We start from the raw sequence: 144,179 nt of genomic DNA, 5'->3' as shown, positions 1-144,179 counted from the left end.
AGGTCTCTTCCAATCTGGTTGATTCTATATGCCAAAATGATGCTACCACTACCTTTCAAGAGCTGTATGCTGTTGATGACTTATTGTGTTCAGCCTTCTGGGGACTTCGGTTTGACTTGATACTCATTTTTGTACCACCAGCTGCTAAAGGCTGCTGTACCAAGATAGAATTTCAAACTGTGCCAAATCTAAAACATTTTTAATTGCCAAATTAAACCAATCCTCTCTTGTTTTCTGTTTTGAGAATAGATGGGCAGTGCACTCGCTCTGCATGCTGACAGGTTTTTGGCTGCTTGTAAATCCTGAAACTATTGATCAGTTAAAAATATTCGGATGCTTGCATCCCTCAATTCTGCTTACCACAGCCTTTCTTCCTGGTCAGCTAGGAGAGCACCAGCAATTTTGTTATAATGATAAATGACCCTCATAGACAGGTCACTCTTTTTTACCTAAAGCCACAATTTGCTCTTTCCTTTAGGTCACAACCTGATTTTTCTGGGTGACAGATTTATTACTTTCTTTGTGTGCTAAAAAACAAATCACCAACAATTGCTCAAAATACAGTCCTGTCACAATAACTTTGAGCTCTTCCCAGCCAAAATGATGCAACAGAAGAGGTTGGGTGTTGGGGTTTTTTTTCCTGTTTTCCAGGCAGCAAAATGACTTGTACATTTACCACAGCTGTTGTGAAGAGCCATAGGGATCATTTCTTTACACACATGTCCAGGCTACTCCTCCAAAATAGAAATCTTAAAACCATTAGTAAAAACACCATGAAGTCTTTTCTGTGATCCTCACTTAAAATAACATCTCATAACACAAGAGTAACTTCAGATTGGTCTGAATGACTGGAAAGGAGTATTAAAAAGCTTAAAAACAAGGGAGTTTTATGAGCACTTAGTTGCACATCAATTATCTGGACCACTGGGGAAACTCAGGATGATTGACCAGGAAAAGTTGTATTTTTAGCTTCCTTACATCTCCAGAAAGACCTTTTTTTGATGGTTCTGGATAACACAAGTGCCTCAGGATTCTGATCCCCTGCAATGTCACAGAAACTAAGATCTCCTTTGGATTTGAGTAAAACCCAGATTCTCATTCTTGAAAGCTTAGTCCAGCTGCAGTTCCCCAAATGGGAAACAAATTATGACTAGAATCGGGTAGGAAAGGAGCACTACAGCAGAACTATATGAGGCTTGGCACCTACTTCCCACATTACATGCTAGTGGACACTAAACTGACTTTCCATGAACATGACTGGAAGACAGGTGCCACAGCTGGAAATACAAGGGAAAAAAAAAAAAGTCATGAGTAGCCCTGGACCAAAGAAGCCTGACCAGAACCTGCCAACATAATATGCCAATACACTGGATAGGGATATTCAGGATCTGCACAGCTCTAGTGCAGAATCAACCAGCATCCACATGTATCCACCACACTAATGGCATTTGATTTGTCTTCATCCTCAAAATATTAATTCTTCTAATGTGTTTGGGAGGAGGACACTTGTATATTTTATAGGAGCACAGGAATAGTCAGGAAGCCAGCCCATGGATGGTCAAAAACAGGAGTTTTGTCTTTTTTAGCTGAAACGTACCACATAGATTGGCTATGGCAAAAATCATAGTCTTGCAAGAACCTGATTTAAAAGGCAAGAAAGAACTCAGCTACACAGTAGTGAGTGCCATTTGATAGCTACACAGTCATCTTCAGAAGCAAATTTTCTCTTGGGATCTCACATTTGTAATGGTCTCCCAGATGAAGATATCAGAGAGCAATCAAAAGAACTAAGCCAGTTTCCCAAAAAGTCCATCCAAAAACTAGAACAAAAAGCACTTGCCTTTGCTTTCACACCCTCAGATTATAAAAGCCTCTGAGGAAATACTAATACTCATCTTAGAATAGAATCAACCAGATTGGAAGAGACCTCCAAGAACATCCAGGCCAACCTAGCACCCAGCCCTATCCAGTCAACCAGACCATGGCACTAAGTGCCTCATCCAGGCTTTGCCTGAAGACCTCCAGGCACAGCAACTCCACTACTTCCTTGGGCAGCCCATTCCAATGCCAATCACTCTCTCTGGGAAGAACTTCCTCCTAACATCCAGCCTAGACCTCCCCTGGCACAACTTGAGACTCTGTCCTCTTCTTCTGTTGCTGGTTGCCTGGCAGAAGAGACCAACCCCCACCTGGCTACGGCCTCCCTTCAGGTAGTTGTAGGCAGCATGAGGTCCCCCCTGAGCCTCCTCTTCTCCAGGCTGCACACCCCCAGCTCCCTCAGCCTCTCCTCACAGGGCTGTGCTCCATGCCCCTCACCAGCTTCATCACTCTTCTCTGAACACATTCCAGTACCTCAATCTTTAATTGAGCCCAGAACTGGACACAGTACTCAAGGTGTGGCCTCACCAGTGCTGAGGACAGGGGAAGAACAACCTCCCTTGTCCTACTGGCCACACTGTTCCTGATCCAGGCCAGAACGCCATTGGCTCTCCTGGACACACTGCTGGCTCATCTTCAGCTACTATCTACCAGCACCATCAGGCCCCTTTCTTCCTGGCTGCTCTCCAGCTACTCTGTCCCCAGCCTGTAGCACTGCTTGGGGTTGTTGTGGCCAAAGTGTAGAACCCTGCACTTGGCCTTGTGTTAAATCTCATCCCATTGTCTTCTGCCTACCCTTCCAGCCTGTCAATGTCCCTCTGCATATTAATATCTCACAGAATATGGACAGACTGGGTTGGGTGCCTGGATGCTAGTTCTATACAACCAAAACCAACAAGCAGATCAGCAGAAGCAGGCACACATCTCTATTTCCTGATACAACTTGTAAATAAATGGATTCCATTCTTATAAACCTCTCCAAGACTCTGCTACCAAGAACAGTTTAATTCTATTCCTCACACATTTGCAATATTTGGTCATATAAGATTCATTATTTGCTTTCAACACACCTACATTGTCATGCTGATAAAGGTGACCTCTTGTAAAGGTGATGTCTGGGGGGGTGGGGGGGGAACAATAAAGAATTCTTCAAATGTTAACAGTTGCAGAAATGTTTAAGTCATTCCAAAATACATAATTTTGCACAGCTGAAATTTCATACTGCTACAGCTGAACTCCAGACCTATAATAACCCCAGGAGCCAAACACCTGAGGTTAGGGTATTTTCCCACATAAATACAGGATAAAGCAGCCTGCACAGGCTGGATTTTCTAGCCTTTAAACTCCCAAGGTGGCTCTATCCAAACTCCTAATCTCACCGAGTTACAACCCTGATTAGTTCAGTTTTGAACTCTTAACAATATACTTCCTACGGAGTTATTGTCCTTATACCACGTTTGTAAAGTGACGTCATTAAACACACATATCACAAACATACACTGCTGGTTAATGTATAATTTAATAGAACAGCTTTTGATAACCTGTGTGGAGTCCTTCAGTGTTCATAAGGTTTAAGATATAAGCACAAGGAAACAAAAGTAGCAAACTATTTCACTTAGAAACTAGCGCATCCTTTGGAGTTACTGCCAAATAAGATCACTGGAGTGAGTAGCACAGCTGAAGCTTATGCAAAAAGAGACTCTGTAGGAGCAAGTGACCAAAGAGGGACAGAAGCCAACACTGAGAAGTTCAGAGATAGAGCAATAAAGTGAGGAGAATTTCTTTTTAAAAGAAAGCTTCTTGGTCTAAGAGACTTGCTTCTGTGTGTTAATTTGAATGCCATTAAAAGTCCAAATACAGTGAGCCTAAGGAAGTTCCAATTGTCAGTGACTATTTGACTGGAAGGTGTCCAGAGAAGGGCGACAAAGCTGGTGAAAGGCCTGGAACACAAACCCTATGAGGAGAGGCTGAGGGAGCTGGGGTTGTTTAGCTTGGAGAAGAGGAGGCTCCGGGGTGACCTCATTGCTGTCTACAACTACCTGAAGGGAGGCTGTAGCCAGGTGGTGGTTGGTCTCTTCTCCCAGGCATCCAGCAACAGAAGAAGGGGACACAGTCTCAAGTTGTGCTGGGGTAGGTATAGGCTGGATGTTAGGAGGAAGTTCTTCACAGAGAGGGTGATTGGCATTGGAATGGGCTGCCCAGGGAGGTGGTGGAGGCACCGTCCCTGGAGGTGTTCAAGAAAAGACTGGATGAGGCACTTAGTGCCATGGTCTAGTTGACTGGATAGGGCTGGGTGCTAGGTTGGACTGGATGAGCTTGGAGGTCTCTTCCAACCTGGTTGATTCTATGACCTTATGCCTCAGTCTTTTAGGCACAAACACAGAAGACACTTTAGCCCTGGACAGTTGGGTTTTTTTTTAAGTCTATCTCTGCCTGACCTGCACATGGGGATCCAAAAGTGTCTGAGAAGATCTGGATATAGTGCTCACTGTGACCCAGTACTTTCAGGCTACATCTTGAGTACTGTGTCCAGTTCTGGGCCACTCAATTCAAGAGAGATGTTGAGATACTGGAACGTGTCCAGAGAAGGGCGACAAAGCTGGTGAGGGGCCTGGAACACAGCCCTGTGAGGAGAGGCTGAGGGAGCTGGGGGTGTTTAGCTTGGAGAAGAGGAGGCTCAGGGGGGACCTCATTGCTGTCTACACCTGCCTAAAGGGAGGCTTGTACCAGGTGGGGGTTGGTCTCCTCTCCCAGGCAACCAGCAACAGATCAAGGGGACACAGTCTCAAGTTGTGCTGGAGGAGGTCTAGGCTGGATGTCAGGAGGAAGTTCTTCACAGAGAGAGTGATTTGCCATTGGAATGGGCTGCCCAGGGAGGTGGTGGAGGCACCATCCCTGGAAGTGTTCAAGCAAAGCCTGGATGAGGCACTTAGTGCCATGGTCTAGTTGATTGGACAGGGCTAGGTGCTAGGTTGGACTGGATGATCTTGGAGGTCTCTTCCAACCTGGTTGATTCTACAATTCTTTAAAATGTAGTGGTTTGCAAAGATGATCCTTTTCTTGTCATTTCACAACAGATTTCCTTGCTCCTGAGCTTTACCTTGCACACAGTTTGCAATAAATGCAAGTACCTCCTACTTGCTTTTAAATAATTTAGATTATCCTTCCAGTTGCAGTCTTGTGCCTACATATGGCTGCCTCCAGCTGGTAATCCTGTTTCAGTAGAGCCCCATATAGAACACAAATTAATTCCACTTCTCCCTGATGCTTCCAATGAGTTTGTCTTCTCCAAGATGTCTTAAGTCAAAAGAGTACAATTAGACAATCCTAAGACAAGCAAGATTTCTACTAGCTTCCATTGATCTGCAGAAGAGCAGGGGTTTGAGAAAGAAATAGTCAGGAAAAAGATCTATCCATCACACTTCACATGAAAATACAGGTGGTAAATAGCCTTAAAAATGGCTACTTATCTTTACTGGTGAAGACTGTTTTCCCTGAGATGCTTTTTTGTATTGTTGAACTATCCCCTGAAAGAAAAGGACATAAAGCTGGTGATCATTAGCCAGCTTTATTCTATTTGCTGAGATAACCTTTGTAGCTCTGATAGAAGACAAAATTCTCTCAAGACAGCTCACACGAGACTTTTAACACAGAGGTAGCAAGATACTAAAAGATGCTTTCCTATCGTGACAGCTGCTGTAGAGAGAGACTAGCAACACAGGATAGAGTGACTAAACACATGAAGAGTAACTGAATTGTGCTGTTGTATCAGGTTATTGTCACTGGGTCACAAAATACTCCACTTTGCAGGCAACTGCTTTGTAAGCTGTAACACGATGCGAAGGTAAATCTGCTGCTTTGCTTTAACCTGTCTTGCCCAGATGTGCACAGGTCACATTCTGTCTGCAACTGGATGCCTTTCATTTCTCCCACACCTGAAAACTGGCTGAAAGGAGTTGGTTTATTAAACTTAGAATCATAGAATCATAAAATCAACCAGGTTGGAAGAGACCTCGAAGATTATCCATTCCAACCTAGCACCCAGCCCTAGCCAGTCAACTAGACCATGGCACTAAGTGCCTCAGCCAGGCTTTTCTTGGAGATCTCAAGGGATGGTGCCTCCACCACCTCCCTGGGCAGCCCATTCCAATGCCAATCACTTTCTCTGCCAACAACTTCCTCCTAACATCCAGCCTATACCTACCCCGGCACAACTTGAGACCGTGTCCCCTTGTTCTGTTGCTGGTTGCCTGGGAGAAGAGGCCACCCCCCACCTGGCTACAATGTCCCTTCAGATATTTCCTTTCCTTCTCACCAGGTAAATGTGTGAAGACTCAAATAAGGTGGCTTTAAACTAATAAGTATACAAGCCTTCCTACATGGAGTTGCCAGAAGGAGAAAAATCTGACTTGCAAGCTAGTTTGAACACAAAACTGTAGGGAGTTGTGAACAAGCATCTCAAAAGCTCATCTGCCAGGCTCTCTCGTGATTACAAGCCGGAACGTGCCCATTAGGCTCAGAGCAAAATAAAAATCATACTGTTGTACCAATACAGTGGGAAATGCTAAATTTCCTTGCATGGGTGCCAGCCAACACAGCTGCTGGAACAAAAGTTAATGTTCAGAACAACATCACGGTGCTGTGACCTCATTCTGAACATTGCTGTTTGAGTTGAAGGGATAAGCAGACAAGAAACGAGGAGAAGAGTAGCCACAGGGGCCTTGCCAGCTCCTACCTTTGCTCTAGGTGAAGCAAAACTGTGCCTGCTGATCCAGATTAAAGAAATTAATGCTGCTACACATTGGGACTGACATTTATACCAATATCCCTCAGCTACAGTTAATTTCTGTGCAATTTCAAAAGTAACAAAATACTGCAAGCAGAAATAACCCCAAGGAATCACCTATACAGCTTTAGCTTGCCAAAATGGAAACCTTGGAAATTACCAAGAGACAAGAAAAATTCTGTTGGCACAACTGCATTTGTGCTCAGTCCCAATGAGCCTTCCCCAGTGCATTTGTGCCTAGTCCCAATGAGCCTCCCCAATACATCTGTGCTTAGTCCCAATGAGCCTCCCCCAGCGCAGTTGTGCTTAGTCCCAATGAGCCTCCCCCAGCACAGTTGTGCTTAGTCCCAAAGAGCCTCTCCCAGCGCAGTTGTGCTTAGTCCTAATGAGCCTCTCCCAGTGCATTTGTGCCTAGTCTCAATGAGCCTCCCCCAGCGCAGTTGTGCTTAGTCCCAATGAGCCTCCCCCAGCGCAGTTGTGCTTAGTCCCAATGAGCCTCTCCCAGCGCAGTTGTGCTTAGTCCCAATGAGCCTCTCCCAGTGCATTTGTGCTTAATCCCAATGAGCCTCCCCCAGTGCATTTGTGCTTAATCCCAATGAGCCTCCCCCAGTGCATTTGTGCTTAGTCCCAATGAGCCTCCCCCAGTGCATTTGTGCTCAGTCCCAATGAGCCTCCCCTGGCGCATTTGTGCTTAGTCCCAGCGAGACTCCCCCAATTCTGTTGACTAAGATCACTCCCTTGTAAGGATGACTTTGCATCTCTTTTCCTTTAGGAACCTAAGGAAACCACTGGTTAGAGAAGTCTGGCAGACAGAATCACGAGCTTCCCTCCCTGCCTTGGCTTAGACATCACTAAATTGATGATAGTCTTGCTCACTGCTTCCCTTCCTGCTACAAAGCTTTTTGCAGTTTAATTACACCTTTACCAAACTGTTTGCAATCTCCAAATCAATGCCCAAAGAGTATCACTCAGTCAGCAATTCCTGAGACCAGACATGACAAGGAATTCCATCAGCTTATCCATTTCAACCAAAAATGTGTTTTAGTGACAAAAAGAAGTTCTACTCACCTCAGTTTAACTGCATCAGAACAAGGAGCAGCATATTAACACCATGCTCCTAAAACACGTTTTTAAGTGCCTGACTTGTTGCACTTAAAATAGTTAGGTGTTTTTTCAACTGCCCTTACAGCAGACTCCAACATGGAGGATTTTCACTCAGCCTCTCAGCTTTGTTTGTGTGCTCAGGGCTACTTAATGCTTGATTCACAGCTGTGACAATACCCAAGAACAGCTCAGCTGCAGAGACTGAACTGAAGACATTTGCACCTATGAATATCAGCTGCTGCTTTGGGCTAAAACACAGGGGTTTGGCACTGTCAATCACCAGGACCAGGCAGGACAGAGATACAAACTGATTGCACAAGACACCTGCATGTGCCCTGTGGAGCCAGAATGGTGAAATCTCAGCAGAGAGATAACCTACCAAATGGAAACAGTAGCAGATTTAAATGCCTGCATGCAAAAGATGAGCCAGCTTTATCAGCGAAGAGAAACATTTTGGCAGAACATTGCTGCTCCTCCCTCCATTTAACTTTTAGATGCCCACTCCAAGAACCACAGGCAAAAAAAAAACCAAAACCCACTCCACAAAACAGTGTCAATAAACTTGGATGCAGAGAATCACTTGTCCCTAAAGGATCAAAACACAGCAGATATTGAACCACCACATATTTGCTGTTGGCTTTTTGCACACGTGGGACAGTTACCATGGATCAGTTGTGACAGTTGTTTACTCCTGAGGAGTCACAGTCGTATGTATTAGAAATCTGAGCCTCAGCTTTTATTGCACAGTCTAAAATCCAAGTCCTGTGCATGGAGCTTTATTTCCTGAGATGCAGCCCAGCTAAATCAGCCTGCTCTTTCTATACCTAAAGCACCACTGGCTCCTTTCACCTGAACTCTTTCTAGCTTTCACTGTTACCGAGGGCTGGTCTCCCTTTTCCCAGCAGTGGCAGCAGGCAATATTGACCACTTTCAGCGCAACCCTCAGCCTGCTCTTGCTACAGGGTATGTGTTGATACAGATATTACAGCAAGCACACTCCACTGGAAGAGCCAAAGAGATAAAATGGACAAATTATTTAGTTGAACAAATCCTCCATGACAGCACTTTTCCATACCTTGAGCAGCACTAGTTCAGACCTCGATAATATGTCAGGTTTTATCCTTGGGTCCTTCCCAAGCCCAGTAAGCACTGATCAACTTCACTTTGGTAGCCCACTTTTTAATTTTTATCCCCTTAAATCTTCAGTTCTCATCTCTTGGCAAAATCCATTTAAACAGGGCTCACAAGTTAATGGTTAAACTTGTTGTTTGTAGTACCATTAATATAGGTCAAGCAGCACAATAGTTACAACTGCTGAGAGAGAAGGTACATAAAGACACAGTAAGCAGTTCAGGACCTTATTACAACACGTCTATCAAATGCAGGGGTACAAACAATGTGCCTGATTCATCAAAAAGATAACTTCTGCTGACAGTACAGAGTGTTCCCTGGAGTCTCTTACGCATGGCTCAAAAATGAAAATTGGAAATGTAAACTAGGCAGACACATTCTTGCAAACGCCAGTACGTTGCAGCACAGCCAGCATTTCTATGCAAAGCACCAGCCACAGGCAGAGGGATGAATTCAGTCCTCATTTGCATCACTGAGCACCGGAGAAATCGGCAGCAGCTAGGACTTTACTCTGCTTTTTCTCTCCTGTAACCTAGAGAAGCGTTGGTCCCATCAGGCCCAAGGACACGCATTTTTCACTGCGGGATGCACACGCGTAACATCTACAAGAAAGATTACCTTGTCCCTTATTCAAGAATATTCAAAAGGACAGAGCTCTGTGCCACAAAAGTTAGTATTTCAGAAATACTGACAGGAAGTACTGATTTTCAAAACTAATTGCACCTTAAAGCTTCACAACATGGACTGCTTATGCCCGGTGCCAGTCATTCACTGTCTGCCAGTTCAAATAGACATCGTTCCTGATTTGGCTCCCGAGCTCCCTGGCCAAGGTTCCCAAACTAAATTCCCAGATACTCTGCTGGAGCAAAAGCAGAAAGAAGAGCCAGGCCCCAAGACTGATAAAACCTACCAAGCTGGTGACACAGGGTTTGCTGGGTGGACCACGAGATGGGTAAAGAACTGACTTGATGGCCACACTCAAACAGTGGCTGTGAATGGGTCCATGTCCAAGTGGAGGCCAGTGACAAGAGGAGTCCCTCAGGGGTCAGTCCTGGGACCAGTCTCGTTCAACATCCTTGTCGGTGCCATGGACAGTGGCACTGAGTGCACCCTCAGCAAGTTTGCTGACAACACCAAGCTGTGTGGTGCAGCAGACATGCTGGAGGGAAGGGATCCATCCAGAGGGACCTGTACAAGCTGGAGAGGCGGGCACAAGCCAACCTCATGAGATTCAACAAGACCAAGTACAGTGTCCTGCATCTGGGTCGGGGCAATCCGAAGCACAAATCCAGGCTGGGCAGCAACTGGCTGGAGAGCAGCCCTGAGGAGAGGGACTTGGGGGTGCTAGTGGACAAGAAGCTCAACATGAGCAAGCAGTGTGCACTTGCAGCCCAGAAAGCCAACCAGATCCTGAGCTGCATCAGAAGTGTGGCCAGTAGGTGGAGGGAGGTGATTCTCCCCCTGTACTCCGCTCTGGTGAAACCCCACCTGGAGTACTGCATCCAGTTCTGGAGCCCCCATCACAAGAGGGATGTGGACATGTGGGAGCGTGTCCAGAGAAGGGCCACTGGGCTGATCAGAGGGCTGGAGCAGCTCTGCTATTATGACAGACTGAGAGAGTTGGGGCTGTTCAGTCTGGAGAAGAGGAGGCTCCAAGGTCACCTTCTTGTGGCCTTCCAGGATCTGAAGGGGGGGCTACAAAAAAGCTGGAGAGGGACTTTTTAGGCTATCAGGGAGTGCCAGGACTCGGGGGAACGGAGCAAAGATGGAGGTGGGTAGGTTCAGGCTGGACGTGAGGAGGAAGTTGTTCAGCATGAGAGTGATGAGAGCCTGGAATGGGTTGCCCAGGGAGGTGGTTGAGGCCCCATCCCTGTAAGTGTTTAAGGCCAGGCTGGATGGGGCTCTGTCCAGCCTGATCTAGGGTAGGGTGTCCACACCCATGGCAGGGGGTTTGGAACCAGATGATTCTTGTGGTCCCTTGCAACCCTGACTGATTCCATGATTTTATGGTACTACCAAAACACCTTCCTCTTGTACCACGACAGCAGGTAGAACCACCAATGAGGTCTGTGATGTGAAGAGCAGTCTCCGCCTTCCCCACTCCCAGTAAAACCAACCACAACAAAGCTGGCTTTTCTCACCAGTTGTTTGGAAAGGAAAAACAGCATTCCCAACAGTTTCTCCTTCTTAGACTGGAATTCTTCCAAAATCTTTTGCTTCAGACTATTTATAGAAAACTCTAATCATGCCCAAGGATCTACCAACTGTAACTCCAAGGAGATCAGTTTTGACTAGTGTTAATCTGGGATGAAGCTGGATCAATCAGGATATTTTACTGTGTGTAACAAAGTACAGAATCAATACCAGGAAAACAGAAGGCACTGCAAATTAAAGTTATAATGTGTCCAAGAGTTTGTTACAGACTTCTGCCTTTTTTAACTGGTAAAAGTTGAAGACAGTTTTCTTCCACTGATAGAATAGTTTGCATTTCTGTGGTACCTGTTAGCTCCCACTTCTATGTACTTTATGAACACTGGATTAGAGCATCAGCAAGTGTGAACCATTGTGCTGTCATCACAACCATCATACATGCTACCATCACAACCATCATAGCTCAATACTGACTTCAACAAAACTCTTTTGAATCATACTACCTGAAGAGTGACCAACTGAAGTTGCACACTTCTGTAGACAGAGAAGGGACACACAACAATAAGATAACATCAAAACACAGCAGATCTCAGGAACAACACTAGAAATCATTTGAGGCAAAAGCATCCTGTGCAATCATGGTTTTAAACACTACTTAAAGACCAGCAAAAAGCCTTCTGACCACCTTGGCATTTTGTACACCATTATGCATGTCTCATCTGAGGTCTTTCCAGAGAAGGGACACATAACAAGAAGATAACATTAAAACACAGTAGATCTCAGAAATCATTTGAGGCAAAAGCATCCTGTGCAATCATGACTTTAAACACTACTTAAAGACCAGCAAAAAGACTTCTGACCACCTTGGCATTTTATACACCATTATGCATGTCTCATCTGAGGTCTTTCCAGAGAAGGGACACATAACAAGAAGATAACATTTAAACACAGTAGATCTCAGGAACAACACTAGGGTGCTAGTTTGAAGCTAGCTAGAATGTTTTGGTAAGAAGAACTAGTCACAAATCATCACAACCAGAAATCATTTGAGGCAAAAGCATCCTGTGCAATCATGACTTTAAACACTACTTAAAGACCAGCAAAAAGACTTCTGACCACCTTGGCATTTTATACACCATTATGCATGTCTCATCTGGGGTCTTTCCAGAGAAGGGACACATAACAAGAAGATAACATTAAAACACAGTAGATCTCAGAAATTATTTGAGGCAAAAGCATCCTGTGCAATCATGACTTTAAACACTACTTAAAGGCCAGCAAAAAGCCTTCTGACCACCTTGGCATTTTGTACACCATTATGCATGTCTCATCTGAGGTCTTTCCAGAGAAGGGACACATAACAAGAAGATAACATTAAAACACAGCAGATCTCAGGAACAACACTAGAGTGCTAGTTTGAAGCTAGCTAGAATGTTTTGGTAAGAAGAACTAGTCACAAATCATCACAACCAGAAATCATTTGAGGCAAAAGCATCCTGTGCAATCATGACTTTAAACACTACTTAAAGACCAGCAAAAAGACTTCTGACCACCTTGGCATTTTATACACCATTATGCATGTCTCATCTGGGGTCTTTCCAGAGAAGGGACACATAACAAGAAGATAACATTAAAACACAGTAGATCTCAGAAATCATTTGAGGCAAAAGCATCCTGTGGAATCATGATTTTAAGCACTACTTAAAGGCCAGCAAAAAGCCTTCTGACCACCTTAGCATTTTATACACCATTATGCATGTCTCATCTGAGGTGTTTTCCAGTGAAACAAATCAAGTCACAATTAAAAATGCAGTCTGGGAACTTCTCAAATTAACTGCAGTGTGCTTCATGTACACTACATTATAATGACAGATGAACAGAATACTCTGCCTTTTCATTGTCCTCATCCTGGTAGAGCAGACCCTTGTGACAGCCTGGATTATAAAATAGCTGCTTCAACACAAATACTAGCAAAATAAAGGGATTTTTATGCATTCATCTATCATTTTCTCTTTAGTATTACAGGTTGTGTCTAATAGCTTCATATGTTGCACTTCCTTCACTAGGATGAGATGTGCTCCACTTTAGCACAGATGTACAGGAAACCCTGCTACAGAATAGCTCCTCCCTGCTAACAGGGCTGAATTGGGTTTGACCATAAACTGCTTGTATCACATCAGCAATGCCTTACACTATTGTTTTTCCTGAACATCAACAGATTGAATACATTTGATAATTACAAAGAAGAGAAATAATTTGAGTTAAAAAAAAAAAACACAAAAAAAAAAAACCTCTCCCAACAAAATTATTACTAAGACATGAAGAGTCCAAGAACATGATGTAATTACCTGTAGAAAGACATGTGACAGTGGGAGTAAGGCTGCTTCCTTAGGCACTTGAGGGATATCTCTGCCCAGTTATCCAGGAAGCATGAAGCAGGGTTGTGCCCTGCTGAGAGTCAGATTTCTAAGGAAAGGAGAAGGCTTTGTCTTATCCCACCAACCTGTCCCTGAAGGGACATTGTAGCCAGATGGGGGTTGGCCTCTTCTCCCAGGCAACCAGCAACAGAACAAGGGGACACAGTCGCAAGTTGTGCTGGGGGAGCTCTAGGCTGGATGTAAGGAGGAAGTTGTTGCCAGAGAGAGTGATTGGCATTGGAATGGGCTGCCCAGGGAGGTGGAGTTGCCATCCCTGGAGGTGTTGAAGCAAAGCCTGGATGAGGCACTTAGTGCCATGGTCTAGTTGACTGGCTAGGGCTGGGTGCTAGGTTGGACTGGATGACCTTGGAGGTCTCTTCCAACCTGGTTGATTCTATGATTCTATAATTCCAACCATCACCATTTCACTCTAAGATGTCTGCTGATAACACTTAGAATCACAGCATCATTTTGGCCAGAAAAGACCAGCTTCTTTAAAATGGATAAATAACAAGACATTTTTAAATCCAACAGAAAGTACAAGTCAGCAAAAACACTTCAATTAGCCTCTCAGAAATGTCCTGATTCCAAATGAAGGGGATATATCTCGGGGAATTTCCCCATTCAGTAGGACAAGGGAGGTTATTCTTACCCTGTACTCAGCACTGGTCAGGTCACACCTTGAGTACTGTGTCCAGTTCTGGGCTCCTCAATTCAAGAGAGATATTGAGACACTGGAACATGTCCAGAGAAGGGTGACAAAGCTGGTGATAGGCCTGGAACACAGCCCTGTGAGGAGAGGCTGAGGGAGCTGGGGTTGTTTAGCCTGGAGAAGAGGAGGCTCAAGGGGGACTTCATTGCTGTCTACAACTACCTGAAGGGAGGCTGTAGCCAGGTGGGGTTGGTCTCTTCTGCAAGGCAGCCAGCACCAGAAGAAGAGGACACAGTCTCAAGTTGTGCTGGGGGAGGTCTAGGCTGGATGTTAGGAGGAAGTTGTTGCCAGAGAGAGTGATTGGCATTGGAATGGGCTGCCCAGGGAGGTGGTGGAGTTGCCATCCCTGGAGGTGTTGAAGCAAAGTCTGGATGAGGCACTTAGTGCCATGGTCCAGTTGATTGGCTAGAGCTGGGTGCTAGGTTGGATCTTGGAGGTCTCTTCCAACCTGGTTGGTTCTATGATTCTATGTTATTATGACTGTTCAAACACAATTTTAGGACAGATACAGCTAAACTGCCGATGTTGCTGACACACTTGGTAAATAAATCCTTACAGTTCTGCATTCAGATATACTTGCACAAGCTTAGTCAGGATGGCAGCAATTTACCTGGTTTCTACTGAAGTGTCAATAGAAAGATGTCTGTCAATAGAAAGATGTCTGTCAGTAACCCAGCCCTAATTATGCCATCATCATAATAACAATAGGCCATAATAAAACCCTTAATATACCAAATAAAATATACCAAATATACCAAACAAAACCTTAGGAAGAAGGTGGATGGTCCAGAAAATATGGCACTTGATGTGAAGTAATATAGACTGTGTTAGTGATGCCTTATGTAAAGGCAGGTTTGCATTATGTGGGAAGGGTGCCAGGCAGGCTTCATCCTTAAGCTATGCACTTCATTAAGGATTCTCCTCTTGCATGTCATGTTTGAAACACAATAAACAGTTCAGAAAACTGCAAGTAGCAAAATCTCCTTTACAACACTTGGGTAACCTGGTAGGACAATGGGGTCTTTGTGCTGTGGAGTGATTCTAGGAGTGAATCATATCATCACAGCGATTCAAAATTCTCTAAATGGCTCCTCAGAACAATGGTATAAAAGCAGTCGAGGCTTAGGGAGCAGCACAAAGTACCATATATTGCAGACAGCTGTCAACATTGTGGGTAATGAAATCAAGAAAGATAAAGTGAAGATCACCTCATTCATTATCCAACAACGATGGTTCTTTTATCTGCCATAAGCAGAAAGATACAGGCTTACAGGTCCAACCTGTGAAACTCCACCAGGTTCTCCTGTGCACACAAGGTCTTGCAAGGGAGGCTCAGGTTTCTTGGAGGTTTGATTTTAACATGTTTCATTTCTACTCTCTGTTCAGCTCATCTCAAAGATGGTTTAGCAGAATGAAAAATGTTAACTGTGGCAATGCTGGGATGCTTCGATTTTAGGATGGTTGGCTAAAGTGTGGGGCTCATAATTGTCTTTATAGCAATCAAAGCATAGAAGCTGCTTCATAGATAAGACTTGATACCTTCTCAGCCCAACAGACCACTTCTAGATATGATAAATGTGAATTCACTTTTGAAGTTATCAACACAGTTACCTCCCATATAAGGCTGCTAGACATATTGACCTGGCTGTCTGGTCTGAAGCCTTTCTCAACAAACAACCTTTTGCAATAGGATCAGAATTGGCTTCAAATCCCATAACAATCTACTATAAGGCCTGAGAATTAAAGCTTTTTAGCTTTGTTAGTTTCTTTGATTGATTTGGTTTAACAGAATAGGGGTTTTAATGTGGCAGAACCAGAGACTGCAGCTTCACAAACTTTGCTGCTTAAGGAAAACTCCCTGCAAGACAGGTTTCCACTGTGCAGCTGCATTCATCATAGACCAAATCAGGAATGGAGTCCCAACAGCTCCCAGCACTGTAGTCAGAGTGACTTGGGAATGGAAACAGCATTGTCTTTTGCAATTTTTCAGCTAAACCAAACCAGCAGGATCCAAATGGCATGCTGCAATTGAGGACAACCTTATTGAAGGAAGCAAAAAAATACAGTGCAAGCTCAAAAGTTAAAAGCAGTCCTTCTTCTTCTTCCAAAGACTGCAGTGCAAAGAATGCAGCCTTAGGCTACTACTGTTGCCTGCTATTTCAGTGCTCCATCTATAGCATGGTTACTGTATCCCTTTTTTTACATACACAAAAGCCTAACTTGGGAACACACTGAACATCTGCATTTCAGAAGGTTCTCAGTGCCAAAATAAGAGTTCAGGCATACAGGGATACAGCAGCCAGGGAAAAGCTGTCCACAACAGAGGATGGTGAAGGATTTGGCAGAGAGAAATGTGACATCTAAAGTCAAATGGTTAGGGGGAATAAGACCAGACATAAAGAGACAGAAGAAGCAGTAGATTTTAAAGTTTGTTTGTGTGCTAGTTTGATCCTAGCTGGGATATTTCAGTGAGAGGAATTAGATTACAGGCTGTGAAAAGGAAACAATGGTGATGTCTACTGCACTCATAGGCTTGCTGAGATGTATAAAAACAAGAACACAAACATAGATAACAGAGTTGCTCTGTGGCTCTGGCTGCCTGCACTTCTCTCCCTAACTTGCTGTCTGAGTAACTAATCTGTCTGCTTCCTAACCCCCCTGGCCAATTCTCCAAACTCACCTTGAATGTAGGGCAAAGTCTGGGATAAGGTAGAGGGGTGGGAGAAGGTAGAAGGGTGGTTGGATGCCCCTCCTGAGGACTCAGGTTTCTGGGAGGGCTGTTGTGTTTCTGTATTGCTTTCTAACTTGTATACTTCTGTCTATAGCTGTATATATTGTAAATACCTGCTTGTATCTTGTGCTAAGCTGTAAATATAAAGCTTCATTCTAATTTCCAGCTTGGCTGAGTCTAGCCTGTATGATTTCATAAGAATGGAGGGGGGGGAGGGGGGGGCAGGTAATACCCAAACCATCACAAAATGAATTTTCAGCTACAAAAAGTTTACCTGAATTCTGATATTTTAGGTCTGCTGACACTGTAGGAAACATTGCATAGAAATGTTTGACTTCCTGCGACATCCTGGAGTCTGCTGCAAAATGACACAACAGTTTCCAAACTTCTAGAACTTCTAAACAAAATCTCATCTCTTTTCCCTTATAACTACCCTATCAGTAACTTGACAGAAACAGTTCTCATAAGGATAAATTAAGCAAGGATTCTAATTTGTTATTTCTTTATAAAAAGCAAATGCAAGAGCTGGTTGGAATCTCCACCAACCAAAGTCAGTACCTCTCGACATTTGCCTGAACACTGATCTTGAGTCAAAAAGAAGAACTTCTACCCCATTCCATCCCTCTTCTGTCATTCAGTGTTTGTCACTTGTCTCTGTGTGTGCTTTGGGTAAATAATTTATCCAGTACATTTCTTTTAAGCTTAATGGACATTTGCCCTGAGACTGAAAATTATCACCAAACTGTATATGTTTTACTGTTTGTGAAACTGAAGCCTTAATGAGAGAATTCTATCAGCTCCTCGAGGTACAAGGAAAGAATCCAGGAAAGGCATCTTTTTCACAACTGAATAAGAATGTCAACAGTGGCATCCTACCTTCATTATCAGGTTCAGAAGTTGCCCTGCCGTTAATATGAAATGAAAAGTCAATAGCTATTGTTCAGCCGTTACCTGCCATCAACAGATACATAGCAGCACCAAACGTGGCAGCAAGTTAATGGTAACACAAGGCACAGCTGGTTTGTAGCTGGTGCAAGCTTTTCACAAGCAAGATATTGTGAAAGTCCTATCCAGACACTACCAAAGGGGAAGAGCAGGTTCTGTTTAGATGCCCTTCATTGTGAAGTGTATGAACAAAATTGCTCCCCACTATGAAAAACAGAAAAAAACAGAAGGAGAATCCCAAGATTCTGGGGGTACTGATAGATAGTAAGCTGAAAATGAGCCAGCAGTGTGCCCAGGTGGCCAAGTGAGCCAATGGCATCCTGGCCTGCATCAGGAACAGTGTGGCCAGTAGGACAAGGGAGGTTATTCTGCCCCTGTACTCAATACTAGTCAGGCCACACCTTGAGTACTGTGTCCAGTTCTGGGCCCCTCAATTCAAGAAAGATGTTGAGGTGCTGGAACATGTCCAGAGAAGGGCAACAAAGCTGGTGAGGGGCCTGGAGCACAAATCCTATGAGGAGAGGTTGAGGGAGCTGGGCCTGATTAGCCTGGAGAAGAGGAGGCTCAGGGGTGATCTTATTACTGCCTACAACTACCTGAAGGGGCATTGTAGCCAGGTGGGGGGTGGCCTCTTCTCCCAGGCAACCAGCAATAGAACAAGGGGACACAGTCTCAAGTTGTGCCAGGGTAGGTATAGGCTGGATGTTAGGAAGAAGTTCTTCACAGAGAGAGTGATTTCCCATTGGAATGGGCTGCCCAGGGAGGTGGTGGAGGCACCGTGCCTGGGGGTCTTCAAGAAAAGCCTGGATGAGGCACTTGGTGCCATGGTCTGGTTGATTGGTTAGGGCTGGGTGCTAGGTTGGACTGGATGATCTTGGAGGTCTCTTCCAACCTGGTTGATTCTATGATTCTATGACAATCAAACTGCTATTTGTAAAGTCTCCATATTCTAACTGAAAAGGACACACAAGGCCCCAGTAAGTCCCTATGCTTCATTATAAGGAGTTATTACTTGTTCCTCAGAAGGGATGAGGAAAATACCGAAGCTATCAGGAAACAGTGAGGGCAAACTGCACTCTAAAAGGGAAATTGGGAGCTAAGGGCAGCAACAACGTGGACTGGATAGAATCATAGAATAACAGAATCATAGAATCAGTAAGGGTTGGAAGGGACCATAAGGATCATCTAGTTCCAACCCCCCTGCCATGGGCATGGACACCCTGCCCTAGAGCAGGCTGCCCACAGCCTCATCCAGCCTGGCCTTAAACACCTCCAGGGACGGAGCCTCAACCACCTCCCTGGGTAACCCATTCTAGGCTCTCACCACTCTCATGCTGAACAACTTCTTCCTTATGTCCAGCCTGAATCTCCCCATCTCCAGCTTTGCTCCATTGGCACTCCCTGATAGCCTCAAAAGTCCCTCCCAGGCTTTTTTTGTAGGCTTCCTTCAGATACTGGAAGGCTACAAGAAGGTGACCTTGGAGACTCTTCTTCTCCAGACTGAACAACCCCAACTCTTTCAGTCTGTCCTCTCACTGATAGAGTGCAGATCCACAGCACAGGAGCTAGTCAGGAAGAATAATGGTAAGTCCTACCAGTGCCCCAGTAATCATTAGGTGAATGCAGTAAAATCAGCTGGATCTGAGGTCAAGGCAGGAAACCCTAAGACCTAGTTTGAGACAGCCTGATCTAGGCACTATACAAACAGAACTGCTGAAGAGGAGCTAAAGTGTTGCATGGAACTGCAGATGCATTAACAGCCTCCTTAAAAGCTGCTGCCTAAAAATCAGGATTCCTCAGACATTCCAGGTGCTACTGCTCTCCCCAGAAATACAGACACTCTAACCCCAGGGTTATCTGCATTTCCCCCTGTGGCCTAAGCATATAAAATAAAATAAGTATGCTGTCTAGCAAACTGTGGGCACATAGTAGAAAAAGTTATGAAAATATTAATTAACATGTTAGACTAATCTATTATTCATGTAACTGCACTAGGGAGACCATGTTCTTGAAGGAATGAAGTATTTCTCAGATCTTAAGTCTGCTTGTTCTGGTTTTGAAGAACAGCAATATTTGCCAAGAGTGGTGCCTAGATGACTTGGAAAACAGTGGGGGGGAGGGGTATCTGTGTTTCTTCAGTGATATATGTGCTTGTGAAATATATCTATTGAACAGAGGACCTCTGGGGGTTTTATTATGGAGCTTACATCTGAAGTAGTTACTGCTGGTCAGATTTCAGCATGTAGCTCCAGAAGACAACCACCTTAAATTTTAAACTGCCAGGAGAAAGACTTAGTGTTCTGTTTAATTATTAGTGCCATAAACCAGAGCAATATTTACCTGCCTACAACAGAGCTTAGGAAAATCCACTTATCTCTCCTGCCAGGTGCTACATTTCTCACAGTTATTAATAAAATTATCAGAAATCCTTAGTTCTGAATGGCCTTTGCCCCACTTTTCGCTCCTGTCCAGTGTACTTCCCAATGAAAGTCAGCTTTGAAATTGAAACAAAGTCTACACTTGCTCTGGGGACAGAGTGGCTGGAGAGCAGCCAGGAAGAAAGGGACTTGGGGGTACTGGTAGACTGTAGCTGAAGATGAGCCAGCAGTGTGCCCAGGTGGCCAAGAGAGCCAATGGCATCCTGGCCTCGATCAAGAACACAGTGGCCAGTAGGACAAGGGAGGTTATTCTTCCCCTGTAATCAACACTGCTCAGGCCACACCTTGAGTACTGTGTCCAGTTCTGGGCTCCTCAATTGAAGAGAGATGTTGAGGTACTGGAACGTGTCCAGAGAAGGGCAACAAAACTGGTGAGGGGCCTGGAACACAAACCCTATGAGGAGAGGCCGAGGGAGCTGAGGTTGTTTAGCCTGGAGAAGAGGAGGTTCAGGGGTGACCTCATTGCTGTCTACAGCTACCTGAAGGGAGGCTGTAGCCAGGTGGGAGTTGGTCTCTTCTGCCAGACAACCAGCAACAGAAGAAGGGGACACAGTCTCAAGTTGTGTCAGGGGAAGTATAGGCTGGATGTTAGGAGGAAGTTCTTCACAGAGTGATTGGCATTGGAATGGGCTGCCCAGGGAGGTGGTGGAGTCGCTGTCCCTGGAGGTGTTCAAGCAAAGACTGGATGAGGCACTTTGTGCCATGGTCTTGTTGACTGGATAGGGCTGGGTGCTAGGTTGGACTGGATGATCTTGGAGGTCTCTTCCAACCTACTTGATTCTATGATTCTATGATTGGGAAGATAGAAAGAAGTGGAAGCACTCATCTGTACCACATCTGATCCATCACTTGAGCACTAAGCCTTGATTCCTCTCCACCCTCCAGATGGAAGATGAGCCATGGACTACACCATCCATGCATTTCTGCAGCTAAGCAGCCTCCAGACATAGATGAGTTTGAATAAGGAGACCTCTTCTGCTTACACATTAAACGTCACTCTGAGCTGCTTTCTTTTACCAGTTTCTCACCTTCCATTAGTGTTTGGCTTGCGCTTACTCCATGGTCTCAAGTAAAGCTGGTGCAAGTGCAGTGTAGCACACAGGCAGCTTCTTTCAAGGGAGAAATTGGTCAGAAACTCACTGGAGCACTCATGGTCTTTCAGGATTCTGTTCCCTGAGGTTAGACACAGGCAGCTTCTTTCAAGGGAGAAATTGGTCAGAAGCTCATTGGAGCACTCATGGTCTTTCAGGATTCTGTTCCCTGAGGTTAGACACAGGCAGCTTCTTTCAAGGGAGAAATTGGTCAGAAGCTCATTGGAGCACTCATGGTCTTTCAGGATTCTGTTCCCTGAGGTTAGACACAGGCAGCTTCTTTCAAGGGAGAAATTGGTCAGAAGCTCATTGGAGCACTCATGGTCTTTCAGGATTCTGTTCCCTGAGGTTAGACACAGGCAGATTCTTTCAAGGGGAGAAATTACTCAGAAGCTCATTGGAGCACTCATGGTCTTTCAGGATTCTGTTCCCTGAGGTTAGACACAGGCAGCTTCTTTCAAGGGAGAAATTGGTCAGAAGCTCATTGGAGCACTCATGGTCTTTCAGGATTCTGTTCCCTGAGGTCAGACTTGGTATTTCCATCCTGCCCCAAGCTAAGGTGTTGGGGGGGGTGGTGTTGAACGAGCAATATCATCCCTGCACATACCTACATGTCTTGAAAAGACAGAGAAGCTAACCACCAAATTCAAAAGGGTTTAAGTTACACTTGAGATCTACTTAAAGTCTCTTTCTCCTCTCCTTCTTCCAGAGTAATATATGCCTGATATTTTATTAATAGTGCTCTAAGAAGAAACTGCTCTCTGCTCCTGAGTGCTGGGTGAGATGATGGATGAGTTCACAACACCTGTTACCACTACATGCGTGGAAATAATTTCCCCCTGCCTGTTTCAGAGAAACCTGTTCTTTTCTCACAAACTCAAACACTCTGCTGTTATTCCTAGTAAATATCTCCTAGATAAGCTTTGAAAAGGTTCCATGAGTAACTAATTAATGTTTTTTTTTCTTTGCATGCCAATAAATTAGATTATTGAAGAAAAGGAGGTGTGCCAGAAAATAAAATTGAAGCTACTTATGTAAATTGACAGGCAGACAAAACTTACCCAGAATAGCTCTTCTCATACCAAGAAAATTATTTCTCTCTCCATTGCAGAGATAGCACTAGATCTGTGTCCCACCACAGTTCATGCTTTGGCCAAATAAAGACTTCTATGATCCATAACTGTATACTTCTTTCTACAAAAAACTGTTTTCCTCCTAAGGAATCCTAAAAGCTTCCTGATTGCTTTTTTTAACTCAAGAAAGTGCTTACAAATGTCTGCATTTACTTTCTTCTCTAGGTATTATTAGCAGAAATATTCACAGCGATATTTTTTTTGCCAGCAATTGTGCAGGGGAGGGGAAAAAAAGTCACAAGAAGGAATTCTATAATTCCAATGAGTCATTATTAATTTCCAAATATGGTTTCTATTAAATTGTGTCCATCCAAACAGAGAATATAAATGTAACATTGAAGCTATCCTCAGCATAAGGACAACGCTCCAGGATGTCACTGGGCTGCAAACACAGCCTGGAACACAGCCCTGTGAGGAGAGGCTGAGGGAGCTGGGGGTGTTTAGTCTGGAGAAGAAGAGGCTCAGGGGGGGACCTCATTGCTGTCTACAACTACCTGAAGGGAGGCTGTAGCCAGGTGAGGCTTAGTCTCTCCTCCCAAGCAACAGAAGAAGGGGATACAGTCTCAAGTTGTGCTGGGGGAGAACTAGGCTGGATGTTAGGAGGAAGTTCCTGGCAGAGAGAGTGATTGGCATTGGAATGGGCTGCCCAGGGAGGTGGTGGAGTCACCGTCCATGGAGGCATTCAAGTAAAGCCTGGATGAGGCACTTAGTGCCATAGTTGATTGGACAGAGCTGGGTGCTAGGTTGGCCTGGATGATCTTGGAGGTCTCTTCCAACCTGGTTGATTCTATGATTCTATGAAAGAGTAAAATACCAATCTTATTAACGTAGAAAATATATGAGAGAGTAAAAAATTAATCCTATTAATGTAATCATGGGAAAGAGCTCACATTTTGATTCACCCACAAAGAACTTGCCATGCTTCTGCTCATCAGAGCTGCATTTTAATATGCTGAAAATCATAAATAAGGAGGAACATATGCTGAAATGCATTTTAATGCCAGTACATTCTATTACTGAGGAGGTAAACATATCATGTAAACTATATATGTGTAAGAAAAAGCCTAACTGGACATTTAATAGTGCAGACATACAGTGAGACCAAACAGGAACTGAGAATCAGCTGATGGAAACAACTCCAAAAGTTAGAATATTACATTTCAGTACTGCAATTCCTTCACTGAGAAAACCAAAAGGTGAAGATCACCAGATAGATCAAACTCTCTTAATTTCTTTTACACAACTACTGGGGGAAAGGCATAAAACTGTAAATTTTTTTTTATGCTTTGGGTTTGCACATGTAAAATAATACAAAATTCATGAAGGTGCAGAAAATACACTGAAGCATCCCAAAGAATTTTAAATGTCTGTGATAGATCAGGAGGAATATTGGAATGACTGAAATGACTAGAAGTTTTTAAAGAGTGATTTCCAGATCAAAGAGCAGAGTTTGCAAATCTCTTTCCACCTAAGCAAACCCCCATCTGAAACCAACTGGAGTAGTCTCAGGAGCATACACTGCATGCCTGGTAGGCACCATGCCAGAGTCAATGCTACGTTCATCCTGGACTCATGTCCCTCATTTCAGAATCACAGAATTAACCTGGTTGGGAAAGACCTTAGAGATCATGAAGTCCAATCTATTACCTAATGTACTCCAATTAACTAAACCATGGCACTAAGTGCCTCATCCAGTCTCCAAATTTGATGTGTGCTGTGTTGACCACTTAACTTTTCTGAGATGCACTGATGATAAAACTGACAATACCTTGAGATGGCATAGAAAGACAATAAGGAATGTACTGGATTCAGAGGAGCAATATCCAAAATGTTACAGGGAAGTTACAAAATCCTGACTGACCTAACTAAATTTACACCAACATGTACAAGTCAGGAATTAAAACTCTTTGAAAAGGTCACTGTTTGTTCATCAGACTCTTTCTAGAGCTTGCTTCTTGACATGCTTTACATGCCCAAATGAAATGTCACTTGTGAAAATGCCTACAAGAGGAGAAACTCCTTCTGACTCCATTTCTGTGGTAAATAGTTGCAAAACAATTTAATGTGCAAAAGTCAGAGGAGGGATTGTTGCCAAGCTTTTGAAATCAGGTACACTTTCTTTGAGGGACATTTGTTGGAGGGACAAACAAGGCACAATTTCATCATACAAGAACTGGCAACAAGTGATATTTAAACAAATAAATAAAAAAGAGGACACTAAATGGTAATTTTATTCCTGAAAAACCTGAGATAAGAAAGCATGTGAGAAATGATAAAATTACCTTTCAAAAGCCTTGCCTTACCTTCCCAGGATGAAAAGAGAAGGGAGGAGGAAGGAAGGGGCAGGAGAGGAGGGGGAAAACCAGGAGGACTGAAAAACATTAGATATAAACTGAGTTTATGATGTTTCAACCACAGTTACTAAAAGCTGCTTTAAGTAGTGTCAGTGGCTGCTTTATCAGAGCCTTCCATGTGAGAAGGGACAATTCAAAACTCCTGATCAAGCAAAGTGTTCAGCCACAAACTCAGGTACTTAGGCTCAGTGGTACAACTCATATGCCTCATTACACACACCCTTATGTACTTTTTTTCAGCTAGGGCCCAAACACAGCACTGCTAAACATATTGAGCTGTTGGATCACAGACTGCTATAGATCGTCCTGGAGTCTCCCTGTGAATTGCTTTTCCCTCGCTGGACTAGGTATAAAGAAAGGCAAAGAAAGTCTGTCTGCTTATGCACCTGGCACACATTCCTCTATCCATGGAGACAAAGTATCAGAAAGGAAAAAAGGAGCATTTTTCAGTGACCCTGACACTTGATACTGATGCAAAAAAAATGAAAGGCATGACAGCCTTTGAAGCCCAAAGCATGAAGTTTCTTTATATTTCCTATGATTTAATATCTCTCTCTCCTCCACATGCAGCAGATTCTTTTACAGGCGCTCTTGTATATGGGCCAACAGTGCTTCAGCAATGTCTCTGATGACACAGGGGAAACTTTCTAACCACAGGATCATTTGCAGCATTACACATTTATTTTAACCCCAGCCCCCAAAGGCATTTTTTTTCTGGATTAAATAAATGATTCTTTTCATTTTTTATGAATAGAAATGAAAATAGATTTGATGAATTAGAATAGACAGAGAATCAAAAGCTTTAGGTTTGTATGGCATCTGTTGTAAAAACTGGCTTCCAGCTTTCACTCAGTCTAAACAGATAAAATACATCAGTGACTCTGGAAAAAAAAACCACTCATAGTATGTTTAACCAGGCTTGTAGATTGGTAGCTTGGTACAGGTTGCTCACTTTACAAGCATCAAAAAAAAATTGAGGGGAAGAGAAATCTGATTTCTGGAAGATTTTGGTGTACAAATCTCTATGATTTAATTGCTGCATGCACTATAGACCAAAGGAGTATTTTTTGATCGTGACATTAATTGAATGGACAAATGTCTGATCTATACACTCCAGTACAGTAAATAAAGCATTTAAAATGCACATGCAGTTGTTTAAGAAGTATTTGGAAAGTCAGGTCTTCTCTCTACAGTCTGCCATCCTTGCCATGAGGGGCTCTAGAGGAGGACAGTACCGCACAGAATAAAAGATAACTCTGGGTTCCTGCCTGTAAGGCCCAATCGCTGCATGGTTTGCCACATCAACCCAGTTTTCATACCAGCTCTCTAACTCTCATCCTGACCAATATAAGCCTGAAAGGCAGTTCAGTTTGAACATGAGCTAACCTGTCCACCACTTCATCATCAAAGTCTAACCATCATGACAAAGTATAAAAAAGAGCATATGCTGCTTTACAGCCCTCTACAAATTTAAAGATAAAAAAACTCCTGCTGACTTCAAGAGGCTTCAGATCTAGCCCCCAGTGGAATAATCTGAGTCTATTTTTCAAGAGACTTGAAATATCAAATATCATCTGATTATTCAGGCTTGAGTCTGCTCTCACAAAGGGTATGCAGGCTATTGGGCTACAGCTGCAAAAGGCTGACGGTGGCATGGCAGTGCAAGGAGAAGCCACACGGCACTCTAGGGGCTGTAAATGCAGCATGGCATCGCCCAGGGAGCCAGCCTGCCCCTGGGTCTCCTCTGGTGGGTGTGAAAGCAGAACCTGACCCACTCACAGCTGAAAATCTCCAGGTTGCCTACACAGGTGCCCGCATTTGTACTATTTGCAACCAAACACTTGACATCCATCTGACAGGCTGAGGAGAATGGGCGTTGCGCCTCGCAGCCTCAAAGGTGAGCACAATGCTGCCTGCGTACCGCAGACCTGGGACATCAATGTTTAACCCTGCCGTAAAGCTCTTCCCTGAGAAAGTAGTGTGTGCTTTCAGCTCAATTGCTACAGCCCAAAGCCAGGCTCCAGCCTGAGGACTGAGGCAATAAAACGGCTTTGTCTGACAAACCACCACCAGAGATTTGCTGGTGCTGTTACTCAGAGTGCAAAATCCCAAGCGCATTCAGAAGCCTCCTTTAAGGAATTAGCGCTTGCTTGCTTTGCCATCCAAAGAGTGTTTACAGAAGCCAAAACAGCCATGCTTGCTGTCCACTGTGCAAAGAGGTGATGACATCCAGAAGACAGGTCACAAGTCTGAGTTTATAGTCATTACACTTACGTTGGTATGTCTTTTCATCCACTCATGATGGATGATCTTATGACCCCACAACTTTACAACCTCCCACTCTCCGGGCTTCATAGCACCTCTCCACTCCAGGTTAATCATTTCTCTGCCATTATCTGCCAAGAGTTCTTATCTCTTTTGCTGTCACTTTATAACAGGCTCCTCTTATCAAGCTGTACAAAACCACGTGACAGCGGCAAACCTATCACAAGTTCCAATTCTTCTGATTAGAGAGTATCATGAAACGGGATCCACGGTTTACAGCAGGTCACTAAATGCTGGAAAAAGTACAGAGTCCACTCAAAGACATGCTTGTTACTTTCTGAAATCTTGGATCATTTTTTTTTTTGTTGTTGTTGTTCACCACGCTGACTTTCACTGAAGGTTATTATAGCCTGGGTCTCAAGGCCAGAAAAGTTTACAGGCTGCACCTCTTTTGTACTCAATGCTGTACACCTTGCACCTGAGGGAACTGTATACTTACACCTAATAATGTCTTCTGGCTCCCACACAGCTATCATACAGGAATCTATAAAACATGGACTTACATCAGCTGGTAAGTAACAATTCTCTGTTTTGAAGGCTGCATAAATAATAGACTTGGGGCTAGCCAAAGTGGAAAAAAAATTGCTACAGTCGGGCAAGGAGACAGAACTGATTAATTTGCACATGTAACTAGATTAAAACTTTACAATCCAACATGAAAATGTAAGGAAACAGCTGGTGATTCAGTGAATAACATTTTTTCCAGAGGTATTGCAATTATGAAATATGTAATCAGACAATTGATGGTATCTTTACCTACTACATTTGCCAACAAGTGCAAAATTGTGTATATATGCTTAAATACCTCTGCAAAAATTAGATTTAAATTGCTTCTGCCCAGACTATTCTTGTTGAAGAAAACCTCAGGGGTGTTTTCAGATCTTTTCTGTAATACACATGCAAATGTGTAGCTAAAAAAATGCAAACAGATCATCATCATGTAGTAGTGGGCTGGGTAGTACAAGTTGGTTGAGGCATTAGAGCAGCAAAGAAGTGGATACTTTCAATAGCATATGGAAGCAGCACCCTCTCCCCATCAAAAACCCAGGAGGTGCAGGTTGCTCTGGCTTGCAGGTGTGAGGGGCACGGCTAGCTGTCCCAGGATGCCAGGGCTGCAGTGGCTGAAACAGAACCCCAGTAACTGCTTCTTGCCACCACCTCTCTACCTTTCTCCTCACAATTCCTACCTCAGATCATTCTGCCTCTCACCAGACACCGGGAACAAAGTGGGGCAATAGTCTTTGGTGGGGCAATAGCATCCCCTGCCTCAAAAGTCTGTGCTCAGGTCAGGGTCAGGGTTGAAGAGGACTGGAGAAGGTTTGCCAAGGGAAACCTCTCCTTCACAGAGCAGAAGGCACTTCTTAAGCTAGCCCAGCAGCACTGTAGGTTCCATGTTCCAGGACTTTGCAAGGCTGCACCTCAGGCAGGAGTTTATGGCAAGGATGAAAGAAGGGAGCTTTGGACCATGTGTGGGAACCAGGGCTCACTCTCCTCTTCTTGCCCAGAAAGTGCGTCATCACATGGCAGGCAAGGCACTTACTCCAGCACTGGGTGTGGTATGGGCACCTTGCCATCATACGATGGTGGGGATGGAGGGTGCAGCAACAGCTGCAGGAAATAGCCTCAAACATAGCTGAAACCTTATCTTCATCTCCTGGGTGAGGCTGCTGCTTCTCCCGTGGAAGGCAAGGGTGCCCAGAGGAAGGTCTCCCACCTGGCTATATCCACAGTATGTGGCACTCAGGAGCTCCTTTCTCACCCTCTTCACCTGCTCTACACCTGCCACACAAGAACTATACCCAATACTGTAGCAAAGTTTGCTGGGCTGCAAATAGATTCCCCAGGATTAATGTCCCATGGATAACACCACCAGGTCCATGACTGCCTGATTCCTGGCCAGCTGCGCTTGGTACCAGCCCCTCTCTGGAGTTGGCTCCTGGTGCCTCTCCTCAGAGGGAGCCATCAGGTCCCTTCAGCAGTGTTATTAGAATATCCCATCCACAACAGCCAGAGGGCACAGGGTGCTCCCAGGCTGTTGGGCATGGCTGTGACCAGCATCAGGCCATATCTAGGCCAGGAGGACTGATACAAGTGAAGACCTCTGGTGTGTCTCTACAAGTGTGAGATGGGTCTCCCTCTCTTGGCCTTGCTCTGACTTTTCCCTCTTTCTGTCTGCCTAGGGGGAACAGAAAGGTGCTGGAGGAGCTTTTGGTCCTCTCTTCTCAGTCTTCAGCATGGGTTAGAATCGTAGAATCAACCAGGTTGGAAGAGACCTCCAAGATCATCCAGGCCAACCTAGCACCCAGACCTAGCCAGTCAACTAGATCATGGCACTAAGTGCCTCATCCAGGCTTTTCCTGAACACCACTAGGGATGGTGCCTCCACCACCTCCCTGGGCAGCCCATTCCAATGGCAAATCACTCTCTCTGTGAAGAACTTCTTCCTAACAGCCAGCCTATACTTCCCCCAGCACAACTTCAGACTGTGTCCCCTTGTTCTGTTGCTGGTTGCCTGAGAGAAGAGGCCAACCCCCACCTAGCTACAATGTCCCTTCAGGTAGTTGTAGACAGCAATGAGGTCTGCCCTGAGCCTCCTCTTCTCCAGGCTAAACAACCCCAGCTCCCTCAGCCTCTCCTCATAGGGTTTGTGTTCCAGGCCTTTCACCAGCTTTGTCGCCCTTCTCTGAACACTCTCCAGCACCTCAACATCTCTCTTGAATGCGTTAGTGAAATATATTTCCTATATCTGAAGCATGATCACTCAGATAAGGCTTATGAGTGTGAAAGAATACAACCCAAGGAGAAAGGAAAATAAGACACTCTTAGCTGTTATATTCAGATCATCTAAGAGCCATTTTCATGGTTTCCAAAAGACTGGCAGGTCTAGATTCCCTAAATCGTGTGGATACAAAAAAGAGGTTGGTGGGAGACATAAGTTAGAAGAGCACTCTCGTCACCATACATCCAAAATGCAACTATACTTGTGCTGTATCATGGATATATCAGAACAGATTTGCAAAGCATGTCCCTGAAAAAGCAGGTTCAAATCCTGTGTGCTCTGGGTCAAGGGAGGATTCTGCACAGTCATTGCACAGTCAGAGCCCAGGGTGGCATCTCTGAAGTGTACATGTAACTCAGCACTGTAAACTGATCACCACATATCTGTGAGGGTTAAATGTAACCAGCATCACCCTGAGAGCCTCTGCTTGGAGGTGAGGGAATCAAATAGAAAGGAGTTGGATTCTCTTCTTATTTCCACTTAATTCTTTGGAAGGAAAAGCTGTCTTCTAATGATATAAAAACAATTAGCAGCAGGGCCAAGTGTTCTTCAGACTAAATCCCATTCCTGGACTCCTATTCTTGTCCAGTCCTTCTCAGTGCCTCCTATCACTTTTTTTTCTCTAATCTAAGTCAGAGCAGGTGGGCTTGCAAGGACTGGCCACGGCCTCCAAAAGCCACCTGCCCCTCACACCAGGGGCACTTGCTGCTTCCCACCACAGGACGAGAGGTGCCCTTGTCAGGAAGCATCTGCTTTGCAAAGATGGATCCAGTTCATTCACTAGGCTGAGGATAAGTTAGGTTTCAGTATAAACCAATGAGATGTCACAGCAAGAGTGACTTAACTTTCTCCCAGCAAGCAGGACCTCCTCTAGGTGCCATGAATGCAAATCAGACTCCATCAATGTAAATAGCAATGGGTCTATCCCTTGGAGAACAAACATAACCAACCTGAAGGTACAGTGTAAGCGGCCACTACCTGTTGTTCACACTTGTTTTTAGGTCTACAGTCATATAATCAAAGAAGAAGCTGAAATTTACAAAATCTTATATGCCATAAATCCTTATATGCCATAAGAAGAACATCACAAGGACTCCCAAAAACTTTTATGGAAGTGTAATCATTTCCTTCCAACCAGATTCTGGAACAACACAATGCTACTTGATGAGCTTTACTTTCTCCTCTAACCAGCTTCTTGTCTTGGCATCCTCAGGGGCAATATAGAATTTTTATAAGAATTAGCTATGATTATTTAACAGAAATAACTGCTTCATTAACTTGAAAAAATTATTAGCTAACAGGGAAAAGAATCCACTTGTAGTTTCTCACTGCAAATTTTTTCAGCTTGTGCAATTCTTATTGCCACCTTAATTTTAATGCATGTCCTCAGGCAGTTTATAGTATTATAATTAATGTTCTTGAGTTTGGTAAGGTTTGGTTGGTTGGTGCATAATTATTCTTCTTGTTGTTGTTTCTATTATTGCTATTCTAGCTACTATTACTATTATTACTATATTATTATATACTAATACAGCAAACACTGTGTTTAAAATTTTGAATTAGGATATTGGGTAGCAATGATGCAGGCAAAGCTTCCCCAGGAGTGATCACTTTCTGTTGTCTGAGGACTGTGACTGCAAAGCATGAACTTTGGCTGCTATTTTTTCCTCAATCAATTTTATTCCCCTATTATTAAATACTTTTCCCGTAGTTATACGGCAAATGAGCTCTATACAAAAAGGGCTGTATTTGCATTTACACCTGCTTTTCCAACAAGTCTGGTTTTAAACACCCAAATATGTGAGACAAAGTAACAATGATGATGCCTATGGTCTCCAGAGAGAAACCTTCAATGCTGACAAAACGCCTCCAGCCACTCGTCCGTGTGGGTAATTTAAAGGTCAGCTCTCAAACTTGTCTTTATGTAGGGTGAAAGAGAAGAATTACTTGCAGCAGGAGTTGTGTTTGGCTGCTTTGTAGGCAAAACCGTTAAAACTTCTTAAGCCAGACTATCAATGTCTAGAGTTTACTCACATATTACACAAGTACATTATATATACTACACCGATAAGCAACCTTAGATGTTAATGCATTCTTACATGCAATGAACAGGCATGCAGATGTACAATCCTTGTCAAGATTTCTCAGTGTAAGTTATGTCTAGTTTATCTTCTCATGGTTTCTTTTATGATCTTATGCTTATGTGTGGAGAAATCTTACGTGATTTTTATACACACACACACATATATGTGAGCTTAAACTTTTTTTTCATTATAATGATCAGCTATTGCATTATTTTTAAACTTTCCGAGCTTCAAAACGTAATTATTGGAGGGGAAGAGGAAGAAGCAAACCTAAAACATTTTTTTTCCACCAACAGATCAAGGTCAGTTGCTTCAGCAAAAGAAATTTCATTTTTAAGCCTGTCTGTGTAGGATAGAAATCAATTATCTCTTATGGCACGGAGACGGGTGCTCAGCCCTGACAGGAACCTTGCTTCATACACAAATATATTTGAAGTTCTATTTGCAGACCAAGCTCTAGCTTTTTTAACTAGATGTTCCACACAAAAGGGCAGCACAGACAGAAACAAAAGCGCCGCGTCGGAAAAGTAAATAACTCTCAGTGCTGGGGAAGGGGCTCTGGGTTCACTGCAGCGGAGCCGGCTTTCGGCCCGGCCCCGCGGTGGCTCCGTCGGCAGCACGGAGCCGAGCAGAGCAGGCCCTGTGTTTCTAGCCTCCCGGCAGGGAGAATTGCACATCACCCCCGGCAGCGGGCAAGGGCGATCAGAGCGGGGCACGTTTTCCTGTCGCACTGTTAGCGGCAACAGGTCCAAGCAGTGCGGAGCCAGGCGGCGTTTTACCTGGGTAACTCATCTAACATAACGGAAGGGGAGGGGAATCTCGCAGTGTTCTTGATGCAAAACTCGATCTTTAAGCGCCCGCTGCTCAGCCAAGGCTGCGGTTCGCGGCTGCTGCTGCTGCTGCTACTAACGATCCAGGGAACCCCTCCCGCGGGCTGTGGGCAGGGCTCGCCGCCAGGGGTGTCTCAGTTTTCGCACCTTCCCGCGGCCTCAGCACTGCCACACCTTCGGTGTGTTTCGCAAAATCTCCGGCGGAGAGCTGCCCTGCAGCACGAAATCACTCGCCATCCCTGCCCACAGGCGTGCCGATTCCCGGTTAGGCGGGAGCGGCGATGGGCACCGGGGAACGGTGGCAATCCGCGCCCTGGGCCGTGCGGGCCGCAGCCGACAGCGGCAGGACGAGGTGCAGGGTTACGACAGCTCACCGATGACTCACTTAGCAATAAAGACAATCACAGCGGTGCTCTGCCACCCACTTGGCTCTGCTCGCTCCTCACTGCGGAGCCCTCCCCAGATTCGCATCCCGCTGCTGCCAGGTGTTCAGAAGCAGCAGTGCATTCCAGGGAGCGGGGCCGGGCTTGAAAATTAGCTTCCCGGTCAATACTTGACTGTTTCGAAATAGTTCTCTTTTTGCGGACCAAAGAGGATCGACATTTCCGTAAGGCAGAAGAGAATGATTTGCAGCAAGAAAAAGAAAAACAGGCGATAGGCTTTGGAAAGCGATCTTCTGCGGTGTGCTGGTGACTGCGGGAACTATTTCAGCCTGAAGCACGCACTCTATCACCCTGACAGTGGACCAAAAAAAAAGATACCCCCCAAAAAAGTATATCTTTGTCTTTAAGCTTTTAGTTTTCCGTTCTGTAGAGGGGACGGTTTACTTTAAAAAGCCTGAGTTGAAGGCACCAGCAGACTCCGCACAAATTATTTCCTAGGAAATTCTTTGGCAAAGTGATGAGCGGACCCGCTTGTCTATGGGACTTAGAAGGTTCCGAGGCACTGTTCTATTCATTTTGGGGGGGCGATCTGTTCATTGAAGGGAAGAGAAAATGGAGAGGAGAGGGAGAGGGAGAGACGGAGAGGGGGAGGGAGAGAGGGAAAAGGAGAGGGAGAGGGAAGGGGGGAAGGAGAGAGAGAGAAGGAGAGGGAGAGGGGGAGGGTGAGGAAGAGAGGGAGAGAGGGAGAGGGGGGGAAAAAAAGACTAGAACAAAGCCAGTACTGGACACACTTTTCCTGTTGCAAACAATCTCGTAAAGTTGGGCGCGAGTGGTGTATGAGGTGAAGCAGCAAACTCGGGTTATAAACTTGACCAGTTGCAGAGGGGTCCTGTGCCTGCCGCAAACTGCCTTCTCCAGGCTACTTCCCGGGATTGTGCCAGCCTATGCCCAGTGCTGTGTCTCTGCGCCGGGAACAGGCTGCTCGCCGGGGACTCCCTCCCCGCGCCTGACTGAAACCAATGGTTTTCCATGAATGACTGCCCAGAGTGGTCTGAACCGGCGACAAGCGGGAGTGCTCGGCGGGAGAGAAAGGAGGGACAGGATACGGATTTTGCTCCTGAAATACTTCCCTCTAAGACTTGTTGATCGCGTTTGGATTTAGACTTCCCAGTTTCAGTCTCCCATTTATTTATTTATTGCATTTACTTCTGCGAAGTATGTCTTGAGCATTCTCCCAAAAAAGCTCTCTTCCTCTAGTTTGATGGAAAGTGTCCTTCTTCGGGACATTTTTCCAACATAGAACTAGAAGGGATCATGTTTTTTGTTATCCACCCAGCAGATTCTCAAAGTTAGAAATGCCCAACTTACAGAAAAATGTTTTGAAATACGCTCGGGTTCTGTGGCCTCTTTAAACCTCTAAGAAATAGAAGCTTTCCTCTAAATATCATCACACAAGAACCTTGAAAACAAAGAGGTGGAAAAAGCTCCAGATTATTTAAAATTAGATGTGGGATTTTTTAATGTAAATGTACATACATTTAAATAGGGAAGTATAAAGTATTCCAGGTCTTGCTCCTCGTACTAATCAAGGCTGCTGGAGGCTCCCCGAGCCATCATCTTTTATAATTATAATTACACGCGTCAATCAAGACCTTCAGGCAAAGTCAGAACAAGGCAGGCAAACTCAGGAGAGAAATCACATTAAAAAAAAAGAAAAAAAAAAAGATAGAGAGTTTGGAGAACTTGGTAAGGAATGGAGAAGAGATTAGAAGAAAGGGTAATTAAGGTTGCTCAAGGCAATCGTGAGAGTTCGAACTCCATGTTAAATTAAATGTAGCCACAAGGGACCAGGTATCATTTATAATATGTACTGCTCTAAACTGTTACTTCGAAAAGATGTGGATGTGTAATAGCCACGCCAAAGTATTTTCATCCATGACGGTAGCTCGTGGAGTGGCTTTCCGATGTACAGTTTGAACTTGCTCCAGATCCTCTCCAGTGGAATAACATTAAGTCCACAAGTAGGAGAGAAGAGCTCGGGAATCGGGCCTCATCCGAGTGTCTGTGGGGGTGAGCCGGTCCGGGGGGATTCATAGCCGGCCTGGCTCTGGCTACAGTCAGGCCCCCTTTCGCCTGCCCTATCTGGATGCGGGGCTTCTTTTCCCTGCTTTTCGCATAGAACGCGGGCGCCTTTCCCGGAGCAGCCGTAACGACAGCGGCAGTAGAGGGTACCCTGCTGGGGCGTCGCCAAGCGGCGTGACCCGTGCGGTGGTGAGCGGGAAGGAAGGGACCTAGCTCTGTCCCTGACGGAGCCCAGTGGGCTGCAGGACCCAGGTCCAGCAATGCCCTGACGATGTGTACTGAACTTTCCATGGTCTGTTAAAAAAACAACCGAAGCTGCTCTGCTTCTTTTGCGGAAAGGGCTGCGAGAAGCTCCCGAGAGCCTCCCCCACGATCCTGCGGCCATACGTCGGGCCAGCAATAGGCTGAAGTGGCCCGGCTTCAGTCTGCAAAGGCCGCAGGGCCGTGGTCCTGCCACGCCTCGCAGATGCCTGTCCCGTAGCCCCGAGCCCTTCTCGGCATGCTCTCAGGGCAGCGGAGAGGAGTCGCCGCTGCGCCGCGGCCGTCGCTGAGCCCCTCGGGCTACACGGCGACGCCTGCGAGAGGGGATGTTCATAACTAATGTATCTGGGAATAACTTCGCAAGGGCACGGACGAGGTCTCAATCCAAGCTGCCTAGAGACGAAGGCATTCCCTGGGGATGGTTTTGAGCCTCTCCGTCGTAGCCGCTCCCGCAGCTCGCACTGTTGTACGCTAAAACTTAAACCGTCAGCGAACCGCTAAACTGTGAAATTCTAACTTAAATAACGTGTTGATGCAGACCAAGACTTCGCCTGCTCGCCCTCCTGTCGGGGGGAGGAATGGTGAAAAGCGGGGAATGGAAGGAACCCGAGAGGTCCGAGCACTGAGTTCGTGCCCAAAATGTTAAAACCTGCGCACAGAGGAGGAAGGAAAGAGGCATTTCCTACTCCAGTGGTGCGGGGCTGGCTCGAGAACTGCACTGAATTTAGCAAAGGTCTCCTACAGTTACCAAATGTGGAAAATTGGAACTGTTTAGGAAAGACCACAGCCGTGTCCTCTCTCTGCACTTGGAAGGGTTCTCCCACCGCTGGTCATTTTGCGACCATCACAAATGTTTAATAAGTTACAACAAGTATCAGTTTTCAGAAACTCCCAACCGATGGGAAATGCTACACCGCGCACCGGGGACAGTTCCGCGCCTCACTTTCAATCGGAAGCAGTTTCCATCGTCAAGTATTTTCAGCTCTTACTCTACACAAACGGAGACTAAAGCGTTAGGGGAGTAGGGGCAGCCGAACGCTCAGGCGGGGGGCTCGGATGCTTTCGAAGGTGCGAATATCATTGATCCCACACCCGCAACCCTCAGCGCCGCCGTTGGAGCGGCGCGGGCTTTTTCGGATGCTCCCGGCGTGGGAGGGTCGAAAGGGCGAGGGGGGGTGGGCAGACTGAGACGGCTCCGTTCCCCACCGTCCCCGAACCCCCTGCAGCTCCGCGGAGCCGCCTAGCTCTCGCCACGGAAGCACTCGCTTGCGAGAAACGAGTTCTTTGGGACAACTTGGAAACGAGAACCGCTCACTGCACCGTGATCCGGGGACGGGAGGTTCTTGCCCTGGTTCTGCCAGGGCAATGGCTTTTGTGCAAACGATGCAACTAGCACCGACAGATTTCGCAAGAAGTTTAGGGGAGGGAGAACAAAAGCACTTGGAAAGGTACAGCGAGCGCCCGCTCGCTTTTCTCAGGCTCTAGGGCTGCGTGGCTGCAACGTGGCCCCAGGGGCTGGGGGTCTGCAAGCACAGGGGGTTCCGCTGTCTACCCTGCCAGCCTGGGGGAAAGGCGAAGGCCGCCGGTCCCGCAATCGCAGCTGGCGGAGCGCTGGGATCGCTCTGCCCGCCCCAAGGGAGCTGGAACGGGGCTGCCCGCCGGCAAGGAGGCACACTATGGGAGAGGGGCCCGCTGGGCTCAGCTGGAGTGGGGAGGGGTGGCCGCAGCCCAGACCTCGCAACGCGGCTTAACAACTGGACAGGGGCTGAGCGCGCTGGTCAAGTGTATGTTCCTATGCGCCTCTGTGTATGGTGCGTGTGTGTGTGTACGGGAGGTGTTGCTCATCCCGCCTCTGCCTTATTGGCTGCAAGGGCGGTGTCGCCCCCCCACCCCCCTTCGCCGGAGCCCCCCGCGCCCTGCAGTCCCCGGGCACCAGGAGCGCCTCCCCGCGGGCCCGGGGCTAGAGGTCCCGACTCGGCAGTTCCACACTTGTGGCGGGGGGTAGAGGGGGAGGAGGAGCAGGAGGGAGGAAGGGGGGAGGGGGCGGGGGTGGGAACCCTGTCCAGCAGCACCAGCGGCGGCAGAGCGCTCCTGTGCACTGTGCCGCTCCGCATGGATCGGGGCGCCGGGCTGCCGCCGCGCTGAGCCCCGAGCGGAGCTGCTGCGGGCTCGCGGGCTTCCACCTTCATCCCCGGCACCCTCCGGTCTTCCTCCTCCTCCTCTCCTCTCCGCCCCCGACGCCTGCAACCCGACTATCGCTCCGCGGCTCCCCCAAGCCGCGGGCACCGGGCGGCTCTTCTCGGCGGCCGGGTCCGCTCGGTGCTCCTGCTGCAGCAGGGCAAGGGCTGGCGTGGAGCAGGGGGAGGGAAGAGGAGGAGGAGGAGGAAGAGGCAGCGGTCGCCGAGCGCCCCTTGCTCCAGCTAAATCTGTGCTGCCGTGTTCAGGTGCTGGTGTCGCGGACGGACACGGAGCCCCCTCCCCGGCCCGCAGCCGCCTTGTCATGCTGCCCAAAGTGGAGACGGAGGCCCTGGGACTCGCCCGGTCGAATGGGGAACAGGGGCAGATGCCAGAAAACATGCAAGGTAAGGGGGGAAAAGCACGGCGCTCCCCCTCCGCGCACACTCGGCCCCCCTCTCGGCAAACTGCCCCTTCGTCCTGCCAAAAAAAAGTTTACGGCTGCTGCCTGCGAGCTCCCCGCGCCGCCGCCCGCTCCGCGCCTCTGCCTTCGCGGGCCAACTTCCAGCGTGGCTCAGGCGGGCACCGTGGACCGGGGAACCAGCGCCGAGGCGACGGCAAGGCCTCTGCGAGGAGGCGCAACTACGGTTGGGGAACCAGCAACCATCTGACCGGCGGGAGCTTTCCGCGGCATGCAAACGCCCCGCCGATTGCCGCTCGGGGACACTGGCTCCGCTGCAGATCCGAGGGAGCTGTGTCTTCCCCGTTCCGCGAAAAAAAAATTACTCAAGTTTATGGTAGGGAGAGTAACGCATGGCACTCCTGCCAAGCACCCTGTGTGCCACACACTGTTCCGAAACGGGCCCTCTAAGGCTTCTGTCCCGCGGGTTGGGCGCCTGCAGGCACAGCGCCTGCGGCAGCGCTGCGTAACTTCGCAGAGAGCCCCGACGAAATTGCGCATTTTTGAGGTACCCGCGAAGGCAGCAGGATGCCCAAGCTGGAGTGGCACTGGAAATGCCACTAATGGGCGGGATGGGGCCATGCCCGCTGCCCCACTCAGGACCGCAGCGCTGCGGGAGGCGGCGAAGACTCTGTCCGAGGGCCATCGCGGGAGGGTTGGCTCCCTACTTGGGAGTCGGCAACCCCACCCTGCGCGCTTCTCCCGGAGCACAAGCACTAGCCCCGGCTGCTCGTTTGAAATTATCCCCGCTCCTCCTCGGAGCCTGCTAAGGAGCAGGGGCGGGGTGGACCACGGGCCTCGGAGGTGCTGAGGGCGGCCCCCATGCCTTACTCCTGGCCCGCGGATGAGGCTCCGTGCCAGGGCACGGCGCTCGGAAAATCCCCTGCTTTCCCACTTGCAGTTTCCTGGGAGGAAAGGGAACTTCGTTCCAGTGCAGAGCCCTGGAGCCGCGGGAGCAGAGGGGAGGGCCGGGCCCTCCTCCTCCTCCGCCTGCGGCCGCCCCGTGTCCGCCCCACGCCTCTGGCAGGCGGCGTTCTGCGGCCGTGCTGAGGTCGCTCGGGAGACGTTTTTCTCAGTGTGTATCGGTGGGTCAGCGCCCACCGCAATCCCAGGCAGCTTGCCTGAGCACCGGAGCATAACCCCTTTGGCCTGGCGGAGAATCTCGCGTCTCCCGGGCCACGATGCGCCCGAACTGTTGCCGCCGCGGGATTACCGGCAGAGGCGGAATCCTAAGAGGTGCCGCTCCCGTGTCCGGTGCCGCTCGCCTAGTTCAGGAGCCGTCCGCTGCTGCTGTGCTTGCCGAGCAGATGGGAGGTTTAGCAGCAGGGAAGGAGAAGGAAACGGGCCCCGCCGAGCGCGGCGAGGTTTCTTTTGGGGAGTAACCAGAGCGGCTGATGGGGCTGTTTCCCGACTTAAGCCATCGTGCTTTCTGCCTTCATTCAGCCTTAGTTTACACTGCATCCCGCGCCCCCGAGCCCCATCGTCGTCCCCGCCTGTCGGCCGGCTCCTCCCCGCTTTCTCCCCGAGACGCAGAAACTTAACGCGGTCCCGCAGGGCAGGTTTCCAGCCCAGCCTCCGGTACCGTTGGGTACCGACTGGGCAGGCCGGATCGCATCCCCCAGGGACGGCGGTGTCGACCAGCGACCCGCAGGCAGCCACGCCGGCGGGCGCTAGAAGCGTCTACCCCGTCGCGGCGGGACTGCCGGCTGCGAAACGGGCTCCAGGCATGCAGCGCTCACCCCGTCGGCTGGGACAGGGCGGGAGAAGGAGCTGGCTCGGAGGGGTGGCGGTGACCTCTAGACAACGGGTTTGGGGGCCGCGGCGGAGCTTGTTTCGGGTTAGTTTCGCAAGTAGCGCGGCGCAAAAGTGCTGGTTCTATGAGATAGAAGTTTAGCTTCAGTAAATATTTGCAGGCTGATTTTGAAAGAAGACGTTAAAAGAAACTAAGTTGCTTGAAATACACAATCGACGCTCCGCTTTTTTAAAGGTTGTCCCCGGTAATCTTCGGGTTTAAAATTCATTTAGTTTGCAGTTCTGTAAACTACGAACTCTGAAAATGGAAATATTTAGAACACAAAAACGAGGAGCTGATGGGTTTTGATCTACTTGCAGATTTGTTGTTGATGAAAAGTTGCAAGTCTCAATGCAAGCTGTGTTGTTAAAAACATAACTTCCCCACCACCAATTTGCAGTGGCACGTGCTTAAAGTGAGCTTTCTCTCTAGATGGAGAACAACTGCAGGAAATTTGAGTTATTAATGTAAATTCTAATTGACTCTGCTATTTCTCCTTTCCCCAGTGTCTCAGTTTAAAATGGTGAATTACTCTTACGATGAAGACCTTGAGGAACTGTGTCCAGTCTGTGGAGATAAAGTATCTGGGTACCATTATGGACTTCTCACGTGTGAAAGCTGCAAGGTTCTGTATTAATTACTTCATACACAAGTACAGTAGAAAGATGATAATTAAACAGACATGTAATCATTTGTCTTATTTCAAGTATGTTTCAAATCGCATTCATGTAAAAACTTAACCCACAAAAAGCTTTAGAAGCCTCTTGGAGGGATCCCATCTGTACAAATGGAAACAACCTGGACTGTTTTGGAGTTAATCATTGCTTTTAAATGTTTTTCTGTTCAGAAGTGATCTGCAGTTCTAAACCAACTTCCATTCCTAACTGTCCTAAATATTGATTTTAATTGATTTATGTACATTCAAAGAATTTTTCTTCCTGGAGGATAAAGTAGGAAAAGTATCCTCAATGCAGGTCAGATTTGCAAAATCTGATGCAGCTTTTGTAAGATTTTTTTTTTCATCCTTCAACATTACAGTGTAAATTTCTGTGCTTACCATGACCATGCACTTTTTTTTTCCATACAAACTCTAACTGTCAAGGCTCATTTGACATGCAGTCAAGTAACTAACACGTGCTTTAATTGTGATAATTCACTAATTTCAAGAATAAAAAATATTTGTAAGTGCAACTTAACTGCCTTGGAAGATAAAAGTTATTTGCGTAGTTCTCCTGTTCTACAGGGTTTAAGAATCTATGAAATGGCAAATTTGTCATGTAATTTTTTTTTTAAGTCCTTAGGGTTATTCAATTCATGCACTTGTGAAGGAAACTCTTTTGCCAGAACAATGCCATTTAAAGCAGCAGTTGCATGGAAAAATTAACTTAGCACATTATATTTTCATTACCAAATAATCAATGAGAAAGAAACAAGCACTTACTGTTCTTCTAGCATGTACCAGAGGGATGTACAGTAGCCAGAGGCACTCTGTATTTCTGTTGTCTTTGCAACAGTGTCCCTATTTATGTCTTGTAAGAACTAATCTAAAAGGAAAACTTAAATAATTTTGTGGTGATTAAAGAACATAGAAGCACCTGGTCAGTCTCACTGTTTCTGCTACTGCTGTTAGGGTCACAGGAGACTGCTACCTTACCAAGCTTTGGCACAGCTCTGTAAAACAGCACTGATGCTGGAAAACCTTCTCTGGGGTCTGGTGATTTTCTCCTGGGTGCCTCTCAGTGTAATTTAAACTAAACTATATAACTTTAAGTGCTTGAGTGGAGTCTGAAGAAAACGTTGCAATGATTTCCATAAAATAAAGTGCTGAAAGATGCTATTCAAACAAAACAGGCTAACTCTTGTGTCTGTCATACAGGGATTCTTTAAGCGAACAGTCCAGAATAACAAAAGGTACACATGCATAGAAAATCAGAATTGCCAGATTGACAAAACACAGAGAAAACGATGCCCTTACTGTCGATTTCAAAAATGTCTAAGTGTCGGAATGAAGTTGGAAGGTAAGAGCTAGAGTCTTGCTGATATTGTCAACTGTGCTACTGGATCACTTTAGAAAATGAGAATTTCATATTGCTACATGCTGGTTTATTTTTGAAGTGCTACCTTTTTCTGTGCTTTTCAAATATTAGTAAAAGTTGACTTTGTGTGGTCAGTGAAATTGGTGCTTTATTGAAAAAAAAAAAAGAGTAAATCACTATCAGGTAGTCAAAACTGTAATCCATACTTTCATGTATATGTAATTTAGTATTTCAGTATTTTAGAGTCTGTGCATAAATCGAGATGGAACTTTTGCAGCTTTTTTAAAAGGCTTAATTTAGATAAATCATTAAATGTTGGAGGTGTCCAGGTTAGAGGGAAAAAAACCCATTCCTATAGAGAGTGATGTGGCTTTATTTATATATATATATATATATATGTATATAAATTTATATGTATATAAATTTATATGTATATAAATTTATATACATATATATGCACACACATAGAGAGAGAGTGATGTGCCTTTATATATGTATATTTATATAGAGATATATATACACATAGTGATGTGGCTTTATATATATACATATATATACACATACATATAGAGAGAGTGATGTGGCTTTATATATATATATTTATATAGGTATATCCACATAGAGAGTGATGTGGCTTTATATATATATATTTATATAGGTATATCCACATAGAGAGTGATGTGGCTTTATATATATATATTTATATAGGTATATCCACATAGAGAGTGATGTGGCTTTATTTTTATATATATATATTTATATACATATACACACATATGTGTAATCTATATATATATTCTTCTGATAATAAAGGAGAAAACAGGGAAGCTAAGAGTTTTTCCTCACATTGCCCTGCCTTTGAGATTAAGGAACCAAATCGTCTCTGAAGTTGTGTCCTATATTTTTTGTGATGTTACACCTGAGATGCTGTTACAAATGAAAGAGAAGAAGGCATTTTGAAGTATGCTTTCTGACTTCAGTTTGCTTTCTCAAGTACAGGGAACAATGACAAGTATACCATACCCTTTGAGATCGCTGGATGCATATTATCACTGGCTCCAATTTGAGAATTTTACACAGTTCATTCTGACTTGGATATATAAAACATGAAAATTCACATTTCACAGCAAATGACATTTTCACTTGGCCAAGGACAAGCTCCTGAATTCCTCATTCTCGCAATTGTACTGAAGTGACATTCACCCTAGACACTTAACTAGGAAAAAAACAGGCCAAAGAGGGAAACCATAAACCATTAAGGGACCCATAAATGATAAGACTCAATCACCTGAGTCTGGTAAAGGAAAGCTGTTGATACAGCTGAAGATAAACAGAAAAATCATGCTCCTGCAGTTTGGTGGGTTCAGTACTGTTCTGTTTGCTAGCACCATCACACTGCACTAAACATCCTGAATCAATGCTCCAAATTCATATAGCACAATAGCAGGACATTTGGAATCCTTTTCTCATACGAATAAGGACAAAATCTATTTTCAGTCCTCTCAATTGCTGACTGATACCTGACCAAATTTTGTCTTCTGCAGTTACATGCACTTCACTCTAATTTCTGTAGGAGTAAGACAAAAGCATTTGCTAAGCTGATTCAGCTTGTAGAATATCTGATTCTATATGTACAGATTTAAATTTACATTTACCACCACGGTGTTTTAATTAATTTAAATGTCATGCCTCTTGCTTAAAACTAACATTCAACAGCAGTATTAGCAGCAGTATTTTTACTACAAATGTAAGCAAAGTGCCTGTAGTTTTAAAGGCACTCTGGATAGATGTACTTCGGCTTCCTTATCCACGCATGCATACGACTTCTTTGCCTTTGTTTAGAAAATTGAAAGAACAGGTGCTTCCATAATCTTAAATACTTGTGACATTGGTATGAGTAGCTCCCTGGTAGTAATATATATATATAGCCTTAAAGTCTACTTCATAAGTTAGCATGGACCCCAAAAAGAAAAATCATTAAGCGTTGATGTCCTTATGATAATGTACAGCATTATGCGTATCTAGCATTCATAATAAATTTTTAATGTACTGCTAATCCCGAAGATAAAAAGCTCAAGAACTTAACCTCCAGCAATCTCAGCAGTCTTAACATGTCACCAGGCTGTCAAAGGTTCCTTTTTCAATCTAATTGCCGTTGGGCAAGGTGGGCTTGGTGAAAGCTCCTCACTAGTCCATTACATATACACTGTGGTGACAGACACTGCTGTGACACAGACCACCAGAATGACTCCCAAGGCAGCTGTTGAGGTGGATTTGTTTTAATTATTTCTAATTCCAGAGATATTGCAAGCCAGAACAGCATCAATAGTTTCTGTTTCACTTCTACTTTCTGTGTGGAAGGCAGCAAGCCGACAGCTTTCTCTCTGCTCATTCCAGCTGCAGCTAAACATTTCTGTCAAGCTGTTCTAACTAGAAATCTCTCCGTTTTTTACAACGACCTGAACAGAGTTATCAAAAGGAAATACTTCCCTTTTTTTGCCAAGAAAATCATATTCCTCTTTGCCACTACTGAATATTTTGTAATGTAAGTTTCAGATGTTTTGCTGTGGTGGAAGGCAGTAATGGAATTATTATATGAGACAGTGTGGTCTGCTGGGTACCATCTCAGGCAAATTCTAGACATCAGTCCCTGTTTCTTAGTGAGAAGATAATGATAAAACCAAATACACATTGAGATCTCCACATGATCCCATAGCATGTGTGAAGTTCCTGTAGCCAACTACTGTGCGTGCCTGAGTCCTAATCAATGTAAAGCCAAGTCCTTCAGCATTAGTAATGTACACCTGTGATACTTGCTGAGTCAAATAATCTTTTTCTTTAGGAATAAAAGTGATGCTTTTAATATGGAAAAAAAAAGGAGTTCTATTTTCACTTTTCTGCTGTCCTAATAAGTGTTTTGTTAAAGAATGTCGATTCCAGGTTTTGATTATGATTTCCTTTCTCCTTTCTTCTGACAGCTGTGCGAGCTGACCGAATGCGTGGCGGTCGAAACAAGTTTGGACCAATGTACAAGAGAGACAGGGCACTGAAGCAGCAGAAGAAAGCTCTCATCCGAGCAAATGGACTCAAACTGGAAGCAATGACTCAGGTGATCCAAGCAATGCCGACTGACCTGACAATATCCTCTGCAATCCAGAACATCCATTCTGCCTCCAAGGGCCTACCTCTGAACCACACTGCCTTGCCTCCTACAGACTATGACAGAAGTCCCTTTGTAACCTCTCCAATTAGTATGACAATGCCACCCCACGGCAGTTTGCAAGGTTACCAGACCTACAGCCATTTTCCAAACCGCGCTATCAAGTCTGAGTACCCTGACCCTTACACTAGTTCACCAGAGTCAATAATGGGCTACTCATACATGGATAGTTACCAAACAAGCTCACCAGCAAGTATTCCACACCTGATACTGGAACTCCTGAAATGTGAGCCCGATGAGCCACAAGTCCAAGCTAAGATCATGGCGTATCTGCAGCAAGAGCAAGCTAACAGAAGCAAACACGAGAAGCTCAACACGTTTGGACTTATGTGCAAAATGGCTGACCAAACCCTCTTCTCCATTGTTGAGTGGGCTAGGAGTAGCATCTTTTTTAGAGAACTTAAGGTAGGTAACAGTCTTATGTTATTTTATAATTCAGTTGGGATAAACACCCATGAAATTATGATTTGTTTGCTTTCGTTGTTTTGTGTTTTTCTCCCCAAGCATCTCGTTCTTAATTTATTTGGCTTGAAGTAGGCAGACTATTATGAGGTGAAACTAATAGTTGCCTTCCACCTAATAGGTAATTACCTGTGGTAAAGGGATTAAAGTTTCAGTTCAGCTCGTCTGTACTTTAATATTTATCACAACTGTTATTAACCTCCACAGGGTCTCGCATAAATTTCACTCCTGCCCTGTCATTGCTCACTGTTTGGCTTCTGCTCAGAGTCATAAGCACATCTGTTACATTATTGTCCATTCATTTATGTAATTACATTTAAATATGGGGAAATGCCACTTCTGTCCATCTCTGGATGTTCCTTATATAAGCCTGTATTTGGAATATTCACTTTTCTACAGGAATACTATTTTGTGCATTCTCATGTATTTAGTTAACCATGGAGGCTGAATCTTAAGCAGGATATACACAGAACAGAAAGCAAGGAGGAAGAAGATACCTTAAGGAGTCCTTTTGGTTCTCATTATCACTGATACATGGGGAATTCCTTTAATCTAGGCTGGTTACAATGACCTTTAGGCTTTTGCTTTTGCTGGAGCACCCAATAAATCTTCATGCACAGCTCTCTAGTGGCCAGAAATTCCCTCATGTATATTTCTCAGGCTTTTTGTTAAGGCAGTTTTGTGATCTGTGGTGGTCAGGTCTGAAATGTGAACCCCAAAATGAGGAATCACACAATAGAGATAAACTGTCATTTTTTTAACCACTCTTGATTCAGACATTAGATCTGGCATGAATAAAACATCTCCTGTCTCAAAAAAATCTCAAGATGATGAACTCAAATCATGTCTGAATTTCCCTATTACATTGCTAGTTACCGAGTCACTGCCTGCTACACAGATGTTTTTGCCACAACTATTTGATGCTGAAATCCATAAATAATTTCTTGCTAATTAGCAAGTTAAGGGAAAATATTAAATACATAAAATCCAAATACAACAGTTACTCTAGAAGTTCACTTAAGATTGAATCTACATGCATTGAGAGCACAAAAGGGAGGCTGCATTTGAAAACTGCAGTTAGGATGCTTGCCACAACAGTGTTTGTTCTAACTACGGTGGTGTGGATGCACAAAATAAAGCCTGATGACAAGAAAAGCAAGCTGTATGTTACATATGTAACTCCAGCTTCTCCAGTGCTTCATCAGAATGCTTGCAGAACCATTAAAACCTCAGTCAATATAAAGGGAAGGAAGGGGCAAAGTTTACACAAAAGAGAGGAGGACAATGTATAAAGAGAGGAAAAGATTGTCACATCTTTCTTTGCTGTTTATAGTAAGCCATAAGCCATTCTACCTGTTGCAAATAATTTTAAGAGTCAAATTGCAAATATATTACATTTCCAATAGATTATGTTCTACATATCAGGAAAGGAACTTTCTATCCATGCACCAATGATTACTTCAGTCTGGAGTTAACTATGTTTAATTTTCTAACTTTTTTTTTTAACCTATCACCGAGACTTGGAGAAGTCTCTTCAGTGTAAGAATTTTTACATTATGATCTACCTTAAAGTTCCAGCTATGATTTGAGTGCAAATATGAAAAGATACTCAAGCAACATTTTGCTTTCCATGGCTTAATCAACAGGCAGGTTTATAACATGGTATTCATACTGCAAATGATTTTAGCGACACTCTTTACACCCAGCCCCAGTCTGGATGATAGCCTTCAATCAATTTATCTTCACTAGTATGGACACTAAAGGTGCAAAACCATGTTTCATGAAAAGACAGACCAACTTTGCCCAGGTCTGGACTGAGATATACAGTACCATATATATACAGACTTCCAGAAATACAGATATGCCAGAAATTCACTACACACAGCTTTTGGCTAGTAAACTGCCTTCCACATATCTTTCAAAGGAATCAGTTTCTTCTCTGCTATTTGTGCTTTTTACATCTTAGAATCTGAGGAGTTTAGACAATTTCCTGCCTTCTGGCATAATCCAGATAGAATCATAAAATCAACCAGGTTGGAAGAGACCTCCAAAATCATCCAGTCCAACCTAGCACCCAGCCCTGTCCAATCAACTAGATCATTTGTTCTTTCAGTTAGACAAGATCAGCTAAATCATACAACATTCCAGAACCACAACAACGCACTTCAGAAGCCTTCCACAGCCAATATTTAGGGACCAGATTATTACACACAATGCCAAAAACTTTAAGCCTCTCAACTTCAAAGACTAGAGGTGCTCAAAATATTTAGATCAGACTTTACACTGTCAACAACACCAAGTAATGCCATCTCTTTGCAACTCAGAATTAAAACAAAGGGTTTCCAAACCTTTTCTTGTCACAGCTCCTCTCTCCCTCCATGGTTTCAGAGCCTTCTGATGAAGCTGGCAGAAGCAGCTCTTTAAGGTTGCTCTACAGAAATTTAATACCTGTGGAGAAGGGGAAAAAAAATTAACACCTAAGGATATGACAGAGACTTTTAAATGAATCAAGTAGCTAAACAGTGTAAAAGCATAAATGTGGTTTGCATGAAATTCAATGATTTTGGCATAAGTGATGCCATGTACAACTAGTTATGAGTTGCTTAATAGGATGTTTCCAGTTCACAGAATTACAGAACCAGAGAATTTCTTAGATTGGAAAAGACCTTCAAGACCATCAAGTCCAATCATTAGTTTCATACTGCCAAGTCCTTGACTAAACCAAATCCCCAGATCTTTACTTTATCCTTTCACTTTGTTCTAAATGTAGTCATACACATTTGTCTCTTCAGTTCATTTAAGAGGACAAACATTTTCCTTTGTGCTAAACCTAGAGATCCATAGCTAATGGAGTTTAGAAGGGGCTGAAAGGGAGGAGGATGTGAAAAAAAAAGATGCTGCTCCAGTTCATCAGTGCTTTAGGCCACATTTACCCTACAGACAACAAAAAAGCCCACCAGTGAACTACACTTTTAAAGTTGGGTGGGTTTTGTTTTTTCATTCTCTTTGTCTGAAAATACAATTTTATATTTTGAAGAGACATTTCCAGTGCTAGCAAACATGGTTTAAAACTTTATTTCACTGAGTATCAGCATAACACTTACAACAATTATCTCACTTGTTGCTTTACAGATTGTCACTCCTCCCTTTTTGCAGTGTGTTATTCATGTGAGCATGTAAAAGGCATTGACTAGGTAGAGCTGCTCTCAGCATGCACTGCAGTTTACAGGGTGTGATCTGTATATGAATTTGAGTATCTAATTCAAGGCTGATGCCCATACTTCCTAAGCAGCAAGTTCTCCCATCTTCATGTTGAGTACCAGAAATACTAACAAAGCAGATTAGGTTTAGTAATAGAGTCAAAGCAGCCAGCTGCAGTCCAGGAACTTTGAGTTAAACACCTGCTAAAATCTCAAATATACCTATCTGCCTTTCAAAGTCAGAATACTTTGTAATTAGTGATTACATTGTCATTTCCAGAATTTAACATTGCTTATTACTTGCTTATTCACAATGAGAAATGGTTCTGTATAGTTCTTTATGGGCAGATGAAATAAGAATACCAAGATAACCTCCCAGTAAACCCATGATGTTACTAAGAGTAGTAGTAAAGAAGGCCTTTGTTTGCTATTCTGGAGTTGTTGAAAGCTCAGTAAATATAAACCTAAGATATATCCATCTTATCCTCAGCTGGGAAAACTTAGGAATGCCCTGGGAATGCTAGATTTGTAGCCAGTTGTCTTAGTCAGGTGAAAGGTCTTTGTACAAAGCTAAAAAGAAAATATTGCAAGAGTTTCTAGAGTCCAAAGGTTAGCTGGACCTAACAAAGGATGCAGTCAGTTCCACTGGACTGGTCTTTCCTCATCAGCCTGCATCAGGGAAAACTCAACAACCACTTCCAAAGCTAGGTGTTCCTGAACCTATAGAAGCAAGCAGCCTCTGTTTTGGACAGGAAGAAAGCAGAGCCTCCACTCTAGAATAATCCTGAGGATACATTATCCTGTCTGAGGACCCAACAATTAACTGAATATTGATAGTTAGCAAAAGGGCACTAAAGACTAGTGACTTAGAGAAGAATACTCCCTGGACTTATTTGGCTGTTTTAGTGAGGGTGTCAGAGGTCAAAGTACTACATGAGCAGAAACCTATTTAGTGAATCATTGCAGGAAGAGTCGATGCACTTCATAGGAAAGAAGCTCATCCTAAAACAGAGTTTGCAAATTTTGGCCATCCATTCATGTCAGACTGTATCACTTCTGGGACACATTTCTTGCTGTAATTGTAAAGTTGGCCATGCTTACACTAGCTGCAAACACGGCCTTTAGAGAAGCAGTGATTTAAGCACATGTCTCAGAAGGACCCATCTATAGAAATTCAACTGTATGTGGCAAACCAGATGTTTTGGCAGCTAATAAGCTAGCACTGGTTTTGTATTACATATTCCTCAAAAGCACAGCAGCAGAGTTTCACATTATTTCTTAAAGCAGTGCAAGCTTGCTGCAAATAAGATTAACAGAACCCCTGGACTGTTTTCAGTTTTACTTTGAAATGTATTTAGTTAGGATGTAGTAATATAATCCATCAGCTTTAATGTCAAAGCTCAATCTCTACACAGCTAAGTGTTAAGAAAAGCATATGAAATAAATAGTTACAGTACAGAAAACTAATTATTAAACTCAACAATGGGAAAAGAGTATGAATTTGCTGTTTTGTTGGGAGGTTGTTTTTTTGTTGTTGTTTTCTGGGAAATAAAAGAACAGCAGTGGAATACCTTAAATGTTCTTCTTCAGAGTGAGGAAAGGTTGATATGCTATTTAGACTTAAGTAATCAAATGCAATTTGATAACTTGAAGTGCTTTTGGACTTTGTAGTATGTATTTATCAGGACAGGAAATGTAACTAACATAGCTGATGAAATAAAACTTCTGCAATGTTCTTTCAATCATGGAAGCTGCCAGAAACTCTGGTCCAGGATTTCCCTTGATATCAGTAATCAGATTAGTTACATTTTCCTGTATAGCTGTTGAGTTTTAGGCTGTCTTAAGTGTGTCTGGCTCTGAAAAAAAAATATTTCTCAACTATTGAAAAAGCATTGGGGAAAGGGAAAAGTATTTCTCTTAAGCAAGTAATTCTTTGCTTTAGAGTCAGTTTGGCAAATAGTGAAATCATGGCAATAGAAAGAAGTCTCGGCAGAGAAACCAGGGTTGAAGCAGGGGATTATAATTGCCACCCAGCTGAATCTTGTTGAGGAACACTCTGCTAGAAGTTAATTTCACGGGTTTCTGTCTGGCCTCTGAACAACAGGTGTGACTAAATGCTCTGTTTCAGCATGTGGGTATGACATTTTGCAGCCTTTATAAACATTTTGTTCAGTGCTAAGCCTCTGGCACTTTAGGGGTAAGAGGAAAGATGACATCCTCTTATGTGCTTTACATGTTTGAAGCTGGATACTTCACTTTCACTCTGCCAGGTAGTATTATCATCTCTGATAGCAAGAGGCTGAGTTCAGTCACTCTGAATTTGGCCATTTTTTTTTTCATTTAAACAGCCAGTACTCAGCATCATTATGAAACTAAGAACCATACTTCATGTGGGTGTTCTTCTGGAACACTGACACACATAGACATGAGTGACTCTGCAGTCACCAGTTCACTGTAGCAAAACTCACCCAGGTTGCCATTAATAGCCAAGATGCAGTAATATTTTGTTACTTAGATAAAACTTGAGCAAGTGATAGCTCTAAGCTATCCAGCCCAGTGACAAGCAGAGAGATACTAGGCTGTAGTACGGACATAAGAAATTGGATAGCTATAGCCACTCCTGCACATGGCCTGAAGCAGGCACTGCAGCCTTGATGGGAAGCAAGAGCTGTACTTGCAGCTTCATTTGTGAGTCAGAGGCATGTCTTACACAAACCAGAAGGTTAACATTACAGTTTGCCTCTTTTTTTTTCCCCTTCAAAGTGTTAAGTTTCCAATTTAAGTTTGAAAATCATCAGCAGTGACAGTAGAAAGATTACTTGGGTAGATTACAAAAAGTGTATCATGTTGCTGGAGAGTAAGAGGGGGAAAAAACAATGCTCTTTAGATCTCTTGAGTGCTGTGGCTAGTCCAAAGATGTATTAAAGTGAATTTTAATAAGGACTGCTGGTCTGTCTAAGAAACTGAACAGTGAATGCTCAGCCATGTTAGCATAATCTATTTTCTTTCCAGGACACTGTTTTTACCTGTCATTTTCTACTGTGAGGATTTGATTGTTTTGGGTTTTTCTTTTTAAACCAAATGATGGAAAGAGCTTTGTGTCTTAAAAATTAAACAATTCCATCCTCTTTGGAAAATCATAGCTATATTTCCTAGTTTTGCTTCAGAATGTCACAGATTTATTGGTAGAATGACAGATCTTCACTGGCAAAGAACTCCATTTTTTGCAAGTTTCTGCCACAAAAATGCACCATTTTCTGTCCTGCAAATTATGACATTTCTTACAGCCAGGCAGTAAATCTTACTACAGGAAGACAACTTGTTTCATAAAGATCTGGAGCATTTGTGTGATACCTGTGCCACTTGTGTATGATACCTGTATGATAGTTCTGTTGCATACAATGGTTCCCAGTTACACTAAAAGTTTGCCTCTATAAATCTATCAAGATTCTTCAGATTTAAGGGTGTTCTTCTTTAGGATTGCCTATACTAAGGATGAATCCTAACCACACTGAAGTTACCTACAGACATTATGTCAGCCCTGCTGGAGCTCTATAACATAAACATCTTTGTATGTACAACATTCTGGAGCTCACATAATGCACTCAGTCCTAGGGCTCGACAGTGCTGACAAGTGACAAGTAATGCAGAGAAAAGTGTGATTTGTCATAGAATCAGTCAGGGTTGGAAGGGACCACAAGGATCATCTAGTTCCAACCCCACTGGCATGGGCAGGGACACCCTACCCTACACATCAGGCTGCCCAGAGCCTCATCCGGCCTGGCCTTAAACACCTCCAGGGATGAGGCCTCAACCCTGGGCAACCCATTCCAGGCTCTGACCACCCTCATGCTAAACAAGTTCCTCTTCATGTCTAGTCTGAATCTACCCATCTCCAGCTTTGCTCTGTTCCCCCTAATCCTGTCACTACCTGATAGCCTAAAAAGTCCCTCCCCAGCTTTTTTGTAGGCTCCCTTCAGATATTCTCTTAATCTGAAGAGATTAAGAGATCTGAATACTCAGACCTTAATGAAGCAACCAGTATAACCACATGGCAGCCACCTAGAAACATCACCCGAGCAAAATGAAGACCTTGAAGAGTGAAAAACTTCATACCACCTGTAGAATAGCACCAATAAGATGCTTTTCACAAGATTCAGTTGTCAGATTCATCCTTGGAGAACAGGCAGAACCAGAGAGCTTTCAAATTGTGCTAGTAAGTGTAAGACTACTCAGAAACAGATCAGGTGCACCACACAGCTGTATAAACACAGGGACATACTGGAGGACTTTAGTCTTCTCTTTTTTCTGAATTGAAAGTTACTATAAAAGAGTTTCAAACAGAATAAAAGAGGCAGACTGCACTTAAATACCTATCCTGTATCTTTCTGCTCCCAAACTTTGGCCAGCGTGCATTAGCAAGGATATTTTCAGACTTCTAAAACAGAACAACCAATTTATTGACAAAGAGTTTTTGGGACACAAGCAAATGACATTCCAAAAATCAGTTTAAACTTGACTGCAATTCAGGAAGCATCCAAATGAGTGCTATACGTTTGGTCTCCACTCTGTTACAGCCAAGGTGAAGGCAATGGCAATGTCCAAAATGCAGTGCTCTGTTTACAGACCTTTTAGTGCAGCAAAATGTCACGTAGCTGTTTAATTACAGTATCACCAAGGTTGGAAGAGACCTCATAGATCAAGTCCAACCCTTTACCACAGAGCTCAAGGCTAAACCATGGCACCAAGTGCCACATCCAATCCTGCCTTGAACAGCTCCAGGGATGGTGACTCCACCACCTCCTGCTTTTCTCACAGCTGACTGGGAAGAGCAGTTCACAGCCAGCTGAAACCTTAACAGCCTTCCACTGTCGGCTGATTATTTTTTCCCTAATAAGAAACCTGTTAATGATCAAGTTCTGAGTGAAAAAAGCAGAGTTTATTCAGAGTTAATGTTTGCTGGGTCACAGCAGGTTGTCTTACCACGTTATGGAACCGACCTGGAAGGTTTGCTCTCTGCGTGCCACACAGACCGGCAGGCGCTGCGGCCCCTGCCAGAGCAGACCCTAAGGGTGCCGGCAGCAGTCATAGAATCACACAACCAGTCAGGGTTGGAAGGGACCACAAGGATCATCTAGTTCCAACCCCCCTGTCGTGGGCAGGGACACCCTAGCCTAGATCAGGCTGGCCACAGCCTCATCCAGCCTGGCCTCAAACACCTCCAGGGACAGGGCCTCAAACACCTCCCCGGGCAACCCGTCCCAGGCTCTCAGCGCTCTCATGGTAAAGAGCTCTCTCCTCACGCCCCGCCGGGTTGGTGCACCTCACCACCCGCTCACAGCACCTCATGGGCCCCAGGGACCCGGTATGGCTTGATAGAGGGACAAGACAAGGACACAGGCGACAAAAAGGCCTTACCTGCGGAGCAGACTCGGAGAGACTGAGGCGCGGGCTGGGGAGGCAGCGGTGAGCGGGCGGGGGCCAGGTGGGGCTGTTAGCGCCTTAAGTGCTTGCAGCTGTGCTCGGGGCCCGGCGCGCTCTGGGATCCGGCTGTAAAACAGCAGCTAACCTCAGCTCTGTGACTCCCACTCCCAGGTGTTCTCCTCCCTGACCTGTGGCTGACCCTGCTGTGCGAAAGAGAGGTGCGTGGGCACTCGGAGCTGACACACGGAGCTGCCCTCTGGGCAGCTACTCTGCTGCCCCTGTTCCTACACCGCATGGCACTCAAACCCCGCCTGAGGGCAGGCTGAGGGTACCCAGCCCCCAGCTGCGTACAGCCTGGGTAGCAACAGGGCTGAGGGCATCTAGCAGCCCACCCAGGAAGAGGTCTCCCCTTTTCCTTTGTCAGTGTTGGGAGTGGGCTGAAATGGGTGGCTCTGCGCTTGGCTGGCCCTGTGCTTGGCTGGCTCTGCGCTTGGCTGGCCCTGCTAGGCAGCAGTGTGTGTGTGCAAAATGGAGATGTGTCCACAGCATGGGGACAGCAGCACACTGAGTGGAGATGCGTCCACAGCATGGGGACAGCAGCACACTGAGTGGAGATGTGTCCACAGCATGGGGACAGCAGCACACTGAGTGGAGATGCGTCCACAGCATGAGGACAGCAGCACACTGAGTGGAGATGCGTCCACAGGCATGGGGACAGCAGCACACTGAGTGGAGATGTGTCCACAGCATGGGGACAGCAGCACACTGAGTGGAGATGCGTCCACAGGCACGGGGACAGCAGCACACTGAGTGGAGATGCGTCCACAGGCACGGGGACAGCAGCACACTGAGTGGAGATGCGTCCACAGCATGGGGACAGCAGCACACTGAGTGGAGATGCGTCCACAGGCATGGGGACAGCAGCACACTGAGTGGAGATGTGTCCACAGCATGGGGACAGCAGCACACTGAGTGGAGATGCGTCCACAGCATGAGGACAGCAGCACACTGAGTGGAGATGCGTCCACAGCATGGGGACAGCAGCACACTGAGTGGAGATGCGTCCACAGCATGGGGACAGCAGCACACTGAGTGGAGATGCGTCCACAGCATGGGGACAGCAGCACACTGAGTGGAGATGCGTCCACAGCATGGGGACAGCAGCACACTGAGTGGAGATGCGTCCACAGGCATGGGGACAGCAGCACACTGAGTGGAGATGTGTCCACAGGCTTGGGGACAGCAGCACACTGAATGGGCCAATGCTGCCGGGCTTTGTCCCGTGCCTCTCACTTCTGCTTGTGTGTGTCTGCATGGGTGGCAGCCAGCAGGGAAACAGAAAGGGTCTCTGCTGAAAGGCAAGCTACCAGTTAGTTAACATTGCCCCAAATCTGTCTGCTGGATTTTCCCTTAACGTGTTCTCAGGCATTGGAATGGGCTGCCTAAGGAGGTGGTTGAGTCACCGATCCTGGATGTGTTTAAAGGTCATTTGGATGTGGTGCTTGGGAATACAGTTTAGGGTGAACCTTACAGAGTAGGGATATTGTTTGGACTTGGTGATCCTGAGGGTCTTTTCTAACCATGTTTCTGTGTATTCTTTATTTGCTGTTTTGAAATAGTGACTGAAAGATCCTGGTATTGGCAGATACAGTTTAGGGTGAACCTTACAGAGTAGGGATATTGGTTGGACTTGGTGATCCTGAGGGTCTTTTCTAACCATGTTTCTGTGATTCTTTATTTGCTGTTTTGAAACAGTGACTGAAAGTTGTTGGCATCACTACAGATGCATTTGAAGAACAGCTACATAAAAGGTCATATTTGTGGGGAATTAAGGAAAACTAAGTAGATGAAATATAGTGCCACTGGGAAAGCGAAGCTGTAATTTTAGGTGGACATCCTTAATGTCTTTTTGCCACTCGTGTAACAACTGGTAGAAAATGTCCTTTTGCCACTTCTGTAACTGGCAGAATTTCAGTTATAGATGGTTATGTAAATGTCAGGGCAGTCTTGCAATAGAAATACTCAACATTGTGTCTTGGAAACACCCCAGTTGTTAGAGCAATTATTACAGACCAAGGTGGGGGAAAAAAGATATGATAAAATAGTAAAGTAAGATACTAAATAATCACATTGTGGTGAAAAAAGAAATTTCCTTTAGTCTAATTCAGGAATTGCCTGTCAGACTCATCACTTGGAGAGGGAAAGAACCCAAAACCTGTATTCAGAAATAGAAAACCTCTTCTTACATCTAAATACAGCTCTTGCATTTGTTGAAAGAAGAGTTACTTTGATATCTGTTGCTAAATAAAATCTTGGATCAGGTAAATTTAATTTAAAAAAATTAGTTAAGGCAACAATAAACACAGGAAATATACATGAATAAAGCGTTCTAAAAGTTAGGCAAGTCTTTTAAGGCTATAAATATCACCTAAGCAAGGCCACTATAATTAGCAGAGGGTGAACAAAAGAAGACATCCAGAAATAGATGGGGAGGGGGGAGGTTGGGAGGGTGAAATGCCTTGGTTAACCTTATTCAGATGTTCTTTCCATAGCATAGGAAATGGTTCAAGCTAGCTCATAAGTCCTGTTGGTATTAACTGATTTTTAAAAGGACATTTCCAGGTTATCTGTATGCCAAGGAAATTCTTTTACTGGCATGTTCGCTGAATACAGGAAACATCACCCTGACTAGGTGACATTGGATGTGACGGAGAACTGTGTCTTTATTCTGCTGTTACAGTCAGCGCTGTCTGTTCCCTTCGTCTGGATACCTTTTGGTGTTTATTGGGGAATACTTACTGCAGTCTTGCAATTTGTCCTGAATAATGAGCATGTACAGTGATGGGTGGTGCTGAGTCATAATTCCTCACGACTCAAGAAGCAGCTTGCTGCAGCCCTTGTGTACCAGCTTCTTGTGTAGTCTGAGGGCTGATCCGGCGCTTCAGGGGTGGTAGAGACAGAGCTGTCCAGTCATCCCCGAATTTACTTCATTCCTCTGCAAGGTAACAGTACTGAGAACCATCCTTATCTCCATGCTATGACTACAATTCCCTGCAAAAGGAAATAAATGTGTGCCCAGAGCTATGTGTGATCCTTAAATACAGAACTGAACAAATCAGGCTTCCATACAGTACGTTTCATTACAAGTCAGGTCGTTCTCATGGGCTCAGTCTCAATACTGCTGATCAGACAAAAGATTTACTGAAACCAACAAGAATCCTGTCTAAATTAGCAGTGCAAGTTAAGATCTTGACTACTGTATTTCTGGTTTCACTCACAACATCTGTCAGTTTGCTGTTTGCTTCTGTAAAGCTGTCTGTCAAGTTTTTATGTTTCATTTGCTACATGCTTCTTCTAAATGCCCTTTTTGATACTTATTTCCTCTTCTGCTCTTTCCTTCTTTTCCTTTCTCGGGAATAATGTCTGTACCAGAGCCACTACATAGCAGGCAGTAACTACAGATATTTGTGTCTGTGGGCTTCAGTGGCCTATCCCACAGAGATCTCCAAAAACAGTCAGTGTGTTTCAGTGCCAGCCTTCTTAAACTTGTACACCCTTTGGGGAACATGTGTAAATCTTTGAGAAGAAGGTTCAGAGTGGTGGGCTGGACAGGCCAGCAATCTTGTTCCCATCTAGCTGCTCCAGAAAAGTCACAATAAAACCACAGAGATAAACTAAACTATTAACTTGCCTTCAGGTGAGAGCAAAAACAAGTAGGGAGAATAACAGGTGACAACTGCCAAAAGCCTCTGATTCCATTCCCATTTGTCAGTGCCGTAATTTTTAGCGCACTATAACACTGACATTAGAAAGAATTGTGGGAGATGACAGGGATGCAGTAGACAGGCTGCTGAGAGCCATAAGACTAAGTTGGGTGGTGCAAACCATGTAGTGTGCAAGTGGAAGCCAAGTCTAATGTGTAGCTCATACGCAGGTGATCGTGGCATAGAGCATAGCTTCTTTGGCAACCACGTCACACGTCACTGACCTGTTAACATATGGAGGGAAGAGAATGCAACAGAAAGCACACTGCTCACAGACAAGTACTATTGGAGCATTGTTTAGGTTAGTCCATACATAGGTGCATATTACACTCCTGACAAGCCAAATCAGCTGATTTTCTGCACTTAAGGCTAAGGCCTAGAATCTCCCAACAGTATTTTGAATATTGGCTACGTTGCAAAGACTCTACTCAGACTTTCTAGTCTCTGACAAATCCAGAATCACTTAAAACTACCTTTCTGATGCAGGACTTGGAAAACACTGGACCTGGTTTGTGATGCAGTGAGAGGCCTTGAGCACAAGCCCTATGAGGAGAGGCTGAGGGAGCTGGGATTGTTTAGCCTGGAGAAGAGGAGGCTCAGGGGAGACCTTATTGCTGTCTACAACTACCTGAGGGGAGGTTGTTGCCAGGAGGAGGTTGCTCTCTTCTCTCAGGTGGCCAGCACCAGAACAAGAGGACACAGCCTCAGGCTGCGCCAGGGGAGATTTAGGCTAGAGGTGAGGAGAAAGTTCTTCACTGAGAGTCATTGGACACTGGAATGGGCTGCCCAGGGAGGTGGTGGAGTCGCCGTCCCTGGGGCACTTCAAGGCAAGATTGGACGTGGCACTTGGTGCCATGGTCTAGCCTTGAGCTCTGTGGTAAAGGGTTGGACTTGATGATCTGTGAGGTCTCTTCCAACCCTGATGATACTGTGATACTGTAAACAACAAGAACCTTAGCAATAGCAACAATAATACTGACAGTTTCAAGAAGAAATAAACACATGGCAATTCCTTTGCTTTGGTTTGGACCTGTTTACACAAGATAGGCTCTCGTTCTGCAAGTGTAGTCAAAGAGCATCTCCTGACTAAGAATGAACTTGCAGGAGAAGTTACATCTTGATGTCAGTGTTTACATAGCTAGCTCATTTGGTAAGGCCAAACAGCTTATATTCTTAATTGGCATATCTTTTGCCTTTTGACTTCAGTGGGGGGCTCTACATGTTTTGCCTTTGATTCCTCTGCATGCTGGCAATTCTAATTACTGTTAATAGGAATTTCAGTAGAGTTTCTCTCTCTCTGTAAAAAGAGGATAGTTTTCAGTTTATCCCAGCATTGGCTGGTGTATTTACAGATCAGGAGTTGGAGGTTTATCGAAGTGGCATATAGTGCCTATCAAGAGTGCATCTTCATTTCTCCTGTCCCTGCCAAATTTTGCCTTTTTCTCCAGGTTGAATAACAAATGGTGGCATAACCAGGGGGCAAAAATAACACAACTCCCCTGGGTTTTTAACAGGTTGCTTAGGATTGTCTTCAGGTTTTCTAACAGTAATAACTTTTAGCTAGTTAACAAGGTCTTTCTCTATGAGTTAGTAGCATAGTAACTTGGTGCAAGAAATATCAGTTAGAAAAGATCAGTTCTTTCTTTGAGACTGACATTTCTGGGGCTAGAACCTGCAACCTATACTAAACCTGAGCCTGTTCTGCCCTATAGAAACTGCTTTGAATTTCAGAGATACTTTGCACAGGGGCACGGTACTGTATATATTGGGCGAGATCAGGAGAATCTGCTCCTCCTTTGCAGTGCCACTGATTTCATTGCAAATACCACCCCCACCCAAACTCACACCACCAAACCTCGCATCTTGAAAACAGAAGTAGTGTTCCATTTCAAGATTTTTCACCTCAGACTTGCATACTCACATATACTGAAAGATACAATGACCAGGAGCCACTTTTCTCCTTCTTCTGAGCCACTTTTCTCCTTCTTCCGAGCCACTTTTCTCCTTCTTCCTAAGAACTACTGCGTATAGGTTTCTGTGCTAACATAGCCCTCTTCCCAATATTTCAAAACACACAGAACTTCCCAGCATGATGATAAAGTTTTCCTGTGTTCCAATAATAAAAGCTGAATGTACCAGTAATTTCCAGTTCCTCTGTAGTCGGGCAGCCTGTGAAGACCAAATCAAAAGTATCCAACCTGTAATATCAGTGTGGGAGTCGGAAACAGATGTTCACCGGACAATACAATTTGTTGTCACTGTCGATACTGTGTGGCACTTTTCCCAACAGAAATTGTCTGTAGCTGGAAAAGAATGTAAGGAATGATTCATGCTCCCAATTATTATTATTATTTAAATGTTAAATGCTGCTCAGTTTCTTTTGTTTGAAATGACTAAATCAGGGAGGCATAAGCATTCGACAGTACAATTAATGAGACTCATAGCGTGTGTGGGGTATGTTAACCACATAACTCAAGGCTTTTTTTTTCCTCAAGGCAAGCCATGATGCTGTAACCTTTTAGTCTCATAAAATATTGGATCCTCAGTAGATATTTACATAGAAGGCACATGGTGGCAGGCAAAGGAGAAAAATAATTTCCTGTGCAATTAGAATCATAGAATCATAGAATCAACCAGGTTGGAAGAGACCTCCAAGATCATCCAGTCCAACCTATCCCCCAGCCCTAGCCAGTGTATACATATAAAGTATATCATTTACTGCGTTCTTACCACAGTCTTTTTATACACATAGTAACATTTTAAAGTAGTTTCTTATGTCTCAGAAATTCTAATAGGCCATTTGGGCATTTAAAACTGATCAAACCCTCAAATCCCCTATTAGAGCAGCATATGATACCTAGCCTTGATTTCCAGATTTCATGAATATTACAAAAGCAGATGCACTAGATCATAGTTACTGTAAAAGGCGATGGATTGGGCTAGGTGCTCTTTACATTAAATATTAATTTTTTTTTCAGGGGTACATCAAATATATATATATTTTTTTTTTTTCTTAAGGGAAATGCAGAAAGCCTAAGTAAAATCAGGCATAAATACAAATTAATATATTCAGTAGGAGTGTCAAAGAGAGCTACAGATCTAACTGCCCAAACTCTTGGATTTATCACCTATATGTCACGTGCAAAAGTAGCACTCTTTGGTATTTTGAGAAATGAAGACAACTGGGATCTGAATTGGAGTTCACCGAAACCAGGGACAAAACTTGCATGTAGTTGCTCACTGCTGGTATCTTTGGCGGGCTTGCTTTTGAGACACTTCAGACATGTCAGCCTGAACAAGAGCAAAAGATTTTAGCCCTGTAAATTCAAGGAGCTGTCCTATTTTTACAAATGCTTGTGGTAACACTGCGCAGGAATCGTTCTGTAGCATTAATTTTGCATTTGCTGTGGTTACCATTGCAGCCCTCTGCAACAGAGGCATTTACTGTTCTACATCAGGCTTCAGTCAACAGGAAACGTGAAATGATTTTCAGACGTGCATTTCCTTGTAGTTACTGCAAGATTTAGCCTCAAGTCCTGTCCATAGTTCAACTTTCTATGGGTTGAATTCTATTTAGTGAATTTAGGTACATTGGGTTGAATTCTATTTAGTGAATTTAGGTACATTGGCATGGGGGAACAGGAGCCCTTCAGATGATTTTGGGTGAGAGCTTGAGCTCTGCAAAATTCTCCAACATGTCTTAAGACAGAATAAAGGAGCTGATGAGATAATGTTTAGGACACTTGTAAGCAATATGATGAATTTTTATGTGTGTGTCTGTCTATGTGTATTTTTATATACCTTCATGGGTTAAACTGAGTTTTTCATCAACTAGATGTTGGCAAGTGCCAAAGTGATTTAGGATTAGCATGGGATTTAAGGTGATCTAGCTACAGTAGTATTTCACATTTCATCATCATGCCAGGAACACTGTGACAGCCTTGGTAGTTGTGTTTTAATTTATGAAATAGACAAAATTAAATGTCCATACCAAATGTACCATTAGGTTATAAGGAGTAAAAGAAAAACACTGCATTAGGCCTTAATTCTTTTGTCTGCACCCAGCAGAGAAGTCCTCCTTGTGCAAACCAGCCAGAAAACTTCCTATGTAGCACAAAGCTTGAGAAAGGAGCTCAAGATCTTTAAAGAAATCAATCTGCTGAGGCTTTGTTTCAATTTATTCTGTTTGTATGTCTCTTTGTAAGGTAGGGATGAGTACAGGTGTGTGTTATCTGGGTGCATTACATCATTTTCAGCACTAACTTTACTCTCATTTTAACCATCGTGGCATGTATTTTAGACTGGGAAGTCTTCTCATTGCAGTGCTGTCGAGAGCAGGTGCTCATAGAAGATTTTGGTATTACTTAGATGAAAACAGAGACTCACTTAACAAAGTGGCTGGGCCATCATCTTCAGTGATGCTGCTTTTTATGGGTTAGTTGTTCTGTGCCCAATGACATTTTGCTTTCTCTCCTTGTCAGTGTCATTATCGTTTCTGAAAACGGCAGGCAGCAGAAGGCAGCAGCTTCTGATGTTCAGGTCACAGGAAAGATTTCTGAAGAGAAAAGGAGATTACTGAAATTAGCAGGAGCGTGTGGCCTGCCTGCTGGTGAGCAGAGTGAGGCAGTGCTCAGGAGAGAGGCAACTCCTGGGTGCTGCGTAGCATGGCTGTGTACACCAGAGTTAGTTAGAGCGCTCTGAATCTCATCTTTTGATCTCGGGCGATATTTTTCTCTGTTATGTCACAGAGGTCACCTGGCTCATGTGTGACAAACTGCCTGCATAAGTCACAGTGCCAGTGGCAGAGATTTGTAACCATGTCCCTGGTCCATTGCCTTTGAATTATTTCGCAGGCCCTCTGCTTTACATTTACACTCTGTCGGAAGATGAACAGGGGAAGGGAGTAAAATCAAGGGCAGGGTCTCATCCTGAAGGACAAGGGGAAACAGGTGGAAGGTTAATGGCCCTGGAGCGTATCCACAAGCCTCTCAGGCTTGATATATGGGCCTCAGGCCTAAAACGGGCATTGGCTTTCAAAGATATATTATTTCATTTGAGGAGAGACATTCTGGAGTTCCTGCATTTGTCTGCTGATAGATGATCCTCTGTCCACAATTGGTTATGGCGTGTGAGTTTTCCTTGGGCCTGCTCCCGTACATAAAAATTTTGCTGAGCTCTCCAACCTTTCAGATGCCTGCGAGGCCGGGACGTGTGCAGCCCTTTTGGCAGGCGGCTGGATTTTTGTGCCTGCTATTTTGGTAGTTCCTTTTGAAGCCCCGGGCAAGTGGGGGATGAAAGGCACTTCTGTTCGTCCGTAGGCAGCGGGGCGGGGCGGCACCGGGACGGCCTCGCGAGGATGAAGATGGGGGAGAAGAAGAAGAAGAAGAAGAAGAAGAAGAAGAAGAAGATGTCAGGGATCCATTATGCATTTGTGCCTCTGCAGCCCAGGCAGGAGTCGCTCCAGCTAATCCTATGGTTTTAAGTGGTACAAAGATACAAAAACCAGGGAAATGGTTTGCATCATTCTTACAGTCTTCTCTGCTTTTGTGATGTTTGGGTTCTGTTTGGGTTTTTGCCTGTGCTCCAGCTTGTGGGAAAATACAAAACAGTGCCTCAGTGTGCTAAGGTTAGGTGTGTTGTGGCCCTATCCAGAATAACTACCTCAGGTACTTCAGCAAAATGAGATGCTGCTGCTCACCTCTTAGCAAAGTGTTAGCCCAGAGCCAAACCATGCTTTCATATACATTAAAAAACCCTATTGGGTTAAAAGAGCAGTTAGAGGTCTTGCTCTGCTAAGGACTGTAGGACTGCACTGCAGGCAGGGCAGGGCATTGGCAGGATCTGGCCCCTGCCCTGTCTGTTGTGCCTGGCTCACTGAAGGAGGCTCCTAGGTGTGCACAGAGGAACCTGGTGGCAAAAGCCTTGATTCAGGAAGGGAGTAGGCCCTGGATTCACTGTCATGCTGGCATTCCCACAGCATCTTCTGCCATTGCACAACTGCAGTAAGTCATGGGGAAAGCCATTTAAAACCCAAAGAGTTAAAACAATTAAACCCTCTTAACGTACTTTATGGTTTCATGTAGTCTTGGTAACAGTTTGTCCCCTTGATTTTAAAATGTAGCTATAGCAACTTTTGGGGTTGTGTTTCTAAGACCTGTTACTCTTATGACAGCGTGACTTATATATATTTTTATTATGCAAGCTATATTAATTTAGATTTAATAACAAATAACTGTTCAGTTTCAGTGGGTAGACTTTGCTTGAAAGAATTTTCATTAATTATATGTCACCAAATTTCCACATTTTGTGATTCTTCCTACACTACTGAAAATGCAAAGTAAATAGACTGTGTAAGTCAGAAGTTTCCATGTAGTTTGCTTTGCTTTTGTTAGAGCAAAATCTGTGCTTTATGTAAGCAGATTGATAGGTTAGTAGATTAAATCTAAGCCTAACTTGTGTTTCACTCTGAAATTGCAATTAAAATGTTATATTGCTATCAGGTTGAGCATTTAGGATCTGAGTTTGCCATCACTGAACTAAATTGCTAAACTCTCAGCACTCTAATGTGAGCAGGATCGGGCTCACTCTGCATTTCAGTCAGTTCCTGTACAAAATGTCCTGTTGTAATGCAATTATTCTTTTCATCCTTTAATGTCCTGCAGAGTTTAAGTTAGACAAGTGAGCTGAAGACTTGAGAGACATATTTAGTGTCTCCTGCAACAGTAGGAAGGAAATCTGAGGACTTGTTAAAAGGAAAGATTTAGAAGCAGAAATTCTACAGAGAGAACTGAACAGAGTGTTAGCAAGCAGGAGGATCTGCTTTTCCACTTGTTGCTTTGATAACGGATAAAAGGCTGTCATGAACTGCAGGCTACCAGCTGGGAGCAGATAGAGTAATCCTGGCAGAGGTCTGGCCCCAAACTGCACAAGCATTCTTTTAAGTCTTCGAGGCCATAGGAAATTTGTTTTTCCTCTACCATTGTGATTATTATTCATGATGATGTTTTTCACCTCAGTTTAACATGCTGGCCTAGTAAATCTACTTTACCATACTTTTCTGTTCAAAACACAAGCAACTATGCAGATGCAGCTATTTCAGCTATTTCATTCAACTGCCTAAAGATTCCCAAAATAAATTCCAGGGAACTGGATCAGGGATAAAATAGCACTGCCACGAGAAATCTCTGTTGTTTGATCGCAAATGTTTATGGTGCCCTGTGATTATGCAGCTAATCACAGGAACTGCTTGTCACTAGTGTGTGTATTCCTTGTAACCAACACACTTGACAAATGAAACCTAGAGGATGTGTTACGTGTAAGAGAATAGCTACAGAATGCCATTTGTTAGAAAACGAGCCGAAGTCATCCCTGCATGGTACAAAACACATGCAAACATGACAGCCTGCCCAGCAAACCCATGCATATCTGGCCTTACTGGCGTGCACTGTGCCACCAAGGTTGTGTTGCCAACATGCTTACACTCAGGCAGGATTGGGACAGCAGCATTTGTTAGCGTATGTGTACAGGTGCTTTGTTGGATGTAGTAATAATGAATGCAGTGATTTTACAGAATTGTGTGATTGTGGTGCAGCTATTGTCCAGCCATGGACAGGAGAGAGTTCAATAAGCGCTGAGTTAGAGATAAAGTGGAAGGTTGGAATGACCTTAGAGACTGGTGTAGCAAATGTAAACAAGTGTAAGCCTGGAGTCTGTGGTTTTTGCCTATCTCTGCTGACTTAGAATTGCCAGACACAATATATGTGTTGTTGAGAGAATATGAAGAATGTCTGTGCCAAGTAGTGTGCAATCCTACGTAGTCCTAATGCAGGTGCATGTAACCAGTCGGAGTCTGAGATAATTTGTAACTTTCCTATGTAGCCTTCTGGTAAAAAAGTGTAGAACCCTGTGCTTGGGGTGCAATAAATGCATTTGGATTGGATCAGGATTTGGATTGGATTTGTATTGGCTTGTACCAGACCTTTGCCCCGTCTCTTATTACCTCCTGATACTATGGTATCACAGCTATGACAGCTCTTTTATGAAGAGAGGCTGAAGGAGCTGGGGTTGTTTACCCTGGAGAAGAGGAGGCTCAGGGCAGACCTCACTGCTGTCTACAACTACCTGAAGGGAGGCTGTAGCCAGGTGGGGTTGGCCTCTTCTCCCAGACAACCAGCAACAGAAGAAGGGGACACAGTCTCAAGTTGTGCCGGGGAAAGTATAGGCTGGATGTTAGGAGGAAGTTCTTGCCAGTAAGAGTGATTGGCATTGGAATGGGCTACCCAGGGAGGTGGTGGAGTCACCATCCCTGGAGGTGCTCAAGAAAAGCCTGGCTGAGGCACTTAGTGCCATGGTGTAGTTGACTGGCTAGGGCTGGGTGCTAGGTTGGATTGGATGATCCTGGAGGTCTCTTCCAACCTGGATGATTCTATGCTTCTATGACAGTGCTTGACCAGTTGTGTTATTTCAACCTGCATTGTTACAGAGAAAGGAAAAGAGTACTTGAAACTGTGATTGTCATTCTATACTGCTCATTTTAATGACTTATTTAGGGGGCCTAGCTTACTTTGTATTCTTATGTGTAATTACCCGTATAAAAAAACACCACTCATTAGTGTTCTGTTCCACTGACTTAATTATACCCCTTAATTAAATCTTGACTTACTGGGGGTCACTGCGGTGTCAGTGGGATTTGTCACTGTTTGTCAGCAGGTGTCTGGTCACATCTATTTCTAGTCTCCCTGTTGTGGTATTCTGTTCAAAAGCTGAGTCTTTTCTGAATGCAAAGGGTGATTATGCATTGCCTTACCGTGCTCTGTGCCTGGCAAATTAAAACGAACACCAGCAATTCTGTTCTCGAATACTCTCCCAATCTTTACATACAGGAGGCAGGGAATGGGGCAAATATCAACCTTTCCAAAACAGAGTTCGTTACCTCGTTCATGCTCCTTCTCAAAGGCTTTATTCTTCCTGCACTCAAAAGCCACGTTCTTGCTAATTTATCAGATAATCTTGTGTTCAACAGGCATAAAAATATCTTGTAAACATCAATCCAAGGATACTTCTCCTCTCCCCTGCCTCTTAAACACAAAATGAATTTGAAACATGACCAACAAGAAGGAGCTAAATCAAATATTACGTGCATAACAAATACAACGTGGCATGTGATGCTCCTCGTGTGTGGCTCAGGTAGAACATCAAGGCTCCTGATTCCGTGTTCCCCGATAAATTCAGAGGGAGTTCTGTATGTGCAGTAAGAGCATAATAGTGCCATTCCTTTCTATTTCAATCCCACATGTTTTCATAGAATCAGCCAGGTTGGAAAAGACCTCAAAGATCATCCAGGCCAACCTAGCACCCGATCTGTACAATCAACTAGATCATGGCACTAAGTGCCTCATCCAGTCTTTGCCTGAACACCAGCTGAGACGGCAACTCCACCACCTCCCTGGGCAGCTCATTCCAATGCCAATCACTCTCTCTGGCAACAACTTCCTCCTGACATCCAGCCTAGACCTCCCCTGGCACAATTTGAGACTGTGTCCCCTTGTTCTGTTGCTGGTTGCCTGGGAGAAGAGACCAACCCCCACCTGGCTACAGCCTCACTTCAGGTAGTTGTAGACAGCAATGAGATCACCCCTGAACCTCTTCTTCTCCAGGCTGAACACCCCCAGCTCCCTCAGCCTCTCCTCACAGGGTTTGTGTCCCAGGCGTCTCACCAGCTTCCTCGCCCTTCTCTGCACACGTTCCAGTACCTCAACATCTCTCTTGAATTGAGGAGCCCAGAACTGGACACAACACTCAAGGTGTGGCCTGACCAGTGCTGAGTACAGGGGAAGAATAATCTCCCTTGTCCTACTGGCCACTCTGTTCTTGATCGAGGCCAGGATGCCATTGGCTCTCTTGGCCACCTAGGCACACTGCTGGCTAATGTTCAGCCTCCTATCTACCAGTACCCCCAGGTCCCTTTCTTCCTGGCTGCTCTCTAGCCACTCTCTCCCCAGCCTTTTGGACTTGTTCCTTTATAAAGTTACCTAGGGGAAATACATTTCCTCGGTTTATGCACCCAATAGGCACCTAATGTTTATCTAATAACTGATGAGTCAAGTCAGGCTTTTGTAATTAGCTATTGGCATTCCATATAAGCCCACAAAACACTTGTCAATCAACAGACTTTTTAAAATGTATTAATATATATGTTAGCAAAAGAGCTGCAGTAGTTACCTGGAAAACATTTATTATTTATTCTGTGGAGGCTGAGGCAGCATTTAAATTCTTGACGCGGTGTTTTCATTCTACTGTAACTTCCCCAGAAGATTATCTTTTTGTTCCAAAAGTTTTCCTGAGCATTCTCTGCCTGTTAAGCGCTTGCCTGCAGGCAGAGAAATTGGAAAGAGAGTTTGGGTTGGGTTTTGGTTTTCTTTTTAAATTCATTCAGGCATTCCTTTGTTACACAGGAGCCAGTGACAAGTTTCAGTGATTATAAACCAGTGCAGATCGTTTGCTTGAGCTGAAATATCCAACACCCGTGTAAAAGAGAAGGGCGACGAGGCTGGTGAGAGGCCTTGAGTACAAGCCCTATGAGGAGAGGCTGAGGGAGCTGGGATTGTTTAGCCTGGAGAAGAGGAGGCTCAGGGGAGACCTTATTGCTGTCTACAACTACCTGAGGGGTGGTTGTGGCCAGGAGGAGGTTGCTCTCTTCTCTCAGGTGGCCAGCGCCAGAACAAGAGGACACAGCCTCAGGCTGTGCCAGGGGAGATTTAGGCTTGAGGTGAGGAGGAAGTTCTTTACTGAGAGAGTCATTGGACACTGGAATGGGCTGCCCGGGGAGGTGGTGGAGTCGCCGTCCCTGGGGCTGTTCAAGGCAGGATTGGACGTGGCACTTGGTGCCATGGTCTAGCCTTGAGCTCTGTGGTAAAGGGTTGGACTTGATGATCTGTGAGGTCTCTTCCAACCCTAATGATACTGTGATACTGTGTGAAAAAGAAGCCACTAACAGATATCCCTAATGCAGCCATAGTTTCTGTGACCAGACAGATGTGGTTGTTGGTAGATTATGTGTAACAGTGGCACTGCAGTCATGAATTGCGGAGCTACGTCTTCAACTGCAGACTTGACCCCATGGTAGGGGGGTTGGAACTAGATGATCCTTGTGGTCTCTTCCAACTTTGACTGATTCTCTGAATTATAAGATACATTGTATTTATCATGAACTTCATGACCTCATTTGAGCTTTATTGCTAATCCATTTTCTCTTCTTCATATTCCTGACTAGTTTTCAAGTAGCTGTTAAAGGGGAAAATGTCCTCCTGACTCCAGAAACCACATTTTGCAGTTTGCAAAACAGAATATTTGATCGTGAAGTCCATAAGGAAAACATAATCACAGAGCCATAGAATCAACCAAATTGGAAGAGACTTCAAAAATCATCTAGTCCAAACCTATCACCCAGCCCTAGCCAGTCAACTAGACCATGGCACTAAGTGCCTCAGCCAGGCTTTGCTTCAACACCTCCAAGCACAGCGACTCCACCACCTCCCTGGGCAGCCCATTCCAATGCCAATCACTCTCTCTGACAACAACTTCCTCCTAACATCCAGCCTAGACCTCCCTCAGCACAACTTGAGACTGTGTCCTCTTGTTTTGTTGCTGGTTGTCTGGCAGAAGAGACCAACCCCCACCTGGCTACAACCTCCCTTCAGGTAGCTGTAGACAGCCTTGAGGTCACTCCTGAGCCTCCTCTTCTGCAGGCTGCACACCCCCAGCTCCCTCAGCCTCTCCTCAGAGGGCTGTGTTCCAGGCCTCTCACCAGCTTCATCGCCCTTCTCTGGACACATTCCAGTATGTTAACATTTCTCTTGCATTGAGGAGTCCAGAACTGGACATGGTACTCAAGGTGTGGCCTGACCAGTGTTGAGTACAGGTGAAGAAAAACCTCCCTTGTCCTACTTACTAGAAGTAAGTTAAAGACCAAATCATAGAGTCAGAGAATAGTATATGTTGGAAGCGACCTCAAAGATCATCCAGTTCCAACCACCTGCCATAGGCAGGGACACCTCCCACTAGAACAGGTCACTTAAGGCCTCATCCAACCTGGCCTCCAGGGAGGGAGCAGCCACAGCCTCCCTGGGCAGACAGTGCCAGTGTCTCACCACCCTCACTGGAAAGAACTCTTTCCTAACATCTAGTTTGAATCTCTCCTCTGCCAGTTTAAACCCATTACCCCTCATCTTATCATTACAAGACCTTGTCAATAGTCCGTCCCCAGCCTTCCTGTAGGCCCCCATCAGATACTGATGAGAGCAGAGTAAAGGGGGAGAATCCCCTCCCTTGCCCTTCTGGCCATGCTGCTCTTGATGTAGCCCAGCACACAGTTGCTGTCTGGTCTGCATGTGCATGCTACCAGCTCATGTTGAGCTTTTCATCATCCCAGACCCTCAGGTCATTTTCCTCAGGGCTGCTCTCAGCCATTCATCACTCGGCCTGGATTTATGCTTGGGATTGCACCAACCCAGGTGCAGGACCTTACACTTGGCTTTGTTGAATGTCATGAGGTTGGCCTGGGCCCACCTCTCCAGCCTGTCCAGGTCTCTCTGGATGGCATCCCTGCCCTCTAGCAAGTTGACTGTGCCACACAGCTTGGTGTCATCTGCACACTTGCTGAGGGTGCACTGATTCCTCTGTCCATATCACTGACAAAGATGTTAAACAGCACTGGTGCCAGCACTGACCCCTGGGGGACACCACTTGGCACTGGTCTCCAGGTGGACACTGTGCCATTGATCACCACTCTCTGTGTGCATCCATCCAGCCAATTCCCTATCCAGCAGTGCTCCACCCATCAAGTCTGTGTTTTTCCAGTTTGGTGACCAGGATGTCACATGGGACAGAGTCAGACACCTTACTCAGGTCCAGGTAGATGACTGTTTCTGTGACTTCATCATTAAAAAGCCACTAATTATGTCAGCCATGATTTGCCCTTGGTGAAGCCATTGCTGGGTACCACCAATCCCCTCTGCTTTGTTTTGCATTTGCTTTAGCAGAGCCTTCAGGAGGATCTGCTCCATGATCTTTCCATGTCTGATGAAACAACAGGACTAGAAATTTTGTGCTTTGGGAAGGAAACTTCACATTTCCATTGGGAGGCAGCATTTACTTCTAGCACTTGTTGACTGTGAGGCATGAATTTTAAAGAGGTTTATGAAAAAGTATTTTAGTTCCATATATGCTATGAGTTTCCTTTCCCTTGCACCTGTGCAGAAGAACCACCTGAATTTTAGTGAAAATAGATAAGCATCTGCTCCCCACCAGTGAGAATGCTTCACTAAACGTGTAAGGTGCTTTTCAGAATCAAAGCTATGAGGTCTGTACTACTGGCTGAGTATTAAGTTCCAAGCTTTATGATACAGATAAAATATCAGAATTCCAAAACCTTTTTAAATAGAAACTTCTATTACAGAATAACTTTTTAATGTATTTGGAAAGGGCATGATGCTAAAACCACAGATCAGAGGGGAAAAAATGCATGCACCTCTGGGTGGTGTGATTTATTTGATTGTGGTTCACCACTATGAATTATGTGGTCTCTTGAAATTCACACTAGTCCTTGAGCAATACTACAGTATCTTGTGTACCACACTCATGTATGCGTTATGCTTACACTCCCTCTCAGTTTCTGCTTAAAGACAGAAGAATCTTTCTCTTGTAAAGTAATTTGATAGCATATCTCCCACTGAAAAAAACAGAATCATGGAATCACAGAAACATTCAGGTTGGAAAAGACACTCAGGATCACCAAGTTGAACTAATAATCCTACTCTATAAGGTGCACCCTAAACCATACCTCATGCACCCCATCCAAATGATGCAAATGCATTTTTAAGAGTGCCATTCATAGAATCATAGAACCAACCAATTTGGAAGAGACTTCCAAGATCATCCAGTCCAATCTATCACCCAGCCCTATCCAATCAAATAGACCATGGCACTAAGTGCCTCATCCACTCTTTGCTTGAACACCTCCAGGGACAGCAACTCCACCACCTCCCTGGGCAGCCCATTCCAATGCCAATCACTCTCTTTGGCAAGAACATCCTCCTCCACACACTTGAGGCTGTGTCCCCTTGTTCTGTTGCTGGTTGCCTTGCAGAAGAGACCAACACCCTCCTGGCTACAGCCTCACTTCAGGTAGTTGTAGACAGCAATGAGGTCACCCCTGAGCCTCCTCTTCTGCAGGCTGCACACCCCCAGCTCCCTCAGCCTCTCCTCATAGGGTTTGTGTTCCAGGCCTCTCACCAGCTTTGTTGCCCTTCTCTAAACACATTCCAGTACCTTAGCTTCTCTCTTGAATTGAGTAGCCCAGAACTGGACACAGTACTCAAGGTGTGGCCTGGCCAGTGTTGAGTACAAGGGAAGAATAACCTCCCTTGTCCTACTGGCCACACTATTCCTGATACGGGCCAGGATGCCATTGGCTCTCTTGGCCACCTGGGCACACTGCTGGCTTAGATTGTAAAGTTTGTTCTCTACAACATATGTAGCTCATAGTAATATACAAGTTCATTATCTATTTTTATATCCATTACAAAATAATAGAAGGTGAAATGCTACATTGCAAAGAATGCAAAACCTCATGTAGGGTTCAGAGCCAGGCTTGCAACTGCTGTTTTAAGTTTCTGTATGACAGTTTGTGCTGTGTTGAAATTTCATCCAGTGTTACATTAATACAAGGATTTTTCTGCTGAGCTATTTTTAGGCATAGCAGTTTTCTACCTGGAAAATATTTCTAATTTAGGCTGCTGGGCTAATTAAGGATTTGAGCTGTGTGAGCACTGAAATGTCCATGTTCTCACTATTAATATACAAAGTTCCCACCAGTTCCCCTGTCTGTTAGCCTGAGAGCTCAGAAACGTTTCCCAGTGGTATTGTATGGCTACCTTGGTTCTTCCATTTAGACTTTGAAAAGCATTGTTTTCAAGAAGCCTTTTACAACTGAAAACACATGCATCTGCTAAACAGATTGGTATTTTCATGATTAGACAGGTGATCTGATCACAGAGTGGAAGAGAGGTTGTAAACAAGGAATTAAAACACTAAGTGGGGTGACTAAGTCTGTTTTTTTTAGGTTTCAGCTAATTGAGAACCATTATGTGGGCTTTCAGGTAAACTCACAAAGCTCTTATCTGCTTCAACTTGATAGATCTGCTATTACTCTTAGTGATATAACAGAAGTTAAATCATTCAGTCTCATTAAAAATGCATTCATCCTTTTTTTAGCGACCTCCTTCTAATTCATTGATTCAATTACGCAATGAACAATAAAAATGGTTGGTATAATAAAAATACAGTATTAAAATGTGTTATGTACATAAATATTTCATTGCAATGAGATTATTCGAGGTGTTGAGAATATTAGCAATGTTAATATCATGCTTTGAGACAACAAAGTGTGCATCTATTGTCAGTATCTCTGAGACTATTGGAAAGATTAAAATGAGAAGTCTGACATGGTCGCTCTTAAGTATTAGTTGTGGTCATCTCATGTACAGGCTTCCTGTGAAGTTGGTGACACTTACCACCATAGTTGATGGAGGGACAGGAAACTGTTACAGGACTGTATGCACATACTGTTCCTAAATACTGCAAAGGCAGGCTCCTCTGATTGGGCCACTTCCTCTTGAAGTCGCTGCTGGCCTTTGGCCTAAGTCTGAAATCAGATTGACTCCCAGAACTGGACCAAGCATTGGAACTGCTGTGCTTGGTGGGTAGCACGCTCAGCACACAGCAGTGTTGTGAGCAGCTCTGAAAACAGCGGCAGATCCCACAGTCCTACTTAGACCAGCTAAATAATTCAGACCGCCAGGACTCCGGTACAGCTCTCCATCTGATAGTTCACATCAACCAGTTGGAGTGATTCAGCTAAGAGTGCAGTTGGTTTTGACACTGCTAGTGCTTTTGATTCTTTTGCAGTTGGTCTCTTTTAGTCGTTTTTGTGGCAGGAGAGCCAGACTCTGTTGGTTGCATTACAGCTGTTCTCTCAAACGCTGATAGCCAGGCAGGGCTGAGCAGGTTTCTGTGCGAGGCAGTCGGTGCTGCTGGTTGCTGTGAAAAGCAGGCGTGATTTCTGCAAGCGTTCCAAGACCAGAGGAGAAGAGGGCGCTTCATATTTTCATTAGTCATCCCTTTACAGATTTACTTTTAATTCTTTCAGCCAAGCAGATTATTAAAAGCAATGACCTGAGGTCTTCATTCAGATATCAGACTTGCAATCCTGTATAATGTGCGCCGCAGGGCAGAGGTCACACTGACGAGTCTGTTAATGTAGTCACTCTGGGATAAGATCAATCTCCATACTTCACCATATTGATCTAATAGCTCATTGGCACTTCCCTCTTTGAATTGATTAGCTCATGTGTGAAAAGAGATTGATGGGTTTCTGACCCTGAGGAGTCTTGTCAGGGGCACACCCATGGCAGGGGAAGTGGATGTTTTCACTGCTTCATTGGGGTGGCTCATTATGTGGATGTCTCACAGGGAATAAGGGTCATAACATTGTTTTATGAATTATTTACAACAAAACACCAGGATTTTGCTTCATTCCATGCTCTAGCTGTACTGAACCCGTTCTAACCAGAGCATGAAGACATACACAGGAAGGGCCAAATGTACCAAACATTTGCGTAAGGGGAACCACCACATATAAGTGACCTTAAAAAGCAGTTTTACTAATACAAGGTAATCATAATAGATATGAGGGTAGAAATAGACTTCATGGGTCATCTAGTCCATTCCCCTTATGCAATGACAGAATATTGATGATATCTAGAAATGAATTACATTTTAATTGCATATTCTGGATAAGTTCACAGTGAACCTAGCTGAGACATCTCAGGGAACTTTATATGCACATTACACTGTAGAAGGAGGAAATCTGCATGCAACACGTGAGATAAAAAAATAAACTATGCACATTTCTCCCTTGTTAAAAGTAACCTAAAAAACTCAGATTCAACTCCATTTATCAGGTAGTCATATATTTGCAAAATGCATATATTTGACACAGTAGATTGGATTTTGGTGCTGTGTGTGCTCATGCAAGAGGAAATATAAAAGGAGCTGTCGCCAGAAGCTGAATTTAGAAGCTGGCTTATGTTAGGTTGTACTTAAAAAAATGTGTGCATTATCAGAGCCTTCACAGCTATAAAGCAATAAAACTAAGGATCAGCTCCTTGGAGACTTCTACTGAAACCCAGGTATTTTTGTATTTCTGTCTGCATATGAATTGTAGAATCATTCTCAAAGACATTTGTAATGAAATAATATCTTGTATACCATCCAAGTTCAGCATCCTTTTCAGTACCACACCTGTGATGGCATTAAGGAGGTTGTCAGGTTATGTCATTATGGCACAGTACAAAAAGATATTGAGCATAATATTCTTACAAGCAGTGTTAAGATGATGTTTGTATTTCTGTAGCAGGACAGTGTGGCTCACTAATCATATCTTGTATTATTTAACAGGACGTTCAGGGTTTATTCTGGGGGCTGGCAGCTGAAACTGAAAGACAGAGAGGATGCATAAGGAAAAGTGGGCATGGATGGTGCATGCAGGCAGGCTGCCCTTTTTTACTATTAGATAACATAAACAGGTACAGCGTAAAAACAAGAATAGGCAGCCCCTTCCCCAAAGACATTATATGCTGAAAGAAACAGACCCTCAGGCAGATCAGCTGAAAAAAGAAATAGAGAGCCAAAGAGAGAATCCAGTCCACTACCTGTCAGCGAAATGATGGTGAATATTTGTATAATCTTGCATTCATTTATACTTCTAAATTATTCAGGCTACGTTATGTATCAGGAGACTTGCCCTGGTGTAGACTTAAGGAGCCGCATTAAACAAGGTTCTATTGCACCTCAGAAAAGCTTGTTAGAGGCAGAGTCATGATGCACTTTGATAAGTCTGCAATAAATCTGGGATTAATCAGGAAGTCTTCTTACATTTGGGTATCAAAGTCATATTTTAGTCATTGTAGATCATATTAAGCTTAATTACAAACAAAAGTAACTGGTACTTGTGTCTAGATTAGTAGCAGATTGTGAGACACTTGGAAACAAACTATACAAGAAATAATTTTTTTAAGAGAAAGTTACCATTTTATTACAAGTTCCACTGACTGAGGCTCTGCCAGTCGGGTTAAAACTTAGCACCTGCAGTTGTGGTGTATGGAGCACTGGTGGGTGAAGAGGAAGTAATCAGAGTAGCCTAGGTTTGTTGTTTACTGCCCCTGCAGTAATCTAGAAATGAGCTAAGCAAAAGTTAATAAATTAGATGTACAGACTGCCTGCCTTTTTCCTGAACTCACTGCTAATCTTCTGTTGCAGACATGTAGGAACTCGATTTAAAGACTCAGCATTTTGATAGCGGTGTCCTGCTGTGACAGTACAGAAAGTCAGAGGCTGGCTGAGTTGTGTCACAGCCCACACTGTAAGGGTGGGCTTAGCTGTGAGGGTCCTGCTCATTCTGTATTTTATGCTGCAGAAGTTGCTGTCACCAGCATAACAAGTAGGCTACATAAAAAATGGTTTCTTCAAAGATGTTTTTAAACATTACTATCAATCCTAACTGCAGTGGAAATGCCTGTATGGGACCTGGGTACAGTTACGACAACCTCATTTTAATGACACTTCAGAGAGTTCCAAATTAGAATAGAGGAAACAGGAAGTGGGAATAACTGAAGCAAAGCCAAAAGAAAGGATAAATGGAAAAACATTTTAATACACACTTGCCTATTCCTAAAGCATTCATTCAATCGACACTTCCTGTGATTTTTAATAGCATGGCTCTGTCTGCTCTTTTACACTTGACTGTCAGGAAAGGAGCTCATGTTTTTGAAGGTGATGCTCCTAGCTGAAAGGATTTAGCTAGACAGCAGTTGCTGTATGCCAAGAGCCTCCTGCAGTGCTCTTAAGATGTAAAGAGAAGTAGTAAGTCTTTTGGATCATTCCCGTGTAAGGTAGTTTGTTGGATCATAGAAACGTAGAATCAGCCAGGTTGGAAGAGACCTCCAAGATCATCCAGTCCAACCTAGCACTCAGCCCTAGCCAGTCAACTAGACCATGGTACCAAGTGCCTCATCCAGGCTTTGCTTGAACACCTCCAGGGACGGTGACTCTACTTCTCATTACTTCTCCACAACCTTCTTGCATGCCTTCAACTTCGTTTGGTGGTGTCTTGAAGCCATTTTTTTTGGTGTGAAGTCAGATGGATACTGGTTTAATACATGGCAACTCCCATTCCTAATGCTGCATTTTCTTGCTCCCTTATCACTGGGTCTTCTTTCTTGCTTAGTTTCTGCTCCAAGGACTTACTGTTATGGTCACAGCCCTTGGGATGTAAGATGACCTTTATTTTTCCCTTCCTCACTATCACCCTTTCATCTACTTTTACTGTGGCTGTGTTTTTTCACTGCTCTATTACAAAACAGGAATACATTTGTATGGTGAGTGAAGTGTTCCATAGTGACACCAGCCTCCTGACTAAGGTGTATTACAGGTGACTCTCTCCTGTTTAGGATATGATAGCGCCCAGGCTTGAGACTTCAGTCTGAAACGCTTCAGTGATTTGAGTGTGTCCTTAGTTGGATATTTGTCAAAATATTAAGTAACACTGAAGTATTAAGAGGACTATGAAAAGAAAAATATAAACCAGCATCCATTAATTCTTGAAAAACGTTGCACTGTTGTGCAATCAAAAGATAAAGAACTGATAAAACACAAACCTCTGGTTTGATGATGGCTAGAAATGGTATGGAACATCCAGTGAGTTAGATTTTTGCGTGGTTTATCAGTGTACAAACCTGGGTATTGCCAATCCTTACCTGGGAAATTATTCACACTGCTGTAATGCTAAAGTCACTCCTTTTCAGTCATGATACCAGAAGATGGTTTGCCTATTCCCGTGTGAATACAGTCCTGCCTTGTGTACATAAGGTGTGACCTTTTAAGAGGTTATATTTCTCTTATGGCTTGCCTTTTCCACACTCTCTTGTATAGCTGTGCTGGAAATAAACACAAACCCTATTAAACACAAGAGTAACTATACAGTGTCATTTAAACAGGAGCACATTTAAATAGCTCTTCTATTAATGTATGCAAACCCCAGCCTTCTGGGGTATACAGCACTTGAAAGAACAGGACCTTAAGTGTGCTGAGAGATTACTCTGACTGACTCTTACCATATTCAGAAGTCTTTCTGAAATTAGCATATCTCTTGAGTCATCAGTTAAAAATATTTTCTATATTCTGCTTAGTGATTTGAGTTTTCATAGAATATTTATTTTGTGGAAAATGAATTTAGTTCTTACTAGGAACTTGGTCTTTAATCTTAACATTCCAGCCCTATGTGTTGTATTGATCTCTGTCAAAATATGATGTTGCTGAGTTTTGAAAGAAACTTTACAAATAAGAGCTAAGGCAAGAGAAAAAGTTTACCTGTAGACTTTGAATAAGCATCTGCTGGAAAAATGGAGTAGCTGTAAGAAAAATGAAATAATCATTAATCCAAAAAGTCAAACAGGAAAGGAACACTACATATTAAAAATCCTTTCAGACAATGCTAAAATAGGTGTGACTTGGAGAAGATCACATAGACTTTAGGTGTACAATAAACTGCTGATTAAATATACTAAGAATAAATGCAGCTGCAATACCATAACATTTACTAGATTCAGTCTTGTCTTTTAATTCCTTAGAGGACATCATGGGTAGCCTAACAAGAAAATCAGACCCATAAGGCTCACAATGAATCAAGTGAGCCTAATTTTAGTTTTGTATATGTGGAAATGAAAGACTTATGCTTGTGCAAGAGTTAAGAATATAGCCCAGCACAATTTTGCTGTCAGTTTGTTTACAGCAGGAAGGGAACAAAACAGATTTAGTACCAAAATTACTGCACAAACTACCTGATTTTTCCCTAGAATTCTAGACCCAGCTACTCATAAACTTATACTGTACTAGTATGGCATCCTGGCCTGGATCAGGAACAGTGTGGCCAGTAGGACAAGGGAGGTTATTCTTCCCTTGTACTCAACGCTGGTCAGGCCACACCTTGAGTGCTGTATCCAGTTCTCGGCTCCTCAATTCAAGAGAGATGTTGAGGTACTGGAACATGTCCAGAGAAGGGCAGTGAAGCTGGTGAGGGGCCTGGAACACAAACCCTATGAAGAGAGGCTGAGGGAGTTGGGGATATATAGCCTGGAGAAGAGGAGGCTCAGGGGTGACCTCATTGCTGTCTACAACTACCTGAAGGGAGGCTGTAGCCAGGTGGGGGTTGGTCTCTTCTGCAAGGCAACCAGCAACAGAACAAGGGGACACAAAGTTGTGCTGGGGGAGGTCTAGGCTGGATGTTAGGAGGAAGTTCTTCACAGAGAGAGTGATTTGCCATTAGAATGGGCTGCCCAGGGAGGTGGTGGAGTCGCCATCCCTGGAGGTGTTGAAGCAAAGCTTGGATGAGGCACTTAGTGCCATGGTCTAGTTGATTGGATAGAGCTGGGTGTTAGGTTGGACTGGATGATCTTGGAGGTCTCTTCCAACCTGGTTGATTCTATGATTTTATGATTCACAGGAGCAGGATTTTGAAGGTCATTTCTATGGGTCCAGTCCTGAAGAAGGCACCACCTTCTTCACTCTGTGATACTGAGAAGCAAATTTGATTTTCCTCTTTCCTTATCTTCGCATTCACTTTGACAGGGAAGAAACACTGCATTGTAAGCAAAATTTGCAGTTGGGACTAAAAAGAAATCCTTTTCTTATTGTCAGTTTAAAGAAAAACCACCCCAAAAAGAACTTATAGGAAAACACATTTATAATTCATCAGAAATAATGCTGACTGCAAAATACCAACTTATTTTCATGCAGTTTGCAGAGACAAATGTGGGGTAAAGGAGACACAATAGGAGTATTATATGTTGCATTAGGCACATTATAGAATCATAGAATCAACCAGGTTGGAAGAGACCTCCAATACCATCCAGTCCAACCTAGCACCCAGCCCTAGCCAGTCAACTAGACCATGGCACTAAGTGCCTCATCCAGGCTTTGCTTCAACACCTCATGTATACACATGCAAAGTATATATGTGCACAGACAAAGTTTGTTAGAGCAGCCTTTGTGTCTGATGTTTGAAGAACTGAGATTTGCCATTTACCTTCTCCTTAATGCTGGGGGAGGGAATAAATAAAGTTCAAAGTTCCATAAAAGAAGAGAGAAGATCCTGCCCTTCAGTAGGATCACCATCTGCTGCTTGCTCATGCTCTCTTCAGTAATCTGAGGCTCTTGGGCTCAGGCGCCTTGTGTTACAGTCCTGCCAGGGAACATGATGAGTGTGAACTCATGTGCAAGGCTACGTTTAGAGTATTTTGCCTCAGTGAAAGATTAGCATTGAAAGTGGGAAATGGCTGGTCACTGCTGCTCTGATCCCCTCTTTCACAATCATCTTACGCTGAGCTGTGAGAGTGGAGAAGCTGTTGCAAAGCCATCTCTCTCCCTGCGTATGTTCGCTAAACAGAGAACCTTATGTGCCATTCCGGGTATAAGTACCACATGTTCACTGCTTCACATTTTGGAAGAGAACAGCATGGGCATTTTCAGTGTTGCTTTGTGCTCTAAATTCCTTATCTGTGTCCTTAAAAGAAAAAAGTGTCTGGATACTCCAGATCCTAATGGTCCCATGAGAAGGGAGTTAATGAAGCACTGTATCATAGAATCATAGACTCATAGAATCAACCAGGTTGGAAGAGACCTCCAAGATCATCCAGTCCAACCTAGCACTCAGCCCTGTCCAGTCAACTAGACAATGGCACAAAGTGCCTCATCCACTCTTTTCTTGAACAACTCTTTGGACAACTCCACCACCTCCCTGGGCAGCCCATTTCAATGGCAAATCACTCTCTCTGTGTAGCACTTCCTCCTAACATGCTTCTCTCTTCCTCTCTCAGTTCTCTGCTGTTGAATAAAGGGTGAGCATATTTGTATTTCTTTCAGCATGGTACCAACCAGTTATTTTCCATTATCTGGACACTGATTCACACAAGAATGATGGAAAACTGATATCCTGAACAGATGAATTCCTTGTTGAAATAGTCAGAGCGATAGATTGATAAGTTGCTGAAGGAAGAGGTATACACACACACACAGAGGCACACACCAAGTGTAACTGCCTCCTTACATGCTGTAAAGGAGCAGGAAAAGGCACACACTGAAGTATTTCTGTATTTCCTTTCATTTTAAAAATGACACAAAAAGGAAAATGCTACTCAATTTCAGACAGATTTTGCACTCGGTTCACACTAGAGCTAGACAGCAATAGGACATTCACCTAAGATCCTTCCCTGCCTTTACCTACAGATTTTATAACACACAGGTTTCGAGTGAAAAGCTGGAACAATCATAGTTAATATTAAATCATATTTTCTTGACCTTTGTAGCATTTTATTACTTGGTTTATACATAGTGATCATGTTTTATTAGGGCATTCACTGGTTCTGAAAGTTATGATGGGCATTTACTTTTAAAACCCTGCTGGCTCCTAAGTGCCGGTTTTTGACAGCAACCTTGCACAGGATGTTTCCCACTGTTAGCAGCAACCCATCTGGAGGGTCCAAATCCTTCTCTACCTGTGTAGCTGTTTGAAAACCACGCATGCATTCAGGAGTGAAAATTAATCTCCAGAGTGCACTTGTCTTACAAAACTTTGATTTGGAGCCATTTGCTTCACTACAGCATAAGAAAATGGAGTAACAACTCGAGCTCTGTGTCTGTAATGACTTGTCTGTGATCTCCTAACTGCACTGGAAGGAAAGTTCAGCCATCCCTTGAACCTGTACGCTTCAGGCTGAACAAATCAGACAGATGTTTAATCACTTCATATTCGCTAGGAAATGGCTATTCAATGGCCGTAGAATTTAAAAGTGGCACTCTGAGATGAATGCTTCATCTTATTTCTGTATTGGCATCCCCTCTTAGAAGCGTAAGTAAAAACAACTCAGCTGAATCCAGCATGGTTTTGTCACATAAATTTCAATCCTCTCTTTTTTTTTTTAATCATTAGATTCCCTTTTAAATTTTTAGTAGCAGAAAAGCCTAAAGCTATAGCGCGAGTCGGTGCAGATGAAAAGAGATGAAAGAGGATTCTCCAACTTCTCAGAAAGAGAGGGGTAGACTGGGTAAAAGGTGAGTGCATTGTTTAACAGAATCTGCAGCAGCAATAATAAAGAAAATATTTAACTTAGAGCAACACAAAAAAAACAAACCACCTTGACCCCAAAACTTTTAACAGGTAATTCATCAAGTGGCAGGCTGAAAACACCTCTTCAGAAGCAAAACTGTAATAAATCTGCAGTTGTTGGTTACAGTATGCTAAGTATTGTGAAACCCTTTCCTAAAAGAAAGACACAGTGTGGTTTTGATAAGATTAAGATGCATTTCAGCAGAGCATACACATTATTCTTCATTGTACTGTTTGACAATTTCAGTGTTCTTCAGAGAAAACAAAAGCTTCTAATGATTAACGTTTTGTGCTGTGGGAAGCATACACTCTGCAACAATACTACTCTTGTGTCATACAGGCCTTCCTCATCTATAACATCAGCACAAATAGTTTTTCAGATGAGTAACCAGCATTTCTGAGATAAGTCCTTCCTTTAACTGCAATTGATACTGACTGATTGTGTATTGCAGTGTCAACAGCAGCCTCAGTGAGCCTGATAAAGTCCCACTGAGTCCCATATAAAAAGCACTGTTCACACCCAACTGTGAGTTTGGGGGTTAGCAGACAAATATGACACCACCAACCCCAGACCATCTTTTTGTCCCATTGAGAGGTAGTATGTTACCACAGCGCTTGAGATCAGACCTTTGCACTTCAAACTGAGTCTGTTTCCTCCACTCTTAGAAATCCTACACAGCCTGTGTGACATTGGTAAGACACATTATGCAAACTAACAGCTGCATCAAAGTGGCAATCAGCAATAGAACGAGGGCACACAGTCTCAACTTGTGCTGGGGAAAGTATAGGCTGGATGTTAGGAGGAAGTGCTACACAGAGAGAGTGATTTGCCCTTGGAATGGGCTACCCAGGGAGGTGGTGGAGTTGCTGTCCCTGGAGGTGTTCAAGCGAAAACTAAATGAGGCACTTAGTGCCATGGTATAGTTGACTGGACAGGGCTGGGTACTAGGTTGGACTGGATGGTCTTGGAGGTCTCTTCCAACCTGGTTGATTCTGTGATTCTATGGACTCTCATGTATGCCTGTTTTCTAATCCTTGCTAGCAGAGAACTCAAGAAAGTGAACTAAAGTCACCCTATAATTCCTGATGGTAATAGAGGAACTTGGGCATGCTGCCAGGGAATTCTCTGTGCAAACCTATATTCAGATATTGAACAGTATTAAGTTCACTCTGCAGATTAGCAGTACAGAATCACAGAGTTAACCAGGTTGGAAGAGACCTCTAGGATCATCGAGTCAAACTATTACTTAACCGTTCTAATTAACTAAACCACAGCACTAAGCACCTCATCCAGTCTTTGCTTCAACACCTCCAGGGATGGCAACTTCACCACCTCCTTAGGCAGCCCATTCCAATGCCAATCACTCTCTCTGCCAACAACTTCCTCCTAACATCCAGCCTAGACCTCCCCTGGCACAACTTGAGACTGTGTCCCCTTGTTCTGTTGCTGGTTGCCTGGCAGAAGAGACCAACCCCCACCTGGCTACAACCTACTTTCAGGTAGTTGTAGACAGCAATGAGGTCTGCCCTGAGCCTCCTCTTCTCCAGGCTGCACACCCCCAGCACCCTCAGCCTCTCCTCATAGGGTTTGTGTTCCAGGCCTCTCACCAGCTTTGCCACCCTTCTCTGGACACATTCCAGTATCTCAGCATCTCTCTTGAATTGAGGAGCCCAGAACTGGACACAGTACTCAAGGCGTGGCCTAACCAGTGCTGAGTACAGGGCCAGAATGACCTCCCTGGTCCTGCTGGTCACACTATTCCTGATACAGGCCAGGATGCCACTGGCTCTCTTGGCTACCTGGGCACACTGCTGGCTCATGTTCAGTCAGCTGTCAAGCAGCACCCCCAGGTCCCTCTCTGCCTGGCTGCTCTCCAGCCACTCTGTCCCCAGCCTGTAGCACTGCTTGGGGTTGTTGTGGCCAAAGTGCAGAATATGGCACTCAGCCTTGTCCAAACTCATGGTGTTGAACTGGGCCCATCTATGCAGCCTGTCCAGGTCCCTCTGCAGAGCTCTCCTACCATCTAACAGATTGACACATGCTCCCAACTTGGTGTCATCTGCAAACTTACTGCTGCTGGACACAAACCCCTCATCCAGATCATCAGTGAATATATTAAACAGGACTGGGCCTAGCACTGATCCCTGGGGGACACCACTAGTGGCTGGCTGCCAACTGGTTGTGGCTCCATTCACCACCACTCTCTGGGCCTGGCTCCCCAGCCAGTTCCTAACCTGGCACAGAGAATGTACCTTGTACATCTTTCCTTTCACAGTAAACACCAAGAAGTGCCATGGTCCCACCAGCTGCCTTGGTTCTGTTAAACCTCCAGGGGAAAAGAAAAGGTCAATGGGCTTGGTGGAGGAGGCATGTCTCTTAAGTCCTTCTCTTTTCACAGATCTGGTTTTGTGAAAGTTTTAAATGTGGAACACTACTTTGTACTGGAATTGAATAATAAGCTAACATAGGGAGCACTGTGATCCTCCCATACTCGGAGCGTAGACTCTCCTGCTGCACTGTGACCCACCTTCACCCACTCTCCTCCCGACCCAGCTGTGCAGAGGTTCTGCTCTGGTGCTTTATGGTGAAGAGCTGGAATGGCCAATGGCTGAGACAAGAAGGGGAGCGTGCAGGCAGCAGCTAGCCCTTCCTGAGTGCTGTGGCAAGGAGCCTGTGCAAGTAAAGATTCCCTTCTAGGGAGGGGGAGAAGGAGAGAGAAAGCACCAAGGGTTTCTTTCATAGAGGTCACAATACTGAAATATTGTTAATGAATACTGATACTGTGCACATTTCTACCATCAGGTCACTAGAGATACATTTCCAGGTCAACACAGGAAGGGCAAAGTCTTAAAACCTTATCAGAATATCGTGCATTATATCCTGCCATGCATCTGTACACAAAATACCTGTCCGTGAATACTGCACAGACAAACTGACTGTGCAGTATCTCGTTTCCTATCTCTTACCTGTTTACCCATCAGGATTTCAGATGCTGGAGGACCTTTTTTGACACCTTAGTTTATTCTGAATGTGCTATAATAGTCCAAACAGCATGAGGTACAAGGTTACAGATGACTCCAAATTCCAACATGCTTCCTTGTTCTTGCTGTAAGCAAAGGTAGACAGGATTATGGTCTAGGAAGTGGGATTTACCTATTGCTGTGTGATAGTGCTAGAAGAAATCTACTCCTTATTCCACCATTGTATTCCTACTGTTTGAGAAAGTAGACAATGTCCATACCCATTTTCATCTCTGGGGACTCCTCCTGCCTATGCTGGCCACAACCACCATTTGTTGCTTCTCTGCCACAAAGTAAAAGCTGCTTCTCTGGCCCAGCAGCATCACACACTGTCACACAAACCCTTTGACTCTGCCCAGTCTCATTATCCTCACCTTCAAGAATTTACCTGATGTCCAACTTCTCACTGTCTCCCTATTCCTAACCTTTAAAGTCTCTTCTTTTGCTTCCCTTGCCACCTTTTCACAAGTGTGATCCTTTCATACTCCTAACATTATTAGTCTTTCATGCCAGCCTGCATGCTGGAAGTGATACCTGTTTCTTTTGAGTCATGAGCCCTCCCTTAGCTTCCTCCACATCTTTTCCTTTAAAGCTGTATCTTCAGCAAAAAAAATCCATTTATGCTACACTCACTAGTGTGCCTTCATTTGAATACCAGTGGCTGAAGAGGACCTAAATTTAACCATGTAGACACAACACTTTGCTTGAGGCTATGTAGCTGTCAAATAGGTACCTCATTTGACAACTTGCTTAAGAAATGGGTTACGTTATCCTTGAGTCAGTGTTCTGTTATGGCAAGGAGCAGCTGCAGATTTAGGGATTGTTCTTGCAGCAGCCAGATGTTTGCCATATGATGCTCAATTTTTATGTGTGAGCATTTTCTGTTGAGATACTGGAACGTGTCCAGAGAGGGCAACAAAGATGGTGAGAGGCCTGGAACCAGCCCTGTGAGGAGAGGCTTAGAGAGATGGGGGTGTTAAGCCTGTAGAAGAGGAGGTTCAGGGGTGACCTCAGTGCTGTCTACAACTACCTGAAGGGAGGCTGTAGCCAGGTGTGGGTTGGTCTCTTCTACCAGGCAACCAGCAACAGAACAAGGGGACACAGTCTCAAGTTGTGTCAGTGGAGATAGAGGCTGGATGTTAGGAGGAAGTTCTTTACAGAGAGAGTGATTTGCCATTGGAATGGGCTGCCCAGGGATGTGGTGGAGTCACTGTCCCTGGAAGTGTTCAAGTAAAGACTGGATGAAGCACTTAGTGCCATGGTCTAGTTGACTGGATAGGGCTGGGTGCTAGGTTGGCCTGGATGATCTTGGAGGTCTCTTCCTACCTGGTTGATTCTATGATTCCAGTAGCTGGGACAAAGGGCAATTTTTTTCTTCTTGTTGTTAAAACATTGATAATAAAGGTCTCCACAAACTGAAAACCCTCAAAGTGTAGACAGTAGTACAAGTTTATGAGATTGTTTCTAATTCATTATCTAATGTGATGGAAAGAGCTTTTGATTGTGGAAAGTCCCAAATGGGAGCTGTGTTATCTTGGTTACATACCCTTATGTTTTCACCAGCTCACCCTGTAATGACAGACTAGAACGCTCTGCCTTGGGGTCACACAGGGTGCTTTTCCTGCAGAGGGTCTTCCTTTCCAGAACTCACTCTTCACTTTGGCCACCAAAACTTAAGTCTGTTTGCCTACAGGGTCAGTTTAAGGCACATGCTTGTGTTGGTGAAAGGCTGTTTATTTCGTTCTGCCAGTTAATATGCTTTTGCAACCCACTTGGTGTGTCACAGAAACACAAAGGTGTTTGTGTTCTGACTGAACACATCATAAACTTCATTCTAACATAAGAAGTGATGTGTTAACTCTTTTTGTCCAGTGTGATCAGTGTTGTTTTTCTATTGTTCACTTCATAAATAATTAGCAGAGATAAAGTATGTCTACATGGCTGGAATTGATCACCTGCCCTATGTTTTAGTAATTCCCAACCCTCTTAAAGTCATCTCTCTTTCCTCCTGGTGCAAGCTTGGAAGTGTTCTGCTACTCTACCAGCTGGATCCAATGGAAGGCAATCCTGTATTTCGATGCCTGTTGTGCTTTTTATGTTGTCCATTTTATAGACTTTCACTTGTTAAATTGCAGTGAATACGGAGGAGCAGGTTTTGTGAACTGCTAGCAGATGTTCACTGTTGCTAGTTTCATGGCTCTTGTAGAACAGCAGGAAGAGACTATGTGCAAAACGGTTTTGTCTGTGTGATTTTGCCATCTCATACTGTTCTCACAGCACTGGCTGGGTAATGATATGATAAAACTTGGGAGGTAAGCTTTGATTGCAAACTAGCTGCTGTTGGGGTCTTCAGAAAGCCAAACCTGTACAGAGAAGTTTGTTTTCAAAAGCCTGTGGCTGAGACAGATGGATGAGCTGGAAATCTGTCATTTATAATAGAATCAAATGCTTGACCTCTTACTCAGGTATGAGTTGTTATGACATGGATGGTGAGTATTTAAACTGTCTCATAGTTTGTGTTGTTCAGATGTAAGCTGTGGTAGCTTTATGTGAAATGCTAATTTACCATGCTCAATTACCACGTTAGCATGACTTATTTAATTTCTCTAACACCTTGTTGTACAAAGGAGATCACTAAACAGTTTCACATTAAAAAAAGCCAAGAGGACCAGAAGCTGTACATTTCAAACTTTCTCTTCAAATAATGCCTCTTTCTAAGCCTGGCCCAAGTTTTGATAGAGAGTTTATCGATGCGATGCTTTGCTATCCTCTTGAGCTAACAAGTCACTTGGTTGAAATGGTTTTGTAGCCAAGTACATGTTTTGGGCAGAGGAAAAGATGTTTAATACAAAATCAGCCTCACTCTGTGATCTGTAAAGAATGGAATTACCAGGGGCACAGGCAGCAGAGGGACAGAGCATGGCAGAGTTGGTGAAAGCACTAGCTTTACTTTGGCTCAGTAATACACTCTGCTTCTATGAAGGCAGACTGAGAGAGTTGGGGCTGTTCAGTCTGGAGAAGACAAGACTCTGAGGAGACCTTATTGTGGCCTTCCAGTATCTGAAGGGGGTTACAAAAAAGCTGATGAGGGACTTTCTAGGGAGTCAGGTAGTGATAGGACTAGGGGGAACGGAGCAAAACTAGACATGGATAGATTCAGATTAGGTATTAGGAAGAAGTGGTGAGACACTGGAACAGGTTGCCCAGGGAGGTGGTGGAAGCCCCATTCCTGGATGATTTTAAGGCCAGGCTGGATGTGGCACTGAGCAACCTGATCTAGTGAGGTGTCCCTGCCCCTAGGCTGTGCAGGAGAGCATGATCTGCTGTATGAGTTCTCCTGCCCTTTTCTCACTACCGGCTATTTCAATCTGCTTCTTAATTCACTTGCACAGCCCAGTTTCAGACAGGTACCTACGGGGAGGAGACTGGGACAAGAACAAATGGGACAAGATTGTGAGTGGAGGGAAGAGAAGTTAAAATGAATGCAAACTAACAGAGACTTTGATGTTTAAGGTATTAAAGTCTAAGCTATATGGCAAGTGACTTGAAAGAGTAAGACAATACCAGTAGCTTTCACAGACGACACTAAACAATAATTAGCAACAAAAGTTAGATCCTTCTCTATCACACAGCCCTAAAACAAGCTTGAAAGAATAAAGTTCAGAAATTCATTAGGTCATAGCTGATAAAATTTGAAAACATCTATTGCATTATCTAATTCAGCTCATGCAAGACTGCTCCTTGTAATGCAATCTGGAATCTACTTCTAAAGTGATTGTAATTGGAACTCGTGAAAGACAATTTTAGGTGTTCCCTGTCTCAGAAATTCTAGGCTTAACTGTTCTCTTTGGTAATTTCTTTTGTACTTTTGATTTATAGGACTTTTAATGATGCAATTATTGAAACGTTCTTAGCAGGTTCTTAGCATCCTTTTAACTATGTAAATGCTGTTACTACATCCACACCAGATAATTTAGTTGTAGCAAGGCTAATGCACACTACTGTAACAGTTTTAGGACACATGTCTAGGTCAAAGACTGTTCAATTTTAGGAAAAATTGGTAATTTAAGTAAAAACAGGTCCAGAGGATATTGATGCCTTCTGAATTAAATTCATAGTCTTTTTTTCTTTTCTCCCCTTTCTATGGAAGTGTTCATTGGTTTTGAGTCTTTAAAGTGAATAAATCTGAATGCAGTCCAGTTGCAATAGGAGACAGCTTAGTGATAGACTTTGTTTGTCTTATAATGTGCACATTCCAAATAATACTGCACAAAACCTCAGTGTAGGCTGCCTGTGCTGGGTGCCAAGTATGTCCTTTCTGTTGCCAAGTAAGAGCAGCGATAGGGCTCACTGCTCACTGCTGCCTTGTGCACATCCTAGAACTGTTGAGCTTCTACATATGAAGTGTTCTTTTATAGCATCACAACTGTTCTGAGAGGGGCTATTTACCTCACTTCATAGGATCATAGGATGTTAGGGGTTGGAAGGGACCCAAAGAGATCATCCAGTCCAACCCCCCTACCAGAGAAGGACAATACTATCTAACACAGATCAGAGAACACATCCAGACAGGCCTTGAAAGTCTCCAGGGAAGGAGACTCCACAACCTCGCTGGGGAGCCTGTTCCAGTGCTCTGTAAAGAAGTTACAGTAAAGAAGTTCCCCCTTGTGTTGAGGCAGAACCTCTTGTACTGTAACTTACACCCATTGCTCCTTGTCCTGTCACAGGGAGCAAGTGAGCAGAGCCTGTGTCCGTCCCCGCCCCCCCCCCCCCCCCCCCCCCCCCCCCCCCCCCGCTCCTGGCAGCCTTCAGATACTTATAAACATTTATCAAATCCCCTCTAAGCCTTCTCTTCTCCAGACTAAACAGCCCCAGGTCCCTCAGCCTCTCCTCATAAGCCATGCCCTCCAGTCCCCTACTCATCCTCTTAAGTCCTCTGCTGGACCCTCTCCAGCAGATCCCTGTCCCTGTTAAACAGGGGAGCCCAAAACTGAAGGCAGCGTTCAAGATGAGGTCTCAGCAGGGCAGAGTAGAGGGGGAGGAGAACCTCCCTTGATCTGTTGGACACACTCTTCCTAATACACCCCAGGATCCCATTGGCCTTCTTGGCCACAAGGGCACATTGCTGTGCCATGGTTAACTTTTTAGCCACCAGGACCCCCAGGTCCCTCTCCACAGGGCTGCTTTCCAGCAGATCACCTCCCAGCCTGTACTGGTGGAGTTTGTTATTCCTCCCCAGATGCAAGACTCTGCACTTGTCCTTACTGAACTTCATCTGGTTCCTCTGTGCCAGAACTATCATCTGGTTCCACTTGTCACATTTCTCTTTGCCTGGGGCTTGTTGTCTTGATTCTGCAGATTTCTTGGTATTTACAGAAGCTGAGGCTGTAGAATGTGGAACATGGGGAGGTTTACTTAGCATTATTTTTGCTATTCTTGTTTTGGGTAAAAATAATGCCCTGTTTCCATTTATATAAATACATATAATATATATAAATATATATTAAACATCTATATAATGTTCTATATAATATTATATACATTGTATATAATATGTGATAAATATTATCTATGAAATATTACTTTCCATAACAGTGCCATTTTTCTGCTTTCTTAGGATATAATCAGATGTAAATAGTCTGTACATTTTGTGAATAAAAGTTTCAGCAGTGCCCTGCTTATTAGCTAAGGATAGAAATTTTGTGGGTGGATAATTTTTGGTACCATTCCGTTCTCATAACTCTATCACCAGATGCTTAAAGGAGGACTGACTCCGCAGCGTGATGAAAGACTTACTCCTAGAGTGATGCCACCAACGTTTGTGTTTGCTTTACAGGTTGATGACCAAATGAAGTTGCTTCAGAACTGCTGGAGTGAACTCTTAATTCTAGATCACATTTACCGGCAAGTGGTACACGGGAAAGAAGGCTCCATCCTGCTGGTTACTGGGCAACAAGTGAGTATTGTGGGCTCAGAGAAGGACTGGTGCCTTTATAGTAATAATGTTTAAAGAGCAGGAGTTTAACCAGGTCAGAAGCACTCCTGTGCTCTCAGAGATTCTGCACAATTCATGTAGGTAGAATGACTTGTGCACTCTGTTCCTACTCTGATGCTGGCAGTTAAGCTTGCAAAAGCAGATATAATCACAAGCACTTGGTTTTTCAAATATGCTTGCATACTTCAGTGATTGAAAACTAGCAGATGAGAAGTGGTTATCAAAAAGTTGTATTTCCTCAGGGCTAAAATGCTTTCTGACAGCAACAACACTCCCAGAATGAATGTCTTAGGTCTAAGCAATTATAGCTGATTTTCCCTTCAGGAGGATTGACTTGTTCAAGAAAAGATGTGGGAAAACTCAAATTCCAGCAATGGAATTGACTCCTTCCCCTTTGTGGAAGGTCACTGACCCATCTGATATAAAGTTGTACTGGCTTATTATATTTATTATATATTCTAATTAGTTGTGTTATTCTTGATTTATACTGGTGCTATTGAATCATAGAATCAACCAGCTTGGAAGAGACCTCCAAGCTCATCCAGTCCAACCTAGCACCCAGCCCTATCCAGTCAGCTAGGCTGTGGCACTAAGTGCCTCATCTAGTCTTCTTTTTAACACCTCCAGGGACAGTGACTCCACCACCTCCTTTTCCATTTCATCATCTGCAAGACATGGACAATTGTACCAGCAGTTATTTTATTTACCACAGAGGATGCTTGCTCATTCCTTTGCTTATAAAGCTATAAGTATACTGACAGTTTTCTGTTCCTGAGAGAACTGCTAAATTAGTATCTCATTTGTTAGGCGATTTGTTAGTTTTTGAAGGTACTGAGTGCTGAAGTCCCACAGAAATCATTAGAGACATCTTCTAAATACCCTTAAATTCTAGCCGTTGTCCCCATTTTTCCATAGTAATAATTCTTACCTCATTAGCCACTTCTATGTTTTCTTGCAAAAAAAACCCCAGTTGTACAAGATCTCAAGGCAAAGCAAAGCATTTCATCACTGTTGGACAACAGGTAGCAGGATGCCTATTAAATGCACTGCTGGCAAATCATCAGCTGGTTTCAGAAGTTGTATATCTCCAGGCAGAGTTACAGGCTCCAGCTAAATGAAAACCTGGCTAAATTGGACTGTATACATCCGGTTTTGCCCCAGGTTTGTCAGTTAAGTTCAATACATCTTCTTTTCAACACAATTTCACAATCCTGTGCTGAAGTTTGGAATTTTGAAGTCAATGCAACTACTCAGAGATGATGCCATAATTTTCTGTATGTTCCTCTCTGCACTTGGGCTGCTTGGACATCAAGAATCCATATTACAACAGCAGACAGTCAGTCTGTTCCCTTATGGATGGACTCTTTCCCATTTGACAGTTGCTGACAGCTGAAGAACATACTCCTACCACAAATTCTCATGGAGAAACAGGGAGACACAGGACCTGAATTAACCATGCAGTTTCTGGCTGCTGATTTTGAAACTGGCGTGAGTCTGAAATCTACACATAAATCCACTGTCACCCCGGATTAAAACTCAGATTGCTTCCAGGAGCAGGCAGAGCTGCACTGACTGTGTCTATGTGCTCACAGCAAGCCCCCTGGGAGCTGACTTACTGCAGAAGTGCTGCTCTGCTGGTGTGCATGCTGTATGCAACTGGTTATTCAAAAGCATTAACTTCAAAACATTACCTGTTGAAACTATTTTCCTGAGTGGAAATTATTCATTGCAGAACTTCTTTTCTTTAGATGGACAGAGCTGGGAGAGCTAACCAGAAGGTGTAAAATATCTAGAACTGCCAGAGTTGTAGATATCTTAAAGTCACAGAATCCAGAAATCACAGAATCTCAAGGAATCTCTAGTCTGACCCCCTGGCTCAAACAGGTTTTCTCAGGACTTTGGCCAGTAGAGCTTTGAAAACCCCAAAGGATTGAAACTGCACAACCTCCCTACGCAGTCAGCCATACTCCCTGACTATCTTTATGGGGAGAAAGTTTTTCTTTAGTTCTAGTCTAAGTCTTTTTTTCAAGCTTATAAATAAGTCTTATTTTCAAGCTTAATGACTCAGTGCTGGTCATTCTTCTCCTCCCCAAGCCCTGCTGCAAAGCACAAGGACTCTGGGAACATTTTAGTAAACACCAAGGCAAGGGTGACACAGAGTACCTCATTCCATGGTCTGTTTGCAGCCACTAAGTCGCCAGCTGAATCCAGTAGCAGTCCAACATTTGCCTTGTTCTTCCTCTAACCAGCAATTTGAAGTCCCTTTGCAAGTGTCTGCTCTAGCTGAACACTAACTTTTTTAATATCCCCTACATGCTTGGACAGTGCTTCTAAGTCACCTGTCCTGAGCCATTCCTGGCTTCAGTTGTCGTACACTGCCTTTTTGCATTGTAGCTCAGTTGCAAGTTACTTGTTTAGTCAAGCTGAGCCAACTCCTTTTCTGAAGCATCAGGATGGACCATCATCATCTCATCCTGTTGGCATTCTAAGAAGCAAAACTAACTAAAATGTATTTCTGTAAGGACAGATACTACTGTTTCTGTACTCTGTATTGCCTAACTAAAATACAACAATTGTGGAAAGCCACAGTTCCAGAAGCAGGTATTATGAGACTTTTCTATTGCACTAAATGCTGGATGCTTTCCAGTTGCTGCCCTGACCCTTTCAATTCTTGCAGCAGAAAAAGGGAAATAACCATGCCACCAGCTCATAAGAATTAATTGATGAAGGTGTAGAAAGCACTCTGACAATTATGATAGAAAGTGCTGCAGATGTTTTTGTTTAGTGCTACCAGCAAAGCACTGTGAACAAAGTGACAGTCATCTGGCTTTCAGATATATTAACTTTAAACTGAGGACCTGAGTGAGATAGCCTACTTTATTACCTGAGAGATCACGATTATTGTCACAAGTTAGCAAATTTAAGACCTCAGAAGCCTCACTTCTTGCTTTCCTTAATACATACCTCCATAAAAGCTACTCATAAACACAGTCCTTTTTACAATTACAAGGGGGAAGCTGCAAGGAGGGGAGCTTAGCACTGCGTAATTAGAACATACCTGCTTTCTCCATTTAGGCTGCACAGCCTCTGCTCCTCAGACACAAAAGTCAAACTCCATCCAGCTCCTCAGGGCCATACCACTGTCGTTTCTGCAGTAAGTATCTGAAATTGGCTAGTAGGTAGGAAGCAGGCTCGATAGTGTTCAAACACAGTGGCTCAAAACCTGTTCCCTTAGGGCATTCCTATGACATTTCCATACATCTGCATTTCCCTCAAGCCATTGGCTTACGAGTTTTACCCTGTGTCGATCCACTGCTCCCACTTGGATGGGGAAAAAAGTCCACTCAGCAGCAAAGTGTTAAGCACTGGTGCTTGCACAAAAGCAAGACTGTGCTTTGTTTTATTTTGCTATTTGTTTGGTTGGAGTTTCATAAATTAAGCTCTTCTGTTTCTGCATGTTTCAAGAAAGCACTTTTTTTTTCCCAGATCATTACAATTCCTCAGCACTTCCTCAGAAACAAGTCCCTCTCTATGTTGCACACTTCATTTTCTGCACTAAGTGCTGCCCCACAGCAGTAGCAATTACCATTTCAAAAGGAAATAAAGTAGCACAAATGCGTTTTACAACTCTCCAAATTTCATAATGGAAAACAGCTAAGGAGTGATTTGCAGTGTGGTGGTTAATTGTAAATCACTGTCAATGTCCTTTCCACACTCCCAAGTTTTGTAGGCTTGCCATGTGGCATGGAATTTAACAGACCATTTCTAATTATAGAACTTCAGTTTCTCTGACTTTAGCACTTGCCTTTTGTATCTTCTGCTCCAGAAGCCTCCTACATTCAGCACACACAGGGTAGATACTAAAGCTCTGTATGGAAGATTATTGTTTAGGTGTTTTCACGCAGCAGTCAACACACAACTATAGGCTTGGCTGCCCAGGGACAAGCTGCTCATTTTGTTCATAGCTACACTTAACTGCTGCCAGTTCTTTCATCTGCTGAGTTTGGTCAAAGCTTTTCAGATTAAAAAGGCTACCCAGAAAAGTTCCTAAATCTCAGATTATTTTGGGGAGGGGATTGTTGAAACCACTGATTTGAAGTCACCACACAAATACATCTTTCCATCTGGATTTGTATTCTAAAGCATAGCACTAGAGAAGGGCATGAAAGATAACCAAGGTCTTGCCGGCATTATGTTTTGAAGCAAGTAAAAATTTAACTTCAATTTAGATCAGAATTTTGTGGTTTGAACTCCTCCCTAGATGGGATATGTTGCAGATTTTTCCAGCTGAGCTGAAAGCTGCCCAGGGGGATTGTGGAGTCTCCCTTTCTGGAAATACTGAGGACTCACCTGGATGCATTCCAGCGTGATCTGGTATAGGTGATCCTGCTCTGGCAGGGAGAGTTGGACTGGATGATCTTTTGAGATCCCTTCCAGTCCCTAACATGCTGTAGTATTAAAATGTGGTGATGATGGGCGACAAGGGAATTTTCTGTGGCAATATAACCTCTGTTTCACTTACCCACGTGCAAAGAAGGCTTCCACTATCCCAGTGGAGCTGTATTTGCTGAGGTCTTTGGAGAATCTGTTTGTCCAGGGAGCAGACTTGCAAGTTCAAGGAAAGATGACCTTGTCACTGAAGAGGCAGATGAACTTTCAAACTATGGGCTTCCGATGATTATATCACAAGGAAAGATGCTCCTTTCAGAAGTACTGCTGTTGTGCAAAGTTACAAGACAGTTAGAGGAAGAAGCATCTCCAAGGGACAAAAGAAAGGAGCTGGCATGCATAGAAATGAGTAAAAATACATAGGCTAGTCATAGGGATGAAAGGCTAGCAGCTATGGAAAGCTGTTGCATCTTACATTCTTGGGAATTAGTGATTTAATTCCAGAAGTAGTAGGCAGAAAAGAGGTACAGGCATTTGGGGGTCAAATCTAGAGGGCACTGAATGACTTTGGTAAATAAATGGATTCCTTGGTACTCTAGGTTAGATATCTTCTGAATATAACTTCAGTATTACTAACCATTTGAAAAACACAATAGTCACTGCCAGCATAGTGGAGAATTTAACAGTTCAGATTAAAAATCTATCTAGATGAGATTTAACAATACTTTTGTTATCACATGTCTTGGAACATGAATATCACAGTATCACAGTATCATCAGGGTTGGAAGAGACCTCACAGATCATCAAGTCCAACCCTTTACCACAGAGCTCAAGGCTAGACCATGGCACCAAGTGCCACGTCCAATCCTGCCTTGAACTGCCCCAGAGACGGCAACTCCACCACCTCCCCGGGCAGCCCATTCCAGTGTCCAATGACTCTCTCAGTGAAGAACTTTCTCCTCACCTCCAGCCTAAATCTCCCCTGGCGCAGCCTGAGGCTGTGTCCTCTCGTTCTGGTGCTGGCCACCTGAGAGAAGAGAGCAACCTCCTCCTGGCCACAACCACCCCTCAGGTAGTTGTAGACAGCAATAAGGTCTCCCCTGAGCCTCCTCTTCTCCAGGCTAAACAATCCCAGCTCCCTCAGCCTCTCCTCGTAGGGCTGTGCTCAAGGCCTCTCACCAGCTTCGTCGCCCTTCTCTGGACACGCTCAAGCATCTCAATATCCCTCCTAAACTGGGGGGCCCAGAACTGAACACAGTACTCAAGGTGTGGTCTAACCAGTGCAGAGTACAGGGGCAGAATGACCTCCCTGCTCCTGCTGACCACACCATTCCTGATGCAGGCCAGGATGCCACTGGCTCTCTTGGCCACCTGGGCACACTGCTGGCTCATGTTCAGGTGGGTATCAATCAGCAATATATTCAAGCAAAGACTGGATGAGGCACTTAGTGCCGTGGTCTTGTTGACTGGATAGGGCTGGGTGCTAGGTTGGACTGGATCACAGACTCAACCAGGTTGGAAGAGACCTCCAAGATCATCCAGTCCAGGATGATCTTGGAGGTCTCTTCCAACCTGGTTGAGTCTGTGATCCTATGATTATGTCTAATGCAAATTAATCTCTATATGGTCAGCTACAGGGCATAGATATACTACCTTTTATGAAAGTTAGACAAAGGAAAAGCAGTACTTGGGAGTGTTACTATTTGCATATTACAGCTAATTAGCAAGCACAATAACATCATCCTAGGGGAAAGGTCCACTGGCAGCTTAATTCATTATCTTCTATTATTGTGCATCATGTTAAAATGACAAGCATCTTACGCTGTATAAGTCATCACAAATTTAATTAATATACCCAAACCTGACACAAGCATATCTGCTGGGTTTGTCCATGCTGAGTCCTCCTCAATTTTTGCACATGGCCTCTTCTTCAAAGTGCTTTTCCAGCTTCATTTGCTTTGAAACGTAACACGAATATGGCTTTGAATGTTTCTTAGTGAAAGTGTTAATGTTATGAAATTCTCAAGATTAGTTTAATATCCACTGTAGTTGCCACTGAAATATATATTTCAGGAAGGAGTGGGAGAGTACCTGAGGGGTGGTTGTAGCCAGGAGGAGGTTGCTCTCTTCTCTCAGGTGGCCAGCACCAGAACGAGAGGACACAGCCTCAAGCTACGCCAGGGGAAATTTAGGCTTGAGGTGAGGAGAAAGTTCTTCACTGAGAGAGTCATTGGACACTGGAATGGGCTGCCCGGGGAGGTGGTGAAGTCGCCATCCAAGGGAGGATTGGACGTGGCACTTGGTGCCATGGTCTAGCCTTGAGCTCTGTGGTAAAGGGTTGGACTTGATGATCTATGAGGTCTCTTCCAACCTTGATGATACTGTGATACTGTGATACTTGCAGCATTGACATTCTTAGATGTCCATTGGAAGGGAACAGAAAACAAGGACACATATCTCCTTAGACATACCTTTTACTTAACTGCCCTGGTGCATTTATTTGGCTCTTCATTTGATGGTTAAAAAGGTACCTGAATAATATTGAAGCTTGCAGCTGGTACCTGCACACAAAAGTCAGAGTCCCTCAGAAATGTTTTGTCTGACTTCTCTATAGGAAAGGGAAACACACACTTCATTGTACAACTGCATCTTAGATTCCTCTTCTCAGAGGCTTCTGGATAACAACTGGGCAGAACTTCCAACATGCTGGTCATTTGGCCAGTGCTGGCAAGTTGGCTGATGGTTTCATGTCTGAACACCACTAGCCTGGATGCATTCCTGTGTGATCTGGTACAAGGGATCCTGCTCTGGCAGGGGAGTTGGACTAGATGTACTTTTGAGCTCCTTTCCAGTCCCTAACATTCTGTGATTCTGAGTGATTCTGTGTAAATAAATTTCCTTGATACATACTGTGCTGAATGCATCCTTCTGAAAGAGAAAGGTTCATCCACTCACATGACCTTAGACTAGAGCCAACCCACAGGTTCTCCCAGGGTCAGAACTTCAGATCCCAGGGCAGACCATTGCAGGCCACTCCCCAGGCCTTCCATTAAATTTGTTACCAAGGAGAGAGTGGTGAGGGAGCAGTCCCCCACCCCGTCAGCAGCAGCCAGTTGTGCTGGCCAGGGTTGACTGTGGCAGGGCAAGAAGGAGCAGGATGCTCTTTTTGCTGCATGTAGGCACTTACTGCCTCCTTTGCCTTCGTGCCTCAAACACACAGTGACCTAATTTACTAAACATGAAATCAGTTTTTCACTAACTTAAGTTACCATAGTCTGCCAGAACATTTGCACAGTACACAGGTACTGTATCTGGCCACAGCAAGGGCTTTATTCCTTACTTGCACAATTCCTATCCTGGCTGAAAGGAATGGCATTCAGTGATAGCTGGGGCCTGATAACATGATCAGAAGACGTCCACAAGATGTTCCAGATTTACCTGAAGAAACTTCATCTTTCTCACTTTCAGAAAGGTGCTCTAATTGCCCAGGCTATAGCCTTATTGATTTAATATACTTTTTAGACTGGAGATTGGACCTCAACTTTCCCATGCCTCAGTGGCTCCTGCCACTGGCCTGCTGAAGAAATCCTGCCTTTGGCATTTTTGCTGCCTTAGGTAGGTGAAAGCCACATCGCTAAGATCAGTGTCATGAGCCAGACACACAGTTACTTAGAATCAGAGAATCTGTCAGGGTTGGAAAGGACCACAAAGATCATCCAGTTCCAACGCCCCTGCCAGTTACTTACCACTGTCATGACTTAGGTAGTCCCAGGCACACGTAGGAGCAGCTCAGCACCCAAAAGGCTGGTGGAAGGTGGAGCTGAGCACAAAGTTAGGTGGCAGCAGAGCAGAGGTTTTGAATATCTAGTTTGAGATTTAGGTACTTGAGTTAGCAAATGGTAGGCTACAGCACAGTATGCAACATAACATTATATAGTGCAGTCCATACTAACTTTAAACATGCCAGTCTAAGCACCCAAAGCATTGTCAATTATTCCATGCTGCTCAGTCTGTATTGCTTTGGTACCAAGCTAATCCAATTAAGCCTCTCTCATTACTTCCTCATCATGACTGTATTAATCATGCAAGATAGCTCTGTATAATGGTGCATGAGGAATTCACACTTCCATTTGTCTGTGCAGGCATAACTTGATGCCTGTCCTTTAACTTCTAAAATTAGGTTATGTGGAAGCTTCACCAAAGCTTCTGCCAGTCAAGGTACCATCATCATCATCTGTGAAATGTGATAGTATAATTGACAAGTAAGAAGAATTTATTTGGGTTGTGGATTTGTTTTTTTTCCAAGTGAAATTATGTGTACGATGTAAAGGCAACGCTAAGACTCCAGCATGCCATTAAACAGTTTGCTCCAGATCCAGGCTGGTTTAATCATTGCCTTTTAAAAGCATTTTAAATCATGATCTGGAAGGCAAACTAATAATAGCTTTTAGTATCAGTGTCTGCATACAGGACTGAGCAAGCAGGGCAGAATACTCTTTAATGTGACCACTTTTTTCAGAACAGACATTAAGTGAGGCTTTTTCATGCACAGTTGATTTTGTATCAACTGATTGACACCTTTGGGGGTCGTCTTTCCACTGACTTATAATTTTGCTCACTCTTGAAAAGGAAAAAAAAAGCCTTCTGCACACCCAGTATTCTCTAGTTAAAGCTGAAAATTCAACTCATCATATTTACACAATTAAAAGGAAAAAAAAAATCCATTCTGCGTTGTTTTTAATTGCAAATCCTACTCAAGGGACCAATTCTCCTGCTTAGGAGGCAGCCCTGTGCCTTCTACTAGAGAACCAACTGCAGTCAATTATGGTAATGAAATGTCAATAAATATAAAAATTTAATACAGCCTGCTCTTGGTGAGTGGCAGATGAGGACTTGCCTCCCAGACAAATTTGCTGGTGCTGCAAATATTAAATGCACCTGAAAGAGTAGCAGGTTGCCCAAGAGCTCTCCAGTAGAGGGATGGTGGGAGATCCAGGCATCTACTGGGTTTTTCCATTATGGCATCATTGCTGCACTAAGGCCATGGATATTCTTGACATCCAGACAACTTCTTATTGTGAAGTGAATAGCATATTTCCCCCCACAAACTGGGAATCACTGCACTAAGGCCATGGATATTCCTCATATCCAGACAACTTCTTACTGTGAATAGCATATTTCCTCCCACAAGCTGGGAATCACTGCACTAAGGCCATGGGTATTCTTGACATCCAGACAACTTCTTATTGTGAATAGCATATTTCCCCCACAAGCTGGGAATCACTGCACTAAGGCCATGGATATTCTTCACATCCAGACAACTTCTTATTGTGAAGTGAACAGCATATTTCCCCCACAAAATGGGAATCACTGCATTAAGGCCATGGGTATTCTTGACATCCAGACAACTTCTTATTGTGAATAGCGTATTTCCCCCACAAACTGGGAATCACTGCACTAAGGCCATGGATATTCCTCACATCCAGACAACTTCTTATTGTGAAGTGAACAGCATATTTCCCCCACAAAATGGGAATCACTGCACTAAGGCCATGGGTATTCTTGACATCCAGACAACTTCTTATTGTGAATAGCATATTTCCCCCCACAAACTGGGAATCACTGCACTAAAGCCATGGATATTCCTGACATCCAGACAGCTCCTCATTGTGAATAGCATATTTCCCCCATAAACTGGAAATCACTGCACTAAAGCCATGGATATTCTTGACGTCCACACAACTTCTTACTGTGAAGAGAATATTTCATATTTCCCCCCACAAACTGGAACCTCAGTGAGGGATTCTGAGTTGTGTCTCCCCCCCCCCCCCCTTTACAATTACAAAAGGGGAATTAAGTTGTTGAAGTCTATCTTTATGTGACCAGTTTCTTAATATGAAATAGTTGACTAGTGTCACTTTGTCAAACTGTTATTGAAGTTAAAAGTATCTGAAGTAGGTTACTTTTTTCCTGTAGCATTTCTGTGAGTATATATACTTATATATAAAGAAGCATATATAAGTGTATATATAGAAAGAGATAGAAGTAAGAGATGAACTAGAATGTAGTTGATGAAAGCTGGTTTGGCTGAAATTTCCAAAGAATCATAGAATCATAGAATCAGAATCAACCAGGTTGGAAGAGACCTCCAACATCATCCAGTCCAACCTAGCACCCAGCCCTAGCCAGTCAACTAGACCATCTAGCCAGTCAACTAGACCATGGCACTAAGTGCCTCATATACTCTTTTCTTCAACACCTCCAGGGACGGTGCCTCCACCACCTTCCTGGGCAACCCATTCCAATGCCAGTCACTCTCTCTGCCAACAACTTCCTCCTAACATCCAGCCTATACTTTCCCCGGCACAACTTGGGACTGTGTCTCCTTGTTCTATTGCTGGTTGTTTGGGAGAAGAGACCAACCCCCACCTGGCTACAATGTCCCTTCAGGTAGATGTAGACAGCAATGAGGTCACCCCTGAGCCTCCTCCCAGCTAAACAACCCCAGCTCCCTCAGCCTCTCCTCATAAGGTTTGTGCTCCAGGCCCCTCACCAGCTTTGTCACCCTTCTCTGGACACGTTCCAGCACCTCAACATCTCTCTTGAATTGAGGGGCCCAGAACTGGACACAGTACTCAAGGCATAGCCTGACCAGTGCTGAGTACAGAGACAGAATAACCTCCCTTGTCCTACTGGCCACACTGTTCCTGATGCAGGCTAGGATGCCACTGGCTCTCTTGGCCAGCTGGGCACACTGCTGGCTCATCTTCAGCCTATAAAGACTAGATCCTAGTTTTGTCACAGATATCTTTATCCCTTGGTAAGTGATTTCATGTCACTACTTCAGTTTTCCCAGGTGTAACAGGGCACAATAAAACCTACCTGAATGGATGCTTACACTTAGTCCCTTGGCTTCACTGAAGTACAAGCACAACTTGAAATGCTTTGCAGAGTTGAAGTGGTGTTATTCTTAACATCCACACCAAAAAATGTGTAACTTCATTGTTCTTGTACATTGCCTTCAGTCAATGTCTTGGGAGCACTAAGAGCAGATATAAATAAAATGTCTTATTAAAAATCAGCAACTTATTGATTATATTAAGCTCATCCCTAGGAGGAGTTATTTTTAGTTCTTTTCAGTCATCTCTCTTTCTCAGCTGAAATTTTGTCAGGTGTAAAGTTTTCCCACTTTTTTATTGTCTTGCTTTAATTCTGTTTAAGCTTGAACAAAATCAGGTCAATGGTTTTAAAATCAAAAGACATCTTTAAAAAGAGAAACTCCTGAACAGTTATCTTTTAAAAATACATTTTAAGGGATCAGTGCATGGAAAACCAAAATTCTCCTGTATTGGTGTGTTTCATTGGTGAGTCATGACTATTATTCATGAACCACCTTATAATGGGAGACCTTAAAGATGGTGCTAGAGTACTGGTGCCTTAAACCTTAACTCCAAGTGTGCACTTAGCACTGCGCTTATTCTTGGTTTAGAGGCAGACTCTTCAAGAAAAGACTGGATGAGGCACTTAGTGCCGTGGTCTAGTTGACTGGATAGGGCTGGGGGATAGGTTGGACTGGATGATCTTTGAGGTCTCTTCCAACCTGGTTGATTCTGTGCTTACATGAAGGGTGGATGGCAGTTTCCCTGTTGTAAGGAAGGCTCCCAAAGCAAAAAGACATTGGTAATATTAGAGCATTTTGAAAAGGTTTCAACAATCTGTTTAGGGCTCAGCCAGTTGGTCAGGAGTGGCTCATCACAGGAATAAGCAATGCACCTGGGCATTTGCATGGGGCAGTGGCGCTTGTAGGAGTTACCTATCACACTGGTGAGAACAGGGCTAAGCTAAAGGCCATTCATCTGAAGTAGCTGCTCAGATCACCCAGGTTCCTGATACACCAGCTGCATCCTGCTCCATGCTGCTCTTGCTACACTGGAGCTGACTGGTCACATAGCCCTTGCTCAGAGCCAGTACAGCCCAGCCCTGCACTTCACCTTCACATCACAGTGTTCCTGTAGGCTGTGGAACCAGAGCATTTCTCCACTGGACATCCTAAGACAACACGTGCACACCTCTGAGTGGCAGAGGCTGATACAGCCATCTGCCTGAAAACTCCTCTTAATGGAACTGACATCAGCCAGGAAAGTCTCAGTGTGCAAGCAGTGGGGAGGCTTTCTGAGATGCAAGGATTGGCCCAGCGGTGTGTCACTTATGACAAGCTTGTGAACATTACCTTTTCTAATGCAGTGCATTAGTTCCAGCTTTCTGTGGGGTCTGTATATACAAGTGGTACTTTGGAAAGCTGATAGAGAGGTTAGCCTCCCTCGAAGATAAATAGACAGCATGACAAGGACAGCAGAGCACCAGAACAGTCCTACTTCTGTCTCACCTCAGAGAAAGTGTTTCTGTGTGCTGTGGTTGCTGCCTGGGACAATGCAAGTCCAGCTGGCCTGTGTCACACACCTGCCTGCTCTTCCTTCGCTAGCAGGGGAGGGCTCTCCAAAATAAATCTGTTGGAACTGACTCCAACAAATACCAGGTTTCTGTGTAGCTAAGGAGAACAAAAACCACCCACACAATATCTCTGTTTCCTGTGGGAATACACCGACATTTCTGGGCTTGAATAGGTGCTTCTGGCCAAGTTACGGACATGGGACAATTTCCCATGAATACCATTATGTCCCTCTGGGGTGATGCACTCAGTATAGGCACAAAGCTTTTCTTCCTAAGGTCATGCAACTACAATGAGAACTAGAGACACTGAGTGAATAGAGGAGGCTGATATGGGGACAGCAACCAGTGTCACATGCAGTTTTCATCTAGAAAGCTTCTAAAAAAGCTAATACAGACAAACTAATACTCACACTGCTATGACATACCAGGCAGATTTATGGGCTAATAATAGAATCACAGAATCCCAGAATGTTAGAAGAGACCTCCAGAGACCATGGAGTTCAACCCTCCTGCCAAAGCTGGATCCCCTAGGGTAGTCCACACCAGCGTGCATCCAGACGGGTTTTGAAAGTCACCAGAGAAGGAGACTCCACAACCTCTTTGGGCAGCCTGTTCCAGGGATCTGTCACCCTCACTGTAAAAATGTTTCTTCTCCTCATGTTGAGGTGAAACCTTCTATGTTCAAGTTTGTATCTATTGTTCCTTGTCTTACTACTGTGCACTACCAAGAAGAGATTGGCCCCCTCCACTTGACACCCACCCCTGAGATATTTATCCTCTCATTTTTCTCTCCTCAAGACTAAACAGCCCCAGGTCTGTCAGTCTCTCTTTGTAAGGGAGATGCTGATGTCCCTTAATCACATATTTTCAGTATAGGCCATTGTTAAAATCAGTTTAGACATAAAATCATCTGGACTTGCTAACATGGTCTAGTTGATTGGACAGGGCTGGATGCTAGGTTGGACTAGATGATCTTGGAGGTCTCTTCCAACCTAGCTGATTCTATGATTCTTGTATCCATCCATATGTGATTGCTTGAAAGGTCCTAAAATGGTACTGCAGGTGTGACAACCAAACAGCAATGCAATTCTCTTTCACAGGTGGATTATTCTGTAATAGCATCCCAGGCTGGAGCCACCCTCAACAACCTCATGAGCCACGCACAAGAGCTGGTAGCAAAGCTCCGTTCCCTGCAGTTTGATCTACGAGAATTCGTATGTCTCAAATTCCTGGTGCTGTTTAGTTTAGGTAAGTACACTCCACTCTTCATGCTGAATAAGTGTGGTTATGGGGTTTTTTTTTCCTAAAGCCACTGACAAATTTTGCTGTGGTGTTTGGTTTTTTTTCCTGAAAAACATGGGTTTGGGATACCTTTAATGAGGTTCACATTAATCCGGGGTTTTGTGGTAGTTTTAATTAGCCCTTGCAGGAAAACTATATATAAGGATTGAAAGTGGCTTCCTATGGAAATGATTCCTGAAACCTATGTAATTTAGTAGGCTGTTTTAAGCTTTCTTTATTTTTGGATGTGGTTTCTGAGTAGCTCAGGATAAAATGCTATTAGAAAGTCTAGAGGACAGCTAGAATCACAGACTGCCATGTTTTCCTAAGATAAGGAATACAGATATATAAAGCAGATGGAGTGGGGATATGGTTGAAATATCCCTCTTTTACAAAGGCATTTGTGGTAAGTATAACCAGTCTTCTTTGCATGTGATGGCTGTCACCTCATAAGCCATACATCAGGAATGCATCTTACAGTTTTTAAAGTGAAAGGAACTCTTAAAGTGTAAGTTAATGATAATAACAGACCTGTCTAGGAAGTAACCTTTAAAGGGTAGTTTGTTTTGTACTGGTGAGGAGGACACGTAATCAGAGAATCATAGAATGTCAGGGGCTGGATGGGACCTTGAAAGATCATAGAATCAACCAGGCTGCAAGAGACCTCCAAGATCATCCAGTCCAACCTAGCACCCAGCCCTGTCCAGTCAACTAGACCATGGCACTAAGTGCCTCGTTTAGTTTTCGCTTGAACACTTCCAGGGACAGTGACTCCACCACCTCCCTGGGCAGCCCATTCCAATGCCAATCACTCTCTCTTTGAACTTTCTCCTAACATCCAGCCTAGACCTCCCCCTGGCACAACTTGAGACTGTGTCCCCTTGTTCTGTTGCTGGTTGCCTGAGAGAAGAGCAACCTTCACCTGGCTACAGCCTCCTTTCAGGTAGTTGTAGACAGCAATGAGGTCAGCCCTGAGCCTCCTCCAGGCTAAACATCCCCAGCTCCCTCAGCCTCTCCTCACAGAGCTGTGCTCCAGGCCCCTCACCAGCTTTGTCACCCTTCTCTGGACACATTCCAGTATCTCAACATCTCTCTTGAATTGAGGAGCCCACAACTGGACACAGTAATCCAGATGTGGCCTAACCAGCGTTGAGTATAAAGGAATAACCTCCCTTGTCCTACTGGCCACACTGTTCCTGATGCAGTCCAGGATGCCATTGGCTCTCTTGGCCACCTGGGCACACTCCTGGGTCATGTTTGCCTACTATCTATAAGTACCCCCAGGTCCCTTTCTTCCTGGCTGCTCTTCAGCCACTCTTTCCCCAGCCTGTAGCACCGCTTTGCGTTGTTGTGACCGAAGTGTAGAACCCTGCACTTGGCCGTGTTAAATCTCATCCCATTGGCCTCTGCACCTTATTTTTCTGTAGCATATAACCAGTATAGACTATGGTACACATTACCAAAAGTTACAGATACAAATAAGTACAAATTGTCTTTGCTAATTGCTGCTTGAAATCAAGATACTTTTTTCAGATAGAAGATGACATGTCAGTTAAATTCATCTTTTCTAATTTTCACCACCAAATTTGACATCAGTTTGGAAACTCCTTTCTTTGTCAGAAAGTGGAATTGGACATTTCAGACAAAAGGAAGCCACTTCACATTTCCTGCTGAATTCTCTGACTCTGGGGCTGAAATAGATTGGCATGCTCCACAGAGATGCAATCTTGGCATCACTAGAGCCAAACAGAATTTCATACTGTTTCTACTGGAGCCTAAATTTGTCTCATTCTTTTCTTTGATGTGCTTCCTATCACAGAATAAAGTTCACATAGGTTTTTTTTTTTAGCATTTTCAAATGAATGATGCTTGAAGAACCAGATGAGTGTCTTACATGGGATACTTTCCATCACCTTCTGCTGCAACAGATCTCTTCATTTTACCATCTGGTAGCTTTACAGACTGGTCACTTAACCTGAAATCAGCCACTGCTTTCTCTCTACCAAAACTTCCCATTTGTCCTGCTAGTTTTTATTATCTGAACTCAGCAAGGATGATTTGTCAAACCTCCCATTAGAGCAGTTTGTAAAGTGAAATGCCAATAGGAAGAAAGTTAGACATCATTTGACCCATGTCCAGGCACTTGTCTGCCTGTGGAGGTAAATGCTAGACTAGGCAGCAGCTGACTGGTGCTGCTCCCTTATCATTGTCAGGACATGGATAAATGTAGTTCATTTAAGAAATGAAGGCTTTATCAATGGACAAATAATTGCAGAGCCATTATTGATCTCACATCTCACTTAGCATGAGACAAGGGGATTCTCTAGAAATGGTAAAGGTTTAATCACTGTGGATGGCAAACAGTGGCCTTTGTTTAAACAAAGCCAAGCAAGAAAAAATCCAAACCAAAAAATAACTCAGTTTTCAAACAAACCACAGCCTTACTTAAGGGTTCAGCAGAAATCCATCTGGATCCACAATGCTCTATTCCTGTTTCTGTTAAGTAAGAGAAATAGCAGGAAATTGATATTTCTTTGCTTTTATTCTACCTGAAGTGTCAGAGCTGGGATGAGAGGAGGTATTGGAGGTGCTGGGCTCCACCAATTGCACTTCTGGAAAATAAAAATATGCCTGTTAAGATCTCCATGCAAATGAAACAGGCTGGTATGAAACATTTTCAAGGCAGATTGCACCCTCACCAAACTCAGGACTAGAAGGAGCCTCCTGCAAATATGCACCCAAGGAGTAGCAGCACAAAACCTGTCATGTGCTCTGCTTCACCTGGTTCAAGGAACTCACATCAATGCAGTTATGCAACATTCTGCAGCTGAAAAACAAAATGAAGCAAAACAAAACACAATTAAAAAGGTTACATTTTTGTAGAACTATTACTGCTTAAAGACACAGAAAGAACAGGAGAATGAAATAAAGGAATTAGTGAGGCAGGAGGTTTTATCAGAACCAAAGGGGAGCACACTAGAAAATTGGACAGGAACCAGTTGCTGCATAATTATATAGACACCTAAGTGAAACACAAACAGGAAGGCACCACCTAACAAGTTTTGCATATATGTCTTTATTGCAGCCTTCCAAATAATCACAGTATACTTTCAACAAATGCAGAACTGCTCTTTACACTCTCTAGTAGGACTGCACTATCTTTGCAGAGCACAGCCCATGAAAGGTGTACTTACTAAGAACAGGAATTAGCCAGAAAGCTGCTGCTTCCTTCCATCTTTCTGGTATTTTAGTAGTAGAACAAAACTAATTAAACTACCAGGTGAGTGGCTCAAAATGCAAGAATTCATTCTTCAGCCCACTGTGTTGTCCAGCTGTGGCACTCCTTGCTCCAAGATGTAGAGGATGTGGTTACCAAAGCCACCTGGAGAACATAATGGCAGAAAATCCATTGAAATTTGGGAACTACTGCTTCTGGCTCTTGCTAGCCTGTAGCTGCTGGAGTCTGAGTGTCTGCTCCTGTGTGATACCACTCTAAAGCTTTTCCTCTTCTTACACTGTTCCATAGGGCATCTGCTCCTGGCCACTGTCAAAGATGGGTCAGTGATCTAGGTGATCCCTGAGTGCCAGTTCAGCTGTCCTCTTGCTCACACTGGGTAGGTGTGAGCCATTTGTAGTTTTCAGGGACTGTCTTCTTGGGGAAGTTTGTCAGGTTACCAAGCTCACAACAACTTTGTTTTCACAAAGTACTGTTCAGCCAGGACCTGAAGTAGGTGATGGGAATTTGAAGGGAAAAGGATCACATGGCAGCCTTCCTTGGCAGGCCAATACAAGCTGGTGATGGAGCTGGACAGGCTCAGGGATGAACCTGTTACCACATATGTGTTCATTTGTTACTCACACTGATACACAGTACTTAGGGTGTAATTCAGTCTTCTAAGTGGTCACCCCAGCCATTTGTACTGGTGGTAGTTTCTAAATATGCAACTCATTTTACACCTGTTTTTATATAGGTGTAAAACACAAGAAGGACATCATACTGTTAGAGTGAGTCCAGAGGAGGGCCATGAAGATGCTCAGAGGGCTGGAGTACCTCTGCTATGAGGACAGGGTACAAGAGTTGAGGCTCTTCAGCCTGGAAAAGAGAAGTCTTTGAAAAGACCTTTTAGTGGCCTTCCAGTATCTGAAGGGGGCCTACAGGAAGGCTGGGGAGGGACTATTTACCAGGTCTTGCTATGACAGGTCAAGGGGTAATGGGTTTAAACTGGAAGAGAGGACATTCAAACTAGATGTTAGGAAAGGGTTCTTTACAGTGACGGTGATAAGACACTGGAACAGGCTGCCAAGGGAGGTTGTGGCTGCTCCCTCCCTGGAGGTGTTCGAGGCCAGGTTGGATGAGGCCTTGAGTGACCTGTTCTAGTGGGAGATGTCCCTGCCTATGGCAGGGGGTCGGAACTGGATGATCTTTGAGGTCCCTTCCAACCTAAACCATTCTAATACATATTTATTTATTTATAATACACAGGTATCACTGGGTAGTTATTATGAGATGGATTTATGAAATGCCTTTACACTTTTCTCACATTCCTCCATTCTGCTACCCAAGATTGCACAGTTAGCATCCAACCAGGCCTTGGAGGCTTCCCCATATTACATTTTACTTCAGAAAAATAGTTACTGCACATATCCAGGCTCCTATCTCAACCCTAATGTCTGACCACAGTAAGCATCAGAGGATAACAGTGGCAAAGAAACATCTCCTAAACTTTATGTAATCATTTGTAAGTCAGGAAGGATCGATTAGTATTCAGGAGATGTGACTGCTCGATATTTATACCATAGAGACTTGGCAGAAGCAAATAACAGTACATAAAGCTGGTGCTTGTCTTAATTAAATGCAGTATAATAGGTGTTAGGGAGGTTTTTTTTTCTTGGTGAAATGACCAGACATAACTCATTCAGAAGCTGAGAGTTTAAAACTAATCAATATGTATTTATAACAAGGGAGGGACTGAATATAATTATTAGCTGACAGATGACTAATAGAGAAAACCAAGATTTAGTTAAAGACACTTTTCTACATCTTGATTTCTGACAAACTATTTGCCCCTCTTGTATTTTTGGTTATTTTTTGCTGTACTACCAGGATTTCAAGTAGACTGTTTGAAATTAGCATCTCATCTGCAGAGAAGCCATGAAATAGAGAGTGTAGACTGAGACATCTAGCTAGGAAGATCCTTTCACTGTGACAAACTTACTCATAGTAAAATTGCCTAATTAGAGAATGCAGACAGACATCTAGCTAGGAAGATCCTTTCACTGTGACAAACTTACTCATAGTAAAATTGCCTAATTAGAGAATGCAGACTGAGACATCTAGCTAGGATGATCCTTTCACTGGGACAAACTTACTCATAGTAAAATTTCCTGATGTTATGATTAGGAATCCTTAATGGCAAGTGACATTTTAAAGTGCTCCCTTAAAATGTACAATCTACATGTGTGATGATGGACAGCTGCTGATGAGCAGACAGGGCAAAGAACACAGGTACAATTCCAGGACACTTGCAGCCCAGGCTTGTCTCTCATTTCACAGCAAAAAGTTTTGAGAGGAAATATGAAAAAGGCACATAGGTAGATCTGACATCTACCTATAGATGTGAGAGGCAGAGCAGAGAAAGCAGAGTACATGGTCTGGAAAGGGTGATGAGTGAGAAATAGACATAGCACTGTGGGCAAGTCAGAGGAAAGTCATGGATGGCTTCAAGATGCTGAATAACTGATGACAGCTAAGGAAGGAACAGCTACAAGACTTTGAACGTGAACAGTTTGTCAGACGTAGCCCAGGTAAGGGAAGATGCAAAATGATAGGGAAGCAGTGAGCAGAAAGGGTACCTTGGCAGCTCCATTTGCTGTGGTAATTGAGATGTGGTATGATAAGGCAATGCAGCATTTGGTAAAAGTTTAATCCAGTAAACAGTGGCTCCTGTGTGTATGCCATGGAAGGCATTGAGAACACAGTTTCAGGACAAGCTATGTACCAGTAGTTTAGGATTAATTATATTGGAAACAGACAAAAGTAAAGGTGAAGATCATTGTCTTTTGGAAGACCTCATCTCAGACTATAATGGAGACTGTTTCTTGAAATCTGAAATCAAGATGATCACTTTTCTAAGTAGTTATGATACAGCTCAAACAAAAGTTACAGATTTGATTGATGTCCAGCTTCTGGATGAAGTTCTATGGCTTGCACTGAGCAGATGGCTAAAGGAAGTAACAGTGATTATTAAGTAGGTCATTTCTCCTCTCTAGATCTTTTAGGATAAATTTCATAGGCAAGAAGTTTAAATTTCACAGTTTTTGACAACCTTTCTCTGTTTGCCAAGTTCAAATTGGGTAACTTCTGATGTGAGCAGTTGTCAGCAATCTTACAGTCTCTTGGTGCTGCATATCCCCCAGTGCCTTGGAAAGAAGGAATAAGTCTCTTAGAGATGATGAGGGCCAGGAGAATAGTGAAGTAACCACTCTGCCCCTGGAAGGTTTAACTCTTCTGTGGGTCTTAAAGCAAAGCAGTCAGGCTTTTTGCCACGAGAAGAGCTAAACTATTCTACTTTAATCCTCTGGGAGAGTAAAGCAAACAAATATGTACAAAACCTCATTTCAGAATCATCTCATGAGGAGCGTTCTCCTTTCATGGTGCCAGCACTGCCCAACAGAGAAATCAACCCTCTGGTCTTTAATTCTGCCTCTGATTCTATTTACTGACTACAGAGCTTTGAAGTCTCTTAAATGATATCTCAACTACAGTATCTGGTAAATAAAAACAATACTTATCTCCCTCTGTAAATAGTGGGGAAATCCAGAGTAATAAAGACACTATGGAAGGTACAACTGAATTGAAGCAACATTGTTTGAAATACCTACAGATAAAATAACAAAGACTATGGTTAAAAGGAATCAGATTTGAAATATCCTGAATAGAAATTGAGAAGGTTGGATCAGCTCCTTTGTAAATCACTCAATATGAAAGTAGTTCATTGCTGTATTTACATGTCAGGGTTTAAAACTTGGCCAAATCTTTTGAAAAACCATTTTCAGAAGTTGGTTTTAGCACATTAGAAAATGCAGGACAAAGTGAATTTTCTTTTGCTCTGCTCTTTTATTTCTCTGCTTTTTCTGATTCCTTTACAAAGAAACAAAAGCAAAGACACACTCCTTTCACTTGAATTTCTCAAAACTTGTAGCAAAGCCAAACAATTAAAAATCAGATCAGTCTTTCCATTTCTTACATAGAATCAACCAGGCTGGAAGAGACCTCCAAGATCATCCACTCCAACCTAGCACCCAGCCCTAGCCAGTCAACTAGACCATGATACTAAGTGCCTCATCCAGTCTTGTCTTGAACACCTCCCTGGACAGCGACTCCACCACCTCCCTGGGCAGCCCATTCCAATGCCAATCACTCTCTCTGCCAACAACTTCCTCCTAACATCCAGCCTAGACCTCCCCCAGCACAACTTGAGACTGTGTCCCCTTGTTCTGTTGCTGGTTGCCTGGGAGAAGTGACCAACCCCCACCTGGCTACAGATGCTAAATGAGGATGTTTGGAATGACAGCTTTGATAAACAACCGTTTGCTCACCAAGAATCCTTGCCCAATGAGCTGACAGGTTTTAGTCCTAGCTCCCATGCAGGCTCCACACATCAATGAGGCAATATGAAAAAAGTAGGACAGTCTCTATCTTACAGATGCCAAGGTTAGAAGGAAGAGATAAGAATTAAACTAGCATTTTTCATAAATAATCTTTAATCATTCATCCTAGCTCAGAGAGTAGGAGTAGTGAATGATAAAAGTCAAGCAGAAATTCTAGAGGCAGCCTTCTGTTTTGTGGCTGAGGTTTTCTAATGAACTGCATGAAATACAGAGGAAATCACACAATCACAGAAATGTTCAGGTTAGAAAAGACTCCCAGGATCACCGAGTCCAACTGATAACCCTACTCTACAAGGTTCACCCTAAACCATAGCCCCAAGACCCACATCTAGACAACTTTTAAACACATTCAAGGTTGGTTGTGTGCCCAGACACCACCTCCTTAGGCAACCCATTCCAATGCCTGACCACTATTTCCATGAAAAAATATTTCCTGCTGTCCAGTCTAAAACCAAGCAGGTGCAACTTGAGGCCATTCCCTCCTGTTCAGTCACACTTTACCTGTGAGAAGAGACCAGCACCAACCTCTCTACAGCATCCTTTCATGTAGCTGTAGACAGCAATGAGGTCTGCCCTCGGTCTGTTCTTTTTCAAACTAAACAGCCCCAGCTTCCTCAGTCACTCCTTATAAGATTTATTCTCCAGGCCCTTCCCCAGCTTTGTTGCCCAAATGTTATAATCACTGATGAGGTGTCTTGATTTTATTTTGTAAAATGCAGTGAATGTTGCAAATTCCTCTCTCATACTGAATAGAGTGGCATTATCTGAGGCACAAATTTGATTGTCTGATCATCACCAGTTTATGTTGTCTGCTCGCCTGACAGCTACAAGCCATAGAAAAACAAAATACCCATATTTAGCAAGTACTTTTCATGTTTTTTTGTTCTAGGTTTTGAAGGTTTTTCTTCCCTAAAATGCCTATTTTACAAGGTTTTGAAAGAACAATAGGATTAGAGACTTGAGAGAAAATTAGGTCATATATTTGTTAGCTGCGAATCTCGCAAGTAATTAGAAAGGTGAGTCTCAAGCAATCTTTGTATTCCATGCTGCTACCTTTGTATGGAGGCAGCAGGGATTTCAGAATAACCCAATCAGTGTGCTCTGCACTTCTCCCTTCTTTGATATGGTTAGAGAATACCAGTAAGTATGGCTTTTAAACACCTCCTGTGAAGGGAAACAGGTACCTACACATCACTTACACTTACATGGGTCCCTGCTTTTGGACTACTTTTGTGGTTTTTATGCCTTGTTTAATATACATTTGAGATGCTTAAGGTGCCAGCTTGAATGTGTTATATATGTAACAAAAAAAGTATGGGATTATATTGAGTGCTGCATCCAGTTCTGGGCTCCTTAATTCAAGAGAGATGTTGAAGTACTGGAATGTGTCCAGAGAAGGGCAACAAAGCTGGTGAGAGGTCTGGAGCACAGCCCTGTGAGGAGAGGCTGAGGTTGTTTAGCCTGGAGAAGAGGAGGCTCATTGCTGTCTACAACTACGTGAAGGGAGGCTGTAGCCATGTGGGGGTTGGTCTCTTCTGTCGGGAAACCAGCAACAGAACAAGAGGACACAGTCTCAAGTTGTGCCAGGAGAGGTCTAGGCTGGATGTTAAGAGGAAGTTCTTGACAGAGAGAGTGATTGGCATTGCAATGGGCTGCCCAGGGAGGTGGTGGAATCACCGTCCCTGGGGGTGTTCCTTGAACAGGTGCTTAAATGCTTCACTGAACACACTAAAGGAATATAATGGCTAAATTCACTTTGCACTTGTAGCAGACAACTTCCTAAATACTTTTCAACGAGAATGTATAGGCTAAAACCTGCTCTTCATCTATTTCTGGCTAAAAACATGCATCACAGAGGCTCTTACCTGAAGGTTTTGCATGGGTGACTGTCAGACGTTTATTGGAGACTCACTGTAGGCTACCCCAAAATTACTTCTGTTTCTTATATCTTTGTTGCTTGTGTGAGACTGCATGCTGGAAGAGAAGTTAAAGCAATGAGTTTAAATAGAGAGGTGAAATACTGTAAAGAAAATGTGAAAATAAGTAGGAGGAGAAATAAACAGGAGTCCAGGGAGAAAGAAAGAATCTGAAGGAGTGAGGAAAGAGTGGCAGAAAGAGGATATCTGGGCATAGCAGAAGCCAAGAGCAGTTGATGAAAATGAGGGACAGCAATGACATGGATCAGAGAAACAGAGAGGGCTTGAGATAGGAAAGGAATTAAGAAAACAGGGGGGAAAGCCAGGAAGGAAATAGAAGCTGTGGAACTGTGTTCAAAGCCAAGTCAGAGGTGGAGAGAGAGGAAACAGAAGCAAACAGGAAAGAAACAATGAAGGAAATTTCAGAAACAAACCATGGTTCACCCTTGGTTGCAGCTGTGATCATGAACTGGGTAGCAGAAGGGGACTGTGCAGAAATGCAGCATGTTCTGATGTGCCACTCTGTGTCCTGATGACTTCTGCTGGCAGGAAAGGGGAGGGGTAGTGAAAATTGCAACTCAGTAGGCAAAGCTACTACCAAGACTGGATGATCCTCTCAAGAGTACAGGTCAGGTTCTTGTACTGCTCTACTTGTCTGCATAGCTGTCAAGCATGGGACAAACTGAAAACAACCCATGTGGCTAGGCAGAAGTTTAATCTGCACATGTCCATCTTCCTAAGGATATTTTATAGTTGTTATTGATAAGCTTATTCAAAGATTAATGAGGAAAATAACACATTTAATGGCATCTGGGAGGGTTTGATGTAGTTTTAAATACACTGCACAAACCTCTGCCTACAGGTGAAAGAAAGTCTCATCTCAAGAAAGAGAAAGAACGGGCAGTGACACTACAAGAGCATCTTTACTCTCTCCCAATACCAGAATTGTGCTATAGATCACTGAACTGCTCAGGATAAGATAGACGATGCTATCCAGTCATTCACTGGGAGCAAGCCCGTAGCCTACACAGAATAAATGATACAGACTGTTCTTCAAGCCCAGTCTGATGCAGGCTGGATGGGTGGTAGCCTGGAAAAGTCCTTTGCTCTTGTCTAAGTACACTTCCTCAGGGATGCATTTGGATTTAGAAAATGCAGTCACCAGCAGGGTTGAAAAGGACAGGTGAGAAGTGCTGGCAAACAACACTTCACACTGAAAACACTCTTTCAGAAAGAAACATTACTAGGAGGTTGCCAGTATCACCTAAACAGTATCACAGTATCAGCAAGGTTGGAAGAGACCTCACAGATCATCAAGTCCAACCCTTTACCACAGAGCTCAAGGCTAGACCATGGCACCAAGTGCCACGTCCAATCCTGCCTTGAACTGCCCCAGGGACGGCGACTCCACCACCTCCCCGGGCAGCCCATTCCAGTGTCCAATGACTCTCTCAGTGAAGAACTTTCTCCTCACCTCAAGCCTAAATTTCCCCTGGCGCAGCCTGAGGCTGTGTCCTCTCGTTCTGGTGCTGGCCACCTGAGAGAAGAGAGCAACCTCCTCCTGGCCACAACCTCCCCTCAAGTAGTTGTAGACAGCAATAAGGTCCCCCCTGAGCCTCCTCTTCTCCAGGCTAACCAATCCCAGCTCCCTCAGCCTCTCCTCGTAGGGCTTTGTGCTCAAGGCCTCTCCCCAGCCTCGTCGCCCTTCTCAGCCCACTGTGCTCCAGTTGGCTGACTCTTACCTGTATTTCTTCCTTCCTATTTTTGTTTTGATATGGGGGGGAAAAGACCCCCACAATTAATTAAAACCATAGAGAAAACTACCAGAGGTGAAGCAGGGAACAAAGAGGAACCAAAGCAATTAAGACCATTCCTACTAAAAATTCACTAGGCATACAGTAAAATTCAGAGGTTGCTGTGCCACTCAATGCAGGCACTTAAAAGTGCTTTCAATTACTTACGTGCCTTTGGCTCCCTTTCAGGATGCTGTGGCACTGGAAACAGCCACAGTAAATGTATTTTGTCAAGAAAGGCAAATGCAGGGAAAACAGCTCCAATATTTTGATCTCAGGAATAATCAGTTCTTTTCTGTGTCCTTTTCAACTAACTGCAGACTTTTGCAAGTTAAAAATTAATGACAACTTCTCTTGCTCTTTTTGTAATTTTCTTCACAGAAAGCTTCTCTGCTTTTTACTTTAAAAAAAAATGTTCTTTTTTCATGCAACCTTTAAGTGGGCACAAGCCAACCTCATGAGGTTCAACAAGACCAAGTGCAGGGTCCTGCATCTGGGTCGAGGCAATCCCAAACACAAACACAGGTTGGGCAGTGAGTGGCTGGAGAGCAGCCCTGAGGAGAGGGACTTGGGGGTGCTGGTGGCCAAGAAGCTCAACATGAGCCAGCAGTGTGCACTTGCAGCCTGGAGGGACAACCACATCTTGAGCTGCATCAGGAGAAGTGTGGCCAGCAGGGCAAGGGAGGTTATTCTCCCCTTCTACTCTGCTCTGGTGAGACCCCACCTGAAGTACTGCATCCAGTTCTGGAGCCCCTATTACAAGAAGGATGTGGAGATGCTGGAGTGTGTCCAGAGAAGGGCCAGAAGGATGATCAGAGGAATGGAGCAGCTCTGCTGTGAGGACAGACTGAAAGAGTTGAGGCTGTTTAGTCTGAGGAAGAGGAGGCTCCCAGGTAAACTTCTTGTGGCCTTTCAGTATCTGAAGGGGGCCTACAAAAAAGCTGAGGAGGGACTTTTTAGGCTATTAGGGAGTGACAGGACTAGGGGGAATGGAGCGAAGCTGGAGGTGGGGAGATTGAGACTGGACGTGAGGAGGAAGTTGTTGAGCATGAGAGTGGTGAGAGCCTGGAATGGGTTGCCCAGGGAGGTGGTTGAGGCCCCATCTCTGGAGGTGTTTAAGGCCAGGCTGGATGAGGCTCTGGCCAGTTTGATCTAGGGTAGGGTGTCCCTGCCCATGGCAGGGGACTTGGAACTAGATGATCCTTGTGGTCCCTTCCAACCCTGACTGATTCTATGATTCTATTCTCTAAGTATTAGCCTAAACAGCATTCAAACTGTTCTCTCCCTCCTTCTACAACACACAACCTGAATTCCAGCACAACAAAACAACCTGGCTCTTGAAAACCATTACTCTGAGGATGAAACATTGTGTTGTGTCCTTTAGCACTATTACAGGCAGTCAGTCTGCTAGAACATATTGGGCGATTATAGGTTAGTCTTTTCAGAGAAAGCCATGGGCTTCAACTTAGCAGTAACCATCTATCAACTCCTGAGATTATGCCATGATTTACTGTCACAGCATCATGTATTCTCTGATTTTCTGCCTCCTGTGAAACATTGTGCTTTCCTTTTCTATTGATGTATCAACTATAATAGTTACAAGCAGCTACAGAAAAATCAATAGCCAACTTTCATTACTGTGCACATGAAGAGCACCAGGCTGTGAGAGAGAGCACCTAGCTGTTAAATAGTTACCAACAGCAGTAAGGCAGACTGTAACTGGCTGTTATTTTGGTCTAAATGAAAAATGTCTTGATTTGAAACAACCAATATCTAGGATTTTTGACACCACTGGATTCTGTGTCAGGTTTTTTCACCATGTGATGATTTTTTTTCCCTCCCACACAGGTATCAGGTTTGATTGGTATTTTCTGTGGTGGGATCTGTGTGGGCTTTTCTAAACCTGAAGCTGGCAAAGTAAATTAATATCAAAATAAATGAAGTATTGTCCAGCTGTGCTTAACTGTGAGCTTATTAGGCTTGGTTGGACAGAAGTGGTAAGAACTGCATTATCATAGAATCATACAATCAACCAGGTTGGAAGAGACCTCCAAGATCATCCAGTCCAACCTAGCACCCAGCCCTAGCCAGTCAGCTAGACCATGGCACTAAGTGCCTCATCCACTCTTTGCTTGAACACTTCCAGGGATGGTGACTCCACCACCTCCCTGGGCAGCCCATTCCAATGCCAATCACTCTCTCTGCCAACAACTTCCTCCTAATATCCAGCCTATGCTTCCCCCATCATAACTTGAGACTGTGTCCCCTTCTTCTTTTGCTGGTTGCCTGGCAGAAGAGACCAACCCCCACCTGGCTACAACCTCCCTTCAGGTAGCTGTAGGCGGCAATGAGGTCACCCCTGAGATTCCTTTTCTGCAGGCTAAACACCCCCAGCTCCCTCAGCCTCTCCTCATAGGGCTTGCTCACCTTTAACTCACAATGCCACCACTAGGACAAGGGAGGTTATTCTTGCCCTGTACTCAACACTGGACAGGCCACACCTTGAGTGCTGTGTCCAGTTCTGGGCCCCTCAATTCAAGAGAGATGTTGAGGTGCTGGAATGTGTCCAGAGAAGAGCAACAAAGCTGGTGAGAGGCCTGGAACACAAATCCTTTGAGGAGAGGCTGAGGGAGCTGGGGGTGTTTAGCCTGGAGAAGAGGAGGCTCAGGGGGGACCTCATTGCTGTCTACAACTACCTGAAGGGGCATTGTAGCCAGGTGGGGGTTGGTCTCTTCTGCCAGGCAACCAGCAACAGAACAAATGGACACAGTCTCAAGTTGTGTCAGGGGAAGTCTAGTCTGCATGTTAGGAGGAAGTTTTTGCCAGAGAGAGAGATTGGCATTGGAATGGGCTGCCCAGGGAGGTGGTGGAGTCACCATCCCTGGAGGTGTTGAAGCAAAGACTGGATGAGGCACTTAGTGCCATGGTCAAGTTGACTGGATAAGGCTGGGTGCTAGGTTGGACTGGATGATCTTGAAGGTCTCTTCCAACCTGGTTGATTCTATGGGCAATTGTGTCACACACTAAGCCTTGTCTCAAAATAGTGCCAGAACCCTGCTGATTTATCTGTCATAGTAGGGTGCTGTAAAACACTTTTGCCTGACTACATTTTCTTCTTTTAAAGACATCTCGTTGGAATAATTTTTGCTCCCGCCGGAACTGGGATCTAAACGAAAAGAGAAAGCCAAACAAAATTCACTAACTCAAATGAAAGCTAATTCCACCCTTAATTTGGAAACCTCTCTAATGATATAACAGCCTGGTCTAATATTTTAACCAAGTTCCAAAGAAAAAAAAAAGTTTGAAATGCAGTAATTAAATGCAAATACAGTCCTGATCCCAAAGACCAGAAGAATGCCTTTAAGCAAGTATTTATAACAAGAGCTATTCGACTGAGCTCTCTTGTAAATTTTATCATACCTGAGGCAGTTTTCCTCAGTCGATTAGCTGGAAAGCTGAATATATCCTGAGGCAAACCAGACATCTAGTACAGGCTAAATTCAACTACTGGAGCTTAAATTTGGCTTAATATATCCCCACTTGGATCTGCCTGTTTAATTCTCTTTCATATGATAACGTTGGTTTATTCATAGTCTGGACTTGCCACCTGAACAAACTGTACCTCATATCTTATTCTAATGGAATAAGAAAACTTTGTAAAAACCACAAAAGTTCCTGACTGAAAATCGAATGCAAATTTGGGATTAAAAACTGGTTTGTAAAGTGACTACAAGATTAGTACAGAGAGGATTTTTTTTCCCCCCTAAGGAGTACTGCTTTTTATGATCGTGCATTTTTCATACTCTACAGAGACAGATGGGCTCTATGAAAGGATACAGCCTGCTACTCAAAAGGCTTTCAGTGGCAGCTGCACTTAGAATCATAGAATCGACCAGGTTGGAAGAGACCTCCAAGATCATCCAGTCCAACCTAGCACCCAGCCCTATCCAGTCAACTAGACCATGGCACTAAGTCTTTTAACCTCAGTAGAAATTTACATACAATATTTTTCCAGAAAATGTTTCTATTTCTCCTTTTAGGACTATATCAGCTCTTGGTGGCAGCAGTAGAAATACCTCTGAGATTATTCTGGTCCATTATTTCTATTTTTAAATGGTACTTGAGTAGCAGGACAAGGACAGAAAGGGAAAGGACAGGTGATGTGCAAATTTCTCATGAGTGTGACGAATCATAGAATCAACCAGGTTGGAAGAGACTTCCAAGATGATCCAGTCCAATCTCTCACCCAGCCCTATCCAGTCAACTAGACCATGCCACTAAGTGCCTCATGCAGTCTTTGCTTGAACACTTCCAGGGATGGTGACTCCACTACCTCCGTGGGCAACCCATTCCAATGGCAAATCATTCAGAATCCATTCATTCAGAAAAGTTGCCAGTGACTGAAAAAAAGCAGAGCAAATATTTTCTAGCAAACACTTCTTAACATATCAGTGTGGCAAATAGGACAAGGGAGGTTATTCTTCCCTTGTACTCAAAACTGGTCAGGCCACACCTTGAGTACTGTGTCCAGTTCTGGGCTCCTCAATTCAAGAGAGATGTTGAGGTACTGGAACGTGTCCAGAGAAGGGCAACAAAGCTGGCAAGAGGCCTGGAACACAGCCAGCATACAAGTATGAGCATGGCTCCTCAGGATAGTGGATACATATTTTTTTCCTGGAAAAGAGACTTGGTATGAAACATTTTTTCCTAGGATTGATCTATTGTTTACCTGGAGCAGTCACAAGATCAAATATACAAACAAACCTGGAAGCAGAAACCAGAAACATGTGTCAGACCAGGCAAGTTCCCTCACCACCAGCCTACAAAGGCAGGCTACACATTTGGGGTTGCACTACCTTCTTCTTCAGTCCAGCAGCAGAGCTTCAACCTAAAGACTGAAGCTTACTTTCATTGAGAACAGCCTGTGGCTAGCAGTAGCTGACACCACCCACGGGCAGGGTAGGAGACTCCAGTTGTTAGGGGAATTTCCTTGAAGACAGAACAAGTGCTGTTCAAATTCTTGTTCCTCAGTCACGACTTCAAAGAAAGCAGCATCTACTCTTTCATGTGGAACCTAAACCTGTCGGCGAATGCCTAACCGTGGATTAAAGCACCTACAGAACAAGCCTTCAGGCAATAGACAGCCTGCTCTCAGTCCCAGATAAGAAACCCAAAGCAGGAGCAAGTCTGGGACATCAGAAGGGGAATAACTCCAGGCATGGAGGAAGCTTTAGAAAGTGAAAAAAAAAGAGTGAGGTGTTACTGGAGTTTAGGCATGGTTAAAATGAAGCACCAGCAGTGGAACCACTGCTTGGGATGATGCCTATGGTCTGGCCCCAGCAGCTGTCCATCAACCATCTATGCCAACTAGCTCTCCACATCCCTGGCCGTGCTTTTCCCTCCTGAGTCTCAGTGGGAACCAGTGGACTTTGTTGAAGGGTGTAGCTGGCTGTGGACTTTGGGCCAGAACTTGTGTGCAGTTGTTCCTCCAATGAGGCCTGGCAAGATCTTGGTTTATTGTTTCAATGGCCGAGGTATCACATAGACCTCATTTGCAAGTAATGTTGATTCCTGGGATGCCAGGATCAAAAGCAGGTGGAGACTTTGTTTGTTTGTTTAGCTTTCAAGTCTGAAATTCAGCCTGAGCTGCTGAAAGTCATGCTGTTTTATTTTCCTGAGTGATGACTCAGTAATTACACTAGTCAGAGATTCCAGAGATCAAATTAGGTTTTGCTCTTTGTCTTCCCTGAGACTACAAGGAAAGAAACAACTGAAGTGAACTAAAATCCATTCAGTTGCACAAGAATGGAATGCAGCTTACTTCCCCTTAATCTCCCTTTCCATTGGAGAGCTAACAGTAGCAAAAGCAATGATAACATACTGCACAGAAGTCAGTAAGTGTGGTTCTTGATAGGCAGCAGGACAGTAGCAGGATTCAGTAGGAATCTCTCATCTTGCAGTTTCAGTATTTTAAATAACACTAGGAAGATGCCTCCCACTATAAAACAACACCCAGATATGTTTTCACTGAGCCTGAGATGTTTTGAAACAAACCAGAGGTCCAACAAGACTAAACACTGAGCAGGTGAAATAGGTTTCAGATTGCAAGTCCTCTCCTAAGCAGCTTATGCTCCCTTTAAGAAATACAAATCATTTTAGCCAGTACTTAGGTGTGAAGTGCTTTGCTATAAAAGAATTCAATCCAGATTTTCAAAACAATGTGCTCATTTCAGTTGAACATAAAATGAGGTAAAGGAAAATTAAATTACACTCCTAATAAGCTGTTAGAGAGAGGTGGCTGCACTGTCAAAGATGGCTTAATCTCTGCCAAAAAAGAATCATAGAATCAACCAGGTTGGAAGAGACCTCCAAGATCATCCAGTCCAACCTAGCACCCAGCCCTAGCCAGTCAACTAAACCATGGCACTAAGTGTCTCATCCAGGCTTTGCTTGAAAACCTCCAGGGACAGTGACTCCACCACCTCCCATTCCAATGCCAATCACTCTCTCTGGGATGAACTTACTCCTAACATCCAGCCTAGACCTCCCCCAGCACAACTTGAGGCTGTGTCCCCTTCTGTTGCTGGTTGCCTGGGAGAAGAGACCAACCCCCACCTGGCTACAGCCTCCCATCAGGTAGTTGTAGACAGCAACGAGGTCCCCCCTGAGCCTCCTCTTCTCCAGGCTAAACACCCCCAGCTCCCTCAGCCTCTGTGCTCCAGGCCCCTCACCAGCTTCATTGACCTTCTCTGGACACATTCCAGTATTTCAACATCTCTTTTGAACTGAGGGGCCTGGAACTGAACACAGCACTCAAGGTGTGGCCTGACCAGTGCTGAGTACAGGGGCAGAATAACCTCCCTTGTCCTACTGGCCACACTGTTCCTGATCCAGGCCAGGATGCCATTGGCTCTCTTGGCCACCTGGGCACACTGCTGGCTCATCTTCAGCTACTATCTACCAGTACCCCCAGGTCCCTTTCTGCCTGGCTGCTCTCCAGCCACTCTGTCCCCAGCCTGTAGTGCTGCTTGGGGTGGTTGTGGCCAAAGTGCAGAACCCTGCACTTGGCCTTGTTAAATTGGCCTCTGCCCACTCATCCAACTTATCAAGGTCCCTCCATAGAGCTCTCCTACCTTCCACAGATCAACACCTCCTAGCTTGGTGTCATCTGCAGACTTACTGATGCTGGACTCAATCCCCTGGTCCAGATCATCAATAAAGTTATTGAACAGACTCCTTGTGAAGAATGAGTCCTTCTGAAGAATGGGAGAAGTTTTCTATGCATTTGGTTTGGACTTGGGAATCTCAAAAAAAGTATAGGTGGTTTCTTTTGTTATCATGTAAAAGTTTTTCAAAGTGTGGAAGGTGCTAAAGATACCAAACACATCTATGAAAAATTGTTTCCCATGACTTCTAAGTCTGCTATAATAAAGCTGAGGAGAATTCTGCAATAAGGAACTTATCTTTACCTTAAGTCTTCCTTCATTATAGTATTTTGCCTGTCAGGAAAGCTTAGCTGTAGAGTGGCATACATCTGCCTTTGTGACAGATGTGCTGTGTGGAGCCACTGTTGTTGCCATTAGCTTCAGTGAAGGAGAAGTGTGGGTAATTTCCAGAGATTGGCACCCATTACTACTCCCTACTCCTGCCTTCAAAAAAATTTTAGCACTTGTCAAAATCTACCTGTCCTTTAGGCTCTGGAGCTCAGAGGGTTTGCAAGGCTAGCAGAAAGTGGGCAAAGAAGCTAGGAAATAGCTGTGTTTTAAATAGAGGAAGGTTTGGTAACACCACCTTCCTCCTGGGTGGTCCCTCTTGTTTGAAATATTCTGAGGGGAAAACCTTCATAAAAATTAGCACCTTCCACCTGAGAAGGTTAAACTTGCACCAGAGCCCCTGATGGGAATCCCAGCTTCAGGCTTGTGTATTTCACTAAATAAAAGAACATGTTTCTAAGCAAAGGTAAGATTGCTTATTAAGATGGATGATCTTGGAGGTCTCTTCCAACCTGGTTGATTCTATGAGCCTGAAGGCCATACTGGCCAAAAGTACCATCACTAGAGTATACAAGACTCTTCAAGGAGAGTTTATTGTGGCATTCCAGTACCTGATGGAAGCCTGTAAGAAAGGAGGTGAGGATCTTTTCAGGGTGTCAGGTAGTGATAGGACTAGTGGGAATGGATCCAAGCTAGAGAAGGGAAAATTCAGATTAGAGATGTAAGGAAGAATTTCTTCACCATAAGGGTGGTGAGACCACCTGAAGAGGTTGCCCAAAGAGGTGGTGGAGGCCTCATCCCTGGAAGCTTTTAAGGCCAGGCTGGATGTGGCTCTGAGCAACCTGATCTAGTTCTACATCGGGGGCAACTAGATGATCCTTGAGATCCCTTCCAACCCTGACTATTCTATGCTTCTACAATATCATATTTTACCTATATATTTAACAGTAATTCCAAAGACTTACTAAGCTTTGGGAGCCTGGTGGGGGTTTAATAGAGTCCTTCAATGTTGGGACTCCTCAGCCCATTCAGGGTGAGGAAGCTCAAACCTGGGCTGGTATTGAGTCCTGTCACCTGGAGTACCTACAAGACTGTTTCCAGTCTCATGAAAGTGAGCAATTTCTCCCCATAGAGAAGCCTAAATGCAATCTTATTTCATCCTTTCAATACCAGGACTCACAATGGTGCAAAAGGCAGGAGGCAGCTCAGCTGTGTGCACATCTCCTCACCCTTTCATGGACAGAGGAGCTGATAAAAGGCACAAGCAGCAGAATTCCTTTCCTTGGGAAATATTTACACTGCTGCCAAGGAGTTACTACTTTTCAAATTTAAATCTCTCATTCTGTTTCATTTTTCTTTTCGAAATTCCCAGACCACAGGAAACTCTCTACAGATTAACAGACCACCAAATCTTCAGTATTTCATGTTTGGAATATGAGACGAAGAAAATCTCTCTGAAACCTAAATATTTTCTTCCCCCTCTAAAGACCAGACCCATTTTTGGGGAAAATATGCAAAAGTGATCTCCTCAGGCTGAAATGTTGTCTGCAATTTCAGCTTAACGTACAGCTTTATAGCAGAGGTTGAAAATAACCAAAATGGGAGGATTTCTGGGAATACTGGAAGGTTTTTACTCTGGCTGCAGAGCAGATCTTGACGTGCTGTAATGCTGTTCTTGTCTTAATCGTCAAAAATAAGCTATAGAGAACAAAAATTCTTTGTTTGACAGAAAAGCAATTGCTATTTCTTGTAAAACATATAATATATTCCAGAAGACCTAAGGGTTTACTTTCCAATAAGGATAGAAAAAGATGTGTGCCCCCACTGTGAGCTCACAGTAAGGCTGTTTCATGTAAAAAGTTGGTAATTAGTCCCCGAGTGAATAAAGTGGAAGAGATAAGAGGCTGATACTTACTGCAGCAACACAAAACACTTCTGCTAGCTGCTAGGATTTAAAGAGTGCGCGAGTGGGAGGGGGAGACCTATTCCTGCTCGTTTAATTTACAAGTGTTTAAACCCTGGAAAAAGATTTCTTGCATTAAGCTTAAACATGTGTACTTTAAATTGTTACTAACCGATGTAAAGATTGATAAGAGACGTTCCAGTTCTGAAGAGCAGGCAGGCAGAGTTGCGCCAAGGCGTAAAAGGCTGTCGCGCTGTACGCGGCAGCAGCAGGCTGCCTGCTCGTCGTACACCGCTGCCCTCAGCAGACTTACACCACTTCATCTTTCACCCAAGGAAACTGATTAGCATTCGAAGGATCAGTATCAAAAAGGAATTACTTGGAAGATTAAATCACATTGCTTTAGCCAGAGTTATGTAATGAAGAGCAAGAACTTAAGCCCAAAGCACAAGAAAACCATCTACTTACAAACCAGTTATTATTTAATAGCACTTGTATTGCTATCAGCTAACCAGGTAACAGTTATATTGCCATCAGCTAACTACTAAGTACCAGAAGTAAAACTTTATGCATTTTTACTTCTACCTGCAGAACTTAGAGCCACTGGAAATAATTTAATATTCACTTTTTTTCCCCCTTTGATGCTATTAATCTTTATTAGAGCAAGAGTTTGTGATTCTCTCAAAAAATAACTATGTCACTGGGGGTTGGTCTCTTCTCCCAGGCAACCAGCAACAGAACAATGTGACACGGTCTCAAGTTGTGCTGGGGGAAGTATAGGATGGATGTTAGGAGGAAGTTCTTCCCAGAGAGAGTGATTTGCCATTGGAGTGAGCTGCCCAGGGAGGCGGTGGAGTCACCATCCCTGGAGGTGTTCAAGAAAAGCCTGGATGAGGCAATTCATGCCATGGTCTATTTGACTGGCTAGGGCTGGGGGATAGGTTGGACTGGGTGATCTTGGAGGTGTCTTCCAACCTGGTTGATTCTATGATTCAGTGATTTATACTGCAGCTGCATGTTTGGCAAACCTCTTTTTTAACAATACAAAAAATAGAAGAGAGCTTATGACAACACCATGGAGCTTTGCACAGTGGTCTCAGCACAATTCTTGGACATCTTTCCCTGTTCAGTTTGTCTTTTTTGCTTTACTTCAGCATTTATCATTTACATATGTGAGATGAGAGCACTTACCACAAGTCATATCCAACAGTCTTGCTTGCTTCAGGAAGACTCACTCCAAAATGATACAACTGGTCATAAAGTTGCCTCTGCGTCCCCACTGCTATGATTGCACTGCTGGAGAGATTTACACACAGATTAATTGATAATGGAGAGAGTGATTTGCCATAGGATTGGGCTGCCTAGGGAGGTGGTGGAGTCGCCGTACCTGGTTCAGGAAAAGACTGGATGAGGCACTTAGTCCCATGGTCTAGTTGATTGGATAGGGCTGGAATGGATGATCTTGGTTGGATAGGTTGCACTGGATGGATAGGTTGGACTGGATAATCTTGGAGGTCTCTTCCAACCTGGCTGAGTCTATGATTCTATGATAATTGTGTAGCAATCTCCTAATCTGTAGTCATTTGGACTCTGAATACCTGATTTAGCATAGAAACAAGAAAAAAATGTGTATTTTCAATGGTTGACTAATAACATCTTGTTTATGAGGGCTGAGCCTCACCACAACTATCAAGAGGAAAGACATTAAAACTATTTCCTCAGGCTAGATGTAATATAGAAGGCCGAAAACTACTTTTTGTTTACTATTAGTCTTCATCAGACTCATTTTTACATGTGACTTCAGTGCTTATGCTGCTGCACATGCATACTTAAACACCTGTCTGCTGTGATAAGAACCCTACCACAGAACCTCTTCCCCCATAGTTCTGCACCTTCCATGCAATTCAGCTAGAGCAGGTAGCAAGTGAGCATATAGGAACACCCATACGATGCACAGGTACACCTACTGCCAGAAGCCAGCAAGCTTCAGCCTGGGGGTAACACATAAAATACTACCCCTTGTTTTGACTTGAAACATGGTAGAAGTACAGCTGAAGACAGAATGCAGGAAACACACATTGAATTAATCACTTTATAAGGAAAAAAAACAGAACAATCAAAACCAACCAAAAAAAAAACAAGAAAGTTTGCAATTCTCATATGGTTCTTCTTGAATTTGGTATAAAAACGATGATGTGATGCTGCCAATGGATATATGTAGCCAGGTGGGGGTCAGTCTCTTCTCCCAGGCAACCAGCAACAGAACAAGGGGACACAAAGTTGTGCCAGGGGAGGTATAGGCTGGATGTTAGGAGGAAGTTGTTGCCAGAGAGAGTGATTGGCATTGGAATGGGCTGCCCAGGGAGGTGATGGAGTCACTGTCACTGGAGGTGTTCAAGCAAGGACTGAATGAGGCATTTAGTGGCATGGTCTAGTTGATTGGACAGGGTTGGACTGGATGATCTTGGAGGTCTCTTCCAACCTGCTTGATTCCATGACTCTGTATTCTATGCATGAACACTTAGAGAGCAAAAATAAGAACAAACCTGCTTTTCCAGAGAGTCAGCACAATTTAATCTCACAGTATGACTCAAAACAGAGACATGGCAACAGAAAGATACTTTTTTGCTTTAAAGAAGGTTGCATCAGCTGACAGTTTGTAAAATGTTCTGATAGTTAAAGCAGTTTTTAACAGGAAAAAAAGTTTCAAATTCTTACTGTAAAATCAGATTTTTTTTGTCTTGCTATTGAACAGAGTTTAATCTCCAGCACAGTCCTTGTTTTCTGAGAAAAGTTCATATGTTCTGACAATTTGTTCACACTTGCCTTTTGCAGCTGAAAGCAACTTACTTAAATTGTGATACTTGGTACTGTTCCTTCCCTAACTTTATAAAAGTTTGCTTAGAACACCCATTTTTTAAACCAGCTTACACTCACTAGAAAATACCCTGTGGGAGTTTCTATGTAGGTATAGCAAATAATAAACAGCTGTTATCTGTGTGAGAAAATGTCCAGTGTAATGTAGGAAACCATGATTATCCAAAGATCTCCAGAGATGCTGGCAAGAAGACTTTGGATGAATGAGTTTGAGTAGCTAAGGGACCAGGCATGGCAGCTTTCGGGTTTTCCAGTTCTCACTCTGGATAATGCAAAGTTCAGATGGTCCTTGGTGGACAGCCCTCGTAATTCAAGCCGTGCTAGCAAGTGCCTTAAGACAGCTAGCAAAATGTGGACAGAGGTCACGTCCCCAGTTCCCAAACAAGCAGCACAAATCGAGGAGCCACTTGCTTCATTTCCAGAGTGAAACTGGGACAGGAAAGAGGCAGGCAGCAGCGGCCACAGCAGCCACAGCAGGAAGTACTCACTCCAGCTCATGCAAGAGTGAACCTGAAGTGCAGCTGGCAGCCAGCACATTCCAGAGAGGCTCTTGCTCAAAGCCTGTCGCTCAGGCCCTGGAGGCTGTGTGTGCTACTCTGGGCTGCCATTGAGATCTTTGGCATTCTTGCTGTCCTACAGAAAATGTTTGCCTCCTTCATCCATTTCCCTCATATTCCAGCACGTGGTTACATTCAGGAACCAATACTAGGTGTATTTAAAGCACTTCTAGGAAAAGGTGCAGCGAGACCAAATTTACACAGCCTCCCAGGCTGCTGATGGACCTGGGGACCAACGTGTGTTCCTGTTTTGCAAAGGAAAACACTCATTTCCCCTACAATCAAAGGCTGGCATTTACAGTGAACCAAATTCTGCCAATTTCCCCTTCTTCCATGGAAGAGCAGATTTGTCTTTATCCAACATGAATTGTAGCATAATTATGCTTAGTATTGCTGCGTTTCAGCATTACTAGAAACTGTGTTGCAGCGTTCTACTGATGGTATAGATGATCAAACACCAGCCAAAACAAGTTCTCCCAGCAAGAGCACTTTGATCAGCTCACTCTTTCTGTGTTCTGGCAGCACTCTAATTTGCAAGCTTTAGAATCACTTCTGCATTCTCCAGACACGTTGAAAGACGATGCCATCAGAGAACGTTTTACACAAGGAAGCACATAACGAGGAGTTAATAGACTGACATTTATTCCTTCCCAGCATTTCTAGGGCTTGAACTTACTACGTAGGAACAGAAGATAATCAAACAGGCAGAGAGAGCAAACTGTACCTGCCTGACCAATGTAAATGCCTCTGTTGTCCAATACCAAGAAAAAAAAGAGTGCTGGATTTCAGAAACCATAGTGAGGTTAAAGGGCATTATTCTTATCTGTTATTCCACCCAAAGGACAATGATTTCATTTTATAAAGATCATTAGTCAGTGAAATATATATTTTAGAGGGTTTCTACTAGGGAAGATTATTTTGGCAGTCACTGGAGTGTACCAGATGGTTCATTAACATAGGCTAGACAAGTCAAAGGCTTTCAGAATCATTTAGAAAATGTCAAACAGAAACAAGAACCCTGTCACTTTTTATTAGAATTAACTACATCATACCCTGGACACAGATTTCACCTTGGGTCAGAAAAATTAATACAGAATTATATGAATTGTGTAACATACTAGGTTAAAGATAGGGCTTCCTCTTGGGACTCGTTTGCTAGCAATATATTATGGTCTTCTACTTAAGGAATCCTCAACCTTTCTTTTTGTAAGCTGTGAAAAGAGCTGACCTTGCTCAGACTCCATTGGTGTCTAATTGATTTGAGGTACCTGCAGAATTTCAACAAGACACTCCGCTAAAGCTCTTCTGTAATCATTTTCCCAGGAAAGTTGGCAAAAGGGCTCACTGAATATTCAACAACTTGTAAAGTATGCTTTTGTCAGGAGGCAAAAAAAAAAAATAGCCAATCCCACATCCATTTAATGCATTTGGAAACAGGAAAATTCAAATGGAATTGAATTGTTGTTTACTTTCTTTTTTTTTTTTTTTTTATCTATTTATTATCACACAGATGTTAAAAACCTTGAGAACTTCCAGCTTGTGGAAGGGGTTCAGGAACAAGTGAATGCTGCTCTGCTGGACTACACAATGTGTAATTACCCGCAGCAAACAGACAAATTTGGGCAGCTTCTCCTGCGACTCCCAGAAATCCGGGCCATCAGTATGCAGGCCGAAGAATACCTCTACTACAAACACCTGAACGGGGATGTGCCATGTAATAACCTGCTCATTGAAATGCTGCATGCAAAGAGAGCCTAAATTATACCCATTACAGCTTCTGCTTTCAAGGAAGAAAAAAAAATAAATTAAAAAAAAGAAGAAAAAAAAAATCCCAACATACTCTGAACTGCTCCAAGCAACACTAATTAAACCGTGGTTTTAAGACTTTGCAAAATGGTATAATAATCAAATACTAATAGTAAATAAGTGATGCATCAGGGTATTTGTATTGCAAACTGTGAATCGTATGCTACACAGCCCCAAAGGAATCTACGTGGCGCTTCACGCTGGAGGGAAGTGAACTGAAGTAAGTGGATCAGCGTGAGGAAGGACAGGATGATACTTGTATATTTAACTCTGCTGGTTGCCAATATGAAGAAACTTAGGAGAAACAAAAAACCTGATCCATATTACCAGGCTAGGACAGTGGGGAATTTTGCGTGCACTGAATTCCTTTCGCCGCATAGCAAGACTTTTAAAACAGTTATAACAGATGCAAAACTGCATCTGTAGCATCTTCTATCATCCTTTCAAGGACCCAACGCTTACTACTTCTGTGATAAAAGATGTGGCATCCGTTCAACAATCTGTAAGAGAGAGCTGTCACAGGCCACGTGCTGTGTAGTCTCAGCACCAAACCCTAAGAGGCTGGTTTTGTCTCTCAGGCCTGCAAAGAGCTAGTATGAAGAGTCTGTTATCCAGTTAGCTTGGCATTCTTTCTATGTCCCAAAGGTCGTTTTGTCACGTGCTCATCTTGTTCTATCAGGCAGTACCCCTCTTTTACTACTGTTATTGGAGAGCTATTAAATAGCTAAGGTAAATATTCCAAACCAAAATTAGCCAATTCGACTACATACCTAAGTAGGGCAGAGGCTACAAGGTGGCTCTGCTGTGTGTTCATGGCCATCTCCAAATAATGGAGACATATTAGCTCTCAGAAACAACGGCTTCTTTGACCAAGACAACCAATACTGATGTTACAACACTAAAACGGAACTAAAATCCAAAATGCACTTAATGATGCAAGAAGAGACAAACTACTTGTATGACACAATGATGCCAGGGAGCTTATTAAGACATTATCTTTCAAACAGCCAGCAGATAAACCCCCTGAGTTTTAAGTCAAACATTCAATATTGAATTAAACTTTGTTTTTTTCCTTTTTGAAATTAGTTAATACAGATCTGTCATGCAAAGAGCGATACTGCTGCTACGTCTGTGTAGGCCAAAGTCTGCTGCAGAACAAATAATTAGAGAAGAACAAACAATTCTCTCTCTCTGTCCAGATGAAGATATCAGTATTAACATGTAGTGCCACGGTTATTAAGTCTTGCCTTATTTCATTACACTTAACGGTAACTGCGCAAGTGTGGATCAACATAGGTTTAAAATAAAGTATTAATCTTTAACATTAACAAAACAAAAAAGCATAGTGTTTACATTCTTTAGGTCCTGTGGGGGGAAAAAACTGTGATAAAATTGCAGAGCAGTGATTTCCTTGTTGTTTCTTTTAAATTGGTAATTATTTTACCAGTACTTAATTACTGTATGTCGTGAGACACTAAAATCAATAGGGTTGTTTCATTTTTGACTTTTAATTTTTGAGATTATCAGCTGCACAATCACTTGTAGAAACTGTATAAAATCCCAATCCTTTATTTTTTTTTTTCCATGAAGATTGCTGGCTTTGGAATAGTTTATTTATATTGTATATGATAGTTTTCACTGTAGACAATTAATGATGCTAATTTATTGTTCTTTGGTTTCATCTTTATATAAGATATAGCCAGAATGAAGAAGCCAAATATATGTGTTTACCGTAGCATGTCTTCAGGTTAGTGGAACATAGTTCAGAGACACCCAAGGGTCTTTACAAATTAAGATCATTCACTTGATTAAATGTCTGTAAATCTTTGTAATCCTGAATGTAGTTTATTTAAATCTGTTGTAAATTATGTGAGTTACAGCTTTTTCTGTTTTGTGTGAACTCAAACAGGTGCATTTCTCCTACGTTTTCTTTTCCCCCCAACTATCCATATATTGTAAACCAAAGACATCAGTAATAACCCCTGCACCAGTACAAAGCACGCTGCTTTCACTGCCCCTATTAATCAGCTCTAAGATAGGTACAAATACAGTAGCAAAGCCAACTCCTAGATGCCTGTCTTATACCACAGAACAACAGCGCTGGCACACGGACCAAAAGCAAACCACGCACAGCTCCTTAGCCACCCCGCACAGCAGACGTGCCAGCACCACTTAATAGCAGCCCTTTCCTCAAACTAAATTAACAGATGCAGGTGGTCACCAATGGTGGCTGTGAAATATGTTTACCCACGTGTACAAGATAAGTGTCGTCCTGCTTTCCTTTCTGAGAGGAAAACAACCACAGAATTGTCAGGGACCCCAAGGATCATCTAGTTCCATGGGCAGGAACACTCCCCGCTAGACTGTGTGGAAGGCAACAAAGCACATTTCAAGCCTTTGCATTCTGTATTTTCTCTTCTTTTTTTTTTTTTTCCTTGTTGAAATGCTACAGTGGATTTCACTGAATATGGAGGGGAAAAAAAAAGCTTTTCAAAACTGTTGCTAACTCTATTCACAGCACCATTATCTACCTGTGGGACAAGAGAGTTACAAAAAGGAACTAGAACAAGTTTTCATACTGCTTAACGGAAGCTGTTTCAAATAAACTACTATATATTTGCCCACATCTGTGGTTCCGGGAATCCCAACAGGTTGCCCAAAGTACTAGAGCAAAACAAAGCAAAAATCACCCCAAACCACCCCACCACCCCCCCAAAAACCCTCGTGTTAATTGTTAACTGCTTTGTAACCAGACATTTCCTTCTGACTGCCTTACTGATTGCAGGACATATTAGTAAAAGCAGACTAAAATTCAAAGGGTTTGGCTTTGGCTGGTTTATTATACTTGTTCTGTGTTTGTAAACAGACAATCTGTAAAGTCTGACTATTTGTATTACAGATGTTCTGCAGCTGCCTTGGATTTAAATCCATGCAACTCTTAGAATGTGCAGTGAGTTACTTGTTGAAGTTGAAGTTCTCTTACTGTATCGGTGAAATACATATTGTCATGTCAGTTCTTGCCAGGAGTTTCTCATCATCAATGGAATCTTTTTTTTTTCCTTTCTCAGTATTTCAATAAATATTGATATGCCCGTGCCAATTACTTTATAATTGTCTTTATAAACCACATCACCCTGCTGCACTGAAGCACCAGGCAAAAGTCACTTATTTGGGAGAGGAAAATGCAAGAGCGATGGCAAAATTGCCTAGCAGAAACAAAATCAATCCAGCTAAACAGGTCAGAAAAACTGAATCTCTTAGCAAAAGGAATGTTCCAATTAATACTTCTAAATTAATTAATTCCATCTCACAGTTTTTGCTTTACATGTTACCCATAAAGAGTTAAGCAGCCAAAGCTTCACTGAGGGAGAAGGACAGAACAAAAGAAAATCAGGTAACAGGATCCAACGGAGCTCAGGATAACCTCTCAACAATGTCAATACACGGCAGGGCCAGGGGCAAACCCACAGCTTCCAACACAAGTGCCAGCAGAGGCTGCCAAGGAGGCAGATGTTACTGCTACTAGAGAAAAATATTTTCCTAAAGTTGCCCTCTGGCTCATCTGATTGCTGTTCGAGAGCAGGAGGTGAAGTGGTCCAAGAAAGCTTGTCAGCAGTACCCTACTGTTTTGAGACCGAGTCCACCACTTCCCCTGAACTCCCTGGTAGTTGAAAAAGTGCTGTTCTCTGAGGTGCCAAATGTTAGTGCTTCAAGGGGAAAAAACAGGGCTATAATTAGTTATTTACAAAGCCTGTGCCTGAACACAACAAAGCTGGTTCAGTGTTGCAATAAGAGCAGAGCAAACCAAATCGGATTAGATGGTTTACAAGTGAGGAAGGATTATTTTAACTTTCAGGAATCGTAGCCCAAACCCATGATTTTGCGTAAGACCCAGGGGAGATGTCAGGGCTGGTATATTTTAGATAGTTTGCCTTATGAGAGCTATCTTTTGGGTGATATATTTAGTATATGCACCACACATCTAAGTTATCAGAAGGATTTATTTTTAACTGAGTTTGACACCGGTTCTGGAACAGTCTGCTGTGTTTTTATTGGAAATGTGGAAAGAGTGAGTTCAATGTAACACAGGTCAAGTCAGTACAATACTTAGTGATCTTGACAATTTCCTGGAATACTGAATAACACTTTTGATTAACCCCTAATTTGAAGCCCATAATCTAAGCATATCACCAAAGTTCTGACAATGTGTCTACCTTTCCCAAATATGTTTTTTTCCAGGGAATTTCTATATAGGTGCATCTGCTGGAATTAAACTAATAGCAAGCCAAGAAAATAACAGATAAGCATTTAGAGGCATCAGATCCTAGAGCTATATAGCTCTTTGATGGGCATGAGCCCAAATATACATGTGTCAGTCCAGCAACTTCAGTTGCATGCAAGCCTGTAGAGAAAAAGTCCATTTTCTGAGGGTAATTTGCCAATGATATGAGAAATGGTAAAGGCAGAAGGTAAAGAGAAGATAAAGGCATTGCTAAATGATAAAGGCAGAAGGGGGTCTGACCCTTAGATGGAACACTGACATAACCTACCTTGATGTCAGTAGACCCAAGGTGAAGTGAGCAACAGTAGCAGCTACTTGATAGATGCAGTCTGGTCGAGCACCCATCGGTGGGACAAGACAGAGTTCCCCTTCATCAAGCACACTTTCCAAACCTCTGCAGGAAAAAAAATATCCCTTTCAATTTATTGAAGTCTTAGACTTGCAGTGCTAGGTGAGTTTTCCCCATAGCTCCAAGAGGATCCTGGCTCCTATTTCCTATTCACTGTAACTCCTTTTAGTCCTAGGTTAACTATCAGGCTGATGGCAGTTTCTGCCATGCTTGTGCTGTGCACACCCAAGTGGATATCTGAGGCACAAAGTAAAGCAAGGTGGTGGAATGCAAACTCCTGATGCCTTCTGTATTCCTGGTGACTCATCTCTGCTTTGGTAAGGACTACAGGTTTTAAGACCGGTTAGCAATAAAGCACTGGATGAGACAAATGGCACAAAAACCTAGTGCTGGAGTCACAGTTTTGCCCATCCACATCTTGCTCTTCCTATGCTTTAGGATCAGTAAATTCCCTGTAGAAGGGTGAAATGCCTCTCAGTTTGAGATTCAGGAAGTTAGGATTCTTCTACTAACACCAACTGTTTATCATGCTGCTGCAAACCAAAACCTTACAGAGCAAGAACCTCCCTGTGCGGCATTCACGTCAATCACCCTGCAACTGATGCGGCTGAATGTTTGCTGGATACTACCAATCCAGGCTGTCAGTTGCAATTATCCAGTAAAACAGGGACTCTGCACCAGAGGGAATAAAGTGTGTTTGTGGGGAAGACCCCAAAGAAGACACTGTTTGTACAACAGAAACTGCTGGCGGCCATTCAGTAGCTGCTGGCATGCCTACAGACACATGCACGCACACCACATGTCGCCTGTGGGAATTGCTGAAGCACGTTCAAATGTGCACTACTGTGCCCACATGAAATATTTCATGAGGCACCACTCCCCAGGGGGACACCAAGCTTCAGTCACCCATGACACTTGATCCCTGTTCCCCAGTGGCATCCCTCCACTCGCGCGAGCAAAAGAGTGTCAGTGCCGGATAACAGAGAAGCGTGGCAGGCCTTTCGGATCAATACTGTGCTGTTTACGTCTTGCTCCACAGCACTGTAGCTGTCCTGCCCTTTATCACTTGGTATCAACCCACACATACCATAGAAGGGAAGTTCTTCAAAGTTCTTCCTATGGCAAAGCTGTGTACTAAGGAAGGGTCTGTAGGATACAGAGTATTGAAATGTTGATAAACTAGAGCAGAAAGCAACAGAGATAAGAGGGGAGGAATAGCTCCAAAAGAGAATAAAAGGGAAGCACATGGGCATGGGGAGACACAAGGATATTTATGTTTCATGAATATTTAATCTTTCCTCACTTTTAATGTAAAAGGGATAAAAATAACTAAAATGTGCTGGATTATTATCATTGCTTTGAAGTATTAACAAGGCCTGAATGAATTAGCATTTACGTATTTTAGGGACCTGCCACAGTAAGTGATATTGGGTTTAATTTTCATTTAATAAACATGGGGTTACTTCATAATGTGTATAAATTTCAGAGAAAAAAAAACCAAAACCATGGCATGAAGCAATTGATGGAATATGTTTAATCAATTCATTCAACTCAGGCTGTGAAAGCAGAAGCTTATTACTGGAGCCTGTATTTAAAAATCAAACACTGCTGCTGCCTCGCAAACGATGTCACATTGTTTCCTCACCTAGCAAATTCAGCTGAAATAATCCACAGCAATGCCCTACACTTTCCAAGAAGGTATTCCTGCAAGTCCCACAGCACTTGGATTTGCAGTTGCAACCTTCCCACAACTGCATGTTGTTGAAGCAGCGCTTCAGATGCTGAAGCTGAGAGAGATGCTGGCCCTAGGCAAGGGGATAGAATCACGGTTGGAAGGGATCACAAGGATCATCTGATTCCAACCTCCCTGCCCTACACCAGGCTGGCCAGAGCCCCAACCAGCCTGGCCTTAAACACCTCCAGAGATGGGGCCTCAACCACCTCCCTGGGCAACCCATTCCAGGCTCTCACCACTCTCATGCTGAACAACTTCCTCCTCACGTCCAGTCTCAATCTCCCCACCTCCAGCTTTGCTCCATTCCCCCTAGTCCTGTCACTCCCTCACAGCCTAAAAAGTCCCTCCCCAGCATTTTTGCAGGCCCCCTTCAGATACTGGAAGGTCACAAGAAGGTCACCTTGGAGCCTCCTCTTCTCCAGACTGAACAGCCCCAACTCTTTCAGTCTGTCCTCATAGCAGAGCTGCTGCAGCCCTCTGATCATCCTCGTGGCCCTTCTCTGGACACTGTCCAGCACACCAACATCCTTCTTGTAATAGAGGCTCCAGAATGCAGTACTCCAGGTGAGGTCTCACCAGAGTGGTGTAGAGGGGGAGAATCACCTCCCTCAACCTGCTGGCCACACTTCTCCTGATGAAGCCTGAGATCTGGTTGGCCCTCTGGTCTGCAAGTGCACACTGCTGGCTCACGGTGAGCTTCTCGTCCACCAGCACCCTCAAGTCCCTCTCCTCAGAGCTGCTCTCCAGCCCCGCACTGTCAGCCTGAATTTGTGCTTGGGATTGCCTCGACCCAGACGCAGGACACTGTACTTCATCTTGTTGAACCTCATGAGGTTGGCTTGTGACCGCCTCTCCAGCCTGTCCAGGTCCCTCTGAATGGCATCCCTTCCCTCCAGTGTGTCTGCTGCACCACACAGCTTGGTGTTGTCAGCAAACTTGCTAAGGGTGCACTCAGTGCCACTGTCCATGTCACCAACAAAGATGTTGAACAACATTCCCAGATACAATTATATTGCCAAAGAGAAAAAGAAAAGGGAGAGTGCTGCGTCTAGCTAGCCTGCACAGAAAGCACTGGAACAAGCCCAGCAACACTTAGCTGCATTTCTTCTGGGTGATGAGTGTCACTGGCCAAGCCAACAAAGATGTTGAACAAGACTGTTCCCAGGACTTATCCCTAAGGGGCTCAACTTGTCACTGGCCTCCACTTGGAGGTGGAGTCATTGACAGGCACTCCTTGGGTGTGGCCATCATGATAGTTCTTTATTCATCCATCAAACCCATGCTTGGAGACCAGGGCTACATCTCACAATTGTTTCTCTCTTCTTTACAGTCCTCCTCCTATGCTCACGTTGCTGAAAACTCGACTGATGCTTCCCACTTGCTCCCTGTGACAGCCCCAATCATTCTTCATGTGACCCTCTTGCTGCCTTTCCACTCCTCATGTACCACTCACATTCCTTCCACCCCAATTCATGTTACAAGTTTCTGCTTTAATTTTCCTTTTCTTTGTATCACAAATCTCACAAGTCAGCTTTATCCAATTCATCAAGATTTTCAGGACAGTTACCTATATGTTGGGAGAGGGAAAAAGTCAAGGATACGATACTGTCTGCATGTATTGAAGCAGCAAAGTGACCACAGATGTCAAAACAGGAAAGCATCTGCTGGACCAGTTGCTTCAGATCAGGCTGAAGTAACCCCAGCCAAAAGCAAAGCAAGGTCACCAGTCATTCCATGCCTCGGTTTACAATGACCAGTTCCACAGACCTAAATCATCAACAATTCTCACCAAATATTGTTTTCAGAGGGAAATAGGAAACAGCCAAGAATTCTAGTTCAAGAACAGCACATTCAATATTAACAGAGCAATCTAAACACAGGAGCAGCAGCAGGACTGGGATTAAATTATTTTAAAACAGAGTTCTTTTTTTTTATCCTCCAGCAATGCACTTAGCCATTTTCAACATAATCAGGAAAAAAGCCAAAAAAAGAGTAAAGGGAACAATTTTTTCCTTTTTTTTTTTTTTTAAATATATACCAAACTTTGCCACAACTTTTACCACTGGATCACCCTGCAGGCAATAACAAAAGAAAGCTAAAAAGGAAAGCTGCTATCCTTTCTTGGGTGACAGAATAAAGACACCTTTCCTTGCCATCAGAAAGACTGGCTGGTACATCACCTGGTCTGCCAGGGTCCTGAAGAGGTCTGGTGGAGCAGCACCAACAGCATTGTACATTTCTTCAGCATGGAGCAACAACATCAAGGAGGGAAGAGGGACTGCATGTGAGCACTGCACAGCCTCACTGCTCCATGTGTGATGATACAGCCTGTGAATGGACAAGTAGCTGGAGTGAGATTTCCTGCTGCTCTAGAACTATGCTCCCCCATTCAACACTGGTCAGGCCACACCTTGAATGTGTCCATTTCTGGGCCCCTCAATTCAAGAGAGATGTTGAGATACTGGAACATGTCTAGAGAAGGGAGACAAACCAGGTGAAAGGCCTGGAACATAAACTCCATGAGGAGAGGCTGAGGGAGCTGGGGGTGGGCAGCCTGGAGAAGAGGAGGCTCAGGGGTGACCTCATTGCTGTCTACAATTACCTGAAGGGAGGCTGTAGCAATAGAACCAGCAATAGAACAAGGGGACACAGTCTCAAGCTGTGCCAGGGGAGGTCTAGGCTGGATGTTAGGAGGAAGTTCTTCACAGAGAGAGAGATAGGCATTGGAATGGGCTGCCCAGGGAGGTGGTGGAGTCACCATCCCTGGAGGTGTTGAATCAAAGCCTGGATGAGGCACTTAGTGCCATGGTCAAGTTGACTGGCAAGGGCTGGGTGCTAGGTTGGACTGATAGGATGATCTTGGAGGTCTCTTCCAATCTGCTTGGTTCTATTATTCTTGCATTTGGAAGTAACCAATAATGCAGAGTCATTGCACATTTTCAGAAAGTGAGAGTGGTGAATAAAAGAGCAGAATTTTAATAACAGATCCTTTCAAATCTGTGGATTGTAACTGATTTATTAAAGGATCACTTCAATGATGATACTGACTTCAACCCAACTTACTGCTCATCTGATTTGTTACATTCCTGATCTAGGGTAGGGTGTCCCTGCCCATGGCGGTGGGGTTGGAACTAGATGATCCTTGTGGTCCCTTCCAACTCTGACTGATTCTATGATCCTATGATTTATATTTTGGCACCGTTTGGAAGTTGATTTCATGTGAAGAGCTACAAAGAACAAGAAAAAGAAAAAAAAACTCCAGAAAGGAAGTGATCACTTGAAGGTGATAAAACAGAGGCCAAGGACACTAGGAAAACCCTGCTTTCTTCCTGATGGTGACTTTGTAGTTGTTTGGCTTTGTTTTCGTGCCTTCTCATGAAAGCCTGAAGTAATACAATACAAACTAGTGCAGCCAGGAAGAAAATTATCATTTGTTTGTAGTTTTAATGATTATTTTAGAAAAGGGAAAGAGAAGAAAAGAAAATAAAAATTAAATAAATAAAATAAAAGAGGAGAAGAGAAGAGAAGAGAAGAGAAGAGAAGAGAAGAGAAGAGAAGAGAAGAGAAGAGAAGAGAAGAGAAGAGAAGAAAAGAAAAGAAAAGAAAAGAAAAGAAAAGAAAAGAAAAGAAAAGAAAAGAAAAGAAAAGAAAAGAAAAGAAAAGAAAAGAAAAGAAAAGAAAAGAAAAGAAAAGAAAAGAAAAGAAAAGAAAAGAAAAGAAAAGAAAAGAAAAGAAAAGAAAAGAAAAGAAAAGGAGGAAAAGAAAAAAAGAAGAAAGTGTATGCAAAGACATACTTTGACATGTTCCAGGAGATAAAGCAAAAAGTCTCATCACAGTTGTTTCCTTTTTTTAATAATAAACTAATAGTTTTTAAAAATATATTTCAATGTCTCTGTTAGTGAGGAGCTATTTGAGGCTGAGGTATGTAGTACAGCTTTGTGTGAGAGATACTTCCTGGAGATGCAGAGCAGACAGCCCCAGGGTTTCCTAACTCTCTTCACTCACAAACTCCCCTGTAAACCTGGACAATCCCTGGGATGCACTGCCTCAATCTTCTCACCTGTAACACACAGCCAAGGCTGACCTACATCCTGCATTCTTCCACCAATGTGATTATTTGTCACAGTAGCATTTAAAAACCTTTAATAAACAGAGCAGTAGTTGGAAAGTGCCATGGGGATGTGAGGAGGTACTGCTGTATCTCTTCACTGTGAATGGAGATCGGCTGCCTCCAGAGTACTCAGGCTGCTCCACAGGGGTAGCCTTGAGAGGTGGGATTTAGCAGGCAGCTTTTGTGCACATCTCCTGGCATTCACAAATAAAGCCTGGCTTTGGGGATGGAGCTTTATTGACAGACTCCCTGTGTCCCAAGGTGCTAAAGAAGGAAGGAGAAAGAGCTGGGGAAAAGAAAAAGAAAAGAGGCAAGGTCTCCCGGGAGGAGACACAAATGAGGACAAATTCCCTCTTTCTGTTTCAAAGATTTTTCAAGTTATTTGATATCATTTCAATCAAATGTAAACAGAGATTTAGCTATGGTTCTTCTGAGAGTATTAGCTTCTGTAACAACTCTCCTGGTCTCTCTCTCCCCTCTGGTTTTCTCAAATGCACAACGTGGAGTTGCCGGCATGCTAAGTGTTCCTCCCTTAGGTCATTATTTCCACTCTTTAATTGTTCTTTCAGCCTTCTGTGGTATTATTGTTATCCAGATTGTGTTGGTGCTGCTTTCCAAACACAGATGAGTAACAGTTCCTGCCCTTAAAAGTGTATATTCTAGAAATAAACCTTTCAAATTCTCCACCCAAGACAAAACCGACCAATTACAGCTGTTACCATCTTCAAAGGTTTTTCAGACTCTCTGAATTCCTACTTGTGACACAAAGCCAAATGCACATCTTGTATTCACATAAAACTAAGTGGGCCCTCTTCCAAGAAACTGAGCTTGCATTGCAAAACTGATCTTAGAGTTCTGAACTTCCCCAGAAATTAAAATCTTGAATTTTAGACCTTTGCCATGCTTCATTCCCATAGGCACCATCTACCTTAGACACTACAAAAGGATTTCTCTGCCCCAGCCCAGGCAGGTTTACTCTTCCATGGCACATATATGATGGATACAACCAACCTGAGACTGCTGATGGGAATATTACTCCTTTTACAGGCTGAGCTGTTAAAAGGTACTTAGCAGACTTGTTGCACAGAGGAGTTAGAAGGGAAAAGGTAAAAGGCAAGGTTTATAAGGAGCCATGAGAAGCCACAACAGAAACACAAACAAGTCATTCCAATTAGAGCAAAGAAAGAAGCTGAGGATTACTCAGGGCAGTCAATTGACTTTATTAAACAAAAGTTTCTTTCCATAGCCCATTTCCATAACAGTGCATTTGGTTTCTGGGCACTCTAATGCACTGCAAAATATAAACTGCATCAGCTAATCAATCTGAGAGTGTGTATTTCTGCAAGAGCTAGGAGACAGAAGGATTGCATGGAGTCAACAACAACAACAACAACAAAACTAAAAAGAAAAGCAACCCAAGTTGAACTATATTGAAGAGAAAAATCTCCTCCAAATTATTTTAATAATGGGTCTATTCTGTATTTGTTGCTGAATTTGAGAGCATAGAGATGTGCTTGGTGATACCGACACACTAATTAATATCTCCCTCGAGCACATCCATCTTTGATTATTACCTGTAGGTTTCTGGTCACTGATTTCCCTGATTTGTTTTGCTACTCTGCAATTTTCTTCTAAGCCACACTAAAAAAAAAAACAAAAACAAAACCTACTCACAGGAGTCACAGGAGAACATTTTCACAGTGCTTGATGCACAGAAAGTTTTACTGCTGAGCTTTGGAGGCATTTAGCTCACCATGCAGATACTCTGTCTGTTGGGTTGCTGAACTGTATTAATAGACATCATTAAGTGAAGCATTTGATGGAGGCTCCTGGCTCATTGGAGCCAGGTTATAGTGGTTAGAGCTATAAGGAACTCCTTTTGAAGCTAATAGATATAAAAAATGAGCTCCTCTGATTTTCTCTTTTTAAAGAGGGGTACGTGGCAGTTTCTAGTAATACACTTAATAACTTAGGACATTTTCAGGAAGACCACACACTGCCACTCACAGAGCTGCAAGGGTACTTAGGTCATTGGCATGTAGAACCAGCACTGATCAATGACTTCAAGTTACAAAATTTGCCAGGCCCCTGCATTGTACTATTGTAAACAGATTTTGTAAG

The 144,179-nt window shown here is 43.8% G+C and overlaps 1 protein-coding gene and 1 long non-coding RNA gene across 2 annotated transcripts; one reads left to right on the top strand and one right to left on the bottom strand.

Annotated features, from left to right (window-relative positions):
- The first annotated feature begins 38,100 nt into the window (after positions 1-38,100).
- Positions 38,101-133,109, top strand: NR5A2 (nuclear receptor subfamily 5 group A member 2). The gene is made up of 7 exons (XM_064148276.1): positions 38,101-38,197; positions 40,549-40,667; positions 41,919-42,060; positions 45,057-45,703; positions 91,286-91,405; positions 105,385-105,532; positions 131,286-133,109. Exons 1-7 carry the CDS (start codon positions 38,116-38,118, stop codon positions 131,531-131,533), a joined length of 1,506 nt encoding a protein of 501 aa, XP_064004346.1. The 5' UTR covers positions 38,101-38,115; the 3' UTR covers positions 131,534-133,109.
- On the bottom strand, positions 39,924-54,471 carry LOC135177833 (uncharacterized). Its single transcript, XR_010303182.1, has 3 exons — positions 54,379-54,471; positions 48,109-48,208; positions 39,924-40,125 (listed from the first exon to the last, which is right to left on the bottom strand). It is a non-coding gene; the product is annotated as an uncharacterized LOC135177833 (long non-coding RNA).
- Positions 133,110-144,179: the final 11,070 nt, after the last annotated feature.

Source organism: Pogoniulus pusillus, chromosome 8 (genome assembly GCF_015220805.1).
Source record: "Pogoniulus pusillus isolate bPogPus1 chromosome 8, bPogPus1.pri, whole genome shotgun sequence".
Lineage (NCBI taxonomy): Eukaryota > Metazoa > Chordata > Aves > Piciformes > Lybiidae > Pogoniulus > Pogoniulus pusillus.
Note: the sequence above shows the minus strand (reverse complement) of the source record. Positions and strands in the feature narration are given on the sequence as shown.

Excerpts from the sequence above, each read along its gene's own strand:
- NR5A2 (XM_064148276.1), top strand. The coding sequence starts at position 38,116 with ATGCTGCCCAAAGTGGAGACGGAGGCCCTGGGACTCGCCCGGTCGAAT. Across the intron at positions 45,704-91,285 it reads TCTTTTTTAGAGAACTTAAG|GTTGATGACCAAATGAAGTT; the intron begins GTAGGTAACAGT and ends TTTGCTTTACAG. Across the intron at positions 91,406-105,384 it reads TGCTGGTTACTGGGCAACAA|GTGGATTATTCTGTAATAGC; the intron begins GTGAGTATTGTG and ends TCTCTTTCACAG.